The sequence below is a fragment of the Hyaena hyaena genome, unplaced genomic scaffold, assembly GCF_003009895.1.
Source record: "Hyaena hyaena isolate Hyena2069 unplaced genomic scaffold, ASM300989v1 scaffold_205, whole genome shotgun sequence".
Taxonomy (NCBI): Eukaryota; Metazoa; Chordata; class Mammalia; order Carnivora; family Hyaenidae; genus Hyaena; species Hyaena hyaena.
Genome location: NW_024080838.1, coordinates 1,899,619 through 2,043,797, shown reverse-complemented (window position 1 = coordinate 2,043,797; position 144,179 = coordinate 1,899,619). Strand labels below are relative to the sequence as shown.

General features: G+C 37.8%; 1 protein-coding gene across 2 annotated transcripts; it reads left to right on the top strand.

The window, feature by feature from the left end:
- Window positions 1–27,258: 27,258 nt before the first annotated feature.
- TNPO1 (transportin 1) lies at window positions 27,259–120,511 on the top strand. Of its 2 annotated transcripts, none has more exons than XM_039242067.1 (25): window positions 27,259–27,337; window positions 62,552–62,665; window positions 65,429–65,504; window positions 69,661–69,810; window positions 73,464–73,570; window positions 75,836–75,969; window positions 78,258–78,339; window positions 81,905–82,027; window positions 84,185–84,303; window positions 91,528–91,588; window positions 92,122–92,290; window positions 95,290–95,442; window positions 96,176–96,401; window positions 98,476–98,647; window positions 100,754–100,840; window positions 101,627–101,734; window positions 101,867–102,025; window positions 102,106–102,193; window positions 104,466–104,564; window positions 104,777–104,872; window positions 107,735–107,810; window positions 108,690–108,789; window positions 111,033–111,107; window positions 112,164–112,306; window positions 114,782–120,511. In XM_039242067.1, exons 1-24 carry the CDS (start codon window positions 27,323–27,325, stop codon window positions 112,269–112,271), a joined length of 2,697 nt encoding a protein of 898 aa, XP_039097998.1. In that variant the 5' UTR covers window positions 27,259–27,322; the 3' UTR covers window positions 112,272–112,306; window positions 114,782–120,511. The 2 variants fall into 2 exon arrangements, with proteins under 2 accessions (XP_039097998.1, XP_039097999.1); XM_039242068.1 differs by lacking the exon at window positions 27,259–27,337 and adding an exon at window positions 62,290–62,418.
- The last annotated feature ends 23,668 nt before the right edge of the window (window positions 120,512–144,179 follow it).

Sequence of the window (144,179 nt, the reverse complement as noted above, 5' to 3'; positions counted from 1 at the left end):
GACCAGGCTGTCCAGCTCAAGGTCACCTGCACAGCTGGAAACCGGATCACTCTGTGTCCTGAGCCGAGGTTTTTCTTTTCTCCAGGGACAGGGACAATTCCTTGAGCAGTTTCAGCCTCTCTTTCTTTTCCCCTCAACTCACCGAGGCTCCCCACAAAGGGGGCTCCCTCCCCTCCCTCCATGTCTCTGGGTCCCAGCCCGTTTTTATATTCCCCAGTTCACACTCACGCTATAAGGCTGTTTTCTCAGTGGACTCTGTCTGCTTTTCCTCCCAAACTCCTGGATTCTGTAAGGGTTGCTCTGGCTTCAGACCTTCTCCGTTTGAGAGATGGGGGCGAGTGAAATGTATGGGGCTCACTACTTCTCCACCATCTTGCCTCCTCTCTTACTTCCTTTTTAAGGCTGAATAATATTCCATTGTATATACACACTGCATTTTGTTTATTCATTCATCCATTAGCAGACCCCTGGGTTGCTTTTACTTTTTGGCTTCTGTGAATATTGCTTTTATGAACATGAGGATGCTACTATCTCTGTGAGATCCTGCTTGCAATTCCTTTGGATATATACCCAGAAGTGGAATTGCTGGATCATATGGTAATTCTATTTTTAATTTTTTGAGAATCTCCATATTATTTTCCTTAGCACCATTTTACAATCTCACCAAGGTGCAAATTTCAATTTCTATACGTTCTCACCAACATTTGTCATTATATATTTATGTATATTATATATATTTACTACCATATATATTATCATAATGGATGTGAGGTAATATCACATTGTGGTTTTGATTTGCATTTCTCTGTGGTGATTGTAAAATTATTTCATGTGCTTTTTGTCCATCTGTGTATCATCTTTGGAGAAATGTTGATATTAATTGAGTTATTGATTTATAGGTTATCATGATAAAAGATCTGAAGATGTTTTACCTTATCTAGTTGAGGCCCATAATTGTTCTGAGGCAACTAAGCTAAGCTTAGGTTACTGAATTAAGGGATCAGCTTTAATAGGCAATAGGTCTTCAACATGTGCCATGTGCATGAGTTAAGACCTTTAGATCAGGCCTAATTTTCTCATATTTGTACAAAAAATGAAGAGTTTGTATAATCCAGGAAGACTTTTAAGGACTCTGTTCTAATTACTCTGCCTATGTTCGTGGAATCCTTTGTCCATGGACATTCTGGACCACAGTTATTTCTTCAGTGATTTCTTGAATCATACATAATATAGATATATGATTATCCACATAAGTTATACTTTTATTGGGTGTGAGAAAATTTCTGAGATTTAAAAAGTAATCTTTTTGCAGTACATTTTATGTAGGCACTTCCATTTGCAAAGTAAATTTGCAGGAATTGTTTCACAGAGATGAAAGGAATATCCTGATAATGATTTCAAAGTGTCAGCTACAGGTTGGGACCTGGGAAATGACATTGGATTTTTAGAAATATTCGTTATTTTAGTGCTTCCAGGAAATCAAGGCAAAAAAAAAAAAAATAGCTCACTTTTCCTGATCCCTTCCTCAATGTACTATGTACCTTCAAATTTGTCTTTTATTATTTTCTTCTACCATCTGGCACAACCAGTCATTTTTTTTTTATTTTTTTTTACAAATAGTTTATTGTCAAATTAGTTTCCACATAACACTCCGTGCTCATCCCCAAAAGTGCCCTCCTCCATGCCCATCCCTCCTCCCCCCCACATCCATCAGTCCTCAGTTTTTGTCAGCATTCAAGAGTCTCTCATGGTTTGCCTCTCTCCTTTTCCCCCACCATTTCTGCCCTTCTTCTCCCCCTTGTTCCTCCATCAAGTTCCTCCTAATCCTCCTATACGTGCATACATATGATATTTGTCCTTCTCTGCCTGACTTATTTCGCTCAGCAGAACACCCTCAAGGTCCATCCACGTTGCTACACATGGCCAGATTTCATTGTTTCTCATTGCCATGTAGTATTCCATGGTATAGATAAACCACATCTTCTTGATCCATTCATCCGTTGATGGACACTTTAAGAAAAAATTTGTTCTTTCTTATTGGAAGTCTTTCTCAGTTTTTAAACACCTTTAAAATTTTGCTCTGAGGGATCTGATGTTCTACAGTAAAGAGATTAATGGTAGATTTAGTGACCCCCATAGCAACGAGAAAGCCACATTTGTTCCTCTGAAAGTTGAAAAAGAGAAAAGGGGAGTGTTCGGGCTTAATGTCACCCTTATAGCAGCATCAATGGACACACGTGGATAATTGTCCTGTTTCTTAGCTAGTATGGAACATCGATTCTTTCAATTATCATCATATTTAAATATGCACAGGTAACCTTAGCCATAGGCTCCCAATTTTTAGAAGATAGAATTTTTTAGTTATTTTTAAACTAGAGAGCCAAACACTTTTTTGAGTTTCAGTTTATTTACCTCCAAAGCCTCTGGAAATATTTAGCCACACACTGAATATTTTCTGGCTTGACAATTTTACATTTCAATTTCTTTTTTATCATCAAATTTTTAAAAATATTTTTTAATGTTTATTTATTTTTGAGAGACAGAGAGAGACAGAGTTCAGTGGGGGAGGAGCAGAGAGAGAGTAAGGCACAGAATCCAAAGCAGGCTTCAGGCTCTGAGCTGTCAGCACAGAGCCTGACATGGGGCTCGAACTCACAAACCGCGAGATCATGACCTGAGCCCAAGTCAGCATTCAACCGACTGAGCCACCCAGGTGCCCCCCAATTTTTTTTCACATTTGATCCCATTCACAAAAGAAGACACATCTCCACTTAAGCTGTGGTTTTACTCCAGCTTCTAGAACATTTACTAAAGTCTATTTGCCATCCTTGTTTTATTTACAATTTGAAACTTTTCACAATCTTTCTCTTAAAATGATTGTCTCTGAAATTGCCTTATCTCGCCTCAAGTCAAGTTTTTAAGATGTTATGTAACTGAGTGCTTTAAATCTTCTCTTTCCTATCTTTCTGTTTATTAAGGATTTTTCCTACCTGAGAGGCTAAGTACAGATCTGCAGAACTTGGCTCTAGACAAGAATTTGAATTCAACCTTCTGGTCTAGAAATTTTACAGTATCATGGTTCTTTCCCAAAGAAAACCCTGGAAAAAGAATAACTTAGAAGGTCAAATAAAGCTGAGTAAAAAACAAAATGCAAAGTGAATAGTTTTCAAAAGATTAAAAACTCTTTGAGAGAATCTTGTCTTGAGTTAGAATTTGGGGGGGGGCTTGCATATCAGTTAAAGAAACTGTCTACTGATTATTTGGTATTTTGTCTCCTATTATTTTTAGAGTTTCTCTTAATGATATTAATGTAGAGATTCGGACCTTTCATCAGAAAAGTACAAAAGTTAGAACTGCAGCTCTTCTGAAAGGAAATAGAATCCTTCGGCACTTCTGGGCTTTTGAAGGGCTCTGGGTTCCCGAAGCAGGCAGAAACGAGAAAGGGGCTATCCGCTCAATAACCTGACAGTCTCTGAGGTTTGAGTATGGACAAAACAAAGTGAGCTGCTTTCGCAAATTAATGAGAAAGGGAGTGCCCTCAAGAAGGTTTGGTGGAGAACCCTAGACAATGTTTGACAAACCCTCTTTCACTAATGCACTTGTGATCTAACCAGACCTCCAATCATTAGCCTTCAACACTGGCCTGCCTTGGGCTAGAAAGTTTTCAGGCTTAGGTTTCAATCTGTTCCCTTATACATTCAAAAGAAAGAAACCAAGCCAGGACAAAACAAAAACACATGAAAGAATACTTTGTACATATAGACAAGCAGCAGCAAAAACAAGGTAAGCGGTAGGAGAACACACAGGTTCATGACTAAAACGTTTCTCAAATGGCACACCTCGAAAACAATGGCCTAATGATCTTGTACGAAGAGATAGGTCTAATCATTCACCAAATGGTTTATCTCTAAACCAAACGGTGTAATTGCTCTGCACAATGATCTAGGCCTAAACAAAGAGCTATTTGGTTACAAATCCTAGACTAACAAAAACCATTTTGGAACATGAACTCAATAAAACCAGCCAGAGATCACATTATTACTGAGACTGACTCACTTGAAAACACACCTGAAGAGTAAAGAGAATTCTGGCACAGGATGCCAGTGAGGGTACCCGGAATGCTGGAATCCAGGGTGCCCTGGAACGCCACCAAATGAGAGTCTTCAAAACAATCTTGATGACACCTCCAAAAATGTCCAATGAGACCATTACTCAACACCTGAAATGAAAAGGCTGAACTAACTGCTTGCTTGTTATGGTAAGAGATGCCAGTCAGACAGTTCATTCAAGCAGAACAGACTGCTGCTCTTAGGTAAGGTTTAGAGGAAGCATGAGGGTCGGGAACGGGTGGACTCTCAGAGGCGTGAGTGAGTTGTCATCATCTGTAGAAACATGTTTATGCCGGGGAGGCTTTTACCACTCAGAACTGTGTGTCGGAGTGAGTCCGACTGGCTGAGTTTCAGGAGTGAGCGACTGACAGAGTGGTTGACTTACAAAAGTGTGTTTACCAAGGTGAGATGCTGTTTGACCAAACAGGTTTAAAAGCAGCATGGTGGGGACTTGTAAGGTGACTGTGGAATAATCTGTCTTTTCCTACGTTTGTAAGAACTCTTTCAGTCTCAAGTTAAACAACACGATAAAAGAAGGAATGAAAAGTAAGAGAAATATCAAAAGCTACTCACGATATTGAAAATGGTCCCATTTACCACCATTGAACAGGTACCAGCCTCTGAGTTAGATGGCAAAGTCTTTGGTATGAGTGGTACTTCTGTGTGTTTGGGTACTTTAAATGGGTGAGCTAGTAGAAGAAGTAAAAAAAAAAAAAAAAAAAAAAAAAAAAGATGCTTCTGGAAAAAGAGTTGAGATTTAAATCAGTGCATATTTACATAATTTCAAAATTCCATTCCCTACTGTCATCAATGCTTATTGTACACAATATTCCTTTTTATGAAATACATTTGTATATATATTTACATACATTTTTTGCCAGGGTGTTCTGTATTCTGCTTCTGTATTCCCTTACTTGATTTTTCTTTATTTCATGTTTACAGCAAAATTCTCTTCAGAGAACTTCATGACTTCACCTTTTTTTCATATTCAATATTAATGTTGTAAATAATTTCTAGTTTTAATTTAGGACACCTTCTTCATTTCCAAGGCCACCGGTTATGATGTTATCTATAATCAGAAAGAACTCCATCACAGAGGCAAACATTCAAGAAAGTGACTCTGCATTTATTTTTAGAAAAGAAGAAAAGACAGTATCACTATGATTAACACCTTGGTCTTTGGTTTCAGACAGATGTGGGTTTAAGTCCTGGCTCTTCCATTTATGAATTGGGTAACCTAGGGCAAGTTACTCAACTTCTGCAAGCTTCTGTGTTCTCATCTGTAAAATGGTGATAATAAATAACACCGACTTTTCATGGCTATTGAGAGGATTAAAAGCATTAAATTATAGAGAGCTTAGCATAGTTCTGGCACATAGTCAACATGTAACAAATGGAATCTATTATTTTTGTAATTAATAGGAAAAATATGCAGAACCGTGCTAAAATAATTTATGGGTTTTCATCTCTTGTTTCAATTTTGTTACTGTGTAAATAAAAATCTCTTTTAGTAATTTGAAATTCTTTTCCTAACATTTACAACACAAAACCCCACTTAGATCTTCACAGACCTTTAAGGTAAGAAGTATCTTGGTAACTATGTTAATACATTTATAGTAAGAAAGTACTTTACTTGGGTAAGGTAACCAGGGTAAAAATACCAAGTCAGAGAAATGTATGAATTCATTAAATGTGGCTCAAGGATCCAGAGAAGATGATAATTTATATTCCTAAAGGACTTTCTTTTTTTTTTTTTAATTTTTTTAATTTTTTTTATTTATTTCTAGGAGAGAGAGAGAGAGAGACAGCGTGAGCAGGGGAGGGTCAGAGAGAGAGGGAGTCACAGACTGAAACAGGCTCCAGGCTCTGAGCTGGCAGTCAGCACAGAGCCCGACGCGGGGCTCGAACCCACGAACAGCGAGATCATGACCTAAGCGAAAGTCGGACGCTTAACCGACTAAGCCACCCAGGAGCCCCTATATTCCTAAAGGACTTTCACCCGAGCCTCGCTCAGCCCATCTAATGATGTAATATGCAGAGACATGCGCTCCTGCAGCAGAAAATAACAGGAGTGGCCGGTTAGGCCTGGGTCTCCTGATCCTTATGAATGGCTCAAAGATATAGGGACAGTGAGAAGGTTTGCAGAAGGACAAATAACACTTCTGTGGGGTTGGTGGCTCATTCCATTGCATCCTGGGAAAATGAAAGTTCTGCACACTTCTGGTTGAATAATTATCTATCAAATGAATATATTATAACATGTTTAACCATTTCCCTTGTGGAATGTGTCATTTCCCCCCAACTTGTTTATATTATACATGAAGATGCTACAAGAATCTTCGTGTATAGAGCTTTTTCCTTCCATTGAAGCATCATGATGCAGTGTTGATGAGTCCAAACCCGAGTTTCAAATCTCAGCTGTCATTAACCAACCATGTGATCATATGCAATTATTTTTAACCTGGGGCATCCTTCAGTTTCCTCACCTCTAAAATGGTGAACAATAAAAGTACTTACTTTATATGGCTACTGTGAAGACTAAATGAGTTAATATATATGAAACACTTAGAAACATCCCTGGCACAAAATTACGTTCTAGATGGTAATAACCACTAATGGTGAAATTTTGTCTTAGGATGAATCTGAAGTTGTCAAGGCATTTATGTTTTTATGCTCTTAATATTTAATGCTAAGTCACTTTCAAGAATTACTGTTATTCCATCAATTTACACCAACAATAGGAATTCCTGGTTATTTTTCTACAGCCTGTTCATAGTTTAATAATTTTCCTTATACTTTTAAGTTCATTAAATGTGAGATATTACTTTATTGTTGCTTTTAATGCAAATTATTTAATTGCTACCAAAGGTTTTTTACATTTATTTTATTTTTGAGAAAGAGATAGAGAGAATGAGTGGGACAGGGTCAGAGAGAGAGGGAGGCACAGAATCTGAAGCAGACTCCAGGCTCTGAGCTGTCAGCACAGAGCCCGATGTGGGGCTCGAACTCAACAACTGCGAGATAATGCCCTGAGCCGAAGTCGGACCCTTAACCAACTGAGCCATCAGGTGCCCCATTACTGAAGGTATTTTTTAAGTTTTCTCTTGTTTGAATGTTCCAAGTGTCCTTTTGTCCCTTAGGGATTCGGTGTTAGGCTTTAGCTTTGACTAAAGACTGACATATTTAAAATGTTATTAGCTCATCTGTCATATTTAGCACTACTCCCTTAGTTTTAACTTCCTTTATTAATAAAAATTAATTTTCATCTTATAGAGATTTAAAATGTTTCTATAGTCATATAGATCTATCTTCTATTTTTTTTCATTTGTTTTTCCTCCTATTTTTCTTATTTTCTTACACTTTGACTTGTTAACATTTAACTTCCTGGAGTTTTCTCCTGAAAGGTAGAGACTCACTTAGTCATCATTGTATCTCCGGGCCTAGCCCGTTCCCAGCACAGGGTGAACGACTAATAAATACTTGTGAAATGGATGAATAAGTGAAGGGGCAAGTTCACAGACCACACAAAACTAGGATTACTTAGTAAGGCCACATTTCCGTTACTAGCCAAATTACAAAAACCATGAAGCATATCACAGGCTGTAAGAAACCCATTCTTGAGATTTCCCTCCTGCAGACCCATTACACATTCCCCTAAATCAGTCTTCATGGTCATTTATCACCCCTGCTGGAGTCCACGGGGTCCAGCCATCTGATGACTGGATTCTCCAGAATGCCCTTCTCCCCATCCGGGGTCTCTCCCAGGACCCGCACTGATTTCTCCCTTAATCCACCCAGGCACAGCTAAGACAAGAGTAAAACAGTTAACAAAAATGTACTGTAGATTCAGGGATGCAATAACAACAGTACAGTATAGATTTCAACCACATCAAGGATATATTACTTTTGAAACATGCATCTCTACTATGCATAGTCATGGTATATCACCGTATGCATTTGATTTTTTGAATTCTTTCATTAAAAATGTTTTATACTTTATGTGTCTTACATTTTCCACATTAATATTCATATATTTTATAATTTACTGACATTGTGAATAATATCTTTTTAGTTATCTTTTCTAGTTGGTTTTTACTGATGGTTAGGAAAGTTATGTGTGTTTATAGATTTGTCTTGTGTTTGCCCATTTCATTAAATGCTTTTGACATTTCAAGTAGTTTTGAGGAGGGTGGGAATGACTGAATTTGGGTCTTTTATTTCTTCAAATAAAATCTATCTATGTGTAGCAACATGGATGGACCTTGAGGGTGTTATGCTGAGCGAAATAAGTCAGGCAGAGAAGGACAAATATCATATGTGTGCATGTATAGGAGGACTAGGAGGAACTTAACAGAGGACCAACCGGGAGAAGAAGGGGGGAAATGGTGGGGGAAAGGGAGAGACGCAAACCATGAGACTCTTGAATGCTGACAAAAACTGAGGACTGATGGATGTGGGGGGGAGGAGGGATGGGCATGGAGGAGGGCACTTGTGGGGACGAGCACTGGGTGTTATGTGAAACTAATTTGACAATAAACTATTTGTAAAAAAAAATAAAAATAAAAAAAATAAAAATGGCATACCAAAAAAAAAAAAAATCTATTTCCCTTCCCCCACCCCACAAATATTTAGTTCTCATTTCTTTTGGAGATTCTACCATAACAAAAATAATTTTGGGGTGTCTGGGTGGCTCAGTTAAACATCTGACTTTGGCTCAGGTCATAATCTCATGGTTCGTGAGTTCAAGCCCTACATCAGGCTCTGCACTGACAGTGTGGAGCCTGCATGGGATTCTCTCTCTCCCTCTCTCTCTGGCCCTCTGCCACTCACACTCTCTCTGTCTCTCTCTCTCAAAATAAATAAACGAACTTAGAAAGAAAAGAAATAATTTTGAGGGGCTCCTACCTGGCTCAGTTGGGAGAGCAGGTGACTCTTGATCTTTGAGTCATGAGTTTGAGCCCCACATTTGGCATACAGATTATCATATATATTTATATATATATGTCATTTATATATATATATAAAATATATAATTTTTAACATTAAATTGGAAAATACTGATAACAAAGAGCACCTTTGCTTTGTTCATTTCTGAAAGGAAAATATTGCTAGATTTGCTCTACTATTATAAAATAAACTTAGTATTAAATTCTTTTTTTTAATGTTTATTTATTTTGAGTAAGGGAGAGAGCACGAGCAGGTGAGGGGCAGAGAGAGAGCTCCAAGCAAGCTCCATGCTGTCAGTGCAGAAGCCAATGTGGGGCTCGATGTCACAAACCATGAGATCATAACCTGGACCAAAATCAAGAGTCAGCCACTTAACTGACTGAGCCACCCAAGCACCCCAATATAAAATTCTCAATTTTTCCTTTTTCATGTCAAGAAAGAGCATGCCTACATCTCACTTTTAAGGTGTTTAAGGCTGGATATTGAATTTTATCAAGTATCATTTGGGGCTTTTATTGCTATGACTCTATGGTTTTATTATTGAAATTATTGATATGTGGCTTTTATTTTGATAATTTCCCTTTGATTGACTCATTCATTAATTCAGAGAGAATGTCTTTGGCTCCCCAATCTTGAGTAGCCTCCCCTCTCTCTGTCACATCTCTCACTGTATTTTCTTCATGGCAGTTACTGCTATGTTACCTTGTTTATATGTTTATGCATTTATTGTCTGTCCCCTATGTGTAGAGCCCTTACTGGCACTGCTGCTTTGAAATCCTGACTGGTCAGATCATCATGGCCACATTACATTGTCATATACCATGATCCAGCATGATGGTGCCATCTTGGAGCTAATGAAACCCAAAGCTGCTTCCTAAATCCTAGCTTTTCCTGCAGATTTATTTGCAAGTCATCTCTGTGCAGAAGTGGACTTTTGCTCAGGAGAGAGCACTACATGGAACTGATAGTTTTCCGTTTCTTTTTTTAAAAAAATGTTTTTTAATTTTTTTTAATGTTTTATTTATTTCTAGGAGAGAGAGAGAGAGACAGCGTGAGCAGGGGAGGGTCAGAGAGAGAGGGAGATACAGACTCTGAAACAGCCTCCAGGCTCTGAGGTGGCAGTCAGCACAGAGCCCGATGTGGGGCTCGAACCCACGAACCGCGAGATCACGACCTAAGCGAAAGTCTGACGCTTAACCGACTAAGCCACCCAGGTGCCCCTTTAAAAATTTTTTTTAATGTTTATTTATTTTCAAGAGAGGGGGGAGAGAGCATGAGCAGGGGAGGGGCAGAGAGAAAGGAGACACAGAATCCAAAACAGGCTTCAGGCTCTGAGCCGTCAGCACAGAGCCTTACGCAGGCCTTGAACTCACAGAGCCTTACGCAGGCCTTGAACTCACAAACCATGAGATCATGACCTGAGCTGAAGTCGGACACTTGACCAACGGAGCCACCCAAGCGCCCCATATAGTTTTCAGTTTCTGAGCTTAAGTTCTAAGCTGCTAAGTCTTGCTGCCACTGGACACAGTAAGATCAGGAATTTATATATACTTTTATTCAGAAATTGTACAAATAAGAAGACATCATCCTTAAATATGTTTAACAAAACAAAAACCATTTCTAAGCAAGTAATAAGATCAAGATATCAGCACTGGATAAGAAGTAACACTTGGATTCCAGCCCAGATATTTTCATTTATTTACCATGTGACCTTGGTCAAGTTATTTATCCTCTTAGATTTCTCCTTTATAGAATGAGGGAACTGCATTAGATTTATCAATGCCTTCCAGCCGCAATTCAAAATGAATAATTTATTAGAGAAAATTTATAAAATTAATATTAATACACTACTCTTTTTATACATAAGAAATTAAACTAAACCTTGGTAAACCATCAGATACTGCCATCTTACCAGAGTATGATGGTAGCTTCGTGGGATTCTTATGCCCACATGTCAAGTCATGTCCTCAAATTAAATCACATAAATCAAATGATTTAGAGATATATTTCTGCAGTGGAAAACTCTGAGGTAATCTCCTTGGCCCTAATGCTTATTCTAGAAACTGCTCCTCCCTCTTTGGTCCCCCCTCCCCCTGCAGTGCAGCCCCAGCAGGGCAGCCCTGTTGCAACAGGGCGCTTCCTTCTCCACAGTTAATCACCTATGGTCCAAGTTGGACACCTAACCCCTTCATGGCCCGTAAGTCCCATCTGCAGGGATTTGGGTCTTAGGGAGGAAGGAAAATGGAGTGTTGGTCCCTAATGCTTGAAGCTATAAAATGTAAACCTTGGGTATAACAGGCAGGCGTGCTCCCCATGGGAAAGTCTGTAGAAACAGGAGGCAAGCAGAAGATCTAATATTGCTGGTCCATAGACAAACTGTATTCCTATCCCTAGAGTAGACTCTTTAACTCTTCTTTGAGAAATACCCCAGAGTACTTGCAAGAAGTTATTTTTGCCTTAGCTGGCGAAAATCTGATTTTCTTGCCCCCTACCCTTACCAGAAATTTAAAGTAACACAACCTCTATCCAAATAAATCAGAATCTCTTGTCTTCAGGGGCGCCTGGGTGGCTCAGTCAGTTAAGCGTCCAGCTTTGGCTCAGGTCATGATCTCACGGTTCATGAGTTCGAGCCCCACATTGGGCTCTGTGCTGACAGCTAGCCCAGAGTCTGGAAACTGTTTCAGATTCTGTATCTCCCTCTCTTTCTGACCCTCCCCTGCTCATGCTGTCTCTCTCACTCTCTCAGAAATAAATAAAACATCTTAAAAAAAAAAAAAAGAATCTCTTATCTTTAGATAATCTCCCTTCCAGGGATGACTGCTTGTCTCATAGCCTTGTTAGTCTCTGTGACTTTTCTAATACTGCCTTGAGTTATCTGTACGTGCTACTTCTTTTAAATTGAAGGATTTCCATTAGCTTAACTAGTAAAAGATGTACTTCCTAAAGTCCAACTAAAATTGACCTATATGATTTTGAGATAGTTTCACCATGTTTCTTTCACTCCTGAGCCCTTCTCTTTCAGAGTCTATTGCATAGAGCACTATAGTTTCCTTAAAAGAAAATTCTATAGACACACATCAGTAAATGGCATTTATAACTCCGATCTTTATATTTCTGTTGCACTTGGAAGAAGGACCTTAATTTCACTCAGATTATGAAGTGAAAGAAAAAAATAAAAGATGTGTAATAAATAATGATTTGAGGGGCTCCTGGGTGGCTTGGGTGGTTAAGGTGTCAGACTTCAGCTCAGGTCATGATCTCATGGTTTGTGGGTTCAAGTCCCACATCGGGCTCTGTGCTGACAGCTCAGAGCCTGGAGCCTGCTTCAGATTCCGTGTGTGTGTGTGTGTGTGTGTGTGTGTGTGTGTCTGCCACTCCCCCACTTGTGCTCTCCTCTCTCAAAAATAAGTAAATAAACATTTTTAAAAAAAACAAATAATTATTTGAAGCAAAATAACTCAAGATATACTAGAATCATGGTAAATCATCAAAGTAGCACTGGCTACTTTAAGCATCAAAGGCAGCATCCTGCCTCCTCAACAATCCAAATTCCAGTAATACATCCATTTTTAACAGTGTAATTATGCACCCCATATATTGGAACATATTTCTGAGGAAGGAACGCAAATTTTTCCACCAGAAATATTACTAGCAGGCAGCAAAAAAAGGTTAATGAGGAAATGGGAAAGGTGTCAAGGGATATAAATTAAGGGCTTACCCACAACTATTATTGAAATTTTCCTTTGTTTTGGTTTTTTAGATGTCTTATCAGCTTATATGCTCTTCATAGTAATTCCCTAATGATTTTCTTTCTAATTTATGTAATATGCATCCCCTCAGAAAAATCTGATTCCAAGATTAGAAAGCTTTCCTTCTGTTTAGTCCTTGGAGACCATGAGCTATGTTTTCCCCCAGAGGCAACACACGGCCTTTGAAATGGAGGCAGAGCTTTTATGCCTTAAAATTCATTTACCAGAATGTACAATCATGACCAGTGGAGGAAAAGCAAATCCAAATGACCACTTCCACTTTAGGCCAACTAAACAAGAGATAGCCCTGATTTTACAATTCTTTAAGTGTTCCCTGTCAGGCGTACTAGGAAATATAACATACAGAATCACAAATGGATCTTTTGACAAGCTGCCAATCTAGTGACTCTTAAAGGAAGAACGACAGTGAACACCAAGGACGAGACAAAAGTAACAGCTGAAGGATGCGGATGAAAATTGAACTAAACAGCCAGAGAAAGGTCGAGGTGGGAAGAAGCCAGTCCAGCATATATGTAACTTTAGAGCATCAAGGGAAAATTTCATAAGGAAATCTTATATGGCTTGAAAATTTATGAATCAATAGAGCAGAAAGTCCCTGTGGTTTCGTGGAATGCTTAAGTATTATAACCGCAGAATTTCTGGTGTAGAAATTAAAAGTTAGAAAAAGATTTTCCTATTTTCTGTCTCCACGGAAATGATTTCTTCGAACAGATGTGCATATGTATTTCATTTGTAAGTTCTGCTATGATGGTATGTGTTTAAAAGCATAAATCTGTCTGGGGCACCTGGAGGGCTCAGTCGGTTAAGCTCCCAACTCTTGATTCTCATGGTTCATGAGATGGAGTCCCGTGTAGGTTCTGTGTTGATGGTGGAGAGCCTGCTTGGGATTCTCTCTCTCTCTCTCTCTCTCTCTCTCTCTCTCTGACCCTCCACTACTTGCTCACTCTCTCTTTCTCTCACTCTCAAAATAAATAAACATTTTTTTAAAAAACATAAATCTGTCTGGACACAATGTCTTCCTCCTATGAAAGGTGACGATTCATTAATAAATTAATTTGGGGAAGAATTTTCATGACATACAAAACATGAAAAATTCATTTGGATTGATTTAATGTAATCCTCCATAGGCTATAATACCATCATAACAGTGACTCCTAAGATATCACTGGAATTAAACCTAAATTGAACTTTTTAAATATTTAATTCTCAGTTGCTAACCTGGCCTGACTCCAGTTACATACACTGAAATACTTTCTTACTCAAAATTTAAAACGAAACCATGTCCAATATCTCATTTAACATTTGCTTTTTAAAAGTAGGATCAAATGTTCTGAATTAACCTATTAGACATATTTTTCTCTCTTTTATGAAATCCCTTGATAATGGCAGCAGGGGAAATTTTCTAAAAGGTATAAATCCACTGGTACAAAGAGAGCTGGAAAGACACCACAGCAGATGAGGAATGTCAACAAATTTGTGAAGATGGAAAACAGATGAAGAAGTGGAAACTGGCTTAGAAGAAGAGAGAAACGTCAAATCTAAGTGCCTAAATACCAAACTAAAGCATGCTGACCCTCTCCATAGAGCTGAGGAAAGGCTCGGGAAATTGGAGGTACTGAAACAGGTAGACATGCAGAGTCTGACTGACAACAGGAAGGCCAGTTGAAAAGAGCTCTGGAATCCTACCCTGTGAAGCCAGATGACAGCTCCTGTCTTACCTTAGCACAATGGGAGGTTTATTCTCCCTAGTAATTGAACTAGAGAGGCCCTAGACTGGAGGATTCTTTCTTTCTTTTTTCCTTCCTTCCTTCTTTCTTTCTTTCCTGGTTTTTGTTTTGTTTTGTTTTGTTTTTTGTTTTGTTTTGTTTGAGAAAGAGAGAGCATGAGCAGGAGAGAGGCAGAGAGAGGGGAGACACAGAATCTGGAGCAGGCTCCAGGCTCCAAGCTGTCAGCACAGAGCCCAACATGGGGCTCAAACCCACAAACTGCGAGATCATGATCTGAGCTGAAGTCGGGATCTCAAGCTACTGAGCCACCCAGGCTCCAATGGATTTGAGGATTCTAGACACCATAGAGAGCAGGGATGAAGTACCAAAATGAAAATAAATCAGAGTTAGACTTAACAAACAATGCAAGCTCCCATGTCCTTCCCTGCCACCCTTCCCGGGGCCAGAACACCAGAAGCCACAATTATGCCTCAGAAAAGGTGTCAACATACACCTTTGTTGTCTCAGAGCCCCGCCACACAATGAAGATGCCCACTTGTCCAAAATTTCTCCATCACAATGAGTTCCAATTTTTCTTTTTTTTTCTTTTTTTTGCCTTAGTCTTAAACATGCCTGAATGGTGAGCAAAGCCTCTCCAGACATTTGAGGAAAGCTCTGAAGTGAAAAGATGAAAGGCAGAGAGAAAAATAAACAAAAGTAATCAGGGTAGGGGGGGTTTTGGGGGAATGCAGGCAGTAGAAGAAAATTTCACTTTTAACTTTTGATGAATATCCCTCAAGATATAAGAGAAGACTAACCCAGAATATTTCCTACCATGCCTTCCATAAAAGAGCTGGGTTTGAGGGGCGCCTGGGTGGCTTAGTCGGTTGAGTGTCCGACTTTCACTTAGGTCATGATCTCGCGGTTCGTGGGTTTGAGCCCCGCGTCAGGCTCTATGCTGACTGCCAGCTCAGAGCCTAGAGCCTGTTTCTGAGTCTGTGTTTCCCTCTCTCTCTGGCCCTCCCCTGCTCACGCTGTCTCTCTCTCTCTCTCTCTCCTAGAAATAAATAAAAATATTAAAAAAAAAATAAAAGAGCTGGGTTTGAGATCCCTTTAGGCACCACTCTCACGAAGTTCTGCCACTATTTGCCACTATTTCTGCCTTGTTGGGACTCAGCAATATGCCTAAGTCACCTTTATCTTTAGTAGAATAGAACACAGTTACTCGAAACATTTATCAAAACACAGACATTTTTACCAAAAAAAAAAAAAAATAAAGTTTGCATCCCTCTATCATATGGTTAATAATATTAGTAGCATTAGCAATATTTTCAGTTCACTCAGCAAAAATCATTATCTATTTTGAATAGTAATAATAATGATGATGATGATGGTGACAGTTGGCATGTAGCGAGTGCTTCCTTGTGCGAGGCGCCGTGACAGACTGTACAAGCACAGTCTCTTTTCATCTTCTCCACAGCCCTAGCAGGTGGGCACCTACTATTATTCGCATCATACAGATGCAGAAGCCAAGGTTTCCAAAGGTCACTCGACATCTCCAAGATGGCAAAGGATTTAACACCACCTATTCCTGGCACTAAGGCTTTGCCTTTAACCTTCATGCTCACTACTTTTTAAAGAAGAAAAAGGAAATCAAAGTTATATTGTGAGGGAACAAAATGGGGGGGGGCGCGTTAAGTGGTAAACTGGTGATATATGTCATGTATTCCTCAAAAGTTTTACAAGTTGCAGATAAAAATAAACCTCGAAACGTTACAGAGGAAGCAGAGCTGTTCTCCTAGGCAGGGGCCTCACACAGGGCCTTTTCCTTGATATGCTTTTGATAGGGTTACCATGGTCCAAGGTTGGCGGCCCTGACTGCTGTTCTCAGGAAAGGTGCCCAGCAAAATCAAGGGGCAACTGGCAAGACTCTAAATCCAAAGGCAGATCTGCCCATTAACCAACTGCAGGGAAACCTATGCATTAAGAACCAGGATGTCAGCTAATGTCCAAACGTGCCTAGAATGGTTTTTTCTTCATTAATCAGATTTGTGTGGAAAGCTAAGTTGTAATCAGAAAGTTGCTTAGTGAGCATGAAAAAAAATCCAGAGAGTTAGATTCTCTTAGTTCCTAGCTTCACCAACTTTTAGAAGGTGGAGAGGTAGACAGTAAAGTAACATCCAGACTGAGAAGTCACTTTGAGACGGAAAAATGAAGCGAGCCACTCCATACTGTTTACATAGAGCTATAGTCAGAGTAACTTACTGATGAAGTAGGGGAGGGGATTGCGTGGACAACGATCTAGTTGCTACACAGCTCTTCTCTGCAAATATGTGGGCCTTAATCCACATATTTATAGAGCAAAGGGAAGTAGTTATCTAAGGTGGCATCATCCATGTGCCAGAGGAGAAGGAGGGGAAGCGAGCTGTATGAGTTATCTAAACAACCTTACTGAATATCAGAACAAGCCTTCCTGTATTCTGGTCAAGGCAGACGTTAACCTCCAAGTAGCTTGGAGGTCACTGCCCAGAAGGATGTCATTGAGAGGACATGAACAAGATGGAAGGCCGAAGTTGGAGATGGTACTGTCAGTACCCCTACACCAAGCTAGTCATCCACTCATCTACTCAGTTACTATTTATTGAGTACTTACTTTATGCCTGCTGTTATTCTTCATGCTGAGGATGTGATTGTTGATCAGAGACAGAATTCCCATTCTGATGAAGTCCGCAGTTTAGTAAAAGAGATGCACAGCCTCAAACAAGTAGAGAATATGATTTTAGATAATGATAAGCTCAATGACTAGTATTTCATGGAAGATAGAGGTTCAATAGGTTGGTCAAGAAGTATCTGGCAAGATAGTTGGCATCTGAAGAGGTAAGAGAGATTAATTGTGTTAAGTCCCAGGGGACAGCAATCCAGCAGAGAAAACTTCAAGTGTAGAGACCCGAAGCTAGAAGTGAGCTCAGTATGTTTAAGGGACAGTGTGGCTGCAATCAGGTCAGCAAATAGTGGACAGGTGGGAGCTGAGGTCAGAAAGTAGGCAAAGGCCAGCTCGTGTAGGGCTTCATAATTATCATAAAGATTTTATTCTGGGAGTTACTGGAGGCCGTTGGGAAGGTCTTCAGAAAAATGACAGAATGCAATTTCTGAGAGATAAGCCTTGCACTGGAGTAAGAGACAAACTTTTCGTTAGCAGTGGAGTTAGGCCTACATGCTAAATTAAGTATGTGACATGTGACAAATGACAAAGTTTTAGCTGATGACAAATGAAAGTGGTATGTGCTACTTTCTTAAAGGATGAGTCATGCACCTCTCCTTATTTTTTCTCCTTCCCTGTGTCTGGGATATGGTTGTAAATTGCTAAGCTGAAATCTAGGAATTCACACTGAACCATGAGGAGGGAGCTTATTATTTTAAAAAATTGGGGGGGGGGTGCCTGGGTGGCTCAATCGGTTGGGTGTCCAACTTTGGCTCAGGTCATGATCTCATGGTTCGTGGGTTCAAGCCCCGCATCGGGCTCTGTGCTGACAGCTCAGCTCTCTTCTTATGAATTCTCCATTTTAAAGATTTTCTTGGATAGGTTTTCTTTATATATAATTTTGGTAATTGTGGTATTACATTTATGTATTTAAATTTTTAAGTTTATTCGTTTTTGAGAGGGAGGGAGGGAGACAAAGAGAGAGAGAGAGAGAGAGAGAGAGAAAATAAGTGTGAGTGGTGGGGGAGGGGCAGAGAGAGTGCGAGACACAGAATCTGAATCAGGCTCCAGACTTTAAGCTGTCAGCACAGACCCTGACACGGGGCTCAAACTCACGCACTATGAGATCATGACCTGAACTGAAGTCTGGTGCTTACCCGAATAAGCCACCCAGATGGCCCCCTCCTTTTTTTTTTTTTTTTTTTAATTTGGGAGCTTATTATCAAGGATGGAAAAGCGGCAAGATGGAAAAGCCTACACCCCTGATCATTTTAAACCTTCTAGACCAGCTGTGAACTACCTATATTTACATGAGAGATAAATTACTCTCTTGTTATACGTTTTCTGTCACTTGCAGCCAAATCTAATACTAACATGCTTTGTCCTTAGCCTGCTTCAGAGTGCATAATGACTAGAAATTTAGGGCCAAGACACTTACTGGAATCTTCCCAGCAACACTGATGGAACATACTGAGCCTTATTTCTAGTTTATAAAGAGAGGCCATAACTTGGCAGATTGCTCATCGTGACACCCTAACTCCACTTAGGCAAGCAGCCCTGGTCTATTCACTGAAGTCTGCATCTTCTCTTCTGGTGAACCACATGATAGCATATTGTGTTTCTTTGACATAAGATATGCAGATGCAATCTCTCTCCAACCTCTGAAGACCTCTGAAATTTATAGAATCTCACATTCTTTCTTAATGTAGGATTCCACAACTCTTAAAATATTAAAATCATGTCCAGTTTAAATTTGGGAACATTTTGGATCCAATGGAGAGGGAAAGCTTGAAGGTAAAGGAGAGAGAAGGGTAAAAGGAGATCAAGCAGAGAGGGTAGTGGCCTTTGCTAGAAGAAACCTCATGTTGGCTTTTCTCACTCACTGTTCTGTGGAAATTCTTCTATGTTGTGTGTATCAATAGCTCTTTTTATTGCTGAGTAGTATTCTATGGTAACCATTCATCCGCTGAAGAATGTATGGGTTGTTTCTAATTTGGGGCTGTTACAAATAAAGCTGCTATCAACATACAGGTTTTGTGTGAAAATAAGTTTTTGTTTCTCTGGGATAAATGCTCAAGAGTGCAATTGCTGGGTTATATGGTAGTTGCATGTTTAGTTTTTTAAGAAAGTGCCATACTATTTTCCAGAGTGGCTGTACTGTTTTACAGCAATGTGTGAGTGTTTCAGTTTCTTTGAATCCTCACCAGATTTGAGTGTTGTTGCTTTTTTTCCCCTTTTCTCTGCTAGCCATCCAGATAGGTAGACAGTGATATCTCTTGTCATTTAATTTGCATTTATTGGATAGCTAATGATATTGACTAGTTTTTGAATATTGAATCAGCCTTGCATCCCTGGAATAAACCACACCTGGTCCTGGTATACAATTCTTTTCATATATTGCTAAATTTTATTTGCCAATACTTTATTAAGAAATTTTGAGTCTATGTTGAGTCTATGCGTTTGTAAGAGATACTGGTTTATATTTTTCTTTCTTATGCTGTCTGTCTAGTTTCGGTATCTGGGTAACAGTAGCTACATAAAATGAATTGGCATGTGTTCCCATGTCTTTTGTTTTTCTGGAAGAGGTTGAGTATAATTTGTATTAAAAGGTTGGTAGAATTCTCCAGTGAGACCATATGGGCCTAGAGATTTCTTTTTGCCGAGTTTTTAAATTATAAATTCAATTTCCTTAATAGTTATAGGGTTACTCAAATTATCTGTTTCATGTTGTGTGAGTTATGGTAATTCGTACTTTTTAAGGAATTGGTGTATTTCATAGAAGTTCTCAAATTTATGTGTGCAAAGCTGTTCATAACATTCCCTCATCATTCTTTTGGCATCTGCAGGGTCTGTAGTGATATCCTCTGTTTCATTCCTGAGTTTGAATATTTGTGTCTTCTTTCTTTTTCAGTCTTGCTAGAGGTTTTTCAATTTTATTGATTTTTTTTCCAAGAAGTTTTTTTGTCTCATTGATTTTTCTCTGTTGTTTTTCTGTTTTTAATTTCAGTGATTTCTGCTCTTATCTTTGTTATTTCCATTTATTTTAAGCTTGCTTTTATCATTATATTTGAAGCAAGTTTCTCCTAGACGACATACACAGAAGTCATGTTTTTTGATCCACTTTGCCATGTCAAAGTACAATGATGTTTTAGACCATTTATATTTAATGTAATTGTTGATATGTAAAGGCTTTAAGTCTGTTATTGTACTTTTTGGTTTTTGTTGTATTTTTTATTTTTGTTTTTCCTGACTTTCTTTGGGTTACTTGCATAATTTTTTGAATTCCATATTGATTTATCTATAATGTTTTTGAGTGTATCTCTAAATAACATTTTGACTTGTTGCTGTAGGTATTATAGTTGTTATAGTTATATACTGAAGTGTTATATATATAATATATATGTTGTATACATAATATATATTATGAATATATGACTTATCCCAGCATACTGGTAGTGTCATTTTAACAGTTCAATTGAAGTATAGAACCCCATCCCCCTTTATGTCTCTTTACCTTCTCCATTTAAATACTATAATTGTCTTAAATATTTTTCTCCATACATTTAGAATCACATTGGACAACGTTATAATTTTCATTTCAACCATCAAACATAATTTAGAAGACTCAGGAAAAGAAAAGCCTATTACATTTACCCGTATTTTTGCCTATTCCTTCTTCCTTCCCAGTGTTCCTACATTCTTTCTTTTATAATTTCCTTTCTGTTTAGATAATTCCTTTAGAAATCCTTTTATGACAAGTCTACTAGAGACAAAAATCTTTTCATTTTCCTACATCTGAAAATGTTACGATATCTCTTTCATTCCTAAGGATATTCTTGCCAGGTACAGGATTCTGGGTTGATAGTTCCTTCCTTTAGTTCGTTGTAAAACATAACGTTACTTCCCTTTCGACTCCATGATTTCTGATGTGAAACCACTGTCATTCAAATTGCTTTTCCCTTATAGGTGAAATGTCATTTCTTGCTCCTTCTTTCCAAGGGTTTTTTTTCCCTTTGTTTTTAGTTTTCAGAAGTTGAACAGTGTGTCTTGTCATGGATTTCTTTTGAGTTAATCCGATTACGGTTTCATTTGTTAATTTTTTTAAATAACAGTTATATTAAGATATAATTCATGTACTATAAAATTTGCCCTTTTAGAATGTACCATAAAGTGGTTTTTAGTATAATCACAGGATTGTACAACCTCCACTATCTAATTTTAAACGGGTTTCATCACCTCCCCCCCCCTTAAAAAAAAACCCTATATCTATTGGTAGTCACTCTCTATTTCCTCTCCTCTAATCCTTGGAAACTACGATGGCTCCCACAAATAATGCTGCTGTAAACATTTGTGCACAAGTTTTGTGTGGACACATGCTTTCATTTTCATTAGGAGTGGAATTGCTGGGTCATAGGGTAACACTATGTCTGTTTGAAGAAATGCCAAACTGTTTTCCAAAGCAGCTGCAGCATTTACATCCCCACCAGCAATGTATGCAAGTTCCAATTTCTCCCCATTTTTGCCAATATATGTTACTATCTGTCCTTCTTATTATAGCTATCTTTGTGCGTGTGAAGTGGTATCTCATTATTTTGATTTGCATTTCCCTAAAAGCTAATTACCTTGAATACTTTTTCTTATGCTTATCAGCCATTTGTACATCTTCTTTAGAAAAATACAGATCCTTTGCCCATTTTTAAATTTGGTTATTCATCATATTTTTTTATTGAGATATAAGAATTCTTTATTCCAGACACAGTTCTCTTATCTGAAAAGTTCTTTGCAAATATTTTTCCTTAGTCCATAGATAGTCTTTTTACTTTCTTTCTTGATAGTGTCCTTTGAAGCACAAACATTTTAAATTTTAATGAAGTCCAATTTATTTACTTTTTTCTTTCATTGTGTGTGCTTTTGATATCATTTCTAACAAGTTCTTTCCTAATAGAAGGTCATAAAGATTTACTTCCATGTTCCTTCTAATAATTTTCTAGTTTTAGTGCTTACATTTTGAGTTAATTTTTGTATACGGTATGAGATAGAGATCCAGACCTATTCTTCTGCATTTGGATACTCAGTTGTCCCAACTCTATTTATTGAAAACCATCTTTCCCAATTTAAATGTTTTGGCACCTTTATTGAAACTTTGCTCAATTTCTTAAGTCAGTAGGTTTATGCCTTTTGTCAAATTTCTGAAGTTTTCAGCTATTATTCCTTTAAGTATTTTTTAGTGTCACCCTCTTTCTTTTCTCCTTCCAGGACTCTGAGGTCGTGAATTTTAAATTTTTTGTTAATTCCATGAGACTCCATTCATTTTTTTTTCCAATTTATTTTCTCTCTGTTGTTAAAATGGGTAATTCCTATTGCTTTATCTACAGTTTCACTGATTCTTTCCTCTGTCTTCTCTACTGAGAGAGTTGTTGAACTCATCCACTTAGTTTTTTATTTTGATTATTGTATGTTTTAGTTCTAAAGTTTCATTTGGTCCTTCTTTATGTCTTCTATTTCTTTGCTGAGACTTTCCATTTTTTCCCTGTGTTTCAAGTGTTTTTGTAGTTGCTCAAAAGTGTTTCATGTCTGCTTTAAAATCTTTGTCAGTTAATTCTAACATTTCTTTTGTCATCTATTAACTGTCTTTTTTGTTTGTTTGTTTTTACAAATAGTTTATTGTCAAATTAGTTTCCACATAACACTCAGTGCTCATCCCCACAAGTGCCCTCCTCCATGCCCATCCCCCCTCCCCCCCACATCCATCAGTCCTCAGTTTTTGTCAGCATTCAAGAGTCTCTCATGGTTTGCCTCTCTTCCTTTCCCCCACCATTTCCGCCCTTCTTCTCCCCCTTGTTCCTCCGTCAAGTTCCTCCTAATCCTCCTATACGTGCAAACATATGATATTTGTCCTTCTCTGCCTGACTTATTTCACTCAGCATAACACCCTCAAGGTCCATCCATGTTGCTACACTGTCTTTTGTTTTTTAAGTTTATTTTTTTTGAGAGAGAGAGAGCGAGGAAGGGGCAGAGAGAGAGGGAGAGAGAGGATCCCCAACAGGCTTTGTGCTGTTAGCGTAGAGCTAGGCCCTGGGCTTGATCTCACAAACCTTGAGATCACGACCTGAGTCAAAATCAAGAGTCAGATGCTTAACCGACTGAGCCACCCAGGCACCCCAATTAGTTGTCCTTTTTAATACAGTTTGAGATCTTATAGTTCTTGATATGATGAGCAATCTTCAGCTGAAACCTAAACATTTGGGGTATCATGTCATAAGACTTTGGATCTTATTTAAATATTCTGTTTTAGCTGGCTTTTTCTGACAAAGCACTGGAAGAGGAAGTAAGGGTGGGCAGCAAGCACCACCTCATTACTGCCAGGTTGGAGAGTAGTCTAAGTTTCTCACTTCGCCTCCACTGACACCCAAGAAGAAAGTCTCTGTCTCTCTCTCACCTTACTGGCCAGTGGGGATGAAAGTTCTGGCTGCCTACTTAGCTTCTCTGACACCAGAGGATGGAAGGTGCTTTGGGGACTGCTTGCTATAGGCTGGTGAGGGTGGGAGTCCAGGCTTTCCACTAGGCCTTTGCTGACTTGAGCCGGGGAATGAGGGGACGGGATGTTCACGATTCTTTTCTGTACTTTCCACTCTTCCTTTGTTTTAGCAGTTATTGTCTAAACGTTTTTTGTCTGTCATACTGACTCCTTCCTGATTCTTCAGCTAGAGAGAGCAGTATTTTGTGGGGGATTTTTTTTTTTTTTTTTTTTTTTGTCTGAACCATTGGCATTTCCAGGTTACCAACTCTTTCAGTTTCGAGTCCAGGATGTATGAGGTGAAAACCAAACCCCGGGGAACTAACCAGCATGTTGTTCCTTGGGTCTTGAGGTCTTGAGGGCACCGGGTAGTCTGCCTTCTCTCCACCTTTTAGAGTCTTCTTATGTTTGTATTATATGTAATGTTTAGGGTTTTTAGTTGTACCTACTGGGAGGAACAGGGGAAAACTAGGTCTATTCTGTCTTCGCAGAAGTAGAAGTTTAAGTAGAACTTTTCATAAATAGAATCATAGTTTAATCACTAAGGGATATTAATAGTTTAAAGAACTTTGAAATTAATCCTTTTAACTCTCTAATAACTCTAATGCATCTTTTTGTACATTCAAACTATATAGTGGGTTTGCTTCAAAGGAAAAATGCCTATAGATTATTTACACATTTCTAACTATTGACTATAACTGTTCTCTTTTGAAATTTGAATTACATTCTTCTAAATAATCACTTAAAAAATTTTTTTCTTAATGCCTATCTGAAGATGTTTCAGTGGAAGGCAATTCCTTAAACTGTCTAGTATTAAAGAATATAATGAGAATTCCCACATCTTTCCAGAAGTATAAAATAGGAACATTTCGAAGCATTCTATTTTTTAAGATTGCCTGTATCTCAAAGATTATTTCCCTTGTTTTTCTATATGCCCACCAACAATTGCCTATTAAAGATATTTAACAATTTTTGGATTTGCACACTCATAGTTTTTATTCAATCGCCATACCTTCTCAAACATCTGTTCTTTCATATGTATTCACATCTAGTGATACTACCTTTTATTGCCCTCTAACTACCTGCCAGGCACTCTGCTAATTAGCTCTTAATATACTTTATCTTATTTAATCCTGTTTAAGACAAGGAAAGGGAAGCTCAGAAAGGCTGAACTGGATGCATTCGTGAGTGGGAAAGCCGGTATCTGCATACAAGCCCTGTGTGCCCCCCAGTTTCATACTTGTTTCACAATGCTACATCTGACAGAGTAAATAACTTCTCCTTCCAAGGGGAAAGCTTACAGGTAGGTTTCTCAATGCTATTTTGTCATTTCTACCATTCTTTTATTTTTATCTTCATCCATTTTTTTTCACCTAAAAAATGTTAAATATAAGGTATCTGTAGTAGGCTTGGGAGTTAAAATCTAAGTCATGTACTATTTTTAATTTAAGTGTATGTCCTTCAAAAATACAGACAAATTTTTACTACATGAGATATGCTGCTTGTATTCGGGTCTAAAGAGAAAACACTACTGGGCAGCTGCTATGTCATGTGCAAACTGTGCAAAGGGTTAACAAATAACAGGAAAAGTAAAATAAAATAAGCCATGTTAATAAGCCCTCGTTAATGGTAAGAAGATTTACTGTTTAAAACATGTATTTTTAACCTAACCTAGAAGGTACAGACAAAAAGGCTATATGTGTAAGCATCTCTTCATTGAATACAGAGCTATTTGTACTAAATTTTAATTCACTTTTATTTAAATGTCATAAAAGTGTGGATATTTAATGTTCTTAGTCTCAATTTCACAACATTTGATGATCAACATTTTTTTCTTTCAAAAGATTTTGGTCAATAAGTCCTCTTACATACATTAAATAATACTTCACTTTTTAAAATTAATTTCAGTTAGTTCCAAGGTATTATTCAGGTGAATTCCTGACTAATTGCTTTATCAGTAGCTCTTTACATCCGTCATTATTTGCTAAACCTTTACATTTAAAAAGTATTCCTGTTGTTTTTCTTTAGCAAGGTAAATTGCGGATACCACACATCCCCTGATTTGCAAGGATCAGGGTTTCCTTGATGTCCCCAAAATGTCCCATAATGGGACTTTTCAAATGCAGAAATAAGCTCTTTTTGTTATTTGGATAAATATAGGCATTCTGGGTAAATTTTCCTGCGGAGACACTAAGGTACATTTTGAAAAGTTTACATAAAGTTTTTTCCTTAGTAATTTATTCCTCTCTGAAGGCCTCTTTTTGGTGCATGCTCCTGTGATCTAACTGCTATCAAAATAACATTAAAAAATGTTGGAATCCTAATTATGAGTGTCTTAGTTTTGTAAAATATTTTTTCTTGCCATGTTCTATTTCCTAATGATAAAACTGGTCCTTCTATACTCAGAATTTAAGTGAAATAAATTAATTCCTTGGTAAAATGACTTGTTGCAAATGAAAATTATTAGCAAGTTTGTTACCAAAGAAGCTTTATCAATGTAAACGAAAAGACCTGTCTAGTATTGGAACTCTAATTTTACCTCGAATATGCCTGGAAGGCAACAACTGCTACACATTTTCAAAACATTATACATACAGCACTTACAAATAGGATAGTAAAAACTACCGGCATTTTACACACGTTGATCCTATGAGGAAGGATATTATCAGCGGCATCATCACCATGGGTTATAATGATCATCTAGCTATGCAACTTAAAATATTCATATATAGGAAATGTATATATAAGAATAAAGTGGAGAAGGGAACTGTTATTTATCAGTTCATTACCATTATTATAATTGAGTGTAAAAACATCTATTTCTCCCATTTTGGATTATGTTCTGTTTAGAAAATAGAAGACATTTTACTTTCTCATGATGGCTGCTTACAAAGAGGAGGGCTTCTTATTTCTAAAAGGAGGAAAGTGGTTTTATTTTAATACACACCAGGACACGTAAAACCATTTTATAAATCCTTTAATTGTGCATACAGAGCAGTTGCCATGCTAGACACAGTATACTTCAAAAGTCAATCGTGCAGCATTAGCACGCAGCCCTCTGCCCACATCCATCCACTGAAGTCGTTTCTGTTTTTTTACCAGCAACGTTGGAACTGTATTACTGGGGGATATGCGGCATGTTCCGTGTTAAATAGGCTCCCGGGGCAGGGCTGTCGCTTTGGAGATTATCCGGGAGCATGGAAGTTCGTCTGCGGTAGGGTCGTCGTGCTAGGAGGCCCCGGACAGTCCCTCAGCGTCCACACTTGCAGGGCCATTTTGGCCGATGCCTCGCGGCGCACAGCGGCCGCTGCAGCGCGGCCGGAGCCACAGCGCCGGCGCGCGCCGCCGGACGCAGGTCCGCGGGCCTAGCGGGCCCCGGCCGCGCTTTTCCCAGCCGCGCCGCCGTTGCCTAGGCGACCGCCGCCGAACGTTCCCGCGGCGGGCCCCGCCTCCCGGCCAATCGGACCGGCGCTCGTCCGAGCCCTGATTCTCTTTGTTCCGCAGCCATTTCAGGCCTCGGACGGGAGGCAGCGCCGCTTCGGCAGAGGGCCCGAGCGCCGGAGGCCTCTGGGATGGTGTGGGACCGGGTAGGTGGCGTGAGGGTGCGCGGCCCCTGACTGGAGGGCGGGAGCGGAGGCCAGCCGTTCTGACGCTGCCTGAGGGGCCGCAGGGAGAGGCGCCCGACCCGCCGCCCTCCCGGCCGTTTGGAGGCCGGCGGCGGCGGAGGCGCGGTTCTAAGCCCAACAGCTGCCGGCCGGGGCGTCCGGGACGCGGGACGCCGGCGGCGGTCGGGCAGCGCCTCCTCAGGCGTCCGAGGTCGGCCGGGGGCCGGGTAAGGGCGGCGAGAAGGGGGGAGTCTTCTCGCCGGGGAGCTTTCTGTGATACCGCGGCGTTTGAGGGCCTTGGTGCCGCAGTCGCTGCGCCAGGGCGGCTGCTTCCTGCCGGTCTGGACGCTTGGGGACACTGTCTGCCCCGGGTGGCCCGTCTTTGTCCCCCGCCCGTTCCCCTTTGCCCTTGTGTCCCGGGCGCGCACACGCCTTCGCCTCTACACTCAGCCGGGGCGGATCGCTTTCTCTGGGCGGTTCTTGCCCCTTGTGGCCTCTCGGCCTCACAACATATTTACATAACTTTAATGTTTGTAACTGTACGGGCTTCGCGTGGGTTTGTGTTTTTTGCACTTCCACCCTTTGGTACTTCTCCCACGCGAGCACGCAACAGGGAACAGCTGCCGAGGAGCAGACCAGCCACTGCAATTAAGAAAAGGCTTTCTTCCTTTGAAAATGATCGCCAGTTTGTCTCCTGATGTAAAAACCCGCTGGATGTGGCAAGGATTGCTTGCTACCGAAATCTGAGTCCGTTTTCTTAATCACTGGTTTGGTCCGTCAACAGATAGAGACGTAGAAATTTCAACTTGGCGGCTGTTCACAAATTGATTTTGACAGTTGTTTTAAGAAGCTTCCTAACAATCCTACCTTGAAACAGTGGTGACTTCAATGATGAGCTTATAAATGGTGCTTTTTCTGGCCTAAGGAAAAGACGTTTATAAAGAAAAAAAAAAAACCCAAGCTGAATTGTCTTATCGGTATTTGGAAATAATAAGGTGGTAAGATGGCTATCCTGACAGGCTTATTGTCATTTAGGATAACGGAAGTTCCTTTTAGATTTTAAATTTCCCGTTTATATCAAAGCTTTCATACTAGAATGGCAAATAAGTTACACTTACTGAAGAAGGGAAGTATTCCGTTTTGGGGGGGAAACTATTTTGTTTTCCACTTTTACCCTGCCCTGCACACCTTTCTTGTTGAACAGTGACTCTGCCAAGTTGAAAACTTGGAGCCGCAAAAGGGGAATGTTAGTTAGAAGGTGCAGATTTCTTTTTTACTCCCCGCCACATGCATTCACAAATGCATAACAGTTTAGCAGTCCAGTTTTTACTTCACCTAAGTTAATGTTAGACCAGTGAACTATTAGTGCTCCATTTTTTTTTTTCCTAAAAGGGACCCTGCCTGGATCACCCTTGATGTAGTGACATTTTTGTCCCAAGGATTCAAGGAATTATTAAATTCTTCTCACTGAAATACCTATAAAAGTCCTTGAAAGGAATCAAGCTGATTACCAAAATATATTATGAGCAGGATAAGATTTGGGGAAAAAAAATACACACGATTCTGGTTGTATTTCCATTAGCAACACTTGACATTGTATTCATTGTTTTTATGACTAGTTTTTCTTTTTTATATAATGTTAAATACATCACATAAACTCACATTTTCTAAATACTGTAAATGAACTGCTTTGAAGTGTACTTGTACTATATTTGGAAGAATTGCTTGCTTTTATCCATGTTGGATTCTGCAAATACTGTTTTTAAAAGAAATTTGATTAATAAAGGAAGGCAAAACAAGTAGCATATGTCATGAAATAAGTTTATCAAATGAACACCGCAGAGAGGAACACAGCAGTAAGTGGGAGTTATTTTTATTGCCTGGAGTATAAGTTGTGACTGTTTTTTTCCTGAGCTTGATACTTGAATATGTATTGGTGCCAGAAAGGCCTTTCTCCCAGAAAAACAATTTGGTTTACCAGCAAGCGGGTGAGAACGCTGAAAGAATCAAAGTGATTGATTAACTGATGATTGTTTTCAAAAACAGTGGAGAAAAATAGGGAACTTGAAAAATAGGGATCAGAGACAAAAAAAATTCCCCATGTGTTGGGAGTCTTTCTTAATTGGTCCATTCTGCCAGTGCCGTGGTAGATACCCATTGAGTGTTGGCAAGTGAAAGGTGTCTCCTGGGTTGCAGGGTGGGTGAACTTTATGATGGAGGATAGATGTCTCTGAGGGTGGGAACTGTAGTTGCAGTTCTATGGCTGAGTGTTAGCGTAGGAGTTTCTAGAAGCCTCATTTGGTTGCCTGAGGACCTCCTAACTAGGATTCTTTGAAGTACTGAAAGTGGATGTAATAACTTAGAATGGTTAGATGAGTCGCAGTGGTTAAATGAGATATTGGAACAGGAAGTAGGGATGCAGATTTGTCTTGGAATTTTCTGGAGTGGATATAACCCATACATCTTGGCTACTTCTTGTTCCAAAATGGCACCTGATGGCAGAGCAAATACTTGAACTCAGAACTAAAAGAATGCCTAAAGCTAAAACAAAGCTGATAACTGAAAGACCGTAAGCTTTGAGTTGCCTTTGCCTTTTTAATGGTTAAAATTTAAAATAAAAGCAATGTAGCAGTTAGGAACAGGACCTCTAGAGCCAGTCTTCTTGGATTCAAATCTTGACACCTGAAATTCTCTGTGGACTTGGGCAAGTTACTTCATTTCACTCTACCTCAGTTTTCTCATCTCATAATGCTGTGAGGATTGACTGAGTTGATATGGTAAATTCAGGCCTGGAACTAGGCCTGATGTAGTAAACACTCCGTAAATAATAGCTTCTATTATCATGACCATTGATCTTTTAGAAAATAACTCATCAGATTATAATCACTAATATCTAGACTTTGAGATAATTACTGTAAGCCTGTTGATATATCTCCTTCCAATATTTTTTCTCTTTATTCAGTTTTCACATAGTTGAGACTTTACTATATGAATAACTTTTCATTCTTTTTTTCACTTAGCAACATAAGCATTTTCTCATGTTGTTAATTATTTTGTTAGCATTTAAAATTTTTTTCTTTAAGTTTTCTTTTTTCTTTTTTTAAGTTTATTTACTTTGAGAGAAGAGTGCACATGAGCTTTGGAGGGGCAGAGAAGGGGAAAGAGAGATTGGAAGAGACGGAGAGATAGACTCCCAAGCTGGCTCCTCACTGTCAATGCAGAACCTGACAAGGGGCTCTAACTCATAACCATGAAATCATGACCTGAGCCCCAATCAAGAGCTGGACACTTAGCTGATTGAGCCACCCAAGTGCCTCTGTCAGCATTTTTTTATAATGACCTTATAATGTGACTTTCTCATAATTAAACATTTTCTTAGTGGACAGTTAGCAAGTTTCTAATGTTTTTTTTTTTTTTCCCCAGTATAAGAAACATTACAGTGAACATCCTTGTACATAGAACTACTTCTGTGTTTTAGATTATTTCATTAAGATGGATTCTCCAAAGTGAAAATACTGGGAGTATATGAACACCAAAGCTCCCATGTTGTTTTTACCTAAGAGAATTTAACAATGGACTGAAAACTGAGGAGCACAGAATTTATTGCCCTTATTGCTTAAGATGGGAAGGAAGAGGGAGTGAATTAACATTTTTTCCATATAATATATTAGGCATTATTTGCAGGTATTTATCATAACGTCTGTACTTTTATATACATTCTGCTCATTATCATAGCCTTGTCTTCCACATAGGAATTACCTATAGATAAGCAAGTACTTTGCCCATGGACTCAGAGTGTTCAAGGCTAAATCTGAAGCTAGATCTATCTGATTGCAAAGCTCATATCCTTTAGTTGTATAATTTCATGTAATATACATATTCAGAATCTTGTGGTGAATATGTACACATTGAATAAATACAGAACCGTAATGAATCTTATAGTTTACTATTATAACTTACTGGATCTACACATTATGAAGATAGTAAAACTTGAGCTGGAGGTAATGAATGGGTAAATTACAACGTTAAACCAGAGAGGGCCTAACTATCTGCATATATTTTACAAAAGGAGAAAATATCCTTAACTGAATGAGGTGTAATTGGTAATAAATATATATAGCTGATTTCTAAAATGAACACAATATGTATCTATGGTGAAACACTCTTCGCAGTGACCTCAACACAAATAGGGGGAGAAGAAACAAATCTGTCACATTTAGGAGATCTATATAAGTGACAGTGGCGGGAGCTGCTGGGTGGCTCAGTTGGTGAGTGTCTGACTTTGGCTCAGGTCATGATCTCATGGCTCCTGAGTTCGAGCCCTGCGTCAGGCTCTGCACTGACAGCTCCAAGCCTGGAGCCTTCTTCAGATTCTGTGTCTCTCCCAAAATAAATAAAACAATTTAAAAAAACAAAGTAACAGTGGTCTATTATGCAACCAAATTGAGAAATACACTTAGTAAAACCCCTGCCAAACTAAAGTCTTACTAGAGAAATAACAACAAAAAAAGATACTCCAATTAGGAGAATAAGACTCCCCCACAAACTGTAGGAAGTTAATTATATACTGAAAAGTGAAGGGAAAAAAATTAATTGTGTTTTATAGTTGAGTGTGAAGAACTCTGAAGCCATTAATAAAATAATATTCAGCAGAACCTCTTAATCCTCAAGTATAGATGTGGCTGCCATAGATAAAATGGTCTGTCCTGGAAAGACCAAGCTTCCACTGCCTTTGTCTTTACTAAGGAAGGGATTAAAGCAGAGAAATACTTCACCAAATCGTGATCATACTCAACAGATGTAAATATATGATTAGGAATAGGTGGTATCCACCAAAACTGTAAAGAAGCTCTTAGAAAATTGTTCATTATGCTGCCATTAGAAATAGTATTTTTGAAAAATACTTAATGACATAGAAAGAAAAATAGTTATTTTCAGCTGGAACATAGGAAAACAGGAAAATGATGAGAAAGATGGCAAATTCTGAAGGATTGATTTTGCGTGCCATTTCTTCATTCACTAAACATTTATTAGTGCTGGGGTTGTCCCTTGTCATTTAGAGATTTACATTCTCCTGGAGAGAGAGAGAGGTAAACAAAAAAGCAGAACAAAATGTAGTTACAGCTTTTACAATATAAATCTGTGGAGGTATCCAGCAGGGCTAGTAATGGAGTCCATGCAGGGGATAGGAGAAATGGCTCAGGGTTTTCAGGGGAGTAGGGGCAGCACGCAGACACTGTGTCCCCAAAGATAAGGACCTGCCGTGTCCTTGAAACCGCAAGCAGTTCAGGGGCCCTAAAAGATACAGAGCAGGAGCCCACAAACTTTTTCTGTAAAGGACTAGACAGTAAACATGTTCTGCTAAAACAGTCATAGACAGTATGCAGACTCATGGGTTTGACCAGTTGGACTGGCGGGCCTTTAATGCCTCTGGTATCCAGTAGAGGGATTTGAGGAAGAGACAACCCACTGGGCCTAGCATGAGCCATAGGAAGATTTGAAACAAGGAACGTATAACATTGATTTGTGCGAATCATTGGGAGCGGAATAAACTAGAAAAACAGTTTCTAAGCAGTATAAACCAATAAGAAAAGAGAAGACAGGGGCACCTGGATGTCTCAGTCGGTTTAGCAGCCAACTTCAGCTCAGGTCATGATCTCCTGATTTGTGAGTTTGAACCCTGTGTTGGATTCTGTGCTGACAGCCTGGAGCCTGGAGCCTGCTTCGGATTCTGTGTCTCCTCCTCGCTCTGCTCCTCCCCTGCTAACACTGTGTCTGTATCTCAAAAATAAACAAACATTAAAAAAAATTTTTTTTTAAAGAAGGAAAGAGACAACTCCTTTTCTTTTTTTTTTTTTTTTTTTTAATTTATTTCTAGGAGAGAGAGAGAGACAGCGTGAGCAGGGGAGGGTCAGAGAGAGGGAGTCACAGGCTGAAACAGGCTCCAGGCTCTGAGCTGGCAGTCAGCACAGAGCCCGACGCGGGGCTCGAACCCACGAACTGCGAGATCATGACCCAAGCGAAAGTTGGACGCTTAACCGACTAAGCCACCCAGGCGCCCCGAGACAACTCCGTTTCTTAATGGCCAGTTTCACAAAAGAGGGGCACCTGGGTGCCTCAGTTGGTTAAGCGTCCAACTTCCGCTCAGGTCATGATCTTGTGGTTCGTGGGTTGGAGCCCCATGTCGGGCTCTGTGCTGACAGCTCAGAGCCTGGAGCCCGCTTTAGATTCTGTGTCTCCCTCTCTCTCTGCCCCTCCCTTGCTCGTGATCTGCCTCTCTCTCTCTCTCTCTCTGTCTCTCTTAAAAATGAATAAACAGTTAAGAAATTAAAAAATAAACAAAAGGGAATCTCAGTACAGCTAGCCAACGTGAAATAATGCTCTGCCCCACCAGTAGGGGAGTGCAAAATAAAACAGTGATATTTTGGATATTTTGTTTCCCATCATACTGGCAAAAGTGAAAAAGTTTTGCTAGTGTATATTGACAAGTTTGTATCGAAAACTGCTACATTGAATAAGTCAGTAGAGCCATTTTAATTTTAAGGCAAAAACATTTTGACACAGCAATTTCCGTTTCTTAGAGAAGCACGTGAGCATATACCCTTCATACTGTGCCCATCGGAATTTACAGTCCATCATCTGCAAAGTCCAGTCTCAACCTGTTCTTAAACATTCCCTTCACTTTCTCGCTCTTCTGGAAAGCTGACTTTTTGCACCGTGCAGTTGCGGCTGTTGTTTTCTGTAGCCCTTCTTATCAGTGTTCCTAGAGGTGGGAAAGGTGTCTGCCATGCAGCTCCTTGCTGCTTTCAGACTCCTCTCCCTCCCGCCTCCCTAAAAATCCTCAGGTTATATAATCCATTACCCCTCATGGTGGCTATTAACTGTTGATAGTATAATTGCCATCAGTGTCCTCCAGATCACTCCTCTTCATTCTTCAATTAATTTCGCTCCAGGCTCATTGCCCCTCTCTTCAGCACTGCTTCAGTCTTTATATTGAAATTGAAAAAAATATACATAACCAATCTTTCCAGTACCCTGGCCTCTCATTCCTAGACCTTTCCTCCAGTGCTCATCTCCCCTATCTCACCCACTCCCGTGGTGATGCCTTCCTGCCTTGTCAGTAACTACAGGCCTTCTGTAGGTACAAGTTTTTGTGTTCTACTCTGTGACCGCACTTTTTTTTTTTTTTTTTTTGTAGTTCCCTCATTCTAGTTAGTACCTCAGCCCCAACCATCTTTTGACCCCAGTGGAATCTCCAGTGTATCGGTCCTGTTATTGATTCCCTGCCGCTCATCCTGTTGATAGTTTCAGTCCTTCCCTTAACTCGGCTGAAATTTCATGGTTAATCATCTTTAATTTTGTTTTTCATTTGTTTTTGAGAGAGTGAGTGCGTGCGCAGGAGCAGGGGAGGGCAGAGAGACAGGAGGACCGAGGAGGAGCCCGTTGCTTGGCTCAGACTCACGGAACTGTGCGATCGTGACCTGAGCGGAAGCCAGGCACTCGACCAACTGAGCCACCCAGGCGCCCCTGGTCAATCAGTTTAATCACTCCTTTGGAGCCACTTCCGTGCTCTTTGTTTGGCAGAAACAGAAGCCTAGTTAAAACCAATTCTCTGCTTTGTACCTGCCCTTGGGTAACAGTGTAGCTGGAAGAAAACACACAACCATTCCTGACCCCTTTCCTGAAGGGCCCTTGATGCTCCCTGTTGATTGTACTGTATTTTCTTAGTCTGTTCACTCTCCTACTCCTGCGCGACTGTTTCATATCTTCTCTTCTTCGAACCTCCGGTATCTCTTTTCCCATCCTCACTTGTAGCTCATGCATGACCTTCCTTCCTGCTTTGCTAAGAAAATAGAAGTGATCAGAAAACTGGGGCGCCTGGTTGGCTTAGTCGGTTAAGCGTCCTACTTTCGCTTGGGTCACGATCTCACGGTTCGTGGGTTCGAGCCCCGCGTCGGGCACTGTGCTGACTGCCAGCTCAGAGCCTGGAGCCTGTTTCAGAGTCTGTGTCTCCCTCTCTCTCTGACCCTCCCCTGCTCATGCTGTTTCTCTCTCTCTCTCTCTCCTAGAAATAAATAAAAAACATTAAAAAAGAAAAGCGATCAGAAAACTTACATAGACTCCCAGCACCCCGTGTAGCTACCTGCATCTGTGTCAACACATGCTGTCTTCCTGCTTATTACTCAGGTTAACTGTTCATGTTCTTGTGTCTGCTTTTGTACTAGATCACATCCTCTCTCATGTGCTCAAGGACGTTGCTTCAGCTTCTCTCTTTCTACATCGTGTTTTTCATTTATTGAATTATGTCTCTCAGCAAACAGACATGCTGTTATTTCTCCCGTTATTTAAAAACAAAAAACTTGGTCCACTCCTCACCACCTGTTTCCCCGTTTTGGGGGTTTCCTTCTGCAGCATCACTCCTTGAAAGAGTTGTCCATACTTGGTAACGCCAGATTCTACTCTCCCGTGTACAGCGAACCCACTCCCATCAGGATCCTGGCTGCCCCATTCCTACCGAACGGCTCGTGTTGTCCAGTAACTTCCATGTTATCAAATGCCACGTGCCATTGATTCTGTTCGTCTTACTTGGTCTATCAGCAGCATTTGACAGGGCTGTTTTTTCCCTTACCCTTGAAACACTTTCTTTGCTTTCCAGTATACCACACACCCCTGCTTACCTTCTGACTCCTTCCTGGCCCCTTGTAATTCTCCTTTCCTTTTCTTCTCACAGACCTTGTTTGTTGAAGGACCCAGGGCTCATTCCTTGCCTTCTCTTCTCTTTTTTCCTATCACTTCATTGATAATTTTACTCAGTCTCATGGCTTTAAATACCATCTAAATGCCAGCAACAACCTAATTTAGATCTTTAGCTCTTTTCCTTAATTCCAGTCTCACATGTACAGCTGCCTCTTCACCGTCTCTACCTAAATGTCTAATGATACACATCAAACTCAGCATTTCCAAACTAAACTCCTAAACATCTCCCCAGTACCTACTCTACACATGGACTCCCCCCCATTTCTGTCTGTCAATGGCAACTCCCTCCTCCCAGTAGCTTGGCTAAAATCTTAGAGTCATCTTTGCTTTTGCTTTTTTCTTTGACTCTTCATATCCATTTTTTCAGAACAACCTATTTTTTCTGTATCATAAAAATACATCCAGATTTACCTCATCTTCTCCACTACTACCACCTTGATCCAAGCTACTGCTATCATAAATAATGTTTAAATAGATTACTCAGGCTTCCCCATTCTGCCTTAGTGCTTCCCAATAGTCTTGTCTCACTACAGCAGTGAGAGCTAGTCTTTTGCAAATTAAGACATTCTCAGTCACTTCTTTATTCAGAAGACTGCCGTGGCTCTTCTTTTCATTCAGAGAAAATCTAATCCTTACAGTGGCCCGCGAAGACTGTCTATAATTTGCCCAACCCGCTCCCCTTTGTCCTTACCTTTTTGACCTTATTTCCTGTTACCACTTTCCCTCCTTGCACCCTGGTCTCCTTGCTCTATCAAAAACATATGTCATGTTTGTACTTTAGGACCTTTGCTTTAGCTACCAGGTCAGCTATCTGGAATCCATTTTCCCAAATACTACTTGGCTCACTGGCTTTACCGTCTGGTCTTTGTTCAGGTGTAACCTCCTTTAAACACTTTTTTTTTTTTTTTAATTTTGAGAGAGAGAGCAAGCATGATCAGGGGAGGGACAGAAAGAGAGAGAGTGGGGGAAAGAGAGAATCCCAGCCAGGCTCTGCAGTGTTAGCATGGAGCCCGTGTGGGGCTCGAACTCTGGAATGGTGAGATTTATGACCTGAGACGAAACCAAGAGTCATATGCTTAACCGAGAGAGCCACCCAGACACCCTTCCCAGATACCCTTTTTAATACTTCATCCTGCCTCCTCCCATTCCCCTTATCCTGGATTCTTTTATTTTTTGCATAGCAGATACTACCTTTTATACTGCTATATGAAAGGTCAGCGAGTTAGAGCCCTACTACCCTCTGGCTTGTTTTTGTACAACCTATGAGCTAAGAGGAGTTTTTACATTTCAAAGGGTTGTAAAACAAAAGTAAATCTACAACAGACATGTGGTCTGTGAAACCTAGAATATTTATTATCTGGTCCTTTGCTGGCAGTGTTTCTGTGGTATATAAACTTGTGTTTATTTTCCTTATCTTCCCACCCAAACATAAGCTCCAAGAGGGCAAAGATCTTTGTTTTATTTATTGCTGTATCTATGGCAGCTAGAACAGTGCCTAGAATATAGTAGGTATTCAGTAAATATCTGTTAAATGAATGAATTGCTTTAGTGGTACAAAATTATAAATAAGTATTCAAGAACTCATACTGCAATTAGTAATGAAGTAAAGCTGTATATAATGAGTAGGAAAGTAAAGGCATATTTTAAAGGAGGTTTTTAGATTAATTATTTAAGTAATCTCTGCACCCACAGCAGGGGTCGTATGCTCTACCGACAGCCAGCTAGGCACCCCTGAGTTTTATAAAACAGAAATAAAGCATTATTTCTGTAGAAACATATGTATTTAAATACACAAAACAACTGCTCTATAAGCTTATGCATCAGATGAATATTAGAATACCACTGGGGAGGAGACCAGGATTAAGAGAGATACTTGAAAGGAGCTAGAATTTCATTTGTATTGTTTCCTTTTTTTATATAGTGAGAAACAGTCACATATCAATTTTTCATTTAAAAAAATTTTTTTAATGAAGAGAAAGGGGAAAAGAAAGAAATAGGTATTAACTAAAGCAGTAAGAGAAAATAGTAATGGAGTGGAGAGAAAGGGAAGAAAATGTTGCCTTTCTTCAATACTGTATTTGGCCAACAATCTGAATGAGAAGGAGTGAGCAATATGAATATTTGAAGAAAGCATGCAAAAGTGAAGACTCTTGGGTGGGAATAAGCGTAACATCAGAGAACTGCCAGAAAATCAGCGTAGTGGAAAAGGATCAGAGACTACTAGGAGATTAGTTCAGAGAGAGGCAGGAGCGCAGATTAGGTACACTTTTGTAGGCTGTGGTAAGGATATGAGGTTTTATTTTTAAGGGTGATGAGAAACCATTGGAAAGTTTTGATGGTCAGAAGATGGGATTTAATTGCAGCTTTACCATGGTCATTTTTGCCGCTTTGTCTCAGAGAATGGGCTGTAAAGGAATGAAACAGAACGGCAAGAAACCTATTATTGTAGTAGACCATTCTCGTGTAGAACATGGTGGTTCCCAGGCTAGGGGCGTGAGAAGTGGTCAGATTCAGAGTATATTTTAGGATATATTTTGATAGGCACTGGCTGATGATTTGGTCGTGGGATGTAAAGGAAATCACGGATGGTCTCTTAGTATATTGGCCACACAACTGCATGAGTAGTATAGGCAAGTGAAGGAGAAGCAGGTTCGAGCAGGATGAGGATAAGAATCAAGAGTTAGGTTTTAACCATCAAAGTTTAAGATGCCCATTTCACAGACAAATGAGTATGTCTTATCAAATATTGGATACTTGAGTCTGGAGTTCAGAGTCCTATTTAATGGCACAGACTGGATGAGATTATGTATAGATAGAGAAAAGAAAGAGAGGTAGGCTGTTTAGGGGTCGGAGAGCCAGCAAAGGAGACTGACAAAGAGCAGCCAGTGAAATAAAAAGAAAACCCTGGGAAGGGAAAGAGCGGTTGCCTGTGTTCAGCACTGTGGAGGGATAAGGCTGAGAAACCGTTGGGTTTGCAAAAAGGAAATCTCAGCTTCACTGGAGTTGAGTAAAGATGGGGAGATGGTGACTGTACACAACTTTCAAGATGTTTCTGTGAATGGAAAGAAGCGGATCAGTGGAATAGTAGTGGAGGGTGAATGGAGTCAGAGCTGTGTTTTCAAGACAATATTTTGAAATAATTTTAAACTTAGACGGAAGTTGTGAGACTACTTTAGACAGTTCCCATGCACATACAGCTTACCTGGATTGACCAGTTGGTTACCCTTTGCCACACGCATTTCTCCCACTCCTACACACACAGTTATTTTTTTGATCATCTGAGAGTAAGCTTCATCCATCTTGCCCTTTGACCCCTTAAATACTTTTAACTTTTTTAACTTTTACCCCTTAACTATTTGGACCTTAAGAGCTGGGTTATTCTCTTCTAAAACCACATAATAATTATCAAATTCAGGAAATTTACGGTTTTTACAGTCTCTGTTACAGTTTTGTCCCTGGTCCCAGTAAGATTCTTTGTAACATTTTTTTCCTCCAGTATAGGATCCAGCCCAGAGTTTTATATTACATATAATTGTCTTTTTTAGACAGAGAGAGGTTTGTTTTGTTTTGTTTTTTTAATGGAACTTGACCATTTTCTCCTCTTAACTACCCCTTGGTTAATTATTCTTTCTATGACTAATAAGTGGCAAGGCAGGAGCTCAGAGTCAAGCAGAGGACCCCCAGGGTTTGCACTCTTAAGCTCTATATTACAGTGCCTCTCAAGTGATGCACAGAAAAACGTAGAATTCCCTCTTTGAAGTGGACAAATAAGTCAGATATGTAGATAAGGAGAAATGATCCTTATATCGAAAAGAATGTAACTTTCTAGATCTGGGTTATATAATTGTAATGGTGGATCAGAGTTTAATTTGTCACCCTGGTGAGCATTGGGACAGAAAGAAAAGCAAGAAAAGTGAAGATATTTAAATTTCGTATATGAAAGCTATCAGACTTTGGTGTAAATTATATGTTTTCAGTGTTATTGGTGCTAGGTGTTTAGAAAGGTAAAATAGCGTGCTTGGATTACTTCTTTTGTGATAGAGTTCAGTTGGCAGTATATGGTTATAATATAAAGAGTTCTGATCTGTGTTTCAGAAAGAGTTTGTTTAAGCTTATAAAATGTTACTTGTCAACCTTTATTAGGAAATATTAAGAGACATAAGTTAGGAAAAGAGCATTAAACAGTGAATCATTGAAATCACAGGTGCTCCAGAACTGGAATTAGAATGCTCCATTGGCTTTTTAGTCAAATAATGCTTTACATAGTTTCTTTTACAGTTTTATAGGGATAATGGGTAAAGACTTCTGTTGGATAGAAACCCGAGTTATGGTGAAAATTTTCTTTGACATTTTCAGTTAAAGATTGCTCTTACTGTTGAATGTGACTTCTGTAAGAAGTGACCTAAGCCTGACACAGGAGCCCAAGTATTTGCTGAAAGAATCAAATGACATGTAACTCAGTAGCCCCACAACTACGTTTGAACAGTTGAGTTGAATACAAGTTTCCCTGAAGGCTTGGAGAATTTCAGTAGCAAGTATGAAGAATAGAAGAAAGTCTGGCTTTTGTACGTGGAATATGACCAGACTGATTGTTTATAATCAACTAAATGTTTTTTCACTTCCGGAAGCTTAAAGGACCACGGTCCTTAGGTGCTTTATAGGTGAGGAAATGAACCAAATGAGTAGAAGTGATTTGTACAGGGTTGCCTGGCCAAACTATTCTTCCTGCAGAGAAGACCCGAGATAGGCACATCAGATCTCTTAACACGCCTTTGTTTCCTGATGTTGTTTTGGCTCTTCATGGCACAGGAGACTTAAAAGACCCATGGTCAGGGGTGTCTGGGTGGCTCAGTTGGTTAAGCATTCGACTTTAGTTCAGGTCATAATCTCACAGTTTGTGGGTTCGAGCCCTGCATCAGACTCTCTGCTGACAGCTAGGGGCCTGGAGCCTTCTTTGGATTCTGTGTCTCCCTCTCTCTCTGCCCATCCTGTGTTCATGCTCTGTCTCTGTCTCTCAATAAATTTTAAAATGTTGAAAAAAAGCAAAAACAAAAAACCTCCAAAACAGTGGTTGGGGGCAGTTTGTCCCAAAGCCCCCTGGGGTTACACTGAGTTTGTTAGCTCCAGAAAGGCAGTGATTCAAGTGTCTGTCGCCCATTCTTCTCCTGACCTGACACTTTATCCTTCCATAGGTCAAGGATGAAACAGTGGAGAAACTGTAAAGGTAGGAGGTTTGTCTAGAGTCTTGTTTTAATGTAAATAGTAAGCTCAGATTCAAGAATGTGATATGGTAGTTTAAGATTTGATGTAGGAATTTGCATGGAGAAGCTTAACAGCCAGTAGAGAAATAAAAGGTTGAAGCATAAAAAGGAAAAGACTTATAAAAATCCTAGCTTAACTTTCCCCTTACCTCCTAGTAGGCTGGAGGCTTTTGTGTTGGTGTTGGTTATTTGCTGATCAGGGATCCACCAGGCAATTTTTATTTATAAAACAGAATTGATACATGCTCCCATGAGATTCTAGTATAGTTTCATTTGCTCAGGCAGCAAATTGTGATCTCAGAAAATTATCATTTTCTGAATCGTGGAAATACAAACTCCTGAACATCTCAAATGTTTTGGGTCCTGTTCCTCAAATGCCCCACCACACATTGCATTATTGAACTTAATAACATAAAGAAACCTTAGGAATTTTGCATTTGTAGTTTCCAGCTATAAAACCACGCATATATACAGGACGCCTGGGTGGCTCAGTCAGTTAAGCATCCGACTTAGGCTCAGGTCATGATCTTATAGTTTGTGGGTTCGAGCCCCGCGTCAGGCTCTGTGCTGACACTTAGCTCAGAGCCTGGAGCCTGGCTTCAGATTCTGTATCTCCCTCTCTCTCTGACCCTCCCCTGCTCACACTGCATCTCTCACTCTCTCAAAAATAAAATATTTAAAAAAATTTTTTTTAAAAACCAGCATATATCAGTGCTTAGCAAATGTTTGCTTATTGATTTCATTTCTGGCGTTCCTTTCTTCTAGAATGTGCATACTACTCCTGTAAGAATGTATAATGAAGAGTTGACTGGAGATTGTGTAATTTATTAACTGTAAATAATATGGATTATTCACTGTATGAAATTTTTTAAAGTTGTAATATCATTGCATGTGATTTAAAGATTTGCTTTCTGTATACCGAACCCTTAATTCTAAGGAAATTATGTAGGAAAAGGTTTTTTTTTTATAACTTAATTGATTTATTTTTTTCTAAGACTCAAAATAAAGGTGTAAAGGTGCCTGGGTGGCCCAGTCAGTTAAGCGCTTAGTCTGTTGACTTATGAATTACTTTTAATGTTTATTTATTTATTTTGAGACAAAATGTGCACTTAGGGAAGGGGGAGAGAGAGAAAGAGAATCCGAGGCAGGCTTCATGCTGTCAGCACGGAACCCGATGCTCGGCTCAGTCCCACAAAGTGTGAGATCATGATCTGATCTGAAATCCAGAGTCAGATGCTTAACTGACTGAGCCACGCAGGCACCCCATGAATTATTTTCTTAGAATAAAGAATAAAATAGTACATGACAAAAATGATTGAATAGCAAAATGAAAAGTGCTAGAACTGTAACCTTTATCAGTTTAGTATATGCTAAATCAGAAATTTAAGTTATTTGTAGTATGTACTTATTTCTGCAGTTGAAATTTTCTTATCATACATTTGTAAATTTTTCTTGTACTATTTGTAGTTACAGTTATTGAGGGAATCTATAGAACTTACTGCCACAAAAGTTTTAAGAACCATTGTAGAAGAATTATAGACCCTCTTTTCTAAGCTAAATTTATTTTAATTTGCTTTAGGTTTTTACATTTTAATGGGATTTTTTTCTTCTAGTTCAGCGTAAGGTTTAATCAAGCTCTTCATTGATTTTTTTAAGTGCTATTTCTTGATTTATGTGCCAGTGTTTTGAAAAATTATGAAATTGAGAAGTGATTGGAATTTTTTAAAAGTAGTCTCTAGATCCAGTGTGGGGCTTGAACTCACAAAACTGAGATCAAGCGTCGCATTCTCTACAGACTGAGCTTGCCAGGTGCCCTGAAATTTTTTTTATATTAAGCAAAATTGTGGTATTCTTGTTTTAAATTTTCTAGTAGTCTTTTCTGTATATCTTTTCTTAGTATTTCATTTAAACTGTTAAATAAGTCCTAATATTAACCTATCATAACATTATTAAAAATTTGTCTACACATACAAGATATTTAAACTGTAATCAAAAATTAATCACTAATGTAGAAATCATAACAATTCCCATTATGTAAGTAAAAGTTAAATTTCCATTTTTTTCTCTGAGAGTAGGTGTCTGGGATTATAAAACAACTTCGTTGATATAATTCTTTTGCTTTGCAGAGATTTAGTGTTTTTCCATTGGTAATAAAGATTTTCTTAATTTCCAATAGCTTCTTTATATCACTGTGCCTACTCATTTTAATAGCATAATCTGTGGGAAAGTTCTGCATGTACATCAATTTTCTGTAACTAAAATATAACCCTTTAAGTGCCATACCCTTTAAGCATTTTCACATGAAACTTTCTAAATTATATTTCACACCTTTTTGCCTTTTTAACAAGTAAAAAATGTATGATTTAAGCTTTTTGATGATTCTGTCATTATTATGAATAGCAAGCACCGTATCATAATATAGTAACATTCTCTGGGACCTTTTGCCCTGTCCTCTTTTGGACTTCAAACGCTTATATGTTTGGAGATTTTTATTGTTTATTTTCATTTGAAAAGTAATACAAACCACAGTATGGAAAATTTTTTAAAGAGAAAAGAAAAAAAGCCCATAATCTTAACCTTCTCATCTGCTGCTAGGTTTTCGTTGTTTTCTTCTGCTTTTTTTCATTTAACAATTCTGACTTTATCTTACACATATTTTTACTTATTTGTTATTATTGTCTACATAGAACTTTTGATCAGTTTCTTTACTTCCTCACCTGACCTGAGCCGAAGTTGCACGCTCATCTGAATGAGCCACCCAGGCACCACCTGGGATTGTTTGTCATACAACAATAAATACATGGGTAAACATTCAACTGTTATGTTATTATGTAGTCATTAAAAAGATGGCTGGAGCACCTGGGTGCTCAGTCAGTTGAGCATTCAACTTTGGCTCAGGTCATAATCTCATGGTTAGTGAGTTTGAGCCTCACGTCAGGCCCACTGCTGTCAGCACAAAGTACTGCTTTGGATCCTCTGTCCCCCTCTCTCTCTCTCTGCCCCTCCACTGCTCACACATACTCTCTGTCTCTCTCTCAAACATAAACAAACATTAAAGAATAAAAGAACGAACCCCAGGATAAAATATTTGAGAATAACACTTTTTTTCCTTTAGGATTCTTAGGATATAGTCTAAGAAGTGTAATTATGAGGTCAAAGGTTATTAAAATGCACATGGCTCTTGATACAGATTGCTGAGTTGATTTCCAATAGGTTTTATTAGTTTACTCTACCTTCAGTAATTTGTCGTATCTTCAGCAGCATAGGGTATTGTTATAAAATTATCTTTGCTAATTAGTCTAAAACTTTACTTCATTATTACATTTATTGATTACTAATAAGATGCATTATTTTCCATTGTTTGTTTACTGTTCTATTTTGTGACTTTTCTTTCATGTGTTGTCTGTTGCTTCTAAAACAGTTTTCCAGAGAAGTAATTAATATATTACTACCGTGTTGCATCATCTAACTTTGTATTGCTCTAACATGATAGGAGCTCCCTTTTATATTTGTTCAAATAAGGCATGTGTTTATCTACTGTGCTTGTAATAGTGGTGCCTCCTGGAAATGTGTCAAAGATATTGTAGGTTCTTTGACATGTGGACTGTCTTAGTCTTGGGAAGCCAGTTATTGAAAGCTAACATCATAGTGAGGGTAAATTGCCACTATTTCTACATCTCTCACAGGTATAAATATGAATGAAATGAATATTATGAAGCATGTCTTCCCTTGATGGCAGCAGAGGCAAGGATTGGCATTGATCAGAACCAAAATAGTATAATCTGGAATAGGCAAGGGAAGGGTAGAAATAGATGGGTAAGGAATTCTGCTGTATCCAAAGAGGATGTACACCTGAAGTGGCAGCTGGTTTTACTCTTGGCTTTCTCTCTTTTCCTTCTCAGTTTATTTTCCACCCTTTTTGATACATTCATTATACTCAGGATCTCTCAGAGACTTCCTTGTCAGCTGTCAAATTTACTCTGGTTGTTCAGTCTTTGGAAATTGATTTCCACAACAGTCATCAACTTCACTATACCAACCCTACAGTTCCTAGAGAACCCCTTAAGAAGTTGAGTTCCTTCCACTTAAATACATTTTGGGAATAGTTTGTTAGAATGTAACATTTAATATATATAATCATGTAATTATATATTATATATATTCTTTAATATTTGTATTATAATTAAGCTCTTTTTCACTCCAAGGAAGAGAAATTCATTCAGATTGTCTTAAGAGAAAGAGAGAGGTTTATTTTAAGTCATTTGTGGAAGTAGGAATCCATCAGGAATCACGACAGCTCCCAGGAGTAGTTACTCTCACTCTGGAGGACCATGTAATCTCGCTCGGCACTTCCGTCCTCCTCTCTGTGCACTCCATTCTCCTTTCGCCTCGCTTAGAATTTATGCCCCTTTATGATTTTTTCTTGACATGTGTCACATCATTGACAGCTTCTTTGAGAACTGGTAAATGATCTTAGTACTTTCTGTTGATATTTCTGAGGAAGGAAATCCAATTGATCGAGCTCACGTTTTTGTGCCAGGATTCATCACATGGAGGGTCAGGTACCCACCCGCTCTTTGTTTTAATCAGTTGCACTTAGGAAATGCAATCACAAAGTGTCAACCTTACCATTAGACCCAACACTTACGCATGGGCTATGGACTATCCAGTTCCCTTTAGAGAAAGGGTTTGAGGTTACTGGTAGATTTTATCAGAAAATCAGTATACTATGCAATAATATAGATCTGAATGTTCTATGTTTTTATTTTTTACTATTTTTTTAGAGAGAGATGGAGCAAGTGAGTAAGAGGCAGAGAGAGAGTCTTATGTGGGGGAGAGAAGCAGGGCTCACCCGATGTGGGACTCCAACTCATGAACTGTGAGATTATGACCTGTGCCAAAGTCAGATCCTTAACAACTGAGCCACCCAGGTGCCCTTAACCATGTTTTTAAAAGTTGAAGTTAAATTCTTTCCCTTAATTCAGTTGTAATGTTTCTGGGTCTTGATTTCCCCATTTTTTAAAATAAAAGGAAAGGATAGATACTGTCTAATGTTTTCATTCTGAAGATGTTATGATCGCTATTCTCTAAGGACAGTTAAAGTTGATGGATTACAGTTTCATGGGATGAGGGGGAATGGATAGTAATTAGAATGTGATACTCACTTGGCCAGTAACTCAGTATCTGTATTTGCAAGAGGACAATAAGCTTTTTAACCCAAGATTCACTTTTAAGGGTATATTCTTATAAACTGAACACTTTCTTAGTATGTATAGTAGATTAGGATTATTTTCCCTGGGTCCGGTGTAATCTCAGATTCCCTTACCATCTCATATTTCATTCTAGGTTTTTATATTCATTTATTTATGTCTCAATCACTGTCACAGTAAGAGAAAAACAGACTTGAACACACAGAATATGTGCTACTGTTTTTTGTGCTAAATGGTTTGTCGCATAATACCATTTGTCATGCATTATTTCTTGCTATTTTTTCTCCATTTGTGAACTATCTCTGTAGAATTTGTTTTGTGATATCCTTTTCCTATCTCTTTTCTTACTGTGAAGACTACCCTCAGTCAACTACTTAATTTTTGCCCGTATAAAATTTTTACAGATTGATTACATTCCCATCTGATTTAATATTCAACATTTGAGGGGCACCTGACTGGCTCCGTTGTCGGTTAAGCATCCGGCTCTTTATAACAGCTCAGGTCATGATCTCACAGTTCATGAGTTCGAGCCTTGCATCTGGCTCTGCAGTGACAGCACCGATCCTGCTTGAGATTCTTCCTCTCTCTGTGCCCCTTCCCTGCTTGCGCTCTCTCTGTCTCTCAAAATAAGTAAATAAATAAACTAAAAAAATATACTTAGCACTTAATTTCTGATGGTTTTATTTGTTCTTCTTAATCCTTCAGTATTTCTATTATGATTTTTACGTCTTTAGACTCTCGTCTCATTTAAGTGATTCAAACAGTCCATTTGTTGTATATTCTTTGATAATACAAAAATAACTTGATCTTTGGCGTGCCTGGATGGCTCAGTTAGTAGAGGATGCAACTCTTGATCTCAGGGTTGTGAGTTCAAGCCCCTTGTTGGGTGTAACGATTACTTAAAATCTTAAAAAAAATAATAATGTCATCTTCATCTTAATGGGTATCTGATAGTACAAACTGCCATCAGTAGATCTGTTTTAATGATAATTTTAGTGGGAGGTAAAGTAGGAAGGAAATGAACATTGCCTACTATTGCAGCAGTTTACATTCTCATTTAATCTTCTCTTCAGCCCATTTCACAGAAAACTAAACTGTGGCTAAGAGAGTTAAGCTACTTCCCTAAAAACAATGAGGAGGATTGGGATTTCAGCCCCTGGATGTATCAGGACTCTGGAACCCATGTTTCCTGAACTCTATCTTCCTGCTTACCAACAATAAATAGTGTAGAACAGTATTCATCATAGGAACTAAAATTATAAAAATTGATCTTCTTTCATAAATTGTTCTCCTGTCGCTGCCTTCCCACACTTGAAATCTGAATGATATGTGCCCCTGTTATGTGTGAGAAAGATTTCAATCTTCCAAGCTAATGATAATCAGCCTACTAACCATTTTCTCTTTTATTGGCTAATGTACTCTGACCCTTTTCCAATTCAGCCCTTGCCAGTGAGCATAGTGCTATGTTCCTTTTCCTGGTTACAACAGAAATTATGAAATATTGAATCAACTTATTACACCATAACAATCAAGGATAGTTCTAGACCTGAATGAGAAATTCCTAGGGACCTGTCACTTGAGAACTTTAGGAACAATCTAACCACAATGAAACAGCATACTTGCAGTTACCAAAATGATCTGTAATGATTGTCCTAATATGCTCTATCTAATTTTTCTAAAATATACCAGCTTAGATTTCTATCAACTGTACAATGTCTCACTTTATATAGGGGCACTTGGGTGGCTCAGTCAGTTAAGCATCTGACTCTTTGAGTAGGGAAGAGGGGTGAAGGGAGAAAGAATCTTAAGCAGGCGCCCCACTCTGCTTGGAGCCTGACCCAGGGCTCATTCCTGTGACCCTGGGATCATGACCTGAGCCAAAATCAAGAGTCAGATGCTCAACTGACTAAGCCACCCAGTCACCCTGAGCAATTTTATTTTAAAGCAAACTACTCTTTTAGTTATATATTTGTGAACCATGAACTAAAGAAATAGTTTGGAGTGGAAGAGACATTGGAATAAGAATAAGAAAGGTCTACATTTCAAACCCAAGTCTTTTTCTGGGTTGGGGGGAGCAGTGATAAAACTTATTGTTATTTCTTATTCACTTATTTGTTTAAGAAAACATTTTTTAGGGGCACCTGGTATCTTAGTCGTTTAAGTGTCCAACTCTTGGTTTTGGCTCAGGTCATGATCTCAACAGGCGTGAAGTTGAGCGCCACATCAGGTTCTGCTCTTTGCTGTTAGTGCAGAGCCTCCTTGGGATTTTCTCTCCCTTTCTGTCTCTCCCCTGCTCGCTCGCTCGCTCGCTCTCTCTTTCTCTCTCTCTCTCAAAATAAATAAACTTAAAAAACTTTTTTTTAGCTTTACTGAGATAAAATTGCCATTTGACATTGCAGAAATTCATGATATATACATAATGATTTGATATATGTATATATGATGCAGTGATTACCACAGTAAGGTTAGTTAACATATCCATTATCTCACATGGTTCCAATGTATTATTATTATTGTTATTAATATTATTTTGGGGAGAACTTTTAAGAGTTACTCTCTTAGCAACTTTCAAATATAATAATACAGTATTGTTAATTATAATCACCATGATATACATTATATCCCAGAACTTGATCAGCTTATAGCTGGAAGTTTGTATCCTTTGACTGTCTTCATTCATTTCCCCTCCCTCCTTTTACTTCTGGTAATTACCAGTCCACTTTCTTTCTGTGAGTTTGCTGGTTTTTTTAATTTCTCAAATATGGGATATGATATATATATACACACATTTTATGTATATATGTGTATATATATACATAAATATATATAATATATAATTATATAATATATATATAAAACATATACATAAATATATATGTGTGTGTGTGTGTGTATATATATATATATATATATATATATATATATATGTACAGTTGACCTTCGAGTAACATGGAGGTTAGTGGTGCTGACCACTATGCAGTAGCAAATCCTGGTATAATTTTTGACTCCCCCAAAACTTAATTACTGATTGCCTGCTGTTGACCAGAAGCCTTACCGATAACATAAAAAGTTGATTCACATATATTTTATATGTTATATGTGTTATATAGTTTATTCTTACAATAAAAAGCTAGAGAAAGGAAAACATTATTAAGAAAATACACTTACAGTATTTGTATAAAAAAAAAATTGCATCTAAGTGGCCCCATGCAGTTCAGACCCAACATGTTGTTCAAGGGTCAACTGTATATCACATTTTCTTTATCCATTTATCTGTTGTTGGATGCCGATTTATTTCCATTTCTTGGCTACTGTAAATAATGTTGCACTGAATAGGAGGACACAGATAATTCTTCAACATAGTGATTTTATTTCCTTCTGATAAATACCCAGAAGTGGAATTGCTAGATGATATGATAGTTATTTTTAAGTTTCTGAGGAGCCTCCATCCTGTTTTTCCATAGTAGCTGCACCAATTTACCTTTTCATCAATTTGAGTTCCCTTTTCTCCACATCCTTGCCAGCACTTATTATCTCTATTCTTTTTGATAATTGTTACTCAAACAGGTTTGAGGTGTTAACGTTATTGTGGTTTTGGTTTGCATTTGCCCGATGATTAGTGATGCTGGGCATCTTTTCAAGTACCTGTTGGCCATCTGAATATCTGCTTTGGAAAACTGTTTATTCAGCTTCTTTGCCCATTTTTTTAAGCAAATCATTTGGGTTCTTTGCTATTGAGATGTATGAATTTCTCATATGTTTTGGATATTAACTCCTTATCACATACATGGTTTACAAAACTTTCTCCCATTCTGTAGATTGCCTTTTCATTTTGATGATGGTCTCCTTGGCTGTGCAGAAGCTGTTTAGCTTGATGTGATCCCACTCTTTGTTTTTGCTTTTGGTGCCTGTGCTTTTTGTGTCATACCCATGAAATCATTAGCAAGACCAATGTCAAGGAGCTTTTCCCCTGTATTTTTCTAGGAGTTTTTTCATTTCAGGTCTTTTGTTCTATTAAAGTCTATCTTTAATCCTTTTAAGTTAATTTTTGAGTGATGAAGATAAGGGTCCAGTTTCATTCTTTTGCATGTAAATACCCAGTTTTCCCAACACAGTTCATTGAAGAGACTGTCTTTGCCCCATTGAGTATTCTTGACCACCTTGTCAATATTATTAGTTGACTGTAATGCATGAGTTTGTTTCTGGGCTCTCAATTCTGTTCCATAAGTCTATGCATCCATTTTCATGCCAGTTCCATACTATTTTGATTGCTTTTTAGTATAGTTCAAAATCAGTAAATATGGTCATTTTAGCTTTGTTCTTTCTTAGGATTCCTTTGGCTATTCAATGTCTTTAGTGATTCCGTATCAATTTTAGGATTCATTTTTCTTTTTCTGTAAAAAATACCATTAGAATCTTGATAGGGATTACATTATCTCTAGGTAACTTTGGGTAGTATAACATTTTAATAATATTAATCCTTCCAACCCATGAACATAGGATATCCATTTGTGTCTTCTTCAAATTCTTTTATCAGTGTCTTAACAGTTTTCACTGTACAGATCTTTCACCTCCTTGTTTAAATTTATTCCCAACTATTTTATTCTTTTTGACGTTGTATATGGAATTGTTTATTCTTTCAGATAATTTAGTGTTAATGTATAGAAATGCAGCTGGTTTTTGTATGTTCATTTTGCATCCTGCAACTTTACTAAATTGGCTTTTTGATGAAATCTGTAGGATTTTCTATGTAGACGACCATGTCATCTGTGAATAGAGACATGTCTGTTTTACTTCTTCCACTCTGATTTGGATGCCTTTTATTTCTTTTTTGTTGCCTGATTGCTTTGGCTAAAACTTGCAGTACTTTGTTGAATAGGAGTGGTGAGAATGAGCACCTTTATTTCGTTCCTAATTTTAGAGGAAGGGCTTTCAGCCTTTCACCATTGAGTGTGATATTACCTATGGGTTTGTCACATATGGTCTATGAAGTATGTTCCTTCTCTCCCAAATTTGTTGAGAGTTATCATGAATGGAAATAGAATTTTGTTAAATGTTTTCTCCACATCTCTTGAGATCATAGGATTTGTATCTTTTTTCTATTAATATGATATATCACATTGATTGATTTGTGGATGTTGAATTGTCCTTGCATCCCAGGGGCTCATCCCACTTGATGATTAATATGCTCTTGAATTCATTATGCCAATAATTTGTTGAGAATGTTTGCATTTATACTCATCAGAGATAATGACCTGTAGTTTTCTTCTAGTGTCCTTATGTGACTTCACTATCAGAGAAATGCTGCCCTTGAAAATGAGTTTGGAAGTGTTCCCCTCTCTTCAGTTTTTTGTAAGAGTTTGAGAAGAATTAATGTTAATATTTCTTTAAATGTTTGGTAGAATTCATTAGTGAAGCCATTTGGTCCTAAGCTTTATCTTTATTGGGATTTAACTTGATTTAGGGTCCTTATTATTAGTCTCTTCAGATTTTCTTTCTTCATGATCCAATTTTGGTAGGTTATGTTTCTGGGAATTTACCCATTTCTTCTAGGTTGTCCAATTTGTTGGTATATAATTGTTCATAGTAGTCTTTTATGATCTATTCTATTTCTGTAATATCAGTTGTAATAGCTCCTCTTTCATTTATAATTTTATTTATTTGGTTCCTGTCTTTTTTTTTCTGAGTCTAGTTAAGGGTTTGTCAATTTTATCTTTCCATAGAATCAGCTCTTAGTTTTGTTGATCTTTTCTATTGTTTTCTTAATCTCTATTCTATTTTTTTCTGCTCTAATCTATATTATTATTTCCTTCCTTTTTCTAACTTTGGTCCTACTTTGTTCTTCCTTGAAGTGTAAAGTTATGTTGTTTGGTATATTTCTTTTCTTGGTATATGTATGTGTCTATGTCTACAAACTTTCCTCTTAGGACTGCTTTTGCTGCATTCTATAACTTTTGTCGTAAGATATTTTTTATTTCTCTTTTGCTTTCTTCTTTGATTCCTTGGTTTTTCAGCAGTGTGTTAATTTCCATGTACTTGTGAATTTTCCATCTTCATGTTACTGATTTCTAGTTTCACCATTGTGATCAGAAAAGATACTTGATATTATTTCTATTTTGAATATGTTGAAACTTATTTCATTGTCTAGCATATGATCTATTGTAGAAAGTGTTATGTGTGCTCTTGAGAAGAATATGTATTCTGCCTCTGTTGGATGGAATGTTAGGTCCATTTGCTAGGTAGTGTTGTTTAAGTCCACTGCTTCCTTTTTGATTTTCTGTCTGGATGATCTATCCATTGTTGAGAGTGGGATATTACAGTCCCCAACTATTATTGTATTGCTGCTTATTTCTCCTTTTAGTTCTGTTAATATTTACATTATGTATTTAGGTGCTTTATTAGTGGATACATAAATATTTACAGTTAGCATATAAACTCTTAATGGAATAACTTTTGTATATTAATATAGTGAACTTATTTGTTTAGAGCATTTTTAGTTTAAAATCTATTGTGTTGGGGCACCTGGGTGGCTCAGTCAGTTAAGCATCGGACTCTTGGTTTCGGTTCAGGTCATGATCTCATGGTTCCGTGAGTTCGAGTCCTGTATCGGGCTCTGCGCTGATGGTGCAGAGCCTGCTTGGGATTCTCATTCTCTGCCTCTCTCCCTCTCTCTCTCTCTCTCTCTCTCAAAACAAACTTAAAAAAAAAATTAAAAAATAAAATCTCTTGTGTCTAAGTATTGCTTGCCCTGCTTTATTTTGGTTACCATTTGCTTGAAATAGCTTTTTATGTCTCTTCAGTCTCTGTGTGTGTCCTTGAAGCTAAAATAAATCTGTTGTATGCAGCATACTGTTGGATCTTGTTTTTTTAATCCATTCTCTCATTTTTTGCTTTTGATTACAGAATGTAACCCATTTACATTTAAAGTAATTCTTGATAGGTAAGGACATATTGCTGTCATCTTGATAATTGTTTTTTGACTGGTTTGTAGTCTTTGTTTCTTCCCATCTTCCTGTCTTCCTATGTGATTTGATGACTTTATAACATCCTATTTTAAGCTGATTGAAAATGATGTGACCAAAAGTTAACCATATGGGAAGTATTACTGTTGTCAGTCTTTTATTTAATTAAAAATGAAAAGTTTAAGGGCACCTTGGTTACTCATTTGGTTAAACATCCAACTTTGGCTCGGGTCATGATCTCATAGTTTGTGAGTTCAGGCCCTGCACAGGCTCTGCACTGACAGCTCAGAGCCTGGAGGCAGCTTCAGATTCTATGTCTCCCTCTCTCCCTGCCCCTCCCCTGCTTGTGCTCGCTCGCTCGCTCTCTCCCTCTCTCTCTCAAAAATAAAAAACATTTAAAAAAGAAAAAAAGAAAAGTTTAAACTCTCTGTGGCACCTGGCTGGCTCATTTGGAAGAGCATGCAACTCTTTATCTCAGGCCCATGAGCTTGAGTCCCATGTTGGGCATAAAGATTACTTAAATAAACAAAATTTAAAGGAAGAAAGAAATAAATAAAAGTTTAAACTCTGAAAAGGAAGATGTAGTTATCACACTTGCACTGAAGAAAGTAGACACTAATCAAGAGAGCTGTTGAATTTTTGGTGATGCTTGGAATAGAGAGGAAAAGAGAAAACTACCCAGGAATTCTGTTAATGTTTAGTCACATGCTCATGAAAGCAGCAGAATGAGAATAATATGACAGACAGCATGGATCAGTGCACAGGCTCTGGAGTCAGGTATATCTGGGCTTGGGTCCTGCCTTTGTCCATTGTGACCTCTGTGACCTTGAACACTTCACTTAAGCCTGTTCTTCTTCTGTAAAATAGAGATAATAATAGTCCCTACTCATGGAATTAAATGAGATCATGCATTTAAAGCACTTAGTATAATAACTGGCACATAGAAGTGCTCCATAAATGATAACAGGGTTGCTGTTGTTGCTAGGCACTGTCCAGACTTTGAAAATACACAAATTTGGTTCTGAATGCCCAGTCTGTCACATACTGGCCAAGCAAGTACTTAACCTTTCCTAACCTCAGTTAATATAAAATGGAGTTAATATCTACCTCATAGTGCTGCTATGAATATTAAATGAGCAGAAGTATGTAGGAAGTACCTGGTTGTAGATTGGATTGGGTTTTGAGATCACATTTTCCTTACTGTCACCTGTTGTTGTTTTTTTAATATTTGTAAACTTTGGCATTTGAGTCAGATGTCTAGTTGTCTTTAAAGGTCTTCTTGTATATTTATTTAAGTTTTCCTTAGTACCCATTTTCCATTTTCCTCTTTTTCTTGTTAATCTTTACAGTTTTTAGAGGGCAGTAAATTGTGCCTAAGGATTATAATTTTAACTTGGCTTTTAAAAAAAATTTCCAAGTTTATTTATTTTTGAGAGAAAAAGACAGAGAGAACACAAGCAGGGGTGGGGCAGAGAGAGAGAGAGAGGGAGACACAGAATTCGAAGCAGGCTCTAGGCTCTGAGCAGTCGGCACATTCCACCAACTGAGCCACCCAGACGCCCCAATATAATTTTATCTTCTTAGCTTAATTCTTCTGAGTGGTGAACTAGATCATTTACCCTAATCAGTCAGTCAAGGATGATTTAAAACCAACTCTGTGCCTAGCACCTTGTAACATTCCCTGGTCCATAAACTGTGGTCCCTACCCTTTCATCTTTTTGAGCTCCTTTCTAGTATCTTGGGCTGAACAGTTGGGTTTTACTTTTTCCGCTTTTCTTTCTTGAGCCTTACTTAATCTTTGATTACTTTTTTTTTTGTTTGTTTTATTTCTGAGAAAGAGAGGGCGTGAGCAGGGGAGGGTCAGAGAGAGAGGGAGATACAGAATCTGAAGCAGGTTCCAGGCTCTGAGCTGGCTGTCAGCACAGAGCCCGACGCGGGGCCCGAACCCACGAACAGTATGATCATGACCTGTGCCAAAGTGGAACGCTTAACTGACTGAGCCACCCAGGTGCCCTGTAATCTTTGATTACTTTATAAATCTCTTAAAGGACTTTATAGTTTCACTGATAGCTGTAATTTAACAAGCCAATTGACATTTTGAGTCTTTGACATTAAAAAGCCTCATTTTTTAACTTCTTAATAATCGGCTACCTTTAGACTTTGTCTTTTTTCCTTTCATACCTGAACTTTGATTCAATTTCTCATAAAAGTTTTATTAAGTAACTTTAAAAGAAATGGGAGGATCTTTTTAGCCTTTTGGATATCTCTGATTTTTTTCTTTCTTGTTCATCATAGTGTCTTTTTGTAAAAAGCCAGTATAAGAGACATTTGCTTTGAAAGTCTACATTTTAAGCTGTATTTTGTTTTATCTGTTGATCAAATGAAGATAATACTTGCCACCTAGCTCCGTAAAGATTAGAGTTAGAATGTTTTAAACTCACGTACTCAGTGCTATTGAAATATCTCATTTTTATTATATGTTCATAATATACATACTGCTGTATTTACTGTTTTGTTTATTTTGCAATAGTGAAATTGAAATAGGATTTTTAAAATTTATTTTGAGTGAGAGAGTATGGGGGTGGGGCAGAGAGAGAGGGAGAAAGAATCCCCAGCAGTTTCTGTGATGTCATTGTGGAGCCCATTGCAGGGCTCCATCCCACGAACTCTTGAGATCATGACCTGAGCCAAAACCAGGAGTCGTTGATTAACTGACTGAGCAACCCAGGCATCCCAGTGAAATATGATTTTAAATTTTCTCTTACGTCACTACAAAGGTATTAAATACATGTCATTCTTTTAGAAATGGTTCTATTTACAGTTAGTTTCGTACTTTACAGAAACTGATGTTTCTTTTAGAAAGGCAGTATATCAGGGGCTTAGAGACTGGACTCTAGAGCTAGATTAGTTGGGTTTGAATGAAGGATTAATTTATTATGTAAGTAATCTGAGGCAAGTAACTTCTCTGCCTCAATTTACTGATCTGCAAAATATAGGTAACAATACGTGATAAAGTTCTGAGGAATAAATTAGTAGGCATATATAAGCGCTTAGGACACTGCCTAGTACTCAAAAACATTAGCTGTTGCTATTATTGACAAAATAATAGATGTGTTTATGCCTTTAATATTTAACCAGATTTTTTGGTAGTATTTTGGCTCTCTGTGAAATATGGCAGACTTTCCCCCTAACCAACTGGAACTCCATTTTAAAAGCAGATTGGACAGTTAGGTCTTCTGTGGCTCCTGCCCCTTCCAGGGATTTCCCACAGAGTCCGATTGTTTTATACATAAATCATTTTTGTTCTGAAAATATTACGCGTACTGTGAAAATAAACATAATACCAAATAGCAGAAGGTTAACCTCTCCTTCCTCATTTCTACTTCCTGGAAGAGTAATTCTTTTCCATATTTTTATTTGAATTTGTCATCTATTAATTTATAATCCCCTTCACAAGCTTTCTATTAGCCTTAGGATGAATTCCAACTCTTAAAACCCCTGCCCTCCTCTCACTTTTACTTTTTGGTAATTCCTGTTAGATTCTCAGGTAAAAACGTCACTTCTTCAAGGAAGTTCTTTCCTGACCTCCGAACTGGGTCAGCTTAATGTCCCCACAGCCCCTGTACTTTCTCTACCATAGTGCTGCTATCTAAGGGAGGGCAGGGGGGAGTCCTAGAATTTAGGAGGTGCTTTTGGTATTTAGTGGGCAGGGCTGAGAGATTCTAGATGTTCACCATTAAGAATTGTCTTAAGCCCTAAATGACTTGTGAATGCTCCACTACATGATCACAGAGGAGAAAAAAATATCAGCCAAGAGCCTCAAATAATTTTACATATGCACATGGAATTTTTTGCAAGATTTTAATTAAATGTTGAGTTTTCTAAGGATAAAACTACCATACTAGTGAAGGAAGGGTAAACCTTGTTTCGTGTGGAGTTGTTCACCATTTTGAGAAACCATGTCAGTGTTAGCAACATTTACCACCTTCATAGTAATTCACCATGTAGGTGGAAACATCTAGCTACTCAGTAAAATTTTTTTTAACATAATTGAAATTAGAGAAAAAAGGGGGCGCCTGGGTGGCTTAGTCCGTTAAGCATCCGACTTTCGCTTAGGTCATGATCTCGCAGTTCGTGGGTTCGAGCCCCGCGTCGGGCTCTGTGCTGACTGCCAGCTCAGAGCCTGGAGCCTGTTTCAGAGTCTGTGACTCCCTCTCTCTCTGACCCTCCCCTGCTCACACTGTCTCTCTCTCTCCTAGAAATAAATAAAACATTAGAAAAAAAATAAAAAAAAAAAAGAAATTAGGGAAAAAAAGGGAAAAAAAGCTCTGAACCAAAGGGGGTTAAAGCACTCTTCTCTTTCCTGGCCGAATATATTTGTGTTAGTCTCTCTTCCTATGGTACTTTATTCATACGCTTCATTCATAGACCGTGCATCTGTCTCTCTCACTAAATGAGAGCTTAGTGGGTGCAAGAACAATATTTTACTCACTTTTGAATCGTCATTGCTCATTGAGCCACATGGTAGTTGTTCAGCTTAATATTCAGTTGAATTAATGGCAACAGCAATACTATTTATTCAATAAATATTTATTGAATCAGACTCTACTAGGCAAAGAGGGCCAAAAGACACTGTCCCACTTCTCCATGAACACATAGTCTGTTGCTAAGACAGACCTGGAAATAATTATAATATGACAGTTTCTGATCTGTAATGAAAAAAACACTTAAGTCTTGTGGGAAGGTCCTAGAATAATATCATGAAAGAGAAATAGTATCCAGTATCAAGCGTAGTGCCAAGGAAGACGCTCAGTAAATATTTCGAAATTGAATAGATGAGCATAGCTCTGAAGAATGAGAAGGAGTTTTCCAAATGGCCAAATGTAAAGAGGACATTCCAGTCAGGAAATCCCTTTGCAAAGGCTCAGAGGTATGAGAGGCTCAGTTGGTATTGGTAGAGCGTAAAGTTTGAGGTTAAGCCATAAGAGATAAAGCTGTCCCTAGAGGTGATGGACCAGATCATGAAACCAGATCCCATGAAAAAAGGTAGATTTTATCTTGCAGGCAGTAGAAAACCATTGGTGTGGCAGTTAAAACTACTATATTTCAGAGTCCAGAGTGCTAACCATTATACCATGGAACCACCACAAAACTACTATATTTTAAATCATATCATATGTCAGGCAGGTACATATAATCCTGTCACAAAGTTGATATATTCTCATTTTAGGGTTGACAAACTAAAGCTCAGAGAGATTAATTAACTTGTCCAAGTTTTTCCAGCTACTAAATGGAAGGACTAGGATTTAAACTTAGGTTGGTTGAATCCAGACCTCCCATTTGCTTTTTGAACTATGGCTTACAGTCTCTCCAGCAGGGAAGAGACTAGATTTATTTTTACTTTTTTCAACCAGTGCTTTACCTCACACGAGTCTTGACTCTAGCAAATTCAAATTATGTACATTTAACTTCTTAACAGTTTGGGAGTCTTCAGTTTTCTGAAGGCCCCAAACAGTATCTTAGAGTAACTTAGTATTCTTAGTAGCTTTGTATTCTGGTCCATCTTCTATCTAGCTAGTTCAGATAACTGTTTTAGCTAATGAAATGCCTTGGACTGGGGGTCGGGGGTGGTTTCACTGTGGAATGTTGTGGACTAATCAGCATGATTTGCATACTCTAAAAGAGAAACATTGAAAGTATTACTTCCCTTTTTTGAAACATTTAGATCTCAGCCTTCAGCATGCAAATAGGATAGTAATTACTTCAGGAAAATCCAGTGTTAATCTTGATATTGTTTATTATAGATGTAGTTTACTATTTAAATAAATGATTTCTTTTATTACTGTTTAAATAAATGATTTCAGAATCCCGGTGTCCTCTGTTAGCTTAAGGCACTTCAGACATTACCTAAATAACCGTGTGATCCCTCTGGCTTACCCTAGCAGAAGACTCTTCCTAATTTTAATGGCCAACGAAATGTGGTAAGTTCTGGAGATAGAGATGGTAATTGTTGCACAACAATAAGAATGTACTTAATGCCATTAAACTGTACACTTAAAATGGTTAAAATGCTACACTTAATGTTATACGTATATATTACCACTGTAAGGAAAATGTGGTATAGAAGTTCAAAATACTTGTTTCCAATAATTTGAGTAAGGTATGAGGGAACAGTTTATCTTCGTTATACCTATACCATCATCATAGGTGGATCAAATTAAATGTTCTAAATACTGAACTGTTTGAAAAGAAAAAGAATTCTACTTTTCTGGGTGCAGGGGTAAAGATGAAGCATGATAATGATCTTATGGGGCTCTCATCCTAAGGATGGATGTGATGATGCCTTTTTGACCTGGCTGCTATTGGCCCAGACTTAAGGTTATTTAAAAGGGCAGCTAGGGAGTTAAGTAGGCTATCCAAATGTCACCTCCACTGGTGAGATGTGTGTGGTCACAGCTCCAGTTTATAACTAAAGTCCAGATTTTTAGGTTCCCTCCCTTTTACCATTCCCTGCTCCCTACCGTAGTGTCAGTAGCAATAAAGTTTTCACCCATTAGATTCACAAAAATGAAAAGAATGTGCTGGTGGAGATATGGGAAACATTCATATTCTCTGTGAGTGTAAATTTCATAACTGTTTTTAGAAAGCAATGTGGTAATAACTGTTAGAAATTTTTAAATGCGCATACTTTTGGCCTAATAATCCCACTGGGGTGCCACTACTGTGTAGACACATTAGGACAAGAAAGTTTTTTTGTGTGTGTGGTTCAAAAACAAGAAGAAGAAGAAAAGGAAGCATCCTGGAAGCCCATCAAGAAGGGGTTGAGTAAATTATGTTCTGTTCATTCTAAAGACCTGTGTGCATCTATTAAAAAGTGACTGAAATCTATGTGTATTAGCCTGGAATGATGGTATGTTATGTGTTTAAAAGTTGTAGCATTAATAGAGTGTCGTATGTAGTATGCTTTTAAAACAAAACTGGAACTATATGTATGTTTGAGAATACAGAAAAGTGTAGCAGGATTAATCAGACTTAAAACTGGTTCTGTCATGTACATAAGCTTGGAGGCAGGATTGAATTAACTTTATGTGTACAATCATATTGTTTGGTTTCTTACAATTTTTGTAATTTTTAACAAGTTTCTGAAGTAAGAAGAGGGAAGGAGAGATCTGTATGATAGAAATTATAACAATTACTTTGGATGACTGGGGATGGGTACACTGGAAACCTTGGTACTGGTAATGATCATAATATATTTTGATGTGGGCGTTGGTTACGCAGGCATCTTCAGTTTGTACAACTCCATTTAGTTGTATGCCTATGATTTGTACAGGTTATGTATATTTGAAAGTGTATTAAAATTACGGCACAGCAATACAAGGGAGTACTATCATGTTTTTTAAAAATATTTCCAATAAATCTATAATGATATATGAAGTTGGGCAAGAAGCAGGAGTCCCATTATTATAAAATATAATGTACACATAAGCACACAGAACGAAGATTGGAATAAAAACACTATAATATTAATAGATATGTTTAGATGATCATTGTTTTCTAGGGGAGGGGGTTGTTTTAAATAAGAACAGTTTTTTGCATTGGGTCATTTAGGAAGTCCATAGGAGATTGTGAGCAAAACACATTACAGGATATTAACCAGAAAATAAGGGTGAAGAAGAGAGGAAGGGATTAAAAAGGAAGGAAAAAAAGGAAGAAGGAAAAAAACCCAAAAACAATGCTAACTAGACACCTGCGGTAAGGTCAGGTAATTTTAACCCCTGCTAAGAAGGGGATCCCTACAAGGAAGGGACTAATTTCCGCTGTCTAACCATCATGTAGTAGTAAAGCCTTATGAAAAATTCTTTCAGCATACTCAGTTTGATTTTTACAAATAATTCACCCTTGAGACTTAAGTTTTGTTTTTGTTTAAGCATTTAGTTTTAATGAAACTGTGTCACTGATATAATAGTTTCAACTGATTGTAGCAGATGCAACTCTTAGTAGCTGAAGAAACCTAAACTCCGCCCAGTCTTTGCTAATTAACTGGGGTAATTTGCTCAGATCTTTTTGATCCATAATTGGCACATGGGGTCAAATAATACTTCCCCAGGTTGGCTAGAGAATCAAATGAGAAAATGTATGTGAGAGCACTTTAATAGAATTAAACACAATCCACTTATAAAATTACGTTACTTTTCTTGTTTTTTCTTCATCCCAACCAAAGCCCTTAGTTGTGAAATGTGGTTATTTCAGATGGAATTTATTTCACTTGAGTTCAAAAGTTTAAGTTTATAAAAGAATACAGCTTTTTCATTCACGTTGTGCAAAGGTAAATGCAGTGTTTAGTGTTTATCAAGGTGTGGGTTGTGACTGCAATACATTTTTAATATTTTAGACTAAATATTAGTGCCAGGTATATCAAATTGAAAGGTAAACATTTTTATTTGCTCTAAGTATTGTTAAATTGTCAGGGGAATTCCAGGCTTTTTCCTCTATTTCAGTCATTCTTCATTATTCACCATGTTAATTTAAAATAACGAATACCCCAAATCAAGTCTCTTCAGGTGCTTCTCAGGGGTTTTGATAAGGACTCGACTTTTGATTAGTTCTTAAATCAGTAATAATCTGTACGGAACTCAAGTTGGGTTGGGTTGGAAAAAACTGCGTGGCACTAGGACCCAGGGGGCTCCCGTGAGCGGATCTAGGGGCCAGATTGCAAATTCGCGGTGACTCAGTCTGGTCGGCTCCTTGCGCTCGGCGGCCGCGGCGGCAGCAGCAGCAGAAGCAGCAGTAGACGTTGGGCGGCCGAGCTGCTAGGATCAGTTCCCCCGGGTTTCGCCGTCCGAGACTTCTTTCGGGGCACCCCCAAGCAGGTCCGAGGCGTCTGGGGAGCCAAGGGGTCGTTCTGGCGGGGAAAAGGGGGTTGCTCGGCGCGGGAAGCCCTCGGGCCTGTGCACGGGGAGTAACATTTGCTCCGTCTCTTCCTGTGTCTGGCTTTATTTGCAGCAAACCAAGATGGAGTATGAGTGGAAACCTGACGAGCAAGGGCTTCAGCAAATCCTGCAGCTGCTGAAGGAGTCCCAGTCCCCAGACACCACCATCCAGAGAACCGTGCAACAAGTATCCTTTCCGAGGCCTTGCCGCCGCCCGCGCAGCTCGCCCCGCGCGGGGCCCGCTCCCGGCGGCCGGGTGGCTCCCGCCGCCCCTCCCCCTCCTCCCGCTCCCCGGATCCCTCCGCCCTCCGCCCGCCCGCCCGCGGGGAGAGGCCCGGCCGCCGCCGCAGCTCCTGCCCGGCGCCTGGCGCACGCGGCCCTCGAGCCCGGGTCCGGGGTGTTGCCGCGGCCGCCGGCTTCCGGCCCGCGGGAGGCGGGGGCTCCCGGCCGCCGCCCGCGATCGCTACATGTGCGCCCGCCCGGCCGCCACGTCCCCGCCCGCCCACCGCTGACCTGCCCGTGGGGCGGAGAGCGACGCGGGCGGGCGAGTCCCGGGTTGCGGCGCGGTCCCCGGCTCCCCGGCTGCACACAATGCTCCCCGCGCCGAGGGGACAGCGGGCCGAGCGAGAGTCCGGGTGGAGGGCCCTGCGTGCCAGACGGGCCTCGCCGACCAAGCGCCCGACCAGAAATGGGGTGGAGCTGGCGCGGGGTTTAAACTGCCGCCGCATTGGGCCTGGGGTTTCCAGGGCCCTTGCCCTCAAAGTGCTGGAGACCCTACAAGCAGGGGGTCCCAGGCCTCACCCAGGGCTGCTCGTGCGCACACCTGTTGCAAGCTTCCTGGCTCCCAAGTGAAAAGTCTCTGGCTCAAAAGGTTGACTGCTCAGTTACCCAGTGTTTACGGAGTTTGCTGGGGTAGCGGTCATATTGCCTCGGTTTTAAAGACCGAAAAGGTTAAAAGCAGCAGCAAAACCTCTGTTGTGAGTGTTCTGTATGGTGCCCTGAACTGTGGACAAATAAAAATCGGATCATTGGATCCGATAAAGGAGGCAAATTTATTCACCCAGTCATCGATAGCCTTTTTTTTCCCCTGTTATTTTGAGACCAAAGAAGTTAATTCGTTAAACAATTTAAGTCTGCTATTGTTGCAGAAAATCTCGTGATTTGTACTGTTAAGTCAATAGCAAAACTGTAGAATTTGGTAAGTAAGCTCTTTAAGACTTATTTAAATATAATTCACTGTAAAGGTGAAATTATACACAATTCCATGAGAAATTCTGCTAAATAAGTGTCAAAGAAATACTGCATTGCTGTAATTTAGAACCTTTATAGAGGAGGAAGCACGTAGCTTCTTGGTTAATATAATACTGCTTATTTAAAACTGGAGGGGATAATGCTGCTAGTACCAAGGGAAGGAGAGTAGTTTTGGCATGTGTGGGAGCTTGTATCTGAAACCCTGTGGTAGCCCCGTCTTAATTTCTGTTGTTAGAGCTGTAGGAATGATGGAAGTTGACTGTTAGTTAATGACAGATATTGCATGACACACTTGTTTCTTAAGGTAGCCAAGCCCGTAACCACCTTGTAATTTTTTCTATAGCACTATAGATCATTATTTCCTGTTTTGGTACTTATTTATTAAATACCTTTTATATGCCTGGTACAGTGTTTGGGCTAACCATCAAATTTACAGTTTATTCTGTGTGCCTGGAGCATAGTATGCCTTCTGGGAAAGGAACAAATTAAATTTCATTTGGCAAACAGTATTTAAAAATACATATTGCTTTATATTTTCGAGGTGCTTAATGATGGATGATCTTGTTCTTTTGTGACCTTAGGAAAGCAGTTATTTCATTGTTGTTTTTGTGCAGGCCTAATCGCCTTTTGCAAGACCATTAATAAAATTTGGATAGATAGCTTAGGTTATAAAAAAGTAAATTTTATCAGGAAATATTTCTGAAAAATTACCACATCAGCATGCTGCTAGTCTTGACTGTTGACTAAAGAAAGAAACCGTTGGTTTTTTTCTTTGTCAGAGAAAGTAGACTTTGGAAATTTTCTAGAGAATGTTTTTGCTAGTTGATCTGGTAACTGCCTATTGAGGGTATTCTAGTATGTAATAAATAGCTAATACAGTGTACCTATGGTTTGTATCATAGGTTTAATTTAAAAATAAATTTAGGTCTGTTGAGTTAAAACATTTGAATATTTCTATATAAGAAAACAATTAGGAGCGCTGTTAAACAGAATATTAGAGGTTAAGAGAGCATGAAGAAAGATATAATAGGGCGTTATGTCACCGTGGACTGCCAACAGAATAAAACAACCTGCGAATTTATGTCACTGGAAATGTTAGATCTTGGGGAGGGGGCACAATTGTGGGACTGTTGCAATTCAGTGATTTCTTACTGATGTTATTGTAATAAGATTTGATAACAGACTTGTCTTTAAGTGGCATTTTATATTCAGTTTTTGAACTCTGTAGAACAAATGAGCCTAGTAAAAGCATTTTAAGTTGAAAAGCCATTTTATAAAGTTCTGTAAATGATCTATAAAGACCTGTTTTCATTTTTTTGGGAAGCTTTTCATTTTTGTCATTTCTATACATAAATACCTTTCTGGTACTTGAAATTCTGTTTTGAATCTTTTTTTTTTTTTTTTTTTTGGCCATGTTGAGCATTCCGAAGGTAGAACTTGGCTTTGTTGTATTGAATATAATTGATATAAAGTATTAAGTTTAATGTTTCAGCCATAAAGCACCAAAGAGATTTAACATAACCATTAGTGCATTCTTAGAATAGTGTATTGATGATTTTAGTAAGATAACTTCAGTCTTCTAAGGAAAAAAATGCAAGGTTAAAAATACCATCAATGGGATTCCTGATTAAACATTTGAAAATGTTTAATTTCTTCCTTAGATACATTGAGAAGTTTCCTTAACTACTGTTTGTTCTAGAAACTGGAACAGCTCAATCAATACCCAGATTTTAACAACTACCTGATTTTTGTTCTCACAAAATTAAAATCTGAAGGTAAGTAAGGTTTGTATTGCTAAGAACTACTTGGAAATGTCTTCAAGATATGTTAAAATATAGTGAGAGTTACTAATTTCAAAGGTTTGCATTTTATAGTAACCACTGTTGTACACATGTGGAATGAGCAGATTTAAGAGTCCATTGTAAGTTTAATTTAGATTCTTAATAAACATTCACTTGTTAATTGAGAATTCATATAATCATAATGAAAAATCACTTGTAGTTCTGTCACCCCGAGAGAATTTATTACTCTTGATTAATTCTATAGTCTTATATGGCTATATACTCTTAAAATTTAACTGAAATTGGGATCATTCTCTTCATAAACTTCGTGATTTTTTTTTTTAATGTTATTTATTTCTGAGAGAAAGAGCGACATCGTGAGCAGGGGAGGATCAGAGAGAGAGGGAGACACAGAATCCGAAACAGGCTCCAGGCTCTGAGCTGTCAGCACAGAGCCCGATGCGGGGCTCGAACCCACGAACTGTGAGATAGTGACCTGAGCCGAAGTCGGATGCTTAACTGACTGAGCTGCCCAGACGCCCCCATAAACTTAGTGACTTGTTAAAACTTCTAATGGTATATTGAGCAGTATAATGAAACTTTATTAACTGTTCCTCCATAACGATTTGATGTTTGTTGATTTTTGAGAGAGAGAGAGAGCGTGAGCGAGCGTGAGCTGAGGAGTAGCAGGTAGGGAGACACAGAATCTGAAGGAGGCTCCAGGCTCTGAGCTGTCAGCACAGAGCCTGATGCAGGGCTCGAACACCCCGCAAGATTATGACCTGAGTCGAAGTTGGACATTTAATTGACTGAGGCACCCCCAGTCTACAATTTTAAACTTAAATTACTTTGATGGCATTTCACAGCCTGAAAACTAGTTTTATTTTTAAATATATGGTCATTTTATTGTATGTAATACAAGTCATGTGTCCAACTGGACTTCATTCATTAATTTCACAAATATTTATTGAGCACCACTTCATTTCCAGGCTCAGAGACTATGAAAGTGAACAAAATAAATAAATGAGAATCTCTGCCCTCATAGAACTTAACATTGTATGAGAGGTGTTTTTCATAGAGTTTTTTGAGTATTCCAGGTTCCCTTCCTGAAAGTTGTCAGACACACAAAAGGCACAAAAATATTTGTATTAGAGCAACTGATTAGCTTCTCAGTGAAAGCACTATACCCTGTTCAGTGATGAGTGTTTCAGACCCATGGTGCAATTAGTTTTAAGAAGGCAAAAAACAGGGCGCTTGAAGTTGGGAAGTCTTAGACTCTGACACTGATTCTGACACTGATTTTACCTGTCTTACTTTTTCCAGCGATCTAATGCCCCATGTTAGATGGCCAGAGCGTCTGTAAGGATTAGGTGTCCAAGGCTCTAGTGGGTTAATGGCCTTCATGTGTAGTAAAATCCCCCTCATCTTATATTCAGATTTTGATAATTTTGTACAGTATGGTAATTTGTTTTTAATTAATTTTAAATGTTAATTTTATGGACGTTAATTTGTGGTTGGGATGTAATGGAAACTTCAATACTTTGTAAACCTAGGTTTTAAGAAACTGAAAATTCCTTCAGCATATCTTTAAATTCAGCAATTAACATTCCTAGTTTTTATACTTGATACTTCGTTTCTTAATATAGAAATTTTATTTTTCCCACATAATTTGTAATAAAGTCAGTGTTACTTTTTTTTTTAAAGAATTTTAATATTTAGGAAAAATTTTTCTAAACTATTTTACTTGAAAATTTTAAACTTATTTTTACCAGTTCATGTATTCTGCTGTCCGTGTGCACATTATAAATCCAGATATTAAAAGATTTTTAAAATATACATTCTTAAAGCTTTTTTGAGAATTTAAGAATCAGTCAAAAGTATTTTTAAAAGCAAATAAACATGTAATTGAAATAACGAGATGTTGGTGTAACTGCCTCCAATTCATTAGTCACCATTTCTCAAAGGACACAGTAGGAACTAACATTTGTATAACAGTTAATATTTCTTCTTGTGCCTTATTTATTTGGGACATAAACTTGCTATATCTCATTTTCTATTTAAAGAAAAAGTTGGCATTGGGATCATCATATTAGGGAAGGAACATAACTTTAACATCTTGAAGTGGAAATGCTTATTTAGTAATCTTTTCACCATTCCTCTCATGAATTTGTTTACACTGAATCATGGAGAAAAATTTTAGATCTGGAATAGACTTCAGATAGAAATTCATCTAATTCCCTCACTTTACAAATCAGCAAATTGAGGCCCAATAAAGTAAAGCCTTAACTTTAAAAAAAAAAAAAAAAAAAAAAGAAATGGTTGATCAGTGGCTCTTAATGGATTTAGGACAGGATTTTTTTATGTTAATTAAAATAAATATTTTAATAGAAAATACTTTATATTTTTAATTTTAAATCACTTCCACCTTCTGTTGTGGCCTATTAAAACTCATCTTGTATCATTTATTGTAAAAGCAGTAGTGTGTATTATAAACAAATATCTGTTACTTGAAATAAAACTATAATGCCTGAATTGTCAAGGGCTAACATAAGACAGAAAAGATTATTGCTTATAGAAGTTAAATATATGGCTGTTCATTTATTTTATGGCAGTTTTTAACCTGCAAGTGAATTAGAAGTGTTTTTGTTTCATTTTAAGTTATTCATTAGAATGGGTTGTAATTGAAACCGGAAAGAAGTTATTAGATGGTGATATAACAGCTTTTAGCCTTTATTATTGTGATGGCCTGAGTAGGATTTATGTGCAAAGAAACTTTGCTACCCCTTTGCCTATCCATATGCTTCACCCTTCAATATTTCCGTGCCAGTCAGATTATGGGAGCATACTACAAACCAGAACAAGCTTGGGGTATTTTATTTAATGTTTGTTTATTAATTTTGAGAAAGAAAGAATCCCAAATAGGCTTCATGCTGCCAGCACAGGGCCCAGTGCCGGGCTTGAACTCACGAACCCTGAGATCATGACCTGAACTGAAATCAAAGAGTTTGACATTTAACCGACTAAGCCACCCAGGGTCCTCAAGGGTATTTTATTTTTTTAAAAAGGTGTAAAAGAGTAGCGCTGTAATAGCATATCCTGTTCATCACACCAGCTTTTCAGTGTCTTCCAGTCCTTTGAGGAGGGTGATAACTGTAGTATGCATCAAGTGTAAACTTGAGCCAAACTCGTGAGGTTCATATTTTGGCTTCCTCACTTAATAGCTTTGTGTGACTTTGGCAAAGCCCTCAGTTTCTTCATTTGTGCAGTGGGATGATAATTCCTGTCTCATGAGGTTGTGAGGATTAAAAGCACACTATTTGGAATGCACTTAGCAGTGTTTAGGACAAACTAAGCATTCAGAAGATTCTAAACTATTGCTAATATTGGTGGTAATGTCAATTGGTAAAACTTCAATTAATTACAGTCTACGAGTATTAAATTTCTTTTAAAAATTTGTTAACACCCATCTATGGACTAAACATTTTAATGTAAATTCTCTATTTAACTTCTGGAAATTTTTAAATTGTTCTACCTCCTTTTTTTCTTTTTTTTAGCTCAGAGTCAAGTGAAAAACCTATAAATGAACGTCTATTATTTGTATGTGAAGGTGATCCCATATATTCTTTGTCCACTTAATTTTTTAATAGGATATTTTTAGTCACTAATACTTTGAGATCAGTAATTGGATGTTTATATCAGGTTCCAATAAACTTGAGCGCAGTGGTCATGTGTAAACTAAATTAACTCTTAAACTAAGTCAGTGGTTCTCAACCAGGTGCAATTTGGCCCTCCCTTGTCACACACTCCACCCCTGCAACATTCCAGACATTATCTGGACACATTTTTGTTGTTAAAACTTGGAAAGGTAATACTGGCATCTATGGGCAGTGGTACTGCTTCAACATCATAGGATGCACAGGACAGCACCTGTTGAAAAATTATCTGAGCCACAAAGTCAGTGCCAAGGTTGAGAAACCCTGAACTACAATCATGGAGCTAATCTTTTGATAATTATTTATGATACTTTTTTTTTCCTTGCTTTAGCAAAATTATTGGAATGTCACAATCAGTTTTGAATAAAAGTATTTTAAAAGCATTCTGGATACATTTTGAAATGAAAACTACTTTAAAACTCAATGTTTTATTACAGATGAACCCACAAGATCATTGAGTGGTCTCATTTTGAAGAATAATGTGAAAGCACATTTTCAGAACTTTCCAAATGGTGTAACAGACTTTATTAAGAGTGAATGTTTAAACAATATTGGTGACTCTTCTCCTCTGATTAGAGCCACTGTAGGTAAGTTATACTGTCACAGTACGCTTATCCTCTTTGTAACTGGATGTTTTTTTTTGAGATGAAAGACTGTTTTTTTTTGTTTTTTAATTTTCTTTTAAATTTGTTTGTTTTTGAGAGAGAGCTGGAGTGAGCATGTGAGCAGGGGGAGGGGCGGAGAGAAAAGGAGACACTGAATCTTCAGCAGGCTCCAGGCTCCAAGCTGTCAGCACAGAGCCTGACATGGGGCTCAAACCCACAAACCGTTAGATCATGACCTGAGCTGAAGTCGGACACTCAACCATTTGAGCCACCCAGGCGCCCCAAGATGATAGGCTATTTCTATAGGAATTTTTGTTATCCATTTCATGTTGAATTGTGAGGGGGGAATTTTTCATTGCCACTTTTAAGTGCTTTGGAAATAATGTTAATAATTATTGTAATAAAATCCCTTGTTTAGTAACACCAGACTCACTGGGGGTTGCTTAATCAAAGTTGGTTAAAATGGGGGCATTAACAAACGTAATTAATGTAGGATCACTGCCTTTTCTTTGAGTTCCTTATTATCTTTCTCCCTGGTATAATGCATCAGATATAATTTCCCATTTCGCTTTTACATGGAAAGGAAATTCTATAAAACAATTTAAGAATAGGACCTTAAATATTACTGTGTTCTACTCTTGTTTTTAATATTTGCTTTGTCTAATTACAGCAGTTAGTTTTAGTCTTTTCAGGGTGTTCAACTTGAGTGAAAGAACGACTGTCCATTTATCTAATATTGAATTAAGATGTTTGTTTAATTATAATAGCTGGTATAAATAGGTTTAGGAGTAAACACAACTGACTGTAACATCAACTCGTGGAAGCAGAAATAGGCGGGTGAACTCTAGAGTGGCCTTCTAATGGGTGGCATTCAGAATGCCCTGGGCCTTAAGCAGCCAGATTGTACAGGGACCTGGAAAGCCTTTGTTAATCTGGCAGGTTGGTTGAATGGAAGTTGGTTACTGATAACTTCCACAATGATTCAATCATTTTCATTAAAAGTGATTTTAAATGGAATGGGTAGAGGGCATTTCTGATATGAGAAAAGGGAATCCCTTGTATATTCTGATGGACCCTCATATGCCTTCCCAGTGTTCTGCCAACTCTTGACACGGGTAAAAAGAATGGAGAATGTATGCCAGACTTGTGAAAAAAAAATTTTTTTTTAATTTTGTTTTTGATGTTTATTTTTGAGAGACAGAGTGAGCGTGGGCGCACAAGCAGGGGAAGGGCAGTAAGAGAGGGAGACACAGAATCCAAGGCAGGCTCCAGCCTGTCATTACAGAGCCCATCTCAGGGCTTGAACCCATGAATTGTGAGATCATGACCTCAGCCAAAATCGGACGCTCAACCAACTGAGCCACCCAGGCACCCCTGGACTTTTAAAAACCTTTTTAATCATAACAGCACATATTAGAAATGTTGCCAAGGAAGTTTATTTGAAAGGACCACATTTCATTGACTGTGTGATAATCCTTTAGACAAATCTGAAATTATTTCTCTTGTTTAAGAACATGTGATTGGTTTGTAATTTTATTTTAGTGACTGTCATTTATGTGTGTTTATACAATGTGGGAAGGTTTCTGTACAATTAATTCATAGAAACAGCATTACTGGGTCAAGGTGTGGTGTTTAAACATTTAAAATTTTAGTAGGTATTGCTAAGCATACCAATTTACACTCCCACCTTTGTTATGTATACTGAGTATTATAATTTTTCACTTTTTGCAGGTATGCTAGGCATTAGAAGATTTTTTAGAAGTGGTTGAAGTGATATGGGCTAGTTAAATTTGAATGTGTTGGTCTTTGAACATTTAATGCTTTTCTAGCAGAAGTAATGAATGTCAGTATTCTGTTAGTTCCAACTTGTAGCTTGCCATTTAATTTTTATTATGGCTTGTTTTAAGACACTTTGTTTAGGCAGAACCAGAGCTTTCTCTCCCCCTCAATTCTTACAGATTTTAACTTTAGGAAAGAATAAATGGCAAGAAGGAACAGCTCTATTATTGACCTTGCTGGTTTTGATCTTACTGGAAGACTATTTTAAGGGTTATGTCTGAAAATGCTTTCAATACATTAATAACTTTACCATATAAGTAAGAATTCTTTAGTGCGGAGTACATACTGACTAGCAACTTTACATTTTATAGCTCTCTGCCATCAAGAGCAACTTTCTCAAAACTAACACTGGAAAATTCAAAGACCATTATACACACAAACAAGTAGATTTGCTGCAGTAATAATCATGGAGTATTTATTGTACTTATTATGTGCCAGGCATTTTTTTTTTTTTTTGCATATCTCACTGAATTCTCAAAATAACGAGAGAACACTTTTTTTTTTTCACTTTTACAAATTAGTACTTTGAAGTTTAGAATACATGTAATTCACCTACTATCAGAGTTTATACAGATCTTACGGTACTAAAAGATGTATAATCATCAAACATACTACATTATATTATGTTAAATTTCTCTGCTAGGGCAGAGAAAACATTAACACAAAACTTCTTGCATTATTACTGTGTTTGTATAACACAAAACCTTTGTGTTATGTATTTGTATATTTGAAAATTCATTAACTGTCACAACTGATCTACACGACACAATTGAAACAATCCAGTCAGAGTGACATGATCTGTCATCATGTGCCCTTCAGCCTCCAAGATCCAAGATCACCTTGCCAGTGATTGAGCCCCATAAGTGGGAACTTGTGGAGGAGTGTGTAGGTCTTCCCACACCAGGGGGATTATTGGGGACCCGATGGTTCTCAACTGATGGCTCATCTGCTATCACTCTCCCTACCATGGTGTGTGGCTGAGATCCTAGCTTAAATCAGAGAGCAGATTGCAGCTTTCTGAATGTATTTTTGTTTGAAACTAACAGACTCCTACTTATCATCCAGTGATTAAGCACATTTTGGTATGTTTTCTTTCTACTCTTGTTGTATATAACTTCTGTAAAGTAGGAACACTTTTGACCCTTGAACACAGGTTTGACTGTATGGGTCTGTTTATAGGCAAAAAACATCTTTTTAATAAATACAGTAGATACTATAAACATTTTCATTATATTTTAATAACATTTTATGTAGCTTACCTTATTGTAAAAACAGTATAATACATGTAATATTCAAAATATATGTTAATCATCTGTTTATGTTGTCACTGAGGCTTCCTGTTAGCAGTCGACTGTTAAGTTTTGGGGGGTCAGCAGTCATGTGTGGGTTTTCAACTGAGCGGAGCCTTTGCCCCTAACCCCTGCGTTGTTAAAGGTTAACTTTAATTTTAATGAGGGCAACTACTGTTTTTTTTGGAAAAGGGCAGCAGTAGTTGCCCTCTTTGTAGTATAAAAAGAATAGTCTTTTTGCGCAGATAATTGTTAAATACAAAAGAGGGTAGCGTGTTGGAAAACAAGATTAGAAACATCTGACCTATGCTGTGGTTTTTCTACAGGTGTGCTATTGTGGAAAGTGGGGGGGGGGGGGGGGTCCTGGGTGAACGTTAACTATTTACGTGGTGTGGAGGCCCTGGGCTGATAGGGGCATTTCAGTGAATGCGGCGCATGCTTGCATTCACACGGCAGTACCTGACATAATCCAGTCAGATTTCCTAAAGGTGTATGTTTTCTTTCAAGGTATTTTGATTACAACCATAGCCTCCAAGGGAGAATTGCAGAATTGGCCTGACCTCTTACCAAAACTCTGTAGCCTCTTGGATTCTGAAGATTACAACACTTGTGAGGTAAAGAAATTTGCTTCTTACATACTTTTTCTTCTCTACTTTTCTCGTCGTGTTGTATATTGTAACCTTTGAGAAAAATAATTCCTCTGAAACCTACAACTTCAAAACTTAGAAGCTTCAAGTTACCCTTTTGCTTTGCCTTAGTGACCATTTATCTTACTGTTTTCTTTAAAGACTGTTAAGCTATAAAGCCTCTTTACTGTAATTCCTACAAGGAAATACAAACATATAATCTGTGTGGTAGTTTCCAAAGATAGATTTAAATTTAGCAACCATGAGTACTTTTTTGCTTTATCTAGATTGTTTCGCTGCCTCTTATGTTATGACATGTCTACAGTATACGTAATCTAGTTTTAGCTGTGTAGTAATTGCGATCTCTTAGCTGTCACTCACTGATCAAATCATCAAATCAGAAGCAATCTTTTCATATGAGAAAGGGAGTTTGTATGGATTTTTCATTTTAAGTATCTCTTTAATTAGCCAGCCTCTAGTTTGTGTAGAAAATCTGTTTTGAATGGAAACCATTTGAGGTGTTTTGTTTCTTCAAAGGCAGGGACTCCTCTCCCTCTTAAGAAAGAGCAAGGCTTGCAGGCAGGGAAAGTACTGGCATAACCTAACAAAAAACTCAGGGGGTCTTTTGACTCAGGCAGTGTGTTGCAAGATCTGAAAGAGAAAAAGGAGGGACTAGAGAGAGAGAGGGAATGAGCAGAGGGGTCTTTAAAGCCACATTTCTCCCTCCCTATAAACAAAACCAACTTACTTTCCCATGTATACATTTCACGTATACATCTAATAATGCCTTAGAAATACACTGATAAGATTTCAGAAGAACTAAAATAGTAATTGTATTCAGCCATTAAGTAAGAATTGATTAAAATTTAAATCATGCTTTGGTATAGTGGTAACAACATGAAAGGAGATCAAAATTGTAAAAAACAAGCACTTACCAAGAATAAAAAAGTTAAAACTACAGTAATCATGAAATTATGGAGCTTCTACATAAGTCATATTTTAAATATTTACTTATTTTGACAGCAGGGGAGAGAATGTGAGCGGGGGAGGGGCAGAGAGAGGAAATCCCAAGCAGGCTGTGCACAGAGCAGTGTTCAAACCCACAAACCATGAGATCATAACCTGAGCAGAAACTGAGATTGGACACTTCACCGACTGAGCCACCCAGGCACTCCCATAAGTCACATTTTAAAGAGAAAGTATTCTATTAATTGTACCAGGAAAGTAAGCACCACGTTTCTGCTTCTGATGGAATTAGAAGCAGTAAATTAGATGTACGAGGTAGTTAGTAGGTTGCATATTGTATTCTGGGAGGACCTCTAAGTTAGCCCCTTTGATGTAAAATCGACATAGGGAATTAGGTGCCAGTTTGAATATTTTGTCCTTTTAACAGATTTTGTCACCATTACCCAATGAATGGTTTTACATTTAAGTAATTTTTAAAAGATTTAAGGCTTCTTTTTGACTTAAAATTGACAAGAATATTTCAGATGAAGTTAGCTTTTTCAATAACATTTATTACAGTTCCTGCCAATCAAAATATTCTCTAATTTTAAGACATTAAATGCTAAGATAAAAAAGTACTATTACGTTTATTTCTTTTTTTAATTTTTTTTTTACATTTATTTATTTTTCAGAGACAGAATAAGGCAGAGCGTGAGCGGGGGAGGGGCAGAGAGAGAAGGAGACACAGAATCTGAAACAGGCTCCAGGCTCTCAGCAAGCATTTGGCATAGATCCTGACACGGGACTCGAATCCACGAACCGTGAGATCATGACCTGAGCCGAAGTCGGACGCTCAACCGACTGAGCCACTCAGGCGCCCTGTACCATTAGGTTTAAACTGTTAACTCAGTGGTATAATGATTTCTGTATTAAAACTGATGACTGAACTTAAAGAATTTATGAGGCAGTGTTTTATGAGAGCTGAGAACATTAATTCATACAAATTAGTCAGTATTCCTCAGTTTGCTTTTAAAATGGCTTCATTTACTGGGCGCTTGGGTGGCTCAGTCAGTTAAGCGTTCAACTTCGGCTCAGGTCACAATCTCAAGGTTCGTGGGTTCATGCCCTCTGTTAGGCTCTGTGCTGCAGCTCAGAGCCTGGAGCCTGCTTCGGTTGCTGTGTCTCCCTCATTCTCTGCCTCTCCCCCACTTGTGCTCTGTCTCTTTCAAAAATAAACAAACATTAAAAATAAATAAATAAAATGGCTTCATTTTCAATTAATTCTAATAATTTAAATATCTTTCACAGGGAGCATTTGGTGCCCTTCAGAAGATCTGTGAAGATTCTGCTGAGATTTTAGATAGTGATGTTTTAGATCGTCCTCTCAACATCATGATCCCCAAATTTTTACAGTTCTTCAAGCACAGTAGTCCAAAAATAAGGTATCAAGGCAGTCTCAAATTAGTTTATAAACTCTAAGCTTGACCACTTTCATTTTGTATTATCTAATATTTTTGTGATTGGCAAAAGGTACAGATATTCCACACAGGTGAACCTTGGTAGTTTAAATGTATGCCTTTCATAGCAAAACTCATGACGTGAACTTTTTTTGGTGAAATTGTCATCCATTATAATAGTTCTCTGCCTTCTAGATGGTATGCTTCAAAAGTCTTTTGTGTAAGACTGAATTCATTATGTTTTGGGGTTATTGTTGTTTTAATTTATGAATCTCGCCAAGTACAGGAACCTTCATTTGCAGCCATGTGGTAAAATTCCTCCAATAGGACGTCTGAATTATTTAGTCATTTCAGTTTAAGCACTTTACATCTAATTAAAAATACTTGGAACGTGAAGGTGGAAGAATTTTTGAGTACACTTTGAAATCAGTAGGGCCAATTGACCACATGTTAACGTTGGCCTGCTTTGTTTTCCTTTATATATCCCTTGTTCCTTAAACAGTGCCTAGCATAAAGTTGTTGAAACACTATATATAGAATATTAAATTAGCCTTTGAGTAATGATACTTTCATCATGATACTTTCACACTGTTGAAGTGTGTGAGACTCCTGTAATCTCACCAAAAGTTGCCCGGGCTCTTGTACTTTTTTTTTTTTTTTTTTCTTTTTCCTTTCTCTCTTGTTCTGTTTTAATCTAACTTTTGTCCTTTATCATTACTGTGGAAAAGTCAATGCTCTTTTTTGATTGTCATTTGTTCTGATTTTTATTATTTCCCTTTGTCAGTGCTTCACGCTCTTAGGAAGAATGATCAAACACCGTATTACTATTTAAAGTAGAAATTGTGCAGGATCCCAGAGGCAGTTATTTAAGGATATCTAATTGCGTGAACTTTATGCATAGACTGTAACTGTTTAGGTGTCCATTGGAGTTTATTCCAAGATTCCAAGCTGTATTCCAAAGGATTCTGGTTTCAGCAAAGTGACCAGAGGGTAATCGGGAATCTTTCTTGCTTAAATTCTTTATTTAGTTCTTTTTCTTTTATCTCAATCCAATTTTAATTACTTTTCTTCTTAAGTGGTACTTCATGTAGTGTTCTCAGAGTAGAAATTTAATAGATGCTTAACTTAGGGTAGTGTCATGCAAACAAGTAATAACATTGTTAAAATAAACGATTACTCTTCCTAAAAAAGTTACAGAGAGGGAGGGAGGCAAACCATAAGAGACTCAAATACTGAGAACAAACTGAAGGTGGATAGGGGAGTGGGGGAAAGGGGAAAGTGGGTGATGGGCATTGAGGAGGGCACTTGTTAGGATGAGCACTGGATATCATATGGAAACCAATTTGACAATAAATTATAGTTAATAAATAAAGATCTGTTACTCTTCCTGATGTAGTTAACTAGATAGAGTTCATGTTCCCTAGGAAGTCTTCTCTTAATCTCTCAACTAAGGTGATGAAAGAAAGTTATTTGCATATTTTTCTTCACTCCTAAGAAACTCACTATTTTTGTGGCCCAGTTCTTAACAATTAAAAAGAAAAACAAAAATCCAAAAAGGCATATTCCTGGCAATTGGCATTTGATCTTTTGGAGAAAACATAGATTGTGTTTTGGAGCAATCTGAACAACGGTATAATGTGATCTTACTCGTGTGTGTCTAAAAGGTTGTAGTGGGGTTTGGCACCACAGAAGTCAGGAAACCAGTTAGAGCCTATTGGAGTAATCCTCGTAGGAAATCACGGCTTGGACTAGGGAAGAAGTGGAGGTAATAAGTGATTGGATTATGGGTGTGTGTTTTTAAAGGTAGTGCCATTAGGAATTGCTGTGGCATTGAGTTTGACTATGTCTGAACACAAAGACTGTAAACTTTCTCATTTTTAGTTTTGAAGGAATGTATACCCATTATGTATATCCGTTAAGCCTCTGCCCACTGTTCAGAGTTCTCCACTATTAAAAACATGCACATGTCTTTTCTGAGTCCCTCCACTTTCAGAGAAGTACTAATGTAATGCTCTGCAACCTATGTTTTTTATTTATATTCTGTGTGAAATACATCAAGAATTTGACTCATTCTTTTCAGGGTGTGTATGTGTATATGTGTGTGATACATACGTGTGTGTGTGTGTGTGTGTGTGTGTGTGTATATAAACACGTACATTTATGGCTCTATATACACCATGATTGTTTTACAGAGGAATATTTTAAGTTCTTGTCAATCTTCTATAAATAGAAAATGCAGTGAGCATATGTTAAATGTTAAATTTTGTTTCTAGGTCTCATGCTGTTGCATGTGTCAATCAGTTTATCATCAGTAGGACTCAGGCTCTGATGTTGCACATTGATTCTTTCATTGAGGTAAGATTTATCTCTCTCCCGTTTCCCTCACCCCCATTTGCTTTTGGGAAAGTTAGAAAATGTTAAATTATTTGATGTAGTATTAAAATTGGATACAGTGTAGACGTTGTGATTTTTGTTAACTAAAAATAAAAGCACTTTTCCTCTGTTACTGATTTTTTTTATAACAAATATTGATTATGGAATTTGGGTGTTTAATATCTTGATTATAAATTTTTTTTGTTTGAATGTACTGTGTAAATTAAGGTCTCCCAGCTCTTTTGCAGTATTTGAAACCTGAAACATTGCTGAGTTTGAATCATCTTACCTTGATAAAGAATCTGAACACATAGACTAAAAGGATGGTGCTCATTGGTTTCCATTGTAAAATTAAACGTGTCAGGGGGGAAAAATGGAACTCTTAAATCTCACAAGCATTTCTTTTTTTTATTTGTTTTTTGTTTTTATTTATTTTTGAGAGAGAGATAGAGACAGCATGAGCAGGTGAGGGTCAGAGAGGGAGGGAGACACAGAATCTGAAGACAGGCTCCAGGCTCTGAGCTGTTAGCACAGAGCCTGACACGGGGCTCGAACCCATGAACCGTAAGATCATGACCTGAGCCAAAGTTGGACGCTTAACCGACTGAGCCACCCAGGCGCCCCAAGCATTTCTAAAGTCCCTTTTACCTTTTTGATAAAAACAGAAAGACCACAGCAGCATTATTTTCTGGCCATGAATCCTAAGCAGTAGAATATTTTCAGAACTACTACCACTTGATCACCACAATTGTGAACAAGTTGTTAAAGTTCCTTAAGGACTTCACTTTTATTGTCATTAAATCAAAGTTAAATAGTCCATTCTTTTTGAGCTATTCTTAAAAATTTTAGAGGCTGTACTGCTAATATTTTTGTTGGGAAATTCTAAGAAAGGAGGGAGAAATGGTGTCATCTTTTCCCTTATTACTTAAATTGCCAAGCTGCTTCCTGAACATCTGTTAACAGTAGACTATGAAAAGTAGCCATAAGGATCCTCTAGCCATTTAAAAATTGAAACTGGAAAAAAAAAAAAAAAGTTGAAACTAAAACCTGAATCTTCTGTGGATGTTTGCCGAATCCTACTGTGAATTAGGCCTTGTGCTTCGTGCTAGGGGTACATAAATAAATGTTACGTCTCAAGGTGTTAGCAGTCTGGTTTGGTGTAGAGGATAGGGGATAGTCTTACAGACTGCCTGGGTTCAAATCTCTCCACAGCTGCTAACCTTGGGTACATTATTTAACATGTTTTCGATTTCATCCTGTATAAAATGAGGCTAATAATCTACCTAGTTGGATTATTAAAAAGATATTTGGTGTAGCTAAATTGGAACAAAGCCTGCTGCATAATAAGCAACTCCACATGTTAGCTACAGCTGTTGTTATTTTTTAGAAGTAGTAACTAGTTTTAATAGTATTTCCTTTTAGTATTTCACAGCTTAAAACAGGAACAGGGTAGATATACCAGCATCCTATACAGAAATATAATTTAGAATAAAAGATACCAGAATATCTCTCTGAAAACAAAACTTCTACAGAACCATACTCAGCAAATAGAACATCTCCAAACATTTTTTTTTTTTTAATCTTTTCCATTTTAACACTTCTTTCCGACTTGATAATCGTACAAGATTCAACTAGTTCTCCATCCTACAAAGAGCAGTAAACTTCCAGAGGAAGCCTCTGACACAAAGTAGGCCCTTGATAACCATTTGCTAAATGAAGAAATGGATCATTTATTTCTTGAATTATCACTGTTTTCCTCAGGGATAGAGGTTATGTCTGCTGAGTCTGACAATATTGAATGAAAAGTAAATTGGTTACTATTATGTGGCTAAGACCTACCTTGGCACAGCCAGATAGTCATACTTAAGACAACATCAGATTTAATGAAGAATGTGTATTGAACCTATAAGCAGTATCATCAGAGTATTCTCTGTGTAAAATATATATCTGATTAAAAGAGGAACTCTAGAGGTTTGAAAGGATCTGATGCAGAGGGAGGACTTGGGGAAATCGAAGTTTTTAAAATTCTACAATAGTACTTGACATACTGTCACATTTGATATTTGAACTTCTCCATTGTCTTACCCGTTGTAATAAGATTTCTAGTTCATCTATTTGGAGATGTTTTTGTGGTTTTGGTTTTGGTTTTGAAAAGATTGGTGGATACATCAAATTTTTCTTTTCTCAGTGTTTATGGGGGAGGGATTGGCACAGCATGAGTTAGGGAGGGGAGAGAGAGAAGAAAGAGAATTCCAGACAGGTTCCACGCCACCAGCACAGAGCCCGATGTGGGGCTCGAACTCAACAAAACCGTGAGATGATTGATGGCCTGAGCCAAGATCGAGTCAGATGCTTAACTGACTAAGCCTTCCAGGTGCCCCCACATTAAATTTTTTTAATGATCTTTTGATTACTTTAATGCGTGTGTATACATAGATAAAGGAAAATTCAGGAATGGGAAGGGAAAAGGTTTACTGTTTCTTCTTATATCTCCACTTTGCAGCCTCTACAAAAGACAGCTTATTGATATAGGGAAATGAATCTGGACTTAAAATTCCGTGAAAACCAAATTCAGATTCCCCCTGGTTAAGAAGTTATGTTAATTCTCAACTTCTTTATCTATAAAATTGTATAAGAACATCTTAGAGAAGATTAAACAAAATAGTCTTGTTTGTTCTGGTCCTTTTTCTCCTAACCTTGGTGACAAACCTGTTTAGAAAAACATAATTTTGCTTGCTACTTTTACTATTTTTTTTTTTAGTAGTTGACTCAGAGAATAAGTAGTTTGGGGTTAAGTTGTTGGAAACTCAGCGTGCATTTCCAGTTATTGGTACTTGTAGAGAATTTATACTTATTACTACCTTAAGAATCAAAATTGGTAGGAATGATACTCTGGTTTCTCTTCAGATCGCCTGAATCTTTCGCCTTTTACAAAATTGGTAGGAATAACCTCTTGACAGACAGTAATTTGAAAGGAAAGTCAAATTTTATTTTGAAAATTATCTTCTTCTGGGTGAGGGAGATGAATGTCCCATGTCCTAATGACATTTTATTCTCACAAACCAAAATTACCTTAAAACACACCGAGTCAGGGACACCTGAGTGGGTCATTTGGTTGAATGGCCAACTTTGGCTCAGGTCATGATCTCCGAGTCTGTGGGTTTGAGCCCCATGTCACGCTTAGCGTTGATAGCCAGAGGCCTGCTTCAGATTCTGTCTCGTCCTCCCTCTGCCCCTCCCCCACTCCTCTCTCTCTCTCTCTCTCTCTCTCTCTCTCTCTCTCTCTCTCATAAAGATAAACATTAAAAAAAAATAAAAAAACCTCACATCCAACCATACTGTCTCCTAAAGAATGGCTTTAGGTCATTTACCAAAGTCATGGGCTTTGGCAGTTATCATCCTACATCTTATTATCTTAATAACCTAATATTGCAGGTCAATTAATTCTGTCTTTATTTGTACCTTCTTAGAGTTTCTTTAAATATTACCAACTTACAGATGACTGGTTATTATGCTTAACAAGAGAAAATTATTTCTCGTGCAATAGAACCTCTTCGCATTGGCTGGTGATGAAGAACCAGAGGTACGGAAAAACGTGTGCCGGGCACTTGTGATGTTGCTTGAAGTTCGAATGGATCGCCTGCTTCCTCACATGCATAATATAGTTGAGGTAATACACATGACTCTTCTTTTTTCCCCCAAGAAAATCCTTGGGGAAAAAATGCATAAGGTCAAATTTATTTAACAGTTTATTTAACATATTTGTTGGGGGTGAACTATGAAAACCATATGGCCTTAAAATTATAGGTTACCTTTATGGTGACTTTTCTTCCATGAGATTTAAGATGCTTATAGAGAGGGAATGTTATTTAAAGGGGTAGATAGCTTTTAACCAAAATAACTAGGAAATACTTAAATTATTTGTGTTTACTAGATATCATTTAGACTAGATGATCACTAAAACTGTGGTAAATTAATAGCACATTCTTGTGTCATTGGAATTTGGAATTAAAGTGTTTGTTTTCCATCTGTAACTGGTAAAATGATCTGATCCATTTAAGATTTATGGTAACAGTGAAATTTCTGAGTAGAAAATACATAATCGTTATAGTTTTTTTTAAAGACTCTTTGAATCCCTTTGCGATTAAAATAATTTTACTAGGAAATTCGGAGTATGGTGGTCATAGGTTACCCATGTTTAAAGGAAGTGTAGTACATAGCACCAAGATAAAATTATTATTAGAACAAAATAACTTGTTTGGGCAGTACTAAGTACCACTAGTGTCAAACTGTATCACCTAATTTTCATATTATTGGATATAGCTGTATGTGAGTAGTATATAGCTTTGCAAGTATATTAAAGTGTTATTTAGATCCTCCTTTTCACCTCCAGAGATTTATATGATGTGGAGAGGGAAGATTTTTTAAAGGATGAGGTCTAGGGGCGCCTGGGTGGCTCAGTCAGTAAAGCATCCGACTTCAGCTCAGGTATATGATCTCATTGTTGGTGGGTTCGAGCTCTGCGTCAGGCTCTGTGCTAACAGCTAGCTCGGAGCCTGGAGCCTGCTTCAAAATCTGTGTCTCCCTCTTTCTCTGACCCTCCCCCGCTCATGCTGTCTCTATCTCTCTCAAAAATAAATAAAATGTTAAAAAAAATTTCTTTAATGATAAATGAATAAATAAAGGATGGGTCTAAGACCTGTAAGGAAAAGGCTAGCATTGATATTGCACAGCAAGTCCTTTTCTTACTTTTCTTAAGCATAAGGAAAGATCACTGTAGAGACAAAGGTATGTAGCAGTACTAAATGGGAATAAGGTACATTTTCTCTGATGAACTTATTCTCTAAAGTGCTTAGAAGAATCAGGTGGCGTTTCTACAAAGTTTAGTGAAAGTTGGAGCTAACTAGAAAGTTAAAGACATTTTATTATTTGCTTAGGGCCAGTGTCACAGCTAGGAAGCCTCACTAAGAGTGCTGAGGTTCTTTTTTTTCAGCGATACTGAGCCTGGTGGTAGGACATGCTATGGGATGTAGTGGGGGCTGGCCTATCCCATCTGTTGTGTTGCCGCAGTTAGCGATGTGAAATGTGGCAGTCAGACAGAGAGTATGTACAAAAGCTTCATCATTTGACCCCATTTCCATGTCCAGATACATTGGGAAATCATGTGTGTGCCTTTGATTATATTTATTTTGTTTTCGCATATAAAGGTTTTCTAAAGATGGGCAGACACAAAATTTGGTTAAGTATTAAGAACAGATGCTTCTACATGAAGAGTGAATTTGGGTTGGCATGTTCAAAGGACATGATAAACCTGTTTTCTCAGAAACTACAAGTTATAGTAGCACTATGAAATGTCCCTAGTTCTTTCCAAATTAAAAAAAAAAATTAACTTTTGTAATTGTATAATATGTATGTATCACTTTACGTTGGTGAAAATACAGGAGACCGCTTGAGTTGTTATAAGAAGATTCTTCATTTTAAAGAGAGGTATAATGGACTTTTTTTATTTTGATGTTTCTAAGAAGACAATGTTTAATTGTTAACACATTTTTAAAATTTTATTGGTTTCATAAAACAAAATACACCTCTACAGAAAGAAGCAGATAGGCCAGACATGCTTAGCACACTTTTCATTAAACAGACATCTAAAGCAGTGGTTCTCAAGTTTGGCTGCATTTTAGAATTGACTGAAAAACTTCAAAAATCCAAAGCCTAGGTTGAGAATCACAAGGCTACAGCAGAGGATGACCATTAACTTGCTGGAAAAAGGTTAGGTTTATTTTAATTGTATGATTTAAACTGATTAATACTAATGCTTTGTTTCTAGTACATGCTACAGAGGACCCAAGATCAAGATGAAAATGTGGCTTTAGAAGCCTGTGAATTCTGGCTCACTTTGGCTGAGCAGCCGATATGCAAAGATGTGCTCGTAAGGCACCTTCCTAAGTAAGTGTTCCTTAGTGCTACTTTGTTCTTACACATAACAGTGAGTCCTCATTTTTATGTTTTTAGATCACATTCTTCTGCCATTGGGGAATGAAGTTCTAAAAAAGTCAGACTTCATTTTACTTGGCATAACTTTTGGTTTAATAACTAAAGGGATTTTTCAGGAAGCAGTTTTTTTGGGGGGTTTTTTGTTTTGATTACATGGGAGTGGTTTATTCTATAAATCATTTTTTTTTTTAATTTTTTTAATGTTTATTTATTACTGAGACAGAAACAGAGCATGATTGGGGGAGGGACAGAGAGAGAGGAAGACACAGAATCCAAAGCAGGCTGCAGGCTCCAAGCTGTCAGCACAGAGCCCGATGCAGGGCTCGAACCGACGAACCATGAGATCATGACCTGAGCCAAAGTCGGATGCTCAACTGACTGAGCCACTCAGGCACCCCTCTAAATCATAATCTTAATTTTGAATAATTTATGTGGCACGGTTCTTTTTTTTTTTTTAATCCTGTTAATTTGACTGGATTTTGGGGGGGATTTTTTCTCTCCAAAACTAATTTTCCAATAGTTGTGATGCAATCAGATTTTTGGTTAGCCTATTATTAAAAGTAATGCTTAACTTTCTTCTGAAAAATTTTTTTTCTGTATTAGTACCATATACCAAGTAACATTCAGAGTGGGGAAAGAATTAAATTTGATAGTATGTTAAATCACTTCACGAGGTATCTAGCTCTATTTAGTGCTTAAAATTTTGATTAAACAAACATACTGTTTTGTGGTTTGCTCTTTTCAGTTGTGTGTTGTGCAATTTCCTCTTTGTCCTCAGTTTTTAATCTTTGAGTACTATTCCATCATGTGCATACTGTTTTATATTGGACTCTTGTATAACTGATATTTACATTTGCTGTTTTTTAATGTTTATTTATTTTGGGAGAGAGAGAATGAGCAGGAGAGGGGCAGAGAAAGAGAATCCTAAGCAGGCTTCTTCATGCTGTCAGCTCAAACTCAAGAACTGTGAGATCATGACTTGAGCCGAGATCAAGAGTTGGATGCTTAACCAGCTGAGCCACCCAGGCGCCCCTGCCCTTTTTTAAAATTAGAAGTAATCCTAGAGTCAGCATCTTTCTTTCTCCATAAGTGATTATTTTTTGAGGTAGAATTCTTAGAAGTGATGTTTACCAAGGTCAAAGGATCATAAATACTCCAAATTGTTCTGTAGTGAAGTTATGCGAATTTATAACCCACTGCCAATGTTGCATCCTGTCAAACTTCTGTAATCTTAGTCATCCTGATGAGCAAAACAAAACCACTTGTTTTAGTAAGTTACAGTTTTGGTGGGGTCACATTTTTTCAGATGTTTACATTACTTGGATATTCTCATTTTCATATCTGTTGCATTCTTTTTCTCTTTCCACCAAGAAAGCAGCAGTTTTATTCTAGTCAATGTGGGATTTATTTGGGAGTAAAGTGTAAGGTGGTGTGCTAAATGGATTTTCCTCCTTTAGGAAATCCAGATAGTTGGGGCGCCTGGGTTGCTCAGTTGATTAAGCATCTGACTTCAGTGCAGAGCATGATCTCACGGTTCGTGGGTTCAAGCCCCATGTTAGGATGTTGGGCTCTGTGCTGACAGCTAGCTCGGAGCCTGGAGCCTGATTTGGATTCTGGGTCTACCCCTCTCTCTGTCCCTCCCCCAGTCATGCTGTCTCTCTCTCTCATAAATAAATAAACTTAAAAACAACATTAAAAAAAAATCCAGATAATTTTTTTTCTCCTTGTGATGCCACTTTTATGATGTGCTTAATTCTTACTGTAGGACCATATAATTCTATAAGTCATAATAAACAGGCATCTAGGTGGCTCAGTTAATATCTGTTGATTTCGGCTCAGGTCATAATCTCATGGTTTGTGGGTTCAAGCCCCCACATCCGTATTCCTGCTGACAGCATGAAGCCTGCTTGGGGTTCTCTCTCCCCTTTCTCTGTCCCTCCACGGCTCTGTCTCTCCCTCGAAAATAAATACAACTTTTTAAAAATGTTACAGAAACTGGGGCGCCTGGGTGGCTTAGTCGGTTAAGCGTCCGACTTTCGCTTAGGTCATGATCTCGCGGTTCGTGGGTTCGAGCCCCGCGTCGGGCTCTGTGCTGACTGCCAGCTCAGAGCCTGGAGCCTGTTTCAGTCTGTGACTCCCTCTCTCTCTGACCCTCCCCTGCTCATGCTGTCTCTCTCTCTCTCTCTCCTAGAAATAAATAAAACATAAAAAAAAAATTAAAAAAAAAAATAAAAATAAAAATGTTACAGAAACAGACATTAATTAATACAAAAGCTGAAGTTGGGGCACCTGAGTGGCTTAGTCAGTTGGGCGTCTGACTTTGGCTCAGGTCATGATCTCACAGTTTGTGAGTTCGAGCCTTGCATTGGGCACTGTGCTAACAGCTCGGAGCCTGGAGCCTGCTTCAGATTCTGTGTCTCCCTCTCTCTCTGACCCTCCCTTGCTTGCACTCTGTCTTTCTCTCTGTCTCTCTCTCTCAAAAATAAACATTAAAAAATTTTTTTGAAAAACATTAAAAAAAAAAAAGCTGAAGAAACTCTATTCATGAAAATCCAAGCTGTAACATTAGGAAGTATTGGTAATATGCAGTTATAACTTCATGTTACAACTTGGTTATTACAGTAATAAAATCTAAATACCCTTAAAGCAAGAAGAACTTGGTATCAGGCTAAAAAAGCAGAACTTAATCTTTTGCTATGTTAATTATTGCAGACATTAAATGACCTAAGGCAGTTATAACAGAGTTTGATATATACATCTTCCAAACCATTGCTTTGGGAACCATTTTAATATAAAATAAGGGTACTTTTATTTTTCATTGCAATAATGCATTTTGAAGACTGGAGAATAACCGCATTGATCTGATGCAGAGATAGGAAACATAATAAAAGCACTAGTTTTTCCCAGCACTGTTCACCAGACACGTTTATTGTGAGAAAAAATGTTTGCTTAGGAGTAAAAATTGTATATGTAATGAGAACTGTGATATTATGAACTCACATAGAAAGCACCAGAGTGACAAGGGATGAAGTAAATTCTTTTATCTGTTTCTGGGCTTTCTATAGTCTGTTCCTTTTTTCTTTTTTTTAATTAGCCAATATTATTCTCTTCTGATTACTAAATATTTGATAATATATTTTCTTATCTGGCAGAGCAAGTCTTCTTTTTTTATGTTTATTTATTTATTTTGAGAGAGCGCATATGTGTGAGCTAGCAGACGAGGGGCAGAGGGAGAGAGGGAGAATTCCAAACAGTCTCCACACTATCAGGACAGAGCCCTGACATAATGGGCCTTGAACTCAAACTGTGAGATCATGACCTGAGCTAAATCAACAGTTAAATGCTTAACTGAGTGAGGCACCCAAGTGCCCCTCATTTCTTTTTTTATTCCCAGTTATTTTGGCTTTTCCCCACCTTTATCCTTACACATTAATCCCTCCTCGCAGTGTTGTTTGGATTAATCCATGTAAAACAAGTAACCTAATGCACAGTACATATTTAAGGACATAGTAAACACTTGTTGGTATTAACATCACTGCCTTTCCGTGATGTTCCATTAAAAATTCTCTTTTTAGGGGGCACCTGGGTGGCTTAGTTGGTTAAGCGTCCGACTTTAGCTTAGGTCATGATCTCGCGGTTCGTGGGTTCGAGCCCTGCGTTCGAGCTGACTGCCACCTCAGAGCTTGGAGCCTATTTCAGAGTCTGTATGTCCCTCTCTCTCTGACCCTCCCCTGCTCATGCTGTCTCTCTCTCTCCTAGAAATAAATAAAAATATTTTTTAAAAAATTCTCTTTTTATTGGGGTGCCTGGATGGCTTAGTAGGACATGGGACTCTTGATCTCAGCGTCATGAGTTCAAGTCCCATGTTGGGTGTAAAGCTTAATTCTTTTTTTCACTGGCCACTTGAGGCTTCAGGAGAAGGCTCCTTAACAACTAGAGCTTAAAAATTAGAGCTAAAAATGGTGTTCTGCCTTGAAAGATTGGAGTTCTTCAGACACCTGCCATATTGCTACATGGTCATGGTTAATTTCCATATCTCACTTTCCAACTTAATTTTCTTACCCAGCTTTATCAGTCCCTTATTTCCTGCACATCTTTTCATTCTGTCTTTCTCTGACACAGACCTCACGATTCACAAATCAACTGTACTCACCATAAACTTCTAGCTACCCTGCATCTCCCCTGCTCTGGACTAATAAACTGTCTTTGCTTCTTGTCACATGCTTTTGGGAAAAGTTATACCACAAAGATTGATGGCCATAGAAATCCATGGCTTTCAATGTCAAATGGACCGACCCTTCACACTGCCAGTTTTTCTTATTCCAGCTCAACTTTTTATCTTCCATTTACTAAGCAACCATTCAAACCTTTATCGCTCTTCTGAATTCTCTTCATTCATTCTGAGCACTTCTGCTTTATAGGAAAAACAAATGACCCTTCATCTTGCCCCCAAACTTAAAGATATATTTTCATGTGAGTTGTCTTTTACCTAACCAATCTTTCTATTAATGGTCTTGGATAGCATAATTTTTTCTTCAGGAGACTTACTCCATCAAATAGATATATTCTCAGATTGAACTTTCTTTCTCTTCTTTCTCCGTAACTACAGTGTTTTTCCATCTTAAAATGATTCACAGAATAGATAAGGCTCACTGTCCTTCTTTACTTCACCTCATGTTCTTTCACAGTCTGCCATCTGTCCTCCAAACTTCCCCCAAGTCATTGAGAGATGACTTAATTGTTGGTGATCCAGACAAAATGCCTGTAGCTTATAAAATAGGGCTTTATTTATTAGAAATTTTATGTAGTTGTGTTATGTTAACTAATGTTAAATTGCTAATAATCTGTATTTTAGAATTTGGAAGGACTTTAAACATGAAAGTGTGGCTGGCCCATATTTTTTATAACTGTCTAGGAAATTTTAAATCCCACTGCTTTCTTTTCTCTATTATTATTCCTTTAGTTAACAAGGGCTTACAAAATTATCTCACTGATGGTAGAGTTATACCCACAATTGGTTTTCATGTAACTCTTTGAAGTAAGGCGTCTACAAAGGCCTAAGACGTTATTTAGAGAGTGAGAATTTCTTACATTTGCTCTAGGGAAAGAAAATTATTTTTGGAGTCAGTCCTAACTGGTTTTGAATTCTGACTCTCCCATTACTTAAAATTAATGACATTGTGGAAATAATAGTAATATCTCTGAGCCTTAGCTGACTCATCTGTAAAAAAGAGATCATAATATTTTTCTCACTAGATTATAAAGAAAGTGCTTATTAATAAGCCCCACAGCGGGTAGTCATGAGTATGAGTTTCTTTTGGTTGGTCACACTTCCCAAGCCCCCTAGAAGTATTAAAGGGGGAATTCAGAAGCAGAGAACTGTGGACGTTTTTAATGTTTCTAGAGTGTTCTCATAACCTTTTATCTTCAGTACTCTTAAGTGTGTGATGGGCCTGTGATGGGCCACTGAGAAAGGAAATCATCAAAGCTTAAGAAACCTATCAAAGCTTAAAATTCCCATAGCTACAAAGGAACTGTAGTGTTTTGATAAATTTTTAACTATTTTTGTATACCTAAGATTGTATATTTACAGACGTCTTGATTCTGTTTTAGTAACTATTATATTAATACTTTAGATATAATATCCTGATTTAACTATTTTCTTATTGGAAATTTAAATTCTTAATTTTCTTAATTAAAATTTCCTAACTTTTTTTTATCTAAGGCTATAATCTTGATAGAGCTTTTTTCTTTCTTTGTTTTTTTTTTAAGTTTTTTCTTTTTTAATGTTTGTTTATTTTTGAGAGACTGAGACAGGGCGGGAATGGGGGTGGGGCAGAGAGCGAGATAGATAAAGAATCCAAAGTAGGCTCCACGGTTTGAGCTGCCAGCACAGAGCCCAACACAGGGCTTAAACTCACAAACCATGAGATCATGACTTGAGCCAAAGTTAGGCGCTTAACTGACTGAGCCACCCAGGTGCCTCTAAGTTTATTTATTTTGAGAGAGACCGTATGTGCACAAATATGGGAGAGCTGGGGTGGGGATGGGAGAATCCCAGCCAGGCTCTAATCTTCGTGCTTGTCAGTACAGAGCCCTACGCAGGGCTCAAAGTCACAAACTGTGAGATCATGACCCAAGCCGAAACCAATAATCATTCAGAAGCTTGACGCACTGAGCCACCCAGGTGCCTCATCTCTTTTTTCCCTTTTTTGCATTATTTCTTTTGGGTAACTTACTATAAACTTAGTATGATTTACATTTTAAAAGTTATCCTCTCTTTTATTAAAAGGAGTACAAATAACATGGGCACATTGTGAAAATGTCACACTATTTAGAAATAAAGCAAATGATTAATTTTATCCCTGTTTAGCCTATTCAGTTTCCTCTCCAAAGATACCAGTTTCTTGTATATCTTCCTTAGATAGTCTATTTACATAAATAATTACACAGGTAATCTCATTATATTGAACTTAAATGGAAACTCAGATGCTCTGTGTTTTACATGTTTTTGTTTCATTTTAACTGTATCATAATTTATTTTTAACCAACCCCTCAATGATGGACATTTAGATTGTTTACAGTTTTTGTTACCGCATCAGGTCACAAATGGAGCCTGGGTGGCTCACTTGGTTAAGCGGACGACTTCGGCTCAGGTCATGATCTCACAGGTTGTGGGTTCGAGCCGCGCGTTGGGCTCTGTGCTGACAGCTAGCTCAGAGCCCGGAGCCTGTTTCAGATTCTGTATCTCCCTCTCTCTCTGACCCTCCCCTGCTCATGTTGTCTCTATTTCTCTCTCAAAAATAAATAAAACATTAGGAAAAAAAAAATGAATTGGAAATGTTTGTTAGCATGTTCAGGATAAATTATTAGGGGAGAAATTGTTTTGTTTTGTTTTTTGGTTACTAGTTCTTTTTCTAACCACTATCGACAAGCTACCCTATCCTCACTGAGATTCTGTCCAGCAGATCCCACGCATGAATATAAAAGGCCTGGGATATAGATGAGAAATAGTAGTCATTCGAGAAGGGCAGACATCCCAGAATATGTCCTAAGACAGTACTGGCAGGGGTGGTTGGCTCTTTGGTATTACTAGGATACAAAAGGGTATTAAGATTTCTTAAAGATTCTTATGAGATCTTTAGGTCTTTGTTTCATGAATTTCTCTCTTTATAGATTGATTCCCGTGTTAGTGAATGGCATGAAGTACTCAGATATAGATATTATCCTACTAAAGGTAAGGAAACTTTCCTGATAAATAGGGAATCTTGTTTCTCTTGATGTAGAGATTCTTTGAATTTGACTAATAGAGCATGTATTCAAAATAGACCCTGTGTAAATGTTTTCTGTTACGTATAATATGCTATAGAGTGCAGAGAAGCAAATGATGAATTTGGGAGAGAACATCCCAACTTCATTGGAACCAAATGGTGACACTAGTAGAGAATTTCCTATTGATTCATTTGTAGTTCATTTTAAAATATATTGAATATGATCTGAGTCTTATTCAGGTACTCTAGATTATGCCAGCAACGGGAGGCAATATTATAATGTAGTTAAAAGTGCCTAATACTCAACCTGTGTTACTGATAGTTCTTTTCTCCTTAACAAAGAACTATTTTTCTGCCCAGGGCAGTGGTTCTTAATGAAGAGGTACACCTCAAAACCAGGTGCATGAACCCATCTCTCCCTTATTCTGATTCTTTCATGCATGTACATATTAGCATATAATGATATTTGAATATTATAAAAACTTTTCTCAAAAAACAGGGTGATGTTGAAGAAGATGAAACAATTCCTGATAGTGAACAAGATATAAGGCCACGTTTTCATCGATCGAGGACAGTGGCTCAGCAGCATGATGAAGATGGAATTGAAGAGGAAGACGACGATGACGATGAAATTGATGATGATGATACAATATCTGACTGGAATCTTAGTAAGTCAGAGGGAAGAGTACAGTTGCCTGCTTTGATAGCAACTTCATTGAGAAATCATACACATAATTGTCCAATACCCTCAGTAAAGGGTTAAAGGGTACAATTCAGTCGTTTTCGTATATTCACAGAGTTAGCAACCATCACCACAGTACATTTTGGGGTGTTTACATCAACCCAAAAATAACCCCGTTTTTATTAGAGGTCGCTCACTCCCCACTTTCTTCCAGTCCCCCAACCCAAAGCAACTACCAGTTTCTATTCTGTCCCTCTGGAATTGCCTATTTTGGACATTTCCTGTAAACAGAATCATACCAAATGTGGTCCTTGAGGACTACCTTCTTTCACTTAGCATGTTTTCAATATTTGTCCATGTTACAGTGTGTATCAATACTTCATTTCTTTTAAATGTGGAAAAAGAATCCATTGTGTGTATATGCCATGTGTTAGTTACCCATTCATCACTTGATGGACACTTGGTTTCTTGCGGCTCTTACAAGTAATGATGCTGTGAACGTTCGTGTCAAGTTTACGTGTGGACATACGCTTTCACTTGTGGATACAGACAGAAGTGCCATTACTGGGTTTCCACAGTGGCCCCATCATTTACTTTCGTATCAGCATTATCTTAGGGTTGTGTTTTCTCCATATGCTTGCCAACATTTGTTGTCTTTTTTATTATAGCCATTCTAGTAGATGCGATTATGCTTCTTAAAGACTTCTTACCTCACACTGCCATTTTTTCAAAAGGCTGTACATTTTATTTGACATTATAAAGTAGGAACATTGGCCACAAGCTTTTCCTGTTTTCTTAACATAAACTTATTTTTCATGGTAGTTTGGCTGCTGATTTTCAAGGATAATACTGAAATCATATAAATTGCTTTGTCATTCTCAAACTTACCAATGAAGTTTTTAAAAATCTCTCGTTAGTTTTCAGACTTAGCTGTATATCCAGATCATCTCTTGAGCCGACATTCTGCCCCACACTCTAGTGAAATGAGGAACCTAAACGCCTGTGTTTTGTTTTTGTTTGTGTGCTGGTCCTTAAAGCTTCATGCTCTAGTTCAAGGTTTCTCAGCCTCTGCACTTTTGACGTTTTGCCACATGATTCTTTGTTGTGGTGGCTGTCGTGTGCATTGTAGAATGTCGAGCAGCACCCCCCCACACACACACACAGTTGTGACTACCACTGGTGTCCCCAGACATTGCCCATTATCCCCTGGGAAACAACATTATCCCTAGTTAAGAGCCACTACTATAATTCAGAGTGTTGGGATTTCTAATAACTGATGAAACAGTTAAGGTCATGAGTCACCAGACTGAACTGTGTGATTCATTTGGTTAAATAATGCTAATTCCTCTGTTGCCCGTTTAGTTTTCTGTAACAGTTCCTTAGAGTGTCCGATATGCCCAGCACTAGGTCAAGGACTTGGCATCCATATCCCATTTAATCTTTACAACAGCCTTATGTTAGTAAAGAAACTGCAAAAAGAGAAATTTGCCTATGGTTGGTTAACATAGCTAGTAATAATGGCACATATAATCTTGGACCCCAAATTTCCCACAGCAAGAGAACACGAGGTCGTCACTGTTGCCACAAATTATAGTAGCCCCCTGTAATCCATGAGGGGATATGTTCCAAGACCCCCATTGGGTACCTAAAATCACAGATAGTCTGAATCCTCTACGTACTTTTGAGGTTTCTGTATGTACATACATAGATGCTTCTAATAAAGTGTACTGTATAAATATAGGCACTATAAGAGATTAACAACAATAATAGGAAAATAGAAGAGTTATACGGGCGGCCTTGGTGGCTCAGTCGGTTAAGCATCTGACTTTGGCTCAGGTCCTGATCTTGCAGTTGATGAGGTTGAGCCCCACCTTGGGCTCTGTGCTGATATCTTAGAGCCTGAAGCCTACTTTGGATTCTGTGTCTCCCTTGCTCTCTGTCCCTCCCCTGCTTGCATGCTCTCTCTCTCTCAAAAGTAAATAAATATTAAAAAATGTAAAAAACAGAGGATTATTCCCTTTCAGACTGCACTTAACCAAGGGTAACTGAAATCCATTGAATACAAAATTGCACAGTGAGGGGCTGTTCTACTTCCTCCCAGTGTATCCCCGTAGGCTGGGAGCAGGATGGATTCAGACTATAGTGTAGATAACTTTACAAAAGTAATCATGTTCATTGCATTGGGGGGGAGGAAACTACTTCCTCTTCACATCCCACCCATTTTTATATTCTTGAAGAAGTTTTTCCATGCGCATATGGAGAAAACCTGTTTATCTTTTTGGAGAAGAGGTTGACTTTCCAGCAGTGAAATGAAATTGATTTTGTGTACTCGTTGGTTCTTTTCCATATATTGTATAACTCATTCTGTGTTAGTACATAAAGATTTCATTCGCTTTGATGGCAGTGTAATAGTCATTTGTATGGCTCTGCCATACAGTATAACTGGGACCCTTACTGATGTTTACAGTGTTACTTCTAGCCAGTTTAACAGCCTTTTTAAAAAAAAGATTTTACTATTGTTTAACAGTTTGTGATGAACTATTTAGTATGCCTAATCACATTGGAAAAAAGTTTTTATACTTAGTTACCTTTTTGTTTTCTTAATTATTGTGTTAAATGAAATCTGAATTGATACATAGTTCCTTGGCTAATAGTTCTTTGTCTGGAGAATGCTTTCCAGCATATTTTATGCTTCATGCGCTGGTGACTCATTCAGATTTATTTGCTTCACCTCCTGCTAAGTCATGTGTTTGCTTCTGAATGATCTATCACTAAGTAGAAGTAATAAATGTACACATTTTGCTGCAGGTTAGTTTGCTAATTCTTGGTCATAAAAAATATTTCTTGTATGTAGAGACAGACTGCCTGTTATTTAATTGAGTTCTTTGAAACTGTAGATGTATGACTCTGAAGTGTTGTACATAGAACAAATATTCCTGATAATAGAGTTTAATGTAAAATTTTTTGAATTAAATATTTCTTTAGGGAAATGTTCTGCTGCTGCCCTAGATGTTCTTGCAAATGTGTATCGTGATGAGCTTTTGCCACATATTTTGCCCCTTTTGAAAGAATTGCTTTTTCATCATGAATGGGTTGTTAAAGAATCCGGCATCTTGGTTTTAGGAGCAATTGCTGAAGGTAAGTCTTAAGTCAGAACTGAACTGTGAAGTCCTTAATAGGCCCTACTGCAGATGGGCCACTTTAAAGAATGTTACCCTATAAGCAGACTCTTCGGTCTGCGATCTACATACTTTGCTCTCTTGTGTTGCTGATGTGGAATAGACAGTCCTATGATCTACATTAACTTAAAAAATATACTTGGATTCAGAAGCCATCTTAGGATAAGTTATTACCTTGAACAGTGAACTATTATTAAATAGCCATTGGCTTATTTCTAACCCCACCCAGAGAGTTTATAAATGCTTCTGTTACAATAAAGGGAACAGAATGAGAGGACTGATGTCAGAAGCATCCCTGTTGCTAGAAAAATTATTTTCTCCGTAGGTAAGTGTATGAAGCATAGTAGGAGAGTCTCCTTGTTCTCTCTGAAGGATTGTTGTGTCCTAGCTGTAAGCCTGTAAATACAAGAAATTGAAGTATTTTACAGGCACTTCTGAAAGCTATGATTTGTTAACAGAAGTAAAATGAACTCTTCTAACCCTACTAGAAGATACTTAGGAGCAGTTAGCTCTCATTTCTTTTTTTTTTTCTTTTTTTTAATTTTGAACAGATTATTATAGTGTATTTTCTATAATGGAGATAATCTGAATGTTTTTGATGGATGCTTATATGATTTTAGCATTCAACTGAAATAATGTTGTTTTAACCAAATGTTAGCACTTTCTGCAAGATTTGTTACTTATTTTTCCAGGTTGCATGCAAGGCATGATTCCATACTTGCCTGAGCTCATTCCTCACCTTATTCAGTGCCTCTCTGATAAAAAGGCTCTTGTGCGTTCAATAACGTGCTGGACTCTTAGCCGCTATGCACACTGGGTAGTCAGCCAGCCCCCAGACACGTACCTGAAGCCATTAATGACAGAATTGCTAAAGCGCATCCTGGACAGCAACAAGAGAGTACAAGAAGCTGCCTGCAGGTGGGACAAATCCATAATAGTGTTCATTGTGGGGCAGTGGGATGGGCATTTTAGTGAGAAATTAATTTTCAACTTCATGTTGGAATGTTGGAATTAAACCATCAGTGGAGCTTTTGTTTTCTGTAGTTTTTACCTAATGGCTTTGCAAATTCAAATGTGAATCAATTAGACCTCCTCCTTTGCTGGTTCTTCAACACATTTTTTTTTCTCCTCAGTGGATGTGATAACTGTAGAATGCTCTTTCACCCTAATTCTCACAACCTGGAGTGGTGATGTTGGGGTTCTTGCTCTTGAAGGAATAACAAAGTTTGAGCAGATTTACGTCATTAGTTTAAAGGTCACCAGCTCCATACAAAGTCCTACAGTGACCTGTTCTTAGTGAATCTACCCCAGTAGCTACTCTGTTGGTTGTGTTTGGAGCTCTCTTTGTTTTTATATCAGATCAGCAGTTTTATTACTATAAATATTCCAGTTTTCTGGGACAAACCTTATGTTCTAAAAAGGCCTGACATATTTATAGGTCTTAACTTTTTAATTAGAATTTTTTTACTGTTGGCTTTGTTTATAAAAAGAAACAGTTGTTGAAAAAGAGCGTAAATTTAAGTGGAGTTGGACTTTACCAGATGTGAAGCAAAAATACCTGGAACATATCTCTAATTCCTAATAAGATGAAAAAGTTGAACCAAAGGGACTTGGGTGATGAATAGCACCCTTTTATTTAAAAAAAAAGTGAGGGGAGGATACAGATTATATTTGCTTTCCTGCAAACATAATCTGTGTTTTTTTAAACTCTACTAATTGTTAGGTATATATTAAATGCTGGGTTTGCATTCCCTCCCTTCTTTAAGCTTAGAAGCTAGTACAGAATACTAAATAACTATATAATTCCTGGCAAGTGCTGTAAAGGAAATAAATAAATAGTTCACAATTTAAGACCGGGCTTTCACTAACAAATGGCTTAAGCCTATCATTTTAGGAAATCCCTGAGTAGGTAGAATAGAAGATAATACAAACTTTAATTTTAAAAATAAAGAGCTAGGTATACCTTAAGAGTCCAGATGAATTTAGGTCTAAATTGAAGTAACTACTCAGACTCTGAAATTTTTTTCCTTCTTGTACATTTGTGTTAATAGATAAGCCATACATAACCTAAATTTTTAATAACAAATACACTATGCATTCTGATATATAATGTAGACCTGAGACCAATGTTTTTAAGCTTTATGGAGGAAAAGTTGGCAAAAATAATCCATATATTTAAAATGTACAGTGGTATGACTTGATAAAAATGTGCATTATAGAACAGTAACCAAGATCAAGGTAATTAACACATCTATCACCTCAGGTGGTTGACAAAAGTAAGTGTTTTTTTTTGCAAGGTGACAATGGTTAAGGTCTATGCTCAGCAACTTTCAAGTATACAGCAATGTGTTATTAATTTAGTCACCATGCTGTATATTAGGTCCTAAGAATTCTTGTAACTGAAAATTGGTGCCCTTTGATCACCTGCATCATCCCATTTCCCCTCTCCTGCTAAGAGAAACATTTAAGAGGTCATGACCCTCTGTTCTGATACATCTCAAACTAACTGTTAAAAGTGTTTCTGTCATTTTGTGACTCTTAGTATGTAATCTGAAGGGTAGGTGCAAGTTTAACATTTTTAATTCTGATTTTGTTAATCTGGAACAGTCGTTAGAATTTAAGCTCCCTGAGAATGGGGACATTGTTTGGTTCATTGTTCATTGCTTTATTCCCAGCACTAAATGACTAAATAGGAAATACCAGGAAATACCACATTTGTTGAATGTCCAAATAGAAGATCCAAAGACAGTTTTAGATTTTACCGTTGTAGTGAAGCATGTGTATATAGGTGACAGCTTCTTTGAAGGAAGTGAAAAGAAATGGGGAAGAAACAAGAAAAGTAAGCCTCTGGTGTGGTGAGGTTGGGAGATAGTTATGTAAAGTATAAATAGATACTATATAATGTATAAACTGTAGACTTAGCTTCCTAGCTCTATTACAAACTATTGCTTTTCTACAACAGCAATAATCTCTCTCTCTCTTTTAACTGTAGTGCCTTTGCTACCCTAGAAGAGGAGGCTTGTACAGAACTTGTTCCTTACCTTGCTTATATACTTGATACCCTGGTCTTCGCGTTTAGTAAATACCAGCATAAGAACCTGCTCATTCTTTATGATGCCATAGGAACTTTAGCAGATTCAGTAGGACATCATTTAAACAAACCAGTGAGTATCTGTGGTTAACTATTAAGAAAAAATATCCAGCATAGTTAAAATCAGTAAGGTAACCTGTTTTTGGAAATGAAAATGTTTGGGAAGATGTGAATACTTACTGTTAGTTACTTTAAGAATGTATATCTTAGGGGCGCCTGGGTGGCTTAGTCAGTTAAGGGTCCGACTTTCACTTAGGTCATGATCTCGCGGTTCGTGGGTTCGAACCCTGCGTTGGGCTCTGTGCTGACTGCCAGCTCAGAGCCTGGAGCCTATTTCAGAGTCTGCGTCTCCCTCTCTCTGACCCTCCGCTGCTCACGCTGTCTCTCTCTCCTAGAAATAAATAAATATATTAAAAAAAAAAAAATGTGTATCTTAAAAAGACAGCAAGTATATTTACTTTTTTAGATAGTGTTAATAAATATGTTCTTGGTGTGGAAATTATATCAGTATATTACATGAATGCACCAACACATCTTAGAAAAGGGATGGGGCGCCTGGGTGGCTCAGTAGGTTAAGCGTCTGACTCTTGATTTCGGCTCAGGTCATGATCTCACAGGTCGTGAGTTCAAGCTCTGCATCAGGCTCCGTGCAGACAGTGCAGAGCCTGCTTGGAATTCTCTCTCTGTGCTTCCCTCTTGTCTTTCTCTGTCTCTCAAAAGAAAGAAATAAAGTTTATTTATTTAAATAAATAAAAAATGTTTTTTTTAAAAAAAGGGATAAAGGCTTTATACTGGAATTTGAGCTTTTTCTTAATTCCAAGTATTTTTATATCCACCACTTCATAAATATTGTAGCTTTAGAGTCCCACATCTAAACATCTTTGTTTTCTTGCTGGAACTTACAGGTGTGGGGGATATATATTAAAGTAAAACAACTAGAAATTGGATAAGTTAAAAATGCTAAGTAGTGGTATAGAAGAAGAAGTATGTTTGGCTAAGAATCCAAACTCTTTCTAGTAGTGTTATGATGAAGATGATGGAATTGGGTTTTTTTTCTTTTTAATGTTTTATTTGTTTGTGAGAGAGAGCGAGAGAGACAGCATGAGCAGGGTCAGAGAGAGGGGGAGATACAGAATCTGAAACAGGCTCTGGGCTCTGAGCTTTTAGCACAGAGCCCCACGAGAGGCTTGAACCCACGAACTGTGAGATCATGACCTGAGCTGAAGTCGGACGCTTAAATTTCTTTAAATAGGATTAAAATAATAGAATTTCATTATAGCTCAAAATTCCCAGAAGAAGAATAGATTACATGTTTATGATTGCTTTATGACAAGTCTCAAGAAATTGTCTGTTTGGGACGCCTGGGTGGCTCAGTCGGTTAGGCGTCTGACTTCGGCTCAGGTCATGATCTCACGGTTCATGGGTTCGAGCCCCACGTTGGGCTCTGTGCTGACAGCTACCTCAGAGCCTGAAGCCTGCTTCTGATTCGGTGTCTCTCTCTCAGACCCTCCCCTGCTCACGCTGTCTCTCTCAGAAATAAACAAAACATTAAAAAAAAATTTTTTTTAATTGTTTATAAGTTACACTTAAAACTTGGTGCAAGATACGTTGTTTATGCGCTTACTTTCATGTTGGTTTTATGTGCCAGGGAATGGGGATTGCTTTTCTGAATGTCAGAGAGCCTTTAGAATCTCTGCCCCTTGTTCACATGATTTAGTATTTAGTTATTTATGGATTCTAACGTTTAAATAAAGACACTCGAATGACCGTGAATCTTTTTCTACAAATGCCTCCATAAGTTTACCTATCATTTATAACATGTTGTACAGTGAGAGCCATATTATATGTTACAAGTCCCAGGAATAAAAACATTCAGAGTAAAACTTACAGAAATTATCCCTGATTATGATCAAATAATTTTTCTGGAGTGGTACATTTGTATGCATTTTACTTCAAGAAGGATAGAAGATGATGGTAAAATAGAATAAGATTATATAAGTTAAAAGATAAGGCAGAAAATAAAAATTTTAAAAGTGCTATGTGGAGCAGACTGAGTCTTAAAAGGCTTTCTGTAATGATTTTACACAATTGCTAAATGGATTTTAATTTTCATAGACCCAAAATGGACTTGTTTACATGTGATAGTGGAGCTTTATGTGTTTTTCATCATTATAAATAGGAATATATTCAGATGCTAATGCCTCCACTGATCCAGAAATGGAACATGCTAAAGGATGAAGATAAAGATCTCTTCCCTTTACTAGAGGTAGGCTAAGCTGGTATCCTTTAGTTACCCTAATAGCGTGTTTCATCAAAAACACATGTCTAGATATGAAGTGTGAGTATATGTGATAAGTGAAATATTAATAGATTTACATTCTGAACCATTTCTGTTAAAATGCTGAGTAAGTATATAACTGCTCTTTAATTATGGTACAACCATCCTAAGAAATACTATTGAATAGAAAACTGATAATGGATGTGTTAGACTTTTTTTTTTTTTAAGGTAGATAGAGGATTATATTACATATGTTTTCTCATCTACTCTACTTCGTTGATGATCATCTTGGGGATCATACCATATCAGCATGTATACGTCATGTAAATTTAGCCATGTTTCTTTATATAGATACAGAGCTATACTATGTTAATTAATATAGTTCAAATTATTTTATGTGTTATGTATTGTATATGCACACATATACTCAAACTTATATGTGAAATAGCATTGGAACTTGGTGCTAAAATGAAGGGCTTTACTTCATACCTTTCTGTCCAGCTTGAGGCTTGATGTTTGATTTTTTATTTTTCTATTTTTTATTTTATTTATTTATTTATTTTATTTATTTATTTTGAGGAAACCTCCCCTTACCAGCAGCAAACTTAACAGCAATGGGTGGCATCCAAAGGAGAGGTTTGAAAAGATAACCTACTATTATAGAATAGTAGAGCAGGCTAATAAATGCCCAGAATTTTACTGAGTACACTCTTAAAGCATTTATCATAACTTTATGAGACCCAGAAATTTACTTCTGTACTTTATTCTTTCTAGTGCCTATCTTCCGTTGCCACAGCCCTGCAGTCTGGTTTCCTTCCATACTGCGAACCTGTGTACCAGCGTTGTGTGAACCTAGTACAGAAGACTCTTGCACAAGCCATGGTATTGTTAAAAAATTATTATTTCTGCCCTCCTGGCACCATGAACATTTTTCTAAGGATAGGCATAATGTATACACATTTTTTCATGTAATTGATTCGAAGTAAGTCTCTTAAAACTTTTGTCTCCTTTCAGCTGAACAATGCTCAACCAGATCAATATGAGGCTCCAGATAAAGATTTTATGATAGTTGCTCTTGATTTACTCAGTGGCCTGGCTGAAGGACTTGGAGGCAACATTGAACAGCTGGTAGCCCGAAGTAACATTCTAACACTAATGTATCAATGCATGCAGGTGAGACTCGTTAAATTAAAATTAATTAAAACCTGATTATCTGTTTTCCATTAGGGTTAATTTCTTCTTATTCCTTGTAGGATAAAATGCCAGAAGTTCGACAGAGTTCCTTCGCCCTCTTAGGTGACCTGACAAAAGCTTGCTTTCAGCACGTTAAGCCTTGTATAGGTATGAATATTTTCTACTGCTGTGATATGATTCTTAACAATTAGTTTTACGTTAGCTGTGTTTTTGTATTATTAAACTGAAAAGTCATGGAATCCCAACTTTTATAAATGTTCATTTTACTGGTTAAAGGTGCTCTGAGTGAAGCAGGTGGGATGGGAAACCCTTGCTCCTTTGAATTCATCACCACAGCAGCTCATTAGGCACTTTTGTGACTGGAGAAAAGCTGGAAAAGTATTACTTTAGTATAAAGGACATGCCACCTGTGAAACCTTGGGACTGTATGCTAGTTCATGGATAATTTTTGAATAGCCTCTTTTTGGGTTAGTGGTAACCAAAAATAATAACAATCAGGTTTTCTCATGATAAAACCGCATACTCTTTTGGATATCCTAGGGAACTTTGCAGACAATTTACATTAAAAGTAAATAATGATTTTGTTTTAGTAGGATAGCAGTTGTCTTAGAGTTTTGTGGTAATAATAGATTCCTTAAGTAACAAACTACGAATTGCTTCAAAATCATGGATTAAATGGGTTTTGGGTTTTCTTTCATTTCTATATCCCAGTGTTTTGAGTAATAGTTATAGTTGTTTATGATACACTTTTTTTCTTTTGGCTTTTTTTTTTTCTTTTGGCTTTTTCCTCCCTGTTTTATTGAGACATAATTGACATATAACGTTGTGTAATGTTCAGATGTACAACATAATGGTTTTGTATAGGTATATATTTCAAAATCAGAGAGAGAGGGAGACACAGAATCCGAAGCAGGAGGCTCCGGGCTCTGAGCTGTCAGCACAGAGCCCAATGCGGGGTTTGAACCCACGAGCTGTGGGATCATGACCTGAGCCGAAGTCGGATGCTAAACCGACTGAGCCACTCTGATGCCCCTCCAGTTTTGCTTTTGAATAACAACTATATTTCTGAACTTTGAATAATAATAATTCTACTGTATTATACCCTCAAGTTTAAGCCTAACAACTCTTAAATGAAAATGTAATGAATTCTTGTTTTATAGAAAGCTTGTTCTACAGATACTTACCACCTGTTTTAGTTTTTAGGAATTTAAACTTGTATGAAAGGTTTCATTTCATTTTTTTTTAAGACTTTATAAATGATGTGTATCTTTTTCAAGAGGTACACCATGTCTACTTATCATCCTCTCTCTCTCTCTCTATGTTATCAGCTATTATTTTATAGGTTAGAGTTTCTCAAGCAGGGACAATTTTTATACCCTCGACCTTCGCACCCCCCTAAACATTTGGTAGTATCTGGAAACATTTTGTTTAACACTGGGGGGGTGTTACTCGTTATCTCGTATCTGGTAGGTAGAGGCAAATGATGTTGGTAATCATCATACAGTGCATGATACAGTTCTCTGCCCCATACCCGCCCCTCACCCCTGCCACCACCTTCCATGCCCCCACCACCACCACCCTACGGCAGAGTGATTGGTATTGCTGAAATTTAGAAACCCTGGCTCACATCTGCAGTTTATTGGGGTTTTAAAAAAAGAATGATGCTCTAATCCTTCATTCAATAGTGAGAATACATACAAAGAGTCCTTTTCCATACTCGTATATTTATTACCGAGAGATATAAACCACATAGGGGAGGCAGCATAATTACTTGGTTCTTCGTTTTTGTTTACCAGCTTCAAAATAATGAATTGATTCCCAGCATCTTCCACAGGTATCTGTATTGTGTTTCAGAGTTTAGTTTTTGTTTGTGTTTGGTTCTTTTTTGAGTGTCAGTATGAATTCATGATGCTCACATTGTCCTACCGCTGGCAGTGGGAGCTTCATCAGATCGGCTCCTCAGTCCTTCCTGGTAGGACAGAATAGTCCAGGCTTGTTTTGTACATTTCCTGCCTTCAGCTTGCAATGAGATGTTCCTCTGACAGCCCTCATAACTTTCAAGTGGAAAATGATATTTAGAGACTATAATCTGAGCACTAAGGTAAAAGTTACTTTAAAAGCCCAAACCATCGATGTTTTTAAAAAAAAAAAAAAACTTTTTTTTGTTTTTACTGAGTCTCATGACAAGAGAGATTTCTGTACCACCTGTTTTTAATAATACCTCAAATAGACCAAAACTCCTGGTCTACTTCACAGTAAGTTCAGTGCTCCTTTCACTTTCTTAAATAGTCTCCAAACCTTTTAAAAAATTGCTATTTCTTGCCTAGATTTCAGTTTCCACCTAGTAGATTTCCTTTAAAGCACAATATACTACTGTTGAGAAGCTTACTACATAGTTGTTAAAAAATTTTTTTTCTAGCTGATTTCATGCCTATATTGGGAACCAACCTAAATCCAGAGTTCATTTCAGTCTGCAATAATGCCACATGGGCAATTGGAGAAATCTCCATTCAAATGGGTAAGATCTTTTTCCCCCTTTAAAAGTACTGTGTAAATTGTTAGATGCCATAGTACTATATTTACAATTGCTTTTCCTTTATAATTTAAATCATTTTTATATACATTTATTATTAACTTGTGTCACAGTTAATGGAGGGAGCAAAGTATTTTACATGGATATTTTAACATTCAAATTTTTCTTTTTTGTTTTCTCTTTTGGGGATGATTTAGGTATAGAGATGCAGCCTTATATTCCTATGGTGTTGCACCAGCTTGTAGAAATCATTAACAGACCCAACACACCAAAGACGTTGTTAGAGAATACAGGTACCATATGACTGAACTGTTATGGTGAAGAGAAAAATTACTTGCTTTTAAGGTTAAGATGCGTAGAGAAACCAAAGCAAAGCTAGCTTTAGAAGCCCAGCTTATTAATAAGAGCGATTTTAGATTCTCAGTAATGTTATGTACTGTTTTAACTGTATTCTGTAACCAGTTTTCAGAGACTTTCAAAAACTCTTCTCTCCTGTTCTCTGTGTTTTAGTACTCCCTAAAATGGACCCCAGCTAAAATAACTATTGAACGATATGAATTTTAATTTTACATTAATTCAGAGAGAAACTGGCAGCTGGGAAGTAATTTTTGTTTTTTAATCTGTAAAAATGTGGCCAAAAATACCATTCAGTGTAGCGGCTAATTGGTTTACAATGGCATGTATATATTTTGTATTTTATTGTATACTTTCCTTCAAATTGAGAACTTAGGCAGAACCTTGTAGGATTTTTATTCAGGAGGCTTGTTTCTCTTTTGCATTTATAGAGAGCATGTTGATCTTAAAGAGTACCTTCCATACTATAGAACACATTTCAGGGTGATTTTTTTTTTCCACCCTGCCCAATTTTTGCTAATAGTGATAAAAGGTATAAATTTTATTTTCAATCAGGCACTTCTTTTTCTTTTATATACCTAAGATAATCTCAATAAATATACTCATAGCTGGTGAGGGTTTTACTGAAATACTGGACAAAGATTAAAATAAGGTTTTCAAAATAAGGAAATTTGCTTTCAAAGGCATTTTAACTCCATTTTTTAATTTAAAAAAGTTTATATTTTAATGTAATGAAAATTGATATGTTTATTGGTATGGAAGGAAATCTTTTAATTATGAACAGTTATATAGCTGTTTGGCTGTATGGGTACTGTTTATATTATAAAGTGAATTACATTTTCTTGCTGTAAAGTACAGAAACGTCTGTATCAGGATGGTTGTGAAATCTTTTCAGGTTTTTAATCTTTAGAATGCAGTACCTATACATGACATTCAGATTTGGAACACTTACCATTATAAAATTACTGTTGAACCTAAAGAAACTTCCTATTTATTTTTAAATGTGAATGCATAACTGCAAATAAATGTTGAATGTAATGTATATTAAAGTTTCTTGTGGGATATCGGCTTGTGTATTTGTTACACTTCCTTTAACAAATTGGCTTTATTATAAGTTTCTATTCTAAGTATGATTCTACTGTAAGTAAATCCAAAAGTAGTTGATAACACTCATCGAGTTGATAGATTAAATTGATAGGAGATTCAGTGGATTTATTTTATCACAAATGGCTGCAAAAAATGTTTCCATTATTCCTTATCCAAAGGGCAAGGGCTAATTATTAAAATAAAACCATTATCAATGGCTGATGTCAGTAGATTTTAGCAACTTAGTTACCATTTTCTTAAAATTTCATAAAGCCAATTCCTTAGTGTAATGCAGTTATTTGCTCTTTTTACAATTAGTATATCCTACACTGAACTTTCTCAATGGACCATCATCTGCTTTATCGCATGTTTCATTGGATTGTTCATACTTGCCTGTTTAATGAGAATGTTGCATAGTTTGTGTCTTTTGAACATAGGTTTTCTTTCTCTTGCTTCATATGAATCTGCTGGATTTTAGTATTATCTGTGTAGTTTGCTTCAAGTAATCCTTAAACATTTTTCTTTACCCCCGCCCCACCCTTTTTTTATGAAAGGTTAACCTGTAAGTTTTTGAGAGAACACCATTAAAGCACCTTATGGTTTGTTTTCTGTTTGTATTTTTTTTCCCGTTGTGTATAAATGTATTTACATGTATGTACCTTTGAATTGCAGAATGCAGTTCTGAGTTGCACTTCTTTTAGCTCTTTGTAAGTTTAAGGACTTCCTGAATTTTGATGGTGAATATGTTTGAGTAATTCCCACTTTGAAATTTTTTTAGTGAAATATTAGCATGTAACCAGTGTAATGTGTCTTATCTATTTTGTGCTGTTGCCTTTTATAGCAAAGACAGATTATTTATTCCTTTTGTCCACGTATCACCTCATTACAGTGGACTTATAAATTTCTTTCCTGTTAAATACAGTTTGAAAATAGTGGGCTGTTATCTGAGTTGTTACCATCATCACCATCAGAGGTTTATTGGAATGAGATTTGGCACCACACAGCAGTTTTCCAATTCCTTCATTCAATGCATACTGCAAAACCTAAACTTTGACCATTGATTTGCTATCAGGCAATATGTCAATTTGATCTCGGCCCATTGATTTGTTTTAGAAATGTTAAGACAAAAAAAATCTACCTGAATTGGTACTAAAGTTCCTAGATGATTTTCAAAGATTGGAAATCACTTATTTTAAAAGACATAGAGAAGTAAAGAAATTTTAACTGTTTTAACTTCTGAGAACTGTGTTTGAGTAAACAATTCAGAAATGTAATCTTTCACATTTACTAATATTTCTTGGGGAAAAACATAGATTTCATTAAATTCTGAAATTTCAACTGGTTTTGAATGGAGAATCTCTAAATCCATCCATTTAATCGCTCATCTTTTTATTAACAGAGAATGTCTTCACACTTGACTGAGCGAGAAAAGCAATTCATCATGGTTTTTGGTGTTCTCTCAATCTTTAAAGTTTTTTTTAATTCCTTTTGTTTTCCTTTTTCCAAGAGTATGCCATATATGTTGCTGCCCCTTATTTTAGGGGGTGGTAATAAACAGCACTGGTGAAATCTTATGTTTATTATCATACACAAATTCTGTTGGTTTCTGTTTCTGAGTTATTTGTTGTTTTTTCTTTATTTTTTCTCCTTCCCCCTCATTTGCTCATGTCTTGGTTGGCGTTTGGTGGTGTATAACCGTGATTGCGTTACCTTAGCAATAACAATTGGTCGTCTTGGTTACGTTTGTCCTCAAGAGGTGGCCCCCATGCTACAGCAGTTTATAAGACCCTGGTGTGTATTATTCAATCTTTTTTTTTTAATTCATTTTTCTTCACTGTTTCTTTCTCTTTCTATCTCACTTTTAGATATATTTTCAGTTGGTTACAAAAATCACAATCCTTAATCATTGCCAACCATGTGACTAATCTTGTCCTATCAGGTTTGTGAGGTTTTTCAGTAGCATCGTCATGTATATTTATTTTATGTTGTGGCTAACGACTAATGGATGCATGGGATAAGATTGTCACATGCTTGCTGTGTTAAAAAGCTTGATTATACATGAAAAGCATTTAAATATCCACCAGTAAAATAAAGATGCATGCAAATTCTATAAATTTAGGTTTTTGCATTGTTTCTTTTTTAGAATTAATTTGAAAACTTGGATTGCATTAAGAAATACATGTTTAAAATTACATTATGTATAAAAACCTTATTTGCTTGTTAATGTTAAAGATAAACATCTACACCATAGTTGTATAATAATAGTTTATATTATGGCAGTATATCCTATGTTCTGCTTCTTTCAATTGATAATCTTTCAATTCAAGTCATTTTTAGTAGTGTTTAATGGAATACAAGTCATAATACAGTTTTAAAAATTAATAATTGACTCTCAGCTCAACCTCCTTAATAGTTAAATGGGAGATTAAAAATCAGCTGTCCATTTATAGATGCAATCTATTAATAAAATGTGAATTTTGAGGTTTCCACTATACTGAGATTAGATGGGCCCAACATGCAGGAAGTATAAGAAACTTTAACTTTATGAAAATTCTTTGAATATAAACATTATCTATAGTGTGCTGCTTATTCCATTAAATACTGTCCATTAGTATTGTGATTGAACCTGCTTTTTACTTAAATGTTAAACTCAATTCTATAATTTAATAGGTGCACCTCTCTGAGAAACATAAGGGACAATGAGGAAAAGGATTCAGCATTTCGTGGGATTTGTACCATGATCAGTGTGAATCCCAGCGGAGTAATCCAAGTAAGATGTTCACAAAGATTTTTAACTTTTAATATTCTGAATAATGAAACTTTTTAAAGGGTCAACTGTTTTTCACTTCAAATCATGAAATTATCCCATATTTCTTTTCAAAGATATTAAAAACATTGTTTTTGAGATACGTATTTCTTAGTATCTTGAAATGATAATGCTTGTTTATGATTTCCTAAATCTTTTTTATAGTGAAATAAATAGCAGATTGGGATAATAAAGTTACATTGTTGTCTCAAATTTTAAGCCAAAGCATCCTTCATCCACATCCACTTTGTACATGCCTTCTATCATTGAATATCAGTTTGTTGAGGTTGCAGACATCTACACTTAACAGGGTGACCCAAATAGGTTAGGTAACTCATTCTGTTCCGTAGAATTAAACTTAGAAATTCAGTAGTGAACAAAAGAGAATAGTGAATTAGCCATTGAAACTGCTGTAACTTGGAGAGCTTATAATGTATTCATCTTTATTTAGTTTGTTGTCTTAGTCTTATATCTAGACATTTTTAGTATTTAAAATAATTATTTGGCAAAAATAGGAGTCTGATAACCTCTGGATCCAAGTGTCAGTTTGCAAGACACGTAACAGGAACGTGTTGATTGACACCATGTGTATGAGATCAACAAAATGCAGGCTGTGGAATTCTAGGTTAAGTATCCCGGGTTCCTCAACAGATGAATTGTGAGGAAAAGAAAGTATGGGAAGGGCTTTCAAGAAAACAGCCTTTCCATTTCCAAGAGATACATGCTTCATAAAACAATAAGTTAGTATTGTTTTAAAACAAGTCTGTACTATTTTTGGAAATGGTCCCTACTTGCAAAATAACCTCTTGGCATTAAATGTCTGGGGGTTTTCTTCTTCTTCTTCTTCTTTTTTTCTTAATACGTAAGAACTTTATGTCCTCTTAAATGTGTTTCAGAGTTAATATGATATATACTATATTAAGAAGAAACATTTTCCCATCAGGATTTTATTGTTTTTGTTTGGTTTTAAATTCACATTTTAAGACCTTGAAAGTAACTCATGTATGTGGTCATTAAATCACTACTAGTTTAAGAGCTGGTAGAAAACTCTGCTTTTTACATTTTTTATTTGGATGTGGTTAAAAGAAAATATCTTCACTTTTATTTTTTTATGTTTAAGTTTTTAATAATTCTAAATGTGTATTTAAAATTTTAACAACAGACTTTGATACTTGGAAGAGAAGGAATCATAATTCTAATAAACCATGATCCTCAGGCACATGGAATTTTATTTGCTTAATTAAGGCACATGCACATACTTCAGTCAGTAAATTTTGAAATTTAAGAAAGTGCCTTGAATTTAATAGCAGAATTTAAATAGTTGATATCAGAATATAAGCAATACCTTAAATAAGGCTTTATATTGAACTGCTATTTAAGTACGCTAGTCAAGAGTGAAAAATACTTAAACATTTAAAGCCTGTACCTTTTGTCACCTTGTTTTTGTAGTGAGAATAACCCATTTATCTTTCGAGCAATAGAGCATTGGATATTCTTTTTTGCTTGGGTTGAATTAGGTTGAATTAGGTATAATAGCTACATAATTAGTTTTTCTTCTAACTTTTGGTCATTTTAAGTTTCAATCTGACATTTAGATCTACTAATTCCTATACTTGCAAGCTCGTTTGGCTTCTACTTAGTTACTAAAGCTAGCTTTAAGTTATTTCTAGGCCAGTTAGAACTGTTATGATGATTGAATTTACGTAGTTCCCCTCGCCCCCTTTTTTCAAGGTTATTTATTTTGAGAGAGAGAGGGGGAGAGAGAATTCTAAGCAGCCTCCACACTGCCTGCTCCTCATGTTTCCTCACATGAACCATAAGATCATGACCTGAGCCTAAATCGAGCTTGATGCTTAACCACTGAGCCACCCAGGCACCCCGATTTATCTATTTCTTTAATTCATTGAATGAAGGTTTTTAAAATTGGTGTTCATGTAGTATTTTCAGTCCGTTGTTGATGCTCATTAGACTGGGGTTTTGTGACACGAAATATAATACAAACAGGCATTAAATTTCAATACAAACTGAATGAGAAGAGGTTCCTTGATGGTGGAAAAATAGGGACACCCGTTAAGTAATCCTTTATAATTCCTTTTCATTGTTCATTTTTCTTAAAAAACTTACTTTGAATTAGGATTCAGTTCTGTAAGGATGTTTTGCTGTGTGTAACAAATAACAGTCTAAGATGTATTTCCTGCCTGTTACAGGACTTTATATTTTTTTGTGATGCTGTTGCATCGTGGATTAACCCAAAAGATGATCTGAGAGACATGTTCTGTAAGGTAAGGTAACTAAAAAAGTCTTTAGGATGCTTATCTTGGGACTCTTAGAATCCTGGTTGGAAAGTTTAAATTATATTTCATATGAAACTTTAGACTCTTCGAATCAGTATTGGTAGCCTATATAACCTTTAGTCTTGGCAAAAGAGTTGGCTTGATCTTAAGGTACAGTAGGGACTCAGTAGAGTACATACTTCAAAAATATTTTCTGAAGTAATCCCACTGATGGATGTGATCCCATTGTCTCACTTGTACAGAACAGCATATGTTTTCACAGAAGACTGAGATTTGAAGAATAAACTGTTGAACAAAGTAAATTTTAAGTGATCTCCATGGGGATTAAACCTGTATAATTCTTTGTGTTAGTAGTGTCTCTTTGGATTAACTCCAGTCAGTACTCACCCACTAACAAAATAAGAAATACGGTCTTACCCATCTGAATCACCTAATACTGAAATTAGTCACCTCTTGTTGCAGATGTGAACCCAAAGATTTATATATTTTCAATTTGAAAAAACTTAATAATGTGCCATAGAAATTTTATCCCTTGATTGAGTTCTTTAGTTTTTTTGTATTAGGTCAGAGTTTGCTTAGTGCACTGTGTACTAGGTCACTTGACAAATTCTGTGTAAACTTTTCAGAGCCAGGTTTAGCATATATTAATGAGGTGCTTTTATTTTTGTATTATTTTTTTTAAATGTTAATTTGTGAGAGAGAAAGACAGCAGGAATGGGGAAGGGCCTGAAAGAGAGGGAGACATAGAATCCAAAGCAGGCTCCAGGCTCTGAGCTGTCAGCACAGAGCCCAACATGGGGCTCAAGCTCACGAACCATGAGATCATTACCTGAGCCGAAGTCGAGCACTTAACTGACTAAGCTGCCCAGGCGTCCCTGTTATAAGGTGCTTTTAGACAAGACATATCAACAAAGTTTGAGAATCACTGCTCTAAAGTGGATAAAATTTGAGAAAAGTAAAGTCAGTATGTTTTACTTCAGAAGCTATGCAGATTGGAGTTTTTCTCTTGTTGGTAAATTTATGATTTTTTTTCTCCTTTTACAGATCCTTCATGGATTTAAAAATCAAGTTGGGGATGAAAATTGGAGGCGTTTCTCTGACCAGTTTCCGCTTCCCTTAAAAGAGCGTCTTGCAGCTTTTTATGGTGTTTAATCTCATACACTTAAGCTGCAGTCCCATAATTAGGGGTAAGTTGTAAGAAGTTTGACTTTTTCAGGGTGCAGTCTAAAATTACTGAGGGAAATTAAAGCTGTATGTTTTTCTACAGAGGTTGAGTAAAACAGTCTCATGCAGTATTAGACTTGAAATTTAAAATCCTTAAGGCTAGAGAATTTTTTTAAACTGGCAAGCAAGGGGTTAAAAAAATGCATCTTTCTACTTTTAATCCTGAGTAGAAGGAAATCTGAGTTGGTATGCTAGTTACATCACTCAGCACATTAATTCCTTTTAAATTGTTTGCCCTGTAACAAGTCTCCCTACATGGACTCTCGCAGGGTAGAAATGATTTTGAAGCAAGAATTTAGCATCTTCGATGTATCAAGAACTTCTGTGGTTGTGAGCTTTAGGGGAAAGCCTGCCAGAATTGGAACTAGCTTAGGGCTCAGTAGATAGGAATATTTAATATTCATTTTTCAAAGTTGTATTTTATGGAGCACCTGCCTTGTGACTAGCACTGTTTTAAAATGGACAGTGGAAGAGTCTATTTCGCTTTGGGGTGGTAGAGGGGTAAGTCCATTTGTACTCTGGTTCCTTGAGTTTTTCTGTTCTTAAATAGAACTAATAATCCTGATCTCTTAGCTTCAGTTCCCTCATTGAGTTATTTTGAAGATTAAATAGTAAACTATATGTGATGCCAGAACTTTGTATATATTGCTTAAGACACTGAGTCGGCTCAGTGAATGTTAGGAATATGGGCTAGTACAGTGAACCAGGATACACTTCTTTAGGTTCTGAACATGAACTGAGACCTATTTGACTAGAAGTCCAGGCAGTGTACTCACTGTGTGTCCAGAAGATGTCTACCAACTTGAATTACCTTTCCTGTTGGGCGTTTTTGTTTACTTGTTTACTTTGAACTAGATTTTAAACGTGGAAAGATTTCAGCATCCAAGTTGTCGAAGCTGCAAGCCAGTAGAAATGGACGTGTAGTCCCCGGAATACCTCAGAGCCCTGTGTGCGTCTTATCCCCCTGTAGTGTCTTAAGTCCTTGTGGCTATTTTGTGGCTTTAGCATTTTGACAAAGTACATAATTCACTTTATGTTAAGTCATGAGAATGTAATGAATGAGAATGATTCTTAACATCAAGGGTTGAAAGATAGACCAGTGAGCTGAATCTTTAGCACTTTTCAGATATAGTATCTTCTGTGATCTCTATCCTGTAGCCAATTAGGAATTAACTGAGTTGATCATATTCTAAGACAAGGTATGACATAATTACTATCTAGAGATAAAAGTGGATCATTAATTTTTTTTCCTGCTTTTTTTTAAATAATCTTCTTCCCTTTTATCAGTGGCAGAGAAAAGGTGTTGCATGTACTTCTTCACAGATAGGCTATTTACCCTCTGTGAATTCACATCTGTCTTCATAAATGTCTAGTATTTGGTACAAGTGGTTAGATTTCTGTTGTGAAAAGACCACTATCAGACACTGGTTACAGTCTCCTAGGAATCTGTTTTTATTTCTCAATGTGCTTATTGTTAAAACTGCTAGTGTCTTTAATAGGAAAATCAAGAGGTCTGAAAACTTAGGAAATGACTGAGCAGGATAGGGCCTGAAGAATTATTAACAACATCAAGAAGGCAGGTGTCACAAGTTACTTTTTGGTATTTGCTGAGTGTAGTAACCTTAGTGCAGTGCCAACACCATTAGTGCCTCCTAAGCTAAAACATCAGACAATCAAAAATAAGTAATTCTTTATTTTTTGGTGGGTTGGATTTTTATTTGCATAATACTGGGCGTAGTGGCCAAAGGAAAAAAAAAGATAATATATTCATTCTCACTAAGGAAAGGATTATTTTAAAGAAAGCGTTCTTTGACTTTGAAGAAGGTTAGGCAGCTTGTTACGTGTGGAATAACCGATTCCCATTGGGGCCCATTGTGCAAAGGGAGATAAAGAATTAGATTGATAGTATCCTACAAGATGTCCATCTAAATTTCATCTGTATAAGGTGCTCCACACCTCTCTCTGCATATCCTCAGCTTGGTGTCACTTTTCATATCTGATGCAGATAACAGTTAAAAGCCATAGGAGAAAGTGGCAACATGGGTTAGCATTAACTACTGGCATGATCTTAGGCAATTTATCCAGTTTGTCATTTTTCTCTAGTAAAAGGTAGCTTTCTTTCTTGATTTTTTTTTATTTTTATTTATTTATTTTTTTTTACTGTTTATAGTTTTGAGAGAGAGAGAGTCAGAGCGTGAGTTGGGGAGGGACAGAGAGAGAGAGGCAGACACAGAATCGGAAGCAGGCTCCAGGCACTGAGCTGTCAGCATAGAGCCAGATGTGAGACTCGAACCCACAGACTGTGAGATCATGACCCAAGTCGCAGTTGGATGCTTAACTGAATGAACTCCCCAGGTGGCCTGTTCTTTCTTGACTCATTTCATGCTTCACCGGCTTTCACGGTTGTTAAAATATAACATTGTTTTCTTTTCTTATAGGTCCTTCAGTCTTGGAGACTATGAGGGAGCCTCTGCACCCAGGGAAAATGTTACCCTTTACAGGGGGGAAGGGTAAACCAGTAGGGAATACAGTACAATCCCAACCCTACTGGGAGGGGCGGGAGGGAGGTGTTGCCGTCACTGTATTAAGTCGATGTTGGGAAACGTTTTAACATCTGGAGCCTTTGTGGGTGGAAATCTGTCTCCAATTACAACTCCGCACTGGATGTGAAGAAGCAAAAACAAAAAACAAAACCTATTCAGTCTACTCACAAAACAGTACATCCTGGAATATTATGGGGAATTGTACCAAAACAAGAACCACATAAATGATGCATAGGGATAAGAAAGAGGAAAAATTCTATAGCGCACAATAAAGGAAACCTAAGAATGGGGTTACAAACAGTAAAGAAGCTTTTTTTTTTTCCTTAATTTAAAGATTTTTATAAATTTTCCCACATGATGGGGCCTTGTTTTTGCATGCTGATGAAGAACTACACAAATGAAGCTAATAGAATTAAAATCAGCTTGCCTACCCGTAGTAGAAGCAGGTTCTTGGAAGTTACAATTTAAGGTACCCCAAATAAGTCGGAAATAAAACAAAACGAATTTAAACAATGAAGCACCCTGTGAAATGCCAAATGAGTCACTCCTTTTACCTTTGTGGGGTGGGCAGGGAGGGAGGAATAAGTGGGGTTGGGCATATCAGACTAAAGATTGACATCTTGATTTTGCATTAAAACATTAATGTAGTGGATATAATTTGATGGTTGTACTTCATTAGATTTAATTTCTAGGCCAAGACGTTCTTTTTAAAGTGCAGTTTAAGGTTCAGGCATGCATTCTGGCTCATAGTGATTGAAAGTACTTTAAATTAGTGGGGAAGTAGCATGCTTGCATCACATAGAGTGAGATTGGTATTCATTTACCTCTGGTGCGCCAGTTTGTGTTGCAGTTTACCAATTCAATATAGCCCTGCATTTAAAATTCCTTTTTAAGATTTGTGGATTTATTTTTATTAAGAATATAGATATAAAGTACTGTAGTTTACAGCTAGGCCTTGAAATATCTTTTTAGGATCTTGTTAGGAGTAAGATTGATATTGTATTGTGTGTAACCTGCACAATGTGGAAAGCTGATATACCTGTGCAAAATCTTTGCCTCTGTGCTGTCAGTGTGATGTGCTTTCTGCATGGTTATATACTACTAGTGATTTTATCAAAACTTCTAAAACATAAAATACATGGTAAAAGATCTGTAAGAGGCTGCATAAATGTTAGTTGGCACATAAAGACAATTGTAGAAGTTGAAGAAATGATTGCTATATCTCAATGTTTATTCCCACTCAACATATTGCCTTCTAAGCTTTCTTTTTTTGTTCAAAGCATGATCTTAAAAGATGTTTAAGTTAATGGATGTAATGCAGGGTTCCTACACTGTATTGGCGCATGTTGGTGGCCCTCTGTGCCCTAGACAGATGCACACAGGGTGCAAGTAAAAAGCTACAGAGTGAAAGTTGGTTTGGATCCTCTTCATTTCATTTGTTTAGCTTTTCTGTTATTTTTCTCTACTTACATGTATTCCTGTGAATAAATCCTTGTTAAGTTAACCCTTTACTTTTCCTTCCATGTGTATTTTCTTATACTGTGAATGTGAAAACCTAACTGGTACACTTGATCTTGTGTCCATATGAAAGTGCAAGTCTTTATTAATTTGGATTGCCTGAACAGTGTATCCCATGATGATGAAGGAAAATGGAGAGATAATTTCTTTTTAACTCTGCTGGTCAGAGATGAAGCCACACCTTTCCATTTTTCAATGCTGCATATTTAATCTGCAACAAAAATGTTAAGCCATAACAACCTTTTTATATTTTAGTTTGTCACCTTTGCATTGCAGAATAAATCCTGAATAACCATTTTTATAAGCAGTTGCTCCTCTTTGCATGGTTCTGTTCTTCTAAAGGTGTTGAATGATACAACCATTGCACTGAAGTTTGAGCTGTATGCGTGTGAATTTAAAAATACCGTTTCAAAAAATTTCAAATGCATGGTAGCATGCAGAAAGGTTTTTGTTACTGTGTGTGTGTGTGCGTGTATGTGTGTGTATATGTGTGTATTTTTTTAAACATGTTCTTTCACCTTTTTTCCTCTACTTTGGCTTTGCAAATTTCAGTCTGTAGAGCCCAAAATTAAGTCCTATTTTATAATATCCTTTTTTTTTTTTTTTTAATTATAAAGTTGGATCCAAAGGGTATGTAGCATTTTGCTTTCTAGTACCTTGCTTCACTGGGAGCTCCACTTTTGCTTCAGAGTCTTCAAAACCTGATTAGTATAGTAGCTATTTTATCATTAAATCCTAGTGATACTCTGTAGTTTACCAAATACTTGTTAGAATTTGATGTTGGAGATATTTTAGAATTCTGGAGTAAGTAAAATTTAAGTCGAAAGAACTGGCAAAATTCTTCCCTAAACACTTTAATAAGACAAACCTATAAAAACAACCTTCAGTAAAATTATCTGGATCTGTGATTGACAATTCCATATTGACTGAAAAGCAATTTGTCACCTCTTCGATTAAAAATTGGTTTTCAATCAAGCAGATAATGTAACATGGAATGTGCCCATTTTTGTAGTCACTTAACCTGATTTTAAATTAAAAGGAAATTTAACTTAAGAATAGAAAGTCAAATTAAGTAACTATGACTGGCAACCTGAGATTGGGTTGGGTATTTTTGTGCTTTTCCGCCCTTGAGGTTATTGTTTTCTCCCTAATTTATATTTCAGATACGTAGTATAGCATAGGAATTTGCAGAAGCCATTTAAGTTCTCTTTTGAGGTAAGCTCTGATTTAGCATTTATTATTCTGATAAAACTTAATACATCATGGGATATATATATATAAAGCAACTTAATTCTTGTGGTGTAGTCTTAATAGTTCTGAATGTTGACTGAATGTCTATGAAGTTGTGTTTGTCTTTGTTACATTCCAGTGTTTCTGCCTCTTGGCATGCTTAAAGCACGGCTTACTTCATCTGCTCCTTCCACACTAAAGTGCTGTTAGTGTGCTCAACTACAGAAATAGCCGCTGCTAAGTGATGTAGATTTTCTACTTGAATATTTTTATGTTGTAGGAACCTCAGGAGGTCAGTGTTTACTGTTTTATATATGCCTTCTTTTTCCTGTTCGAGCTTCTCTCTTTGAAGGATTCTAACAGAACAAAAGCTGCTGATCAACCTAAGTTGGAAACAGAAAGTGTATTTAATATAATTTAAATGCATGTTTGACAGTTCAGTGTTGTAGTCGGTCCATTAGCAAGTGAACGTAGTGCCACAGAATTCATTTATTCAGGAAAGAATTTTGCTTTTTGTATTGTCTAATCTCTTTAATAACTTCATACTGTGTAAAAAAAAGAAATCACTTTTTTATATTTTTTTAGTTGGTTATTTCCCAGATAATCAACATGTAAATAATCTTTAAGAGCCAGTTCTGATGCTTTACATTATTGCTACTTGATTTTGTGACGCAAGTTAGGTTTCAGAAGAATAGATTTTAAGACACTTAACCAAGCCATTACATCTTAAAAACGAAATAAGTAGCATACATTTTGTAATTAACATATTGATAAACACTGTGATTTTTTTTGTTAAGACTTTTTCATTGATCTGAATTGCTTAATTACATATATTGTAAAATAGGATCAGATGTATATTTTAAAATAATTTCAACTGACTTTTCCTCTCTTGAAATGCTTTGTCTACTCAGTTATGAGATATTCAGATACAAGTTTTATCTCAGGTGAATACTCTTGTATCCTTTTTGCTTTGGTGACATATGCTTATAAAGGGTCATCGTATTTACTTTGTTTTTTAGTGTATTTCATGAAGAATCTTCGCATTTAGTCGGATTTTCCAGTCCTTACTCTAGCAGACTAGGGTGGTATAGATCCTTCCTGGCGAGCCTTTTGCATGCAGGTTTACCTTGAAAGTGAGTTCAATTTGGTCCTTTTCTCCAAACCCTCAAGCTCTAGGAAAATGGATTTTTCTGTCCTATATTGAATTACCCTGCATAGCCGAAATGCCAGAATTAAACTAGTTATATCTTAAGCTCTTTAGTCTAAATTTAACTTAAATCCTTTGCCATAAAGAAAAAAGTGGTTTTTTTGCTTCATATAATTAATCTGTATTATTCATATTGAATGTATTAACAGATAACGGTGCAACAGACATTCTTCTCAAGAGAAGAATGTACCATGCATAACTGCAATTTAAATCCTTCTTTAGTAGTACTTTAAAATACACAGCTTTGGTTTTTGAGTTATTTTTTGCAAATATTACAAGGGGGAAAACACTAACTGTTGCTACTAGTACTGTTACTGAAGTGTAGGTAGGCATTGAAACCTTAAAAACTATGGTCTTCAGATTAAGGGATAATCTAGATGAAAAATCACATCGATAAAGAGCTGTGTACAATATCATCTAGTAATAATACCATGCAAGAGCTTTGTATACCTACTTAGTAGATTTCATACTGTATCAGATATGGAGATATTTCTGATGCCTCTTTAAATTTTGCGTAAAAGTTTCATTCACTTGTACACTTTCCAGGTGACTTGTGACTAGTTTTTTCAGTCTTAATTTAGACCTTTCCCCCACTGGTATTACTTATATGTAGAGGATTCTTTACCTTTTTGCCTAATTCTTATCCATATTAATTTTAAGGTATACATTTAAATTAATAGCAACTGTTTATTGTGATTTGTATCCCAGAATGTATTGTGTTTTTAAAAGAACTGTATGCATGATTTTGAGGGAAGTTAAAATGGTGATTGGTTTTTTTCCCTCACCTCTTGTACATTTTAAAACCAAACCAAATCTTTTTGCCAAGCATTGTATCAGTAATTAGGAAAATAGTATTTTCCCTTTCGTTAAAATTTTTGTTTATCTACCATAGAATCCTCTTTTTAATATGGCTTGGTATTATGCAGAATTAGCTATTTTGCAAGTCTAATTATCTTCCTGGAGCCTACTATAACATGGTTAGCCTATAAGGCAGTGTTTGTTCCCTCCTAATACCAGCCTCCTAAAGGGGTTTCGCTGTACTGTCCCCATATTACCTTACTGATGTTTTCCTGTGTGGATATATAACCAAATTAAGATTGGATGATTTCTATGGAGATAATAATTAGACAATACTGTGTAATTAATTTTACTTAATAGATGATCATCTGTGAGAAGAGATGTTTAAACGTGGTTAATGACTTCACTTCATATTATAAAGCAGTTTTGCAATTAATATTCATGTTAACATTGGGTGCAATAATTTAGTAGTTTTAGCGTTAGTTATAAATAACTGGATCTTTCTGCTGACAACTTAGGTTGTATGAGTTATGCTTAAAAGCTTTAAATCTGATGTTTCCTGTACCTGCCACACTATGTTAGAATGTGTCCTTCAAATAGATCCTCCTGCAACTTCTCAAACTGTACTAAATTGGTATTTCTTGAAGTCTAACTCTGTGCTAACAGATCTTCATTTTAAATAGAATATGGTTTTAATTTTTGATAAGCTGCTGAATTTTAAAGAGAGTTTTTTGGGGCCACCAAATATTTTGGATCATGCAGAGAATATATATTGTACTGTAGTAATTTTGTATTTACATTTGTATGATGTGACATAATAGATGTGAATGTTAATCACTGCTTGACTATGTTAATAAAGTTGTTTAACTATAGATGTTTCACTCTGATTTTTAATGAAAGAAAATGAGCTTTCTTTCCCTCCCTACTCCCCATTTTGGGTCCAGATCAGTCTTGTGTTGTTTTTGTTGTTTGAGGTTTTTTCCTTACCTTACACGTAGTGCACTCTTCTTTGACAACCATTTTTAAATTCAAGTATTTTTCGTATTTGTATAGTTCAGTAAAAATATTTGCCCCACAGTTTACTTTAACTGCTCTTGTTGGTATATTTTCTAAATGTTAGATTCTAGGTTCAGCTTCTGGTGGGCGAGGAGGGAAAAATAGTGCTCTGCAAAAGGAATTAAGGATAGACTGTATGAATGTGTATGGATGTGTGTCCTATGAAGATGAGAATCCAGGATTTAGGACTTAGATCTTGGGGAGAAAATACTCAGAAGCAGCCAAATTATTGGTCATTCAGGACCACGATTTGCTGCTGTAATCTTGAAGAAATCGTACCTGAAACTAAAAACTTTTGGGGTTTTTTTGGTAAGTCTTTTAATTTTTTTGTGAAACAAAAATACAAATGTTAGTGTTTTCCCTTGATACTTATTTTTTAAAAGTAGGCGCTTTTATCTTGTGATGACTTCATAATTCATGTCTTTTAAATAATTTTTAAGGTATATGATTGTTTAGGAATGATTGGAAAAGAAGCATTTGAACTAGACAGCTCTCGAGTTGGGACTTCCTCCTTATGACACAGTTGAATATAGAAACTGAAGTTGCGACTGTCACTTTGTAATCCTCAATCTCAGAGTTGTGTTAACTGGGTGTAAAACCACCTTTTGAAACATCCACGTTGATTTCCAGTTCAACACAATTGCGAATTACAGTTTAGAAATTTCAACACCATTTCTATAAACCATTGGCAGTAGTGCCACTGGGGAAATTGGTATACTAAGAATCTTTCAGTTTGTGGGCTAGTCATTAATGTGATTCATTCTGTGCCTGTTATAGTGATCTTTCTCTGACATTGTTTTTCAAGTATTCCTTTTCAAGCTTTATATTGCTTTTTGAAGAACATTAAACAATTGACGATTTCTATGCACATAGGAAGATAGTGAATTGGTGCATTGCTTTTAGTATCCAAATTTGCCTCGTAATATACATTGACATGATAGCTATGCTGTTTCCATGAACAGTTTTACAACCATCTTAACTACTACTGGACATTCAGAAGTTCTCAAAAGCGGTGGGGTGCCTGAGTAGATGGCTCAGTCGGTTAAAATGTCAGATTCTTGAGCTCAGCTCAGGTCTTGATCTCAGGATGATGAATTCAAGCCCTGCAATGGGCTCCATGTTGGGCGTGGAGCCTCCTTTAAAAAGAAAAAGGAAAGAAAGTTGTGATGAATGTCTTGTGTGCGGAAATGTTTGCATATGCCTGCAGTGATTTTTCTGTAGTGGAATTGCCATATCTAAAGGAGGTGGCGGCAGCCCAGTTTCCTTTTAGATAAAGTACTAATCTCCATACCCAGCATCAACTGCAGTGGATGATGTCGTATGCTATGAATTGTAATTTAATAGCAAGGTTAAGTTTCTAACTTCAGGAAATTTTATATACAAAATTTGTCTTCATAGTACATATTTAGCAATTGTCTAAGTCTTCTGTCACAGGCACATTCCTTGGTTTCGTGGAACTTAGATGCTCTTGTAGGAAGGCAAGTAAGGGAGTTATGTGATGGCAAGTGCCAGGGAGAAAAAGCAGGTGAAAGGTATTGATGGTCAGAGTGAGGCTTGCTATTTTTAATGAGATATGAGGGGAGATAGAGCAAAAACTTGAAGGAGTGAGCCTTTGGATGTCTGGGAATTAGTATTTAAAGTAAAGGGACAAGAAAGACCAATGCTTTGATATGTTTGGTTTGGTTTGCATTCAAAAGAGGAGGGTGTAGCTCCAGCACTGGATGCAAGGGAAAAGAGTAGTTAGATACGATTCACGAGGTAACTGAAGGCCCAATGGCATAGGTCAGTTTTGTACTTGAGTGAAGTAGGATTATCTGGATATATTTTAAAGGAAGAATCCAGATTTGCCAACATAGGAGGACAGATTGTGTGAGGGAAGAAATCAAGAGGCCTCTAAAGGCTTGGTCTGACTTCAGCAGCTGGGAAAATGCAATAGAAAATTAGAATTTCTATTCTAATCCTTAATTAGAATAGAAATAATCTAGCATTTATGTTGAGACATCCATATATGGGGTGGGGGTTGGGGAAGAAGAAGAGTAGGCAGTTGGAGATCAGGGGAGATAACCCGACTAACAGATGCAAAACAGTGTCTAAAATGGTGCTTCAAACCATGAAGCTGAATGAACATCATTTGAGGACTAGATAAATAAATGAAAGACACACTCCCAACATTGAAGTCTTAAGAATTGATAAAACTATAGGGGAGCATGGTATCCTGATGTACAGAACAAGAATTTACTTTGCATTTAGCACATTGGAGGTCATTTTGGCAGACTTATGGCTATAGAACAATCAGAATAAGAGCTATCTTCCTTCAAGGGTTGAAAGCCCATAGGTTTTCTTTTTCCGCAAGGTGAGGTAGTTTTGTGTTCTAAAAACTAAATTGTTTGAGAAATGAGGAAGCTTGTAAAGAGTGAGCAGACCAAAGTGGTCAGAGATACAGAACCTCCCTAAATGATTACCACCTTGTAGTGTCTAAAGTTAAAAACTTTTCCCCAAAACATTAGCAACCAGTTTTTTATTTAGGATAGGATTATCTCGGTTCATGTGAAAAAGCAAGAGATGGATGCCAGAAAAATTATGAAAGAAAGGTAGTAGTAAGTATAGTACTGGCAGAACTGGATAGACATTGGTGCAAAAAAAGTGTCTACCTCCTACTGAGAAAATTCTAGATAGATCGAAGTTGAAACCTTAAAATTTCATGTATATATGTATGTGTGTATACACACACACACACACACACACACACACAGCATGGGGAAGTTATTTCTAGGTATGGTACCTCAAAAATCTTGAAAGAGGAGATTCTTTAACAAGCCTAAAAATTCTGCATGATAAAGTAAAAACCTGGAGGAAACTGCAGCTCCTTTCACAGAAAATGGTTATTTTCCTTAAATTATAAAGACAAGTCAGTAAGGGAGCCCAGTAGAAAAGTAGGCAAAGGATATTAATAGTTCACAGAAGGCTAAACATAGTCTTATCCATATATTCAACTCTATCAACTGAAATTTATACTGAAATCACTTTCACATTGACAGAGGTTAGAAAGGTTTGGTGCAGTCTTCCCTATGGAAGACGGAAACAGGAATTTGTCCACTGCCAGCAGGAGTGAAAGTAGTACAATATGAAGGGCAATTCAGAAATATCAAAGTAGGGGGCGCCTGGGTGGCTCAGTCTGTTAAGCGTCCGACTTCGGCTCAGGTCATGATCTCACAGTCTGTGGGTTCAAGCCCCACGTCGGGCTCTGTGCCGACAGCTCAGAGCTTGGAGCCTGCTTCAGATTCTGTGTCTCCCTCTCTCTCTGCCCCTCCCCTGCTCCCTCTCTGTCTCTCAAAATAAAGACATAAAAATTTTTAAAAATATATCGAAATACTCAACAAAATTTAAAATAATGGATGTGTATCATTGAACCTATAAATCATCCCCTAAATATTTAACTTATATGAAAGCCCCTAATGGAAAGACGCCACATGTCTTCATATTTCGAAGTTAGCAAAAATTGAAAATCCCACAACAGGAACAAGAACTCTCAAAATGCTGATTTAATACAACTGCTTTGAAAAACAATTTGCCCTTACTTAGTGAAATTGAACATTTGTATATGCTAAGACTCAACAATTCTACTCCTATTCTATCCCTTAGATATCCATATCCATATATGTGCCGAGAAACATAGAAGCATCTTCATATCTTCATTATAATTGTAAAAATAAAGAACAGTCAAAATGGATGAATTTTAGAAGTAGTACTGAGCGGGGGTCCCTGGTTGGTTCAGTCTGTAGAGCATGTGACACTTTTTTTTTTTTAATTCAGTTTGAGAACAGAATTTTTTTTATGTTTTATTTATTTTAGAGAGAGCGTGAGCAGGGGAGGGTCAGAGAGAGAGGGAGACACAGAATCTGAAGACAGGCTCCAGGCTCTGAGCTAGCTATCAGCACAGAGCCCGACGTGGGGCTTGAACCCACGAACCGCGAGATCATGACCTGAGCCAAAGTTGGACACTTAACCGACTGAGCCACCCACGCGCCCCAAGCATGTGACTTGAACTTGGAGTTTTCAGTTTGAGCCCCACATAGGGTGTAGAGATTACTTGCAGTCTTTTCTTTAAAAAGTGGTACTGGGGCAACTGGGTGGCCCAGTCTGCCTAAGTCATGATCCCATGGTTCATAGGTTCAAGCGTCACATCCGGCTCTGCGCTGATGGCTCAGAGCCTGCTTGGGGTTCTCTCTCTCTCTCTCTCTCTCTCTCTCCTTCACTCTCTCTCAAAATAAGTAAGCATTTAAAAAAAGAATGCTGAGCAAAATACGCTAGGGTTTTGGTAGAATACCTATAGAAAAACCATTTATATAAAATTCAAAAACAGGCAAAACTAAAAAATACATGAATAGGAATGCATGTCTGTATAGCACAAAATAAATGTATAAGACAAAATTAAGATGTCTACATCTTGGAGAGCTAAGGGTGCAATCATGAAAAGTGAGTTGTGGCTACATTCTATGCTGAATCTTTAAATGGTACATAAATATGTACTCACGTATGTTTCACATGAAACTTCATAGCAAGGTCATCTTTTATAATCAGACTTGAAGGAAAGTTTCTGGTAACACTTTGTAGGTTAGCTCAAGGTCATTTTAATCTAGTATACTTAGGAACTAAAGATTCATGAAAATTTTGTTGTTAAACTTCTAAGGTATTCAATACTTTCTACAAGGTCGGATATACTTCTTATTCACCTTTCTGGCATCTTTACTGATAAATTTTTCTAAGTATTTTATTTTTACATACTCACTTTGAAGGCACATTTTCCCAAATAAGAAAAGTGTTGTCTTCTTGGAGCAACTGGGTGGTTCCGTCGGTGAAGCAGCCAACTCCTGATATCCAGGTCGTGAGTTCAGGCCCTGCGTTTGGGCATGGAACCTACTTTAAAAAAAAAAAAAAAAAAAAAAAAGATGTCCTTTTAACCCTAATTTCCTTATCATAACATAGACTTTCAAAAATTTAACTCCTGTTTAAAAGCCAACTCTATATGAGGGAAAGAAGGGAATTAACAGTTATATTTCATGAGCTTTGGGATTTTATAAGAATTTGTGTTAAGCCTCTTCCCTTTTGTCAATTGTGGGCATGCACATTTTCTTTAAGGCTCTTAACACAAATTTTAATTTTCTTGAGATCCAAGACCAGCTCAAACTATACCCAAGTACAAGATGTCTAAGTCAAAACATTTCCACTAGATGGAGCCATTTACCTAGATTAACCCTGGACTATATGCAAAATATTTTGTAGGAGCATAAGGCACATACATAGAAAGAGCAGATTGCCACCCTGTAGGCTCACCTCTCCCCCCAAAAATGTCATTTTTACATGAAAGTAATCTCGAAATTTTTTTCCTGATTGCAATTTTTAAATTTTAATGTTCTTCTCCCTTAGAACACACGGAAACTTCAAGATGTTTCCTTCAGTTGAAGGACAGAGCGTATGGTCTAGACAGGACATCTCAAACTTTAACATGCACACGTTACTTGACAATCTTGTTAAGGTGCAGAACCTGATTGGGTAAGTCGGGGGAGGGGGAAGCAAGATTGTACATTTCTTTTTTTTTTTTAATTTATTTATTTAGAGAGAGAGAGCATGAGTGGAGGGGGGACAGAGAGAGAATCTGAAACAATTTACAGGCTCTGAGCTGTCAGCACAGAGCTCAATGCAGGGCTCGAACCCACAAACCGTGAGATCATGACTCGAGCTGAAGTCAGTCAGACACTTAACCGACTGAGACACCGAAGCGCCCCCAAGATTGATTGTATGTACATTTCTAATAAATTCCCAGATGTTGCCATGGTGCTTGTTGATGGACCTTACTTCGGGGTACAAAGAGAGTTCTTGGGAACCTCAAGTTCCCTTCTGACATGAGGGACTAAACGGTTAACATGTAAACGTTACAAAAGGGTAGGGGCTTGGAGTATTTTGTCTGCAGTTACTTGAGCAATTCCTGAAACAAAATTGGATGTCCAATAAATGTTTCTTGAATGAATGAAGGCAATGTCTAAGTGTTTTTTTGTGCAATAACTCATTTAATCTTCTTGACAGTCTATGAAGTCAGCTTTTATTATTACTATCGTTATTCCAGTTCACAGACGAGGAAACTAAAGCCATATGTAGTAGAACCAGGATTTGAACTCCAATACATAGTTGAACTTGTCAGTCTGGCTCCAGAGCCCATGCTTCTGGCAAAAATACTATACTGCCACTCCTTTTAGGTAACCAAAAAAGAGATAAAGTCCCAAAGTGATATAGGCACTTACTGTCCAAAGGCTTTGTAATATATCACTTTATGGTCGCTTGTTCCTGCCAGATTGGGGGTTTGCTGTGCTATTACATAGAATCCCAACAATGGGACTCAAGACTGTACATTATCAGTGTGCACACCATTTCCCCACTTTCCGAGTTGGCTTACAGACTGGAGTGGGAAAGAAATAAGAGACATTCAACTAAGACCCCCTCTGGGTTCACAAAGGAACAGGGTGCCACCAGTCCTTACCCCATTATCTAATTTAGTTAAGTCTTGTGGTTTCCTTGACCAAAAGAATGAATAATGATCACAAATTACAGATGACCGATAGACAGAGACTCCCTAAGTGCCCGTTGGTATCCAGGCCCATGGAGTCATTTGACATCTATCTTGCCGGTGTCCTGCTGAGCCAGGATTCTGTGTTGGGCCATCTCTGGCTTCTTTTGAGAATTGCTATTCCAGTTATGTCATCATATTGTCAGAAGAAACTTTTACTTTATATTATTTTTTCTAATTTTCTAGTCTTTCACAGACCTGGCAAAAAAAGAGACAGAGCTGACCAGAAATCTATCAGAAGTCACTCATGATTTAAATAGTTGTGGGCTGTGTTGTAGTAATAAAGTTCATTCACTATTACTTGAATAAATTTCCTACAGCAAATTCAATTTTATGTGCTTTCTGCTTGAAACTCAAATTTCTGCAGCTTTGCATTTTATCTTGAATTAATATCCCAGTAAAAACATTTTTATTAAATAACTCGTAAAGGCCCACAGATATTTCAAGCGCATATCTTCTTAGGACACATGAATGACAGAGGCTGTATTCAAATTTCCATAAAATCTTTTCACTATTTTAGATGTTTTTGTTCCCTGGGACCTGAAGTTTCCATCACTGCTCCAATCTTCTCTCCCGTAATGAATAACTATCCTAACTCAGTACTCGAAGTACTTAACGTATTAAAATTGTTTTCTTCCTATGGTTCTCAAGGGCCAAATCAAATTTTCACAAGTTTGTGTGTCCTCGGACTCTTGCTACATTTCCCAACTCACATTCACCTCTGCCTTGAAGCTCCTGCCACACCTACATTGTTCCTCAGCCATATGAAGTGATGGGAGCCTTACAGTCTTCACAGTCTCTATTTCCTACATTTCCTTTTTGATTCACACGGCTGGCTCCTTTGGGTCTTTTTGGTCTGGGTTCTTTTACTTAGCAAAATGTTTTAAGATTCATCCATATTGCATGAATCAGTGGCTCATTTCTTTTCATTGCTAAGTAGTACGTAGTATTCCACTGTATGAATATACTAGTTTATTCTTTGACTTGTTGAAGGAGATCTTGGTTCTTTCCATTTTTGGAAATCATGAATGATGCTGCTATAAACCTGCACATAGAGGTTTTTGGGTAAACAAAAAGTATTCCTTTGGTAAATGCTAATGAGTAAATATTGTTGTCTTTAATCGTTAAGTTTGGGGGTAATTTGTTACAGAGAAATAGACAACTAAAACTCTTTTTCTGAGCCATTTGAGAGTAAGTTATTGTACATGTCGCTTTACCCATAAATACTTCAATAAGTATTTTATAAAATACTCTCTTATGTGATCACACAAAGAGATCACAATTAGAGTCTAATTTGTGTGCTTACTCAAATTTTATTCACTGCCCCAGTCATGTCATTTATAACAAAATGAAATGTCCACATCACTCATCATATTCAGGCAGGTGCATATCACTTTTTAGCCTTTTTTTTTTTTTAATGTTTTATTTATTTCTAGGAGAGAGAGAGACAGCGTGAGGAGGGGAGGGTCAGAGAGAGAGGGAGTCACAGACTCTGAAACAGGCTCCAGGCTCTGAGCTGGCAGTCAGCACAGAGCCCGACACGGGGCTCAAACCCACGAACCGCGAGATCATGACCTAAGCGAAAGTCGGACGCTTAACCGACTAAGCCACCCAAGAGCCCCTCACTTTTTAGCCTTTAATCTGGAAAGATTCCTCAATCATTGTCTTTCATAATACTGACATTTTTGAAGAGGATAAACCAATTATTTTGTAAAACGTCCCCCAGTTTGGGTTTATGTACTGTTTTCTTACTATTGGATTCAGAAATATGCATTTTTGGCAGAAATGCTATTATAGCAAGAGACGTATGTCAAGTTGTGCTGTTATTAGTGATCAACTTTGATCTCTTAATTAAGGTCCTGTCTACCACGTTTCTCAAATGTAAAGTTACTTATTTCCTCTTTGTAATTGATAAGCATTTTGCAGGCCGATACTGTAAAAATATACCAATATTCTGTTTCTCTTGAAACTTTCATTCATCTCAGCATTTATTGATTATTCTTGTTTGAGTCAATTGTTACTATTTTGTGTTTCCACATTTTTTAGGTGGCATTCATTATAAGGAACGGCTTTCTTTTCTCACTCTTCATTTATATCAGTATGAATAAATGCATTTTAAAGAACTTTGACTTTAGAGGCACCTGGGTAGCTCAGTTGCTTGAGCGGCTAACTTCAGCTCAGGTCATGATCTCATAGTTGGTGAGTTGGAGCCCCCGCATCAGTCTCTGTGCTGACAGTGCAGAGCCTGCTTCGGACTCTTCGCTCTCAGCCCCTCCCCCACTGGTGCTTTTTCTCTCTCTCTCTCAAAATAAATAAATAAACTTAAAAAAAAATAAAGAAGTTTGATTTTATATTTGTGTCAGTATAAAATCCGGTAATATTAAACCTAGGCTTTTCTTTTCTCCTCTCTTCTATCTCCTTTCCCCTCTCCCCTCCCACACATAAGCTTCAAAGCCTCAGTGGGCATTTGTGTGTGTGTGGAATTTTTTCACTTCAGAGAGAGGCTTAAGGAAATAGAGTGAACAAAAAATCCGATTGGATTTCTGAACAGTTTTTTTTTTTAGCCCCGGATCTAAACCATAACTTGATATGTTGTATCCTAAGGACAAAATGTTGAAAGTATCTACTACTGATTTATCTTGTATTGAATAGCTGTGGAAAAGGGAGGGTGGAGAAAATCAATCTCTATATATGACATGTTAATAACAAGGTAAAGAAGAGGCTATGGTAGTGGCTACAATCCTTTTTTTTTCTTCTTCTTCAACTAGAGCACTAGTTGAGACGTGTAACATCCTTCCTCCTCTACTCATTCTGTGTGTTCTTATTCTCAGCCAGTACCTGAGCGACTTGGTGCTCTTTAGCTGGTGAGGTGAACTAAACCTTTTCTGATGCTGTGCTCAGTGCTCAGCATAGTAGACACGGTTGGTGCCCATCCAGATTCTCCTTGCAAAGCCTGTCGGCCACCCAGCCCCTACTTGGCGAAAGGTAGGCTGGCAGCAGCCCACAGCTGCATTCTCCTCCTGAACATTGCCCTCGGCTGTCGGGCACTGCCTAAGATGTAGGCCCCAACGAGGTAGAATCCACGCGAGCAGCCCCACATACATCCCTCCCAGGGACCCGCCTGGGGAGTCTGTGCTTCCTGTTTCCGCAATTTTAGGCTCTGTGGGTCTAGAGATACTGTTGCCCGGAGGAAAGATGCTCCTGCAGGGACCACCGGAAGAGTCTTGCCACACTTAGAAGCTGCTTGTCACTTAGAGCGTTTCATACCAGCAGACCTGCAGGCAAAAAGCAGCACTTATCTCACTGGTAGGCGTGATTGGCCCTGATAATCATCAGGAGGTAGGACTGCCAAACATCAGAAGCAAGAAGGAGTAATTTGGCCATTCAGACGATCATTCAGATGATCTATTCAGACAATTCAGTGGCTTCTGCTGCTGCGCCCAAGTGTATTGACTGGAACTCAAAATCTGAAAGGAGAACTCTGGTAGGTGTATGGATCCGTTGGGCCTCCTGCTTAACCCAGCAAATACTGAGAGAAATCTACTAAAATCGTCACCATGATTGCAGATTTGTCTTTGGCCCTTTGTAGTTCTGTCGATATTTGCTTTATACACCTTGAGGAAAGATTGTTACCTACATATAAGTTATAAGTCATTATGACTTCCCAGAGGATTAAATGTTTATCATTTTAATACATTTAAATGAATTACATTGTTAAATAAATAATTGTATTAATGACACCAGTTTTCTTTTGGCTGGTATTGCTTGATGTATATTTTCTGTTTTTTTTCCTACGTCTCTATGCGCATTACTTAAAAATGGTAATTAGAAAGCATAATTGGATTTGCTTTCCAAACCCGGTCTGACAGTTTTTGTCTTATAAGTGAAAGAGTTTAATCCTTTTACATATATGATGATTACTACTGTGTATGGATTTATCTCTATATATGTATATATGTCCCATCTTTTCTCTCCTTATCTTTTTGGGGGGATTGACTAAACTTTTTTCTTCTTTCTTTAATCTCATTTTTTCCTATTAGTTTGAAAGTGGTATTCTTTTTTGATGATCTCAGCTATTTTAACATGTATACCTAATATGTCACTCAATGCTGTTTAACCAGTATCTTTTTTTTTTTTTTTTTTTAGCAGTACCAGGACCTTAGGATGTTGTAACTCTTATCATCACTCTCTCCCACTTATGTGCCATTATCAAATATTACTTTAGTTCTTGCTCTTTTTTTTTTTTTTAAACTCCATATTCATTAGATTTACTTTTGTTCTGGACTTTTGTTTAGTCCAATATCCATATGCTTACTATTATCTTTCCTTATCATCTCTTTTTGTATCTCAACTCTTTTGTATAAAGCCACAGGGAGATAGGCTAGCTATAAACCTGCCTCTTTTTAGTTTAAGATTTTTTTTAAGCTTATTTATTTATTTATTTATTTATTTATTTAGAGTGTGTGCATGAGTGAGGGAGGGCCAGAGAGAGAGAGGGGAGAGAGAAATCCCAAGCCAGCTGCACACTGTCACACAGAGCCGGACAGGACTGGATCTTCTGAACCGTGAGCCAAAGTCAAGAGCTGGACACTCAACCGACTGAGCCACCCAGGTGCCCCAAGCTGACTCTTTAATGTGACCTGGGATGTAGCCTGCTGAGCTCCTGGGTGCCCCTGCACACCTGAGAAGGATCTGGGACCTGGTGCTATCTCTTTGTTTCAGTGCTTTGGGAATTTTCCATCAGAGGGGAAAATAGTACATACCTACCCATACACACACCTACCTAAAATCCACCACCACCACTGACTCACCACAGCTGTCACAAGACTTCCCGGGTTGGATCATGCCTCAGCCACTTATTGACTGTGTGATCTTTCTGTGGCTCTTTTGCTCCATCAGTAAACTCAGGATAATAACACCTACTTTAGAAGTTTGTCATAACAATGGAATGAGTTAACTAAAGGCTTAGGACAGTGTCTGCCGTATAGTTCAACTAAAGGAGATTCTACACCAGGGACAGACTCACTCTGTTCTAGGCCTGCCTGCCCATGTTTCCAGGGTGAAGTAAAAGTTGTTCCTGGCCAGAGTGGGCCTTCCACATGTTGGGATCCCAGTGGCATCGACCAAGGAGTCACATGGAGGAGATCTGGGACTGACCACCTCCTATTACCTTCTGAACAAATCTGGGCAACCATCTCATTTAGCCTGTGAGCATGGAAAATGCTCACCTGGAGCCTTCTGCTCTGGCCATCTTTGGAAGACACCTGTCACTAAGCCACTAGCTGTCCTCCATCCTGGAGGTAAGACACCTGCTAAGCTGTTCTCTGGCCGCTGAGAATGGCCTCTGTTGAGCACGGCCTTGTGATCCCCATTGGGAGCCCACGCGGAGAGGCAAATAGCCTCAATCAATTACCCACGTGTTCCTTAAAACTTTCCAGCAGCCAGTGGCCCTGGGTAATCAAACCATCATTCAGGACAATGAGCTTACAGGAAAACCAGTGATCATAGCAAATCAGAATCAACCTGAAATAAGAGAAAGTGACTTTTTTTTTAATTTTTATGTTTATGTATTTATTTCTTTTTATTTTTATTATTTTTTAATGCTTTATTTCTGAGAGAGAGAGAGAGAGAGAGACAGTGTGAGCGGGAGAGCGTCAGAGAGAGAGGAAGACACAGAATCCAAAGCAGGCTCCGGGCTCTAAACTAGCAGTCTGCACAGAACCTGAAGCAGGGCTCAAACCCACGAACCGTGAGATTATGACCTGAGCCGAAGTCAGGCGCTCAGCTGACTGAGCCACCCAGGTGCCCCAGTGTTTATTTATTTTTGAGAGAGACACAGAATGTGAGTGAGGGAGGAGCAGAGAGGGAGGGAGACACAGAATCCGAAGCAGCCTCCAGGCTCTGAGCTGTCTGCACAGAGCCCAACGTGGAGCTTGAACTCATGAACTGTGGTATCATGACCTGAGTTGAAGTCAGATGCTTAACTGACTGAGCCACCCAGGAACCCCAGGAGGAAGTGACTTCTAATGAAAACAAGACATGATGAAATAGGAGAGGGACTTCTGCTTTGTCACCTCTTTTTCAAATCCCAATTAAGTTGCAAAGAAATAGAAAAATAAATTTTAAAATAAAGAAATAACAAACAAATTCAAAGGAACACAGGAAAATTGAAAAGGGTGCTTCTAGCAGACCAATATAGTAAGGAACTGTCGAAAAGAATAAAGGAGGGGCACCAGGGTGGCTCAGTTGGTTGAGCGCCCATCTTCAGCTCAGATCATGATCTTGTGGCTTGTGAGTTTGAGCCCCACCTCGGGCTCTCTGCTGTCAGCAAGGAGTCCACTTCCGATCCTCTGTCCCTCTCTCAGGCCCCCTCCCCCCTTCAAAAATAAATAAACATTTTTAAAAACGAAAAGAATAAAGGAAATGGGAATTGATTGACAGTCAAATCTAGCAGAGCAGCAGAACCTAAAACTCTCCCAGGGAACAGGGCGCTGGAGCTTTTAATGAAAGAAAGGAAGGGTTGAGCCATGCTCCTAACACCCTGCCAAGTCACCAACTCCTGGAGCTGCTCCTGCAGCAGCTAAGTCCTTTGCATGGGTCACATGAAGGTCATGGGTGTAGCAGACCAAGGCTCTTGAGAGTCTATGCGCACATCTTTTCCCAACTCTCCTGAGTGATATTATATCACTAGCTTGAAACTGGCTGGGGAAGGAAAGTTTGTAACACGGAAATCAGCAAATGCTGCACGTCAAGGTGTGCTCCATTCACTGCAGAGTTGGTTGTTAAACATTTACCAGCATACCCATACCGCTGCTCCAGTGTAAGCTGAGATTAGAGAAAAAGGACAATGCCCCGAGGGTCAGAGAGACTTTGCTAAGAGGTGAGGTTACCCAGGGAGCCCGCCTATCCCTCCACAATCCTATGGGGCAGATTCCTGTAATCAAAATGTGCATTCACTGCCAGGTAAACAGGAATTCTTATTTGAAGTGAGCAAACGCATTCCAGCTATGAATGAAGTTCCGTTTAGACCTGCACCAACAAATAGGAGCAGAAAACTAAGATTCAATAAACATTTTGGGAAAACCAAAGGTGAAAATTAATAATCCCTCTTTTATAACAATGGAGGTGGTGGGAACTTCCCTGGAATCCATTTGTTACCGAGAAAAAGCTAAGGAAGTTGATTTAAGCAAGAAATATCATAGACTAATCATATTTTTAAGGAAGCTGTTGAGGGAAGAGGGAAAGGGAGGGAGACTGCACTGTCCCTTTGGTGCAGACCTTAAGTAGGCTGCAGAAAAGCAAAATCTAAAGGAACTGATACACACACAAAACCAACCATGTGCTTTGCGGAGAGTTTCTTCTGACTATGAAAGTGTCCTGGCCTCTCTCACACAGAATTCCAGTAAATTGCTATCTTTTTAAAATTTTTAAATTTTTATTTATTTCAGAGAGACACAGAGACAGAGACAGAGCATGGGTGGGGGAGGGGCACAGAGAGAGGGAGACACAGAATCTGAAGCAGGCTCCAGGCTCTGAGCTGTCAGCACAGAGCTCAACTTAGGGCTCAAAGTCACAAACTGCAAGATCATGACCTAAGCTGAAGTCAAATGCTTAACTGACTGAAGTCACCCAGGCACCCCAGTAAATTGCTATCTTAATAGCTTATTTAAAGCTGCAAAAGATTTAAAAAAAAAAAAAAAAGAGCTAGCATAGAACTATAGAAAGACACAAGAAAGAAGGGGGGGGCGGGTGGACAGGCAAAACCAATGACAGATGAAGGATTTCCACCATGGAGCAGATAAAAACTGAGACCAAATGGATTACTACAAATTAAGTTTTAAAATTTTATCTCATTTTTTTGGGGCGCCTGGGTGGCTTAGTCGGTTAAGCGTCCGGCTTTCGCTTAGGTCATGATCTCGCGGTTCGTGGGTTCGAGCCCCGCATCGGGCTCTGTGCTGACTGCCAGCTCGGAGCCTGGAGCCTGTTTCAGTCTGTGACTCCCTCTCTCTCTGACCCTCCCCTGCTCACGCTGTCTCTCTCTCTATCTCCTAGAAATAAATAAAACATTTTAAAAAAATTTTTATCTCATTTTGAAAAATGTTTATGTTTGAGAAAGAGAGTGTCAGCTGGGGAGTGTCAGCTGGGGAGGGACAGAGAAGCAAACACAGAATCTAAAACAGGCTCCAAGCTCTGAGCTGTCAGCACAGAGCCTGACATGGGCCTCGAACTTGTGAACCACGAGATCATGACCTGAGCTGAAGTAGGATGCTTAACCAACTGAGGCACCTAGGAGCCCCTACAATTTTATCTTTATTAAAGTAATCTGTATAAACCAAGAGCATAAAGCAGATATTTAAGATATAAGGGAACATAATATAAAAACACGGAGACAAGGTTTTCTTCATGTTGATGACACGAGACGGTTGGGCACAGGGAGAAAAGAAAAGAAAAGAAAAAAGTTGCCAAGAGGGCCCTGACTGGATCAGTCAGTAGAGCATGTGACTCTTGATCTGGGAGTCCTGCGTTGGAGCCCCAGGTTGAGTGTAGTGATTACTTTTTAAAAAATTGGGAAACAAATAGCAGCTGACGGTGTGGAGTCTGCTTGGGATTCTCTTTCCCTCTCTCTCTCTCTGCCCCTCAACCACTTGTGCTCTCTCTCTCTCTCTCTCTCTCAAAATAATAGAGAAACGTTCAAAAATTTAAAAGAAAAGGAAGCAGCACAAAGGAAAATAGGCATTGCTGAAAACACAATTAGGTAGGTACACAGAGGGCAGGATTAAAAAACAAAGAGCAACAAAGTGAAAATTTTTTAAAGCTTAGAAGGATCAGAGAGAAAACTAAGAACTTTGGAAAACAAGGGAAAGCAAATTTCTGTATGCATGATTGATGTCTGTGAAATAAGATAGTTAAGATAATATTCAAATGAACATTTAAGGAGCATTTAAAATATAATTCAAAAGGATATTCCTGGGGCACCTGGGTGGCTCAGTTGCTTAAGCATCTGACTTGGGCTCAGGTCATGATCTCACAGTTGGTGATTTCAAGCCCCACATCAGGCTCTGTGCTGACAGCTCAGAGCCTGGAGCCTGCTTCGGATTCTGTCTCCCTCTCTCTGCCCTTTTCCCACTCGTGCTCTGTCTCTCTCTCTCAAAAATAAATAAACATTAAAAACAAGTTTAAAAAAAAAGGATATTCTAGTAACAAAAGACTTATACCAACTGATTGAAGATACACAATGTAACATTGGCCAAATCTGCTTGCCAGATACCAAAATTTGCTTCCCCTTCTTCCAAAGAGCGGGGTGAAGCTGGAGTGTCTGCATCACTGTGTGGGGAAGAGCTGTCCTATGATCTAGAACACTTACTGTATACAGTTACCCTAGGGAGAAATTTTATTTTGTTAGGGCCATTTCATTTTACTTGGGATCTATTATAGTAATTTAGCCTATCCTAACAGAGTCACAGACAAAATGAATGAGGAACATCTCTAATAAGATATATTGTAATAGATTTCTTTGACTTCAAAGAAAAACATAACATTTTGAACAGGCAGGTTGAAAAACTGATGTAAAAAAGGAAAACTAATTCAGGCTCATTTCAGACTTCTCCACGGGATATTTACTGCTAGGACACAGAAGTGTCCTATAAAATTGAGGAAATAAAGTCTGACACAATAATTTTACACAACCAAAGTGGTCATTGTCACTGAAGTGAAAAAGGTAAGAGGAGAACATTTTACCATTGTTCTATTTTGAATATACACATACTGGTACCTTTGGTGGTAATGTTTGTGGTGTTTCCTCCCAAGCTTCCAATTGATTTCTACAACTTTGATTGGTGCCCTAACCCCCAATCCCAGTTTGGCCACCATTTATTAACATCTGGGCAAAATTATTTTGATTTATGTCTCTCCTTTTAATGTTTAAATTTTTATCTATTTTCATTTTATTTATTTCCTCTATGCCCCACATGGGGCTCTAAGTCAGAACCCCAAGATCAAGAGTCACATGCACTACCAACTGAGCTAGCCAGGCACCCTGTGAGATCTTATCTTTTTTAAAATAGGTAGTGCATTCACATGCAACAAAACTCAAATGTTGTAAAATCCAGGTCTTTTTCTATGCCTTTTTAAAAAAAAGTTTATCATTTTTGAGAGAGAGAAGGAGGGAGGGGCAGCGCGCGAGAGAGGGAGAGAATCCCAAGCAGGCTTCACACTGCCAGCACAGAGCCCGACTGGGGGCTTGAACTCACAAACTCGTGACCTGAGCCAAAATCAAGATGCTTATCCGACTGAGCCACCCAGATGCCCCCAAGATATAAACTACTTAATCTAAAGAATAGATCTGTGAATACATGGAGGAAAGAACTGGTAAGTGATATTACCCAGAAGGTAATGGTTTAGCAGTTTTCTGTTTTTGGAGGAGCTGTACTTGAAGACAGCTTGAAGAAAGAGGTGTTTTAGCTAACATGTGGGAGGTGGGAAGAAAAAAACCATACATTTTCTGGACTTAACTGAAAAAAATAACTGCTTGGTGACAGTTTGTTCTTGAAACAGTATTTTTAAAGAGGCCTTTTAAGGCTGATGTCATCTAGTGGAGATGTAAGGTAGAAGTGAAATTTGATTTTGTCACTTTTGGATATGGCCAGTTTGGCCTGTCCAGTTGCCTCCCCACAAATAGTTTATCAGGATTTAGTGGTTTTTCGTAAGGATTTGCTCTTGAACTTGCGGTCATGTCTACAGTCTGATTTGGTTGCTATTCCCTCTGCCCGTCAAAAGTGACTTTTTTTTTTTTTTAATATTTATTTATTTTGACAGAGAGAGTGTGAGTGTGAGGGGGGTGGGCAGAGAGAGAGGAAGACACAGAATCCAAAGCAGGCTCCAGTCTCTGAGCTGTCAGCACAGAGCCCGACATGGAGCTCGATCTCACAAACCATGAGATCATGACCTGAGCCAAAGCTGGGCACTTAAACCACTGAGCCAACCAGGCCCCCCAGAGTGGCTAGTTTTTAATACAATTGCCAGACATCCTGTTTAGGGTGGGACAGCTCTAGGTTTTGATTAGAATCTGAGTTTTTGGACAATTGCAGTTTTTGCATGTTTCAGAAGTGACAGGAGAGAAAAGATTTTTTTTTTTTAAAAGAATAAGATGTAAATGCAATGGGATCTTTATTAGTTAGCATTCGTGTTTATTCGGAGCACCTGGGTTAGAGAGACATTCACTGAGGAACTATCTGATGAATACCAGACCATGAGTTAAACAAACAAACAAACATAGGGACATCTGGGTGGCTCAGTTGCTTGAGCGTCTGACTTCAGCTCAGGTCATCGTCTTGAGATTCAGGAGTTCTAGCTCCACCCACATCAGCCCACAGCTGTCAGCCTGTGTGCACAGACCCTATTTTGGATTCTCTATGCCCCTCCTCTCTGCCTCTCCCCCGCTTGCACTCTCCCCAAAATAAATTAATATTAAAAATAAATAAAAGCCCTGATTCGATGAGTTTAACTTCCGCCCTTAACCAGTCATCTTTTTTCTGACCCCTTCTGTTTCTTGCAGCCTCACCTTCCTTCCTTTATAACACTTTCTTCATGCTGCTGTGAACAGTAGTAGCTCACCACTGTTAATGAGTTTACCACAAGTTAGCACTAGTTTACCACTTGCTAGTTTTTTTTTAACTTGGCAATTCATTTAATCTTCTCCAGCATATTTTCTCATCTTGTAAAACTGGGACAATAATAGTCATGGCCTCATAGGTTTGATGTGAAAATTCAGTGAGGGAATACATGAAAGGGGCCTTTCCGGTGCAAAGCTGTAATCGCACATGCAGTTAGGGTTGTTTTTTTCCAACTAAGTGATCAGGATCCTGTTAGACCTAAACAGGTCTAATCCAGAAGCACTCTTCTGAAGCTCTAGTTGTCCTCTGGATCCCAAGTCCTTTCCTCTACTCAAGGACCACATTTCTGGGGCGCCTGGATGGCTCAGTCGGTTAAGCGTCAGGCTTTGGCTCAGGTCGTGATCTCACGTTTTGTGGGTTTGAGCCCTGCTTTGGGTTCTGTGCTGACAGCTAGCTCAGAGCCTGGAGACTGTCTTTGGATTCGGTGCCTCCCTCTCTTTCTGTCCCTCTCCTGCTCTCTCTCTCTCTCTCTCTCTCAAAAACAAATAAAACATTAAAAAATTTTTTAAAAAGACCACATTTCTACCATTATCTTCCCTTTCTATCTCTTTGGCACAACACTGTGGCGTGCAAGCATGACTTATTACTGCTCATCTTAACCGCCTCCCTCTTGTCACTGTTCCCTTTCACAGCAAAATTTCTTGAATGAGTTGTCTGTACTCGTGGTCTTTACTTCTCCTTCTAACCCGTTCTAACCATATTTATATCTCCACCACTTGCCAAGGCTCTCTCCAACCTGCTAAACCCATTGATCATTTCTCAGTGTTTATCTTCCACTGACCAGCTCTGAAACATTCTCCTGTTTTCCATGTCATCCCTTCTTTCCTTTTCTTTTTCTTATTTTTTAAATAATTTTTTAAATGTTCATTTCCTTTTGAGAGATAGAAAGAGACAGAATGCAAGCAGGGGAGGGGTGGAGAGAGAGGGAGAGAAATCCAAAATGGGCTCTGTGCTGACAGCGGAGAAGTGGACATGGGGTGAGAACCCACGAACCATGAGATCGTGACCTGAGCCGAAGCTGGACAACGCTTAACCGACTGAGCCACCCAGATGCCCTGTCATCCCTTTTTTCCCCCTGACATTTCTTCTACTTTGCTTCTCTTCCTTAATCTCAGTTGCAGGCTCAGCTACTTCCCTGACCTGAAAGCGTAGAAGTCAGGGCTTTTTGTTTGGCCCCCACTCCTCTCTTCTCTGTCTGTGATCTCATCTTTATTTGTTGATGATCCTCAATGTTGTCTTCAATCCAACTCTGTCCTGAGCTCCAAAATCATACATCCAGTTGCTGATAGACCTTTCCACTTGGGTTTCCAGTAGGCACCGCAGTGTGACATGGCCAATCAGAACCCTTGGGTCTTCCTTCCTTTCCCCAGAACAGCAGCTCTTCTATCTTTTCCACCTCGGTGGCACCATGTTACACCCACTTTTCAAGCACAACTGTTAGATCATCCTTGATTTCTTTTTCCCCTTCACACCCCACAACCAATCCATTAACAAATTCTGTTAGCTTCATAATCAGAATAGATCTTAAGCTTGACTGCTGCTGCTTTTCACTTCCACTGCTGTCAGCCAGTTCCTGACACCGTCTTCTCTTGTCAGGACTATTGCATCTATCTTTTCAGTGGCCTCCTCCACTAACCACCCCCTCATCCTTTTGCCCAGAGCAGTCAACGTGATCTTTTAAAACAAAAATCAGGTATCTCTGAAGCTTTTAAACCCTCCATTAGCTTCCTATGCCACTTAGATTAGGAACCAGTCTTTCTGTCCTTGGCTCTGCTTTTATCTCTTATCTTCTCCCATTTGACCACCACTCCAACCGTGCTGGCCTCCTTTCCACTTACTTGCACACATCAAGCTCATTGCTAATTCTGGGCCTTTGCGTTGTTTGATCCTTCAACATGGACCTCTCTGCAGATATTTGCATGGCTGTTTCCTTTGGTTCATTCAGTTCTCTACTCAAATGTCACTTCCTTAGAGAGGCCACTCTAGGTGGAGAAGAAGTCCCCGCTCCCCACCACAATCTATCCCAATTATATGTCACAGCAGGTATCACTATCCTTATGGCCTGTCCTCCCACACTTAGTGCCATGAGAGTAATGAAGTTGTCTGTCTCTTTCACTATTGGACCCCCTCGTATTTAGAAGAGGGACAATATGTGTCCAGTAAATGTTTGTTACTCTCCCTTTCCCTCAGTTGTCCAAGAAACTCAGAGACTATCCTTCTTAACAGTACCCCGTGTTACTGCTGAAATCTAGTGTTACACAGTTGCACGAGGTACACTGAGGTCTCTGCTCAGGCTTCAGCACATCTTCAAGGGACACCAAGCCCACTCCCCTCTATTCTTGGCTTCTCTTGGGCTCCTCTGGTTACAATCCCTAGTGCTCTGTTCTCACAGTTCTTACATAGCCAGTTCCTAGGGGCTAGCTGCTCCCAGAAGCCCTGAGTTTTAAAAGTTGCTCTGGAATCCACTCCCCCAGGGACCCGAAGACCGCTGTGCTCATGGAGGAAACTTCCTGTGAATCGAGGCCAATTTCCTGTCTACTCTTTGATGTCACATCATTTCCTCCTCCAGAATGAGATGTACTTTCCAATGGATTCTCTTATCATGCTTGTCTGTGAAGGAAACATAAAACAACCTGACAGGTTATTGAGAGGTTTATGGTGCTAGTGATCACAGGGAACCCAACACAATTTTCAAAAGTAAGATAAGACTGCAGTATATATGTATGTATGTATGTATGTATGTATGTATGTATGTATTTTGAGAGAGAGAGAGAGAGCGCGCGCATGCAGGGAGGGACCATGAGAGAGGGAGACAGAAACCCAAGCAAGCTCCCCACCGTCAGCACAGAGCCTGATGTGGGACTCCATCTCACTAACCGTGAGATCATGACCTGAGCAGAAATCAAGAGTTGGACGCTTAAGCCGTGGACCTGAGCCACCCAGGTGCCCCTCTTGTCACTTTTCTTGAAAAGACAGAAAGAGACTGAGAGAAAGTAGGGGTCGGGTGAGAGAGAAAAAGAAAAAGAAAAAGGGAAACACTGAATTTCTTTGAGAGGTTCAGAACAAACAGTTCATGTATTCCTTTAATAAATGTTTATTGGTTGTCAACTATATGCTAGACACTCTTCTAGGTACATTATTTTGTGATTGTCATCGTCTCTATTGTTTTCTTTCTTACGCGTCTATATTAGACGGTGAATTTCTTAAAAGCAGAGGTAGTCTTTTCATTGTATTAAGTGCCCAATAATTGTCTATTGCCTGAATAAATGAGAGAAGTTAATGAAAGACTTAGGGAAGACTTGACCCAATTACATTTATATTCACATGAAAACAAAGAACAGTGATTGCTCTTTAAATTGTACTGTGTTATGACGTTAAAATAAATTTAGATGTTTAGTAATTGTCATAATCTCACCACCCTAACACACACATTTTTCATGCTTTCTTTTTTTTTTTAAATGTTAATGTTTATTCATTTTTGAGAGAGAGAGAACCAGTGAGAGAGGGGCAGGGAGAGAGGGAGACACAGAATCAGAAGCAGGCTCCAGACTCTGAGCTGTCAACACAGAGTCCGATGTGGGGCTCAAATCTACAAACTGAGATCATGACCTGAGCCAAAGTCAGACGCTCAACTGACTGAGCCACCCAGGCGCCCCTTTCATGCTTTCTTTTGATTTTTGTCCAATCACACGCATATTTTTATACACAGAATTTTCATGTATTTTCCCTGTCATCTTCTGCCTTTCCACTTAACGTTAATGACAAACGTATTTGTATGTTTTCACATTATCGTACATTTTACATTTATGACTTTCTGTAATTTAGCAATTTCTCTTCTCTTACTTTATAAAAATTAAAAAAAATATTTTTAAGTAATCTTTTTACACCCAATGCAGAGATCAAACCCATAAATGTGAGTTGAAGAAATTTGTGCTCCAATGCCTGAGCCAGCCAGGCACCCCTGTCTCTTCTTACTTTTGAAAAGTGTGTTGGGTTTCCTGTGATCACTAGCACCGTAAACCCCTGAACAACCTGTCAGGTGTTTTATGTCTCTTTCACAGACGGTCTGATAAGAGAGTCCATTGGAAAGTACGTCTCATTCTGGAGGAAGAGATGATGCCACATCAAAGAGTAGGCAGTCAATTCCAGGTGCACTCAGGAGGGAAGGGTGTGCCCAGCAAGCTGCTCTGAAATGAGAAGAGTGTGGGGAGCATGATGTTTAGCTTCATTCTGCATTTTGATCAGCATGTCTCTGTCTCCTGGCCCTTGTATCGCAGCCTGCCTGGATACCATCTGCTAAGCTTTTGCGTTTCTTTCTGTTTTGTGTAAAGCCTTTGCTTTCAATATGCTGCTACTGAGTAGGGAAAAACAAGAGTACACCAGCCTTCAGGGATCTACCTCCTTCTCTTCTGCCTTTTAATGGACTTTAGTTCTTTTGCGGCTTGTTGCCATCAAGCACAAGATAAGTACAGAGGACTACCCCATGTGACACAGGGTGCTGCCTCTTCAAGAAGTTTATAAAAGCTTCTCCCCTGCTCCTCTCATCTTGGAAACAAATACATTTGCAAAATGGGAAAAATATATTTTACGTTACAGCCAACCCTTCTGAAACAGAACTAGTTTTATTTATTTATTTATTAAAAAATTTTTTTCTTAAATAGTTTATTGTCAGATTGGTTTCCATATAAAATTTTTTTAATGTTTATTTTTGAGAGAGAGAGAGAGAGAGAGAGAGAGAGAGAGAGAGCCAGAGCTCAAGCGGGAGAGAGAGAGAGAGAGGGAGACACAGAATCTGAAGTAGGCTCCAGGCTCTGAGTTGTCAGTACAGAGCTCCATGTGGGGCTTGAACTCACAAACCACAGACCATGACCTGAGCCAAAAGAGGACACTTAACCGACTAAGCCACCCAGGCGCCCCTAGGACAGAACTAGTTTTAAGTGAAGTAATGAGAAAATAGCCTTTGTAACTAAATGTTGATGAAGAACGTATGAGCTATGAACCCAAGATGGAAATAAGAGATCAAACTAAGGAATGAAAAGGGGGATGTTCTCTGTGTATCTTGTTCTCAAATCTTGGAGACAAGTCGTATTTTGTAAACCAGAGAATGTAGGTTTATTTTGTGTTAATTTCTCCTGTCTTATTTGCTACCACTTGTCAAATTATGTTATAGCTGTTATGTTATAGTTTTGG

Excerpts from the sequence above, each read along its gene's own strand:
- TNPO1 (XM_039242067.1), top strand. Across the intron at positions 78,340-81,904 it reads ACATTGATTCTTTCATTGAG|AACCTCTTCGCATTGGCTGG; the intron begins GTAAGATTTATC and ends CTCGTGCAATAG. Across the intron at positions 108,790-111,032 it reads ATCCCAGCGGAGTAATCCAA|GACTTTATATTTTTTTGTGA; the intron begins GTAAGATGTTCA and ends TGCCTGTTACAG.